The sequence below is a fragment of the Diadema antillarum genome, unplaced genomic scaffold, assembly GCF_040938485.1.
Source record: "Diadema antillarum isolate AM-2024a unplaced genomic scaffold, OU_Dant_1.0 scf00000071, whole genome shotgun sequence".
Taxonomy (NCBI): domain Eukaryota; kingdom Metazoa; phylum Echinodermata; class Echinoidea; order Diadematoida; family Diadematidae; genus Diadema; species Diadema antillarum.
The window spans coordinates 13,237,355-13,358,493 of record NW_027270960.1 but is presented as its reverse complement, the minus strand read 5'-3'; the positions used below and the strand labels follow the sequence as shown (position 1 = coordinate 13,358,493).

The 121,139-nt window shown below is 37.1% G+C and overlaps 1 protein-coding gene across 1 annotated transcript; it reads right to left on the bottom strand.

Annotated features, from left to right (window-relative positions):
- Window positions 1-50,386: 50,386 nt before the first annotated feature.
- On the bottom strand, window positions 50,387-116,414 carry LOC139717049 (uncharacterized). Its single transcript, XM_071628559.1, has 5 exons — window positions 115,953-116,414; window positions 84,679-84,759; window positions 59,139-59,263; window positions 57,094-57,229; window positions 50,387-54,812 (listed from the first exon to the last, which is right to left on the bottom strand). Exons 1-4 carry the CDS (start codon window positions 116,044-116,046, stop codon window positions 57,107-57,109), a joined length of 423 nt encoding a protein of 140 aa, XP_071484660.1. The 5' UTR covers window positions 116,047-116,414; the 3' UTR covers window positions 50,387-54,812; window positions 57,094-57,106.
- Window positions 116,415-121,139: the final 4,725 nt, after the last annotated feature.

The following is a 121,139-nucleotide window of genomic DNA, read 5'->3' as shown; positions in this document are numbered from 1 at the left end:
TGCAATTTTATAGCGTAAGTAATTTTTTGCTCTCTACCTGTTGAAGTGGATTTCATGTGTTTTCAATTCCACAGTGTCAGAGACACAGGGTATTCTTTAATACACACATGTGTAACAAGTAAAAGTGTTCACGCACTTTCATTTTTGCGTTCTTGTCCAGCGAAGTGCGCAAAAATTTCCACATCGCAAAAATTGCACGTTTATAGAAATAAAATGTCTAGATGCCTCTCATTTCGGGCCTTATTTTTCCCCACTGAGATGCGTGTAGCACACAAGTTTCCTGATTTCAATGGATGAATGTTGGCAGCCCTGTTATGCATGCTGCCTTTTTAAGACCCCAATACACTTTGTATTTAATAGAGCACCTGATGATGTGTTTTGAGTTTTTATCAATGTGCCATCTTATGAGGATGACATCAATTTTATGGTATTAATTGATGGTATTAATTAAGGTAAGCATTGGATAAAATTTGTGTAAAAATCCTAGACCATTAGTCAATTAATGACAATGATGTTTTCCTACTTTACAGAAGAAAAGCTTACTCACAGTGCCATATGTCCCACTAACGTCTATGTTAGTCCTTAACGAGGTGCATTTTCTTCAGTAACTTCTGCAGTATGTGATTGTTTACCTGTGGCTGATCCAGTAGCATTTATAATTAATGCCAGATTAGATTTTTTGCATGGCCGATCTTTTAAAACAAACAAACAAGGCAGTTTCCCCTTATCATGCGTTTTTGTCATGATGTGTTTCAACAGAAATTAAAGAATCAATTTTTCAGTGTTTATTTATGCCAAGTTCCACATTCATCGGAGCAATTGACAAGAAAAATTATGCGAGCTTACCAAAATTTACGTAATATTGCATTATATTATGCTACACATGTTCCAACATTGATATGGGTGAGTCGGACTACAACAAAAACTTTTTATATGAATGTGAGAAGTATGCATTCACCGGTTTTGTAAGAAATCTAATCTATAGACAATCTCATAGGTAAAACGCAAACTTCACATTATTGCATGTGTCATATATTTTATGTTGTTTTTATTTTTGCAAATTTCGCTTGTCGGGTGATATTCGCATAAGAAACAGCTTGCAAAAAAGTCACCTCTCAGGACAGAAATAGGATGTATATTGACCCAAAAAGGCGGGAAGCTTCCAACTGGAATAGTGATATTTTTATTTCTTATATCTGTCGCTATGTTGCCTGATCCCAAGTTCAACCTCTCACAATGGTAGTCCCTTCAGGTCAAGATTTGTGAAATATATGGCATGTATGTTCTACCAGCCAATTTTGCACATAAATGTGTAGCGTTGGGACGATTTTACATTAACTTTCCAAGTGATTTTGCCATCAGCTCTTGATTTTTAATCCAATAAGTACAGCATTAATTGATGTCAGTCAGAAGTCCTGTTTTGCAGTTATTCTTGTGGAAATCTTAAGTTGCGATTTTAGAATATTTAAGTTAACAAGAAGAATTAGGAGGATACCCGTCTTCTGACATGTTTGAACAGCTATACATTCACAACATTCAGACATGTGTGACAATCTGGATTCATCTTGCTGGCAATTTGTGAGTATGAAATAAGTAAAGGCATAATTGATAATATCATAGGTATTCACTGTGTAACCAGTATCATCAAATGATGTCTAAAGCGTGGCAATAATACGAAACTAACACACTAGTATGTACCAACATTACAACCGAATTCATCAGTGAAATATAGAAGCAATCCTTTCATTTATACCTAGAATTCCTTGGATGCTAATCTCAAGCCCTTTTGATGTTTAAGCCCACAGACCAGAAAGCATCATACTCAAATACTTATATAATACTGTACATCAGAATTATACAATGCTTGAATTCATAAAATTCTTGTAAAAGTTCACTGAAAAGGGTGTTTTGCGTAATTAAGCGAGCAATGCAAGAACAAGAATCCTCAATTTTTTAGGTAGCTGTTGAATATACTTTGGGATTTATAAGTTTAAATGACAACTTACACAATTGGTTTACCTGCAGCAGCATTACGATACTGCACCAGTCAAGTAAAATCTGGGTTTGAGTTAATCTTTTGTAAGACCAATTGAAGTAAAGCCTTCATATAGCCATTGAATGATAATCAAAATAGATTTTGATTGAATAAATCACATAGATAGACCAAGGTCCTCAGGATCAAATAAAGTACTGAGAGCATATCATGGTAGGCTGGATATTGACACAGACCTTCCAACCATTCTGATTTTGGAGGGGAAAAAAAATCATTATTCTTTCCATGCTCAGCTTTTGTTTCAAGAAGAGTTTCCTATTTTTCTTGATAATTTCACTACAGACTCTTATGGGAACTGCTCTTTCTTAACTTTATTTCTTCTTTCTTTCGTCAGAGTTTTGAGCCAGATCGTCCCAATTTTTCAGTCAGATGCAGTAGGTTGGGAGGTCTGTTGATATCTTCATTGCATCTGGCAGACACGAGTGTCTGTACACTGAAAAACAAAAGAAGGTCATAAGTGTTATAATGTAGGTGATACAAGTTTGCTATAACTCTGCAGATCTACACTGAGTATTGAACTGCGTTGGGGGATTCCCTTTCCAAACTAGGCAAGGCAGTTCCAAGCGGCGTGACTATAATGTATGCATCTACCTGAAGTCTATGCATTTTCAGATCCCCGTGGCATAAGCAGGTGAATTTATTGGACACATGACCGCAAGCTTGCTCATGCAATATGAAAGAGATGGAGCCTGGGGTTATGGTGGGTAATTGGAAATGGAAATGGATTGTGGAAAGGATGATGTCAGATTTAGGGGCATCTGAATGTTTTATGATCAGTGTGCTGCTATTTTTGAACTGAAGGAAGTACCATAATACATCAAATCAAATTAAATTTCAAACTCTGCAGTGTATTTCAGATGTTAACCATCCTTTTGTTTTCTGTTTAAGGTATCTTTCTGGCTTTACAGATGCATTTAGCCTTTGGAGTAATGAAAAAGTCCATTGTCATTGTTGACTCTGTAGTGTACAAGCGTGTGTTTAAAAGAGTATCCACAATTACTTTGTACTCATGATGGCTTCATTGCAATGCTTGGTTTCATAACTAAGAGTTAAAAAAGGTCTTAAATAAGGAAAATTTGATTTAAGTGTTATGGGTCTTTTTTCTGATCGATGACTTTGTATTGATTTTAATTAAATAAGTGCACATAGTGTACATGTAACATGATTACGTTGTATGCACTTGGATTTGGAAGAATAGTTCTTTTGTTTTACCATCCCAATATCTTTAGACAAGAAATCCATGTGTCCCATGCATAGATATTTATTAATTTCTACTTTTTCTTTCAGTGTTAATTGAAGAAGAATTTGTTCCAAAGAGAAAGTTACTATAACAAAAATTGAGTTATTAAAGCAACATATACTGTATGTAACAAAGAAAACTGAGCAAATGGTCAGAACTATTGACAAGAACTTTATGATTGAATTAATGTCACTACTCAGTGTTTTATTGTGATGACATCATGATAGGTAAGAAGGTAAAACAAAGTCACTGTTTAGTAGTTTGCTTGGTCGCATCACTCTTCTGAGGTAGATCAAAATATTTTCCCTCTATCATTCACTTAAATACGTCAAGACGCGTTTTACGTTTTGAGTTCTTTCGTGGAAACATGCTATATATTAAAACTAAGCAGTGTAGGGTCGACACTTATTCACATGGTTGACGCTTTTTCGATGAGACTCTTCTCCTAATTATATGCAATGTGCATTGTACTAATTTGCGAATGTCTTTAATTAAATTGAAACAAAGAAATGAAGTACAGTCCTTTATTGAAGTCGGCCAAATAATGGCATCCGAAATCATGCCCAGAGAATTGCGCATGACTTTGTACTTTTCACTTGCAATTTAAGTATGTGTGTACTTTCCTCTTGAGTGTTCACCTCTTCTCGGTGACCTTCAACATTTTTACTTTCATTATTTGCTTCACGTGCCCTCACTATTGAAATGATGGGTCATCATAACCCAACACTTCATAGATCAGAATGCAGTGTCTTCCTACGAAAGTACTCAAAACGTGATGAGGCTGTTTCACCCTGAGTGGACATTCAAAGTCGAAGGCTTTAAGATATCAGTACTGGCAGGTGGAGTTTTGTCCAGGCCATAAATGACTTTCCATACTTGGATGCACAACAGAAGGATCATCAACAATACCTTTTTTGCTTCTTTTGTGGATCATTTTAGTCACACACTTCTTACCCTTAGAGTTGATCCAGTATAATTTTATGGTATGCGTACTTCTCTGAAGAGAACTAGGTGATTGCCTTTATGTTTATTATGTAAAAAGTGATGTTTTAAAAGTTCATTATACATTGTATGATATGTAAAGTTATTGGAGTTAAAAAGTTGATGTTCACACAAACAAGAAAAAAAAAGTGTTCTGTATTCTTCTTTTGTAGTAAAACTGTTGGTGTATTATGACTTGCGGTATGCAGGAAGTTCGAGAAACTGCTATATCCTAACTTTTCTTCCACCGTTGCCAAGCAGCTGTATCCTTGATGTGCATAAGGCTATCATTTCAATGTGAATACACAGTGATCACGCTGTTCAAATACAATAGTACACGAACGTGGATGTGAGAAACGTGTTACGCGGACATCAGTTTAATTGATTGAAAAGCGCTTGGATGGCCATGGCGCGGCATGGTGGTAAAAGGGATGTGTTGTAGGGGAATGAAACCCAAATATCAGTATGTGGATCCAGTGAATGCAGCTATACAAGTGTGTATTTGTAGAACACATCAATGAATCACAAGAGACCGATACAGTGTAAAGTAACTTACATATCAATGATTTTTTTTTTAAGTATACTTCATGAAAAGTACCCGTAATTTCCTGGACTTGTTACTGACATATTTTAAAGGTAGTATCATTCCCCCTGCGTTCTGAAAGAGGTAAATTAAGTGTGCTGTCATTATGCTAGAGAGTGGGAATGTGTCGACTTCCTTTAATTTTCTTTATATCGTCATGTGGTGATGTTACAAACTTTTAGAGTCTTCTCATCCAGCTTTTGCGGCCGTGATACTTATAAAAGTTCTTAACTTTTGAACAGATGATCTGATCTTCCTCTATAAACTCTGACTGATGTATTCTATTTATATCGCTGCATTCTCTCAATCAACATGTATGTTTGGATTTCATTCTCCTCAAACACAAAACTATTGAGCGACGTGTCGATTCACATCAATGTATTAGGCCAATTGTATGAAACGATCTGTAAACTTCGGGAGGAAAAAAACTTCTCGTATTGAAACTGATGTCTCCTCTCCAAGGATCAGTGCCATCATGTTGCATGTAAGGTTGTCCATCAGTTTGCACGTCATAATAAGTTTCCATCCATGTCTGTATACCGGTCACACAGAATAAAACAAACAAAAGATAATAATTATTCTCATAAAATAAGGTGGGCCTAGAGAATGAAATAAGGTATTAAAAGTAGGGCCTAGGTCGAAGGAGAGATGTTTGACACGCCCCCATCATGTAATAAAGAAGTGTGTATGTGCGCGCATGCTCACTCTCTCACGCGCACGTGTGTGTGCTAGCTTTAGTCCGTGAGAGTGTTTTTGGGGTCATAGTGTGTCTGTTTGTGTGTGTGTGTGTGTGTGTGTGTGTGTGTGTGTGTGTGACAGTGGGATAATGATGGCAAGTTAGAGGAGTGAAGTAGTGCTGTTGTTTCTATGTAGGTTGCAATTTATTTTCTAGCTTCGTCCGTTGTACTCCTTTAATTGAGAACACTAAGAACACCATTGATTTAACCCTGTAAAGACCAAGGCTGGGGAGGGGGCATAATTGCGCCCCCTACCATATTTTCAGTTGCCACTCCTTCGCATTTAATCCAATTTCAACCAAATTTAGTGACTTTTCCTGAAATCTTATTTTGAGCATTTTGATATATGACTTAGCTATGTTTGATATTGCTAGTCGCCATGGCAACCATAAACTGACAACCATGTCGGTCAGATTTTGCGTCATTTTTTTTAAGATTCTCTGGTGAGAGTTTCGGGTCATGAGGTCAAAGGTCAAGTGAAAATGTAAAAATTTCACTTTTTTCTCCATATCTTGGAAATAGTTCAAGGTATCTTCATGGAGAATAGTACACGTATATATGCATGTACTGACTTGCAGTAGAGGGAATTTGGGGGTCATGAGGTCAAAGGTCTAGGTCAACTTAAAAATTTTATTATGTCCCTCATATTTTATGCAATTCCTGCAGGATTTTTCTTTAAAAAACTTGGTGTGTACATGTATTACCCAATAGAGACTCTATGGGAGGGTTTTTCCCCCAAAAGGTTAAAGGTCAAAAGATCAAAGGTCAAAAGATCAAAAATCAAGTGAAAGTGCTGAACTTTACTTCTTCCTCCATATCTCGGAAGTGGCTCAAGTTATCGTGAAACTTAGTACATATCTAAGCATGTTCTGCCTGACAATGATTCTCTTATGAATTTTTAGGGTAATAGTGTCAAAGGTCAAGGGTCAAAAGCGAGGTGAAAATGGCAACAATTTACTATTCAATAGAGAAACTGCACTTTTTCTCCATACCTTGAAAATTACTCACTGCATAAACTTATGAGCTTATAAACTTATTTGTGACAAGCATGTCATTTTAATATTTTGCCAATTACGTGCAATTGTCATCACACATTGTCCACATGTACTATAGACCTATTGGGAGAATCATGCATTATGGCGGAGGCATACCAGTCGCCATAGCGACATTTCTAGTTATGGAGTGAACTGCTGATCAAAACAATCCCGTAGAAACTCCGAGTCTTGTATTAATCGTTTGGGAATAACAAAGAAGCACAGCCTATGATGCACTTAATGATAATGTGAGCCTAAGTGTTCAGTTATCCTCCTGTATGATATCTTCAATAAACAATAGGCGCTAGCTACGGTTCGAAACGGAGAGTGCGTGTGGTTGTTTTGTGTGTGTGTGTGTGTGTGTGTGTGTGTTTAACAAAAGATATAAAAGAGTTTACAATCAAATGTAGGCTGAGAAAGAAAGGGCTTTGCGGTATCATCATGTGTATTTTAAAAGAACTGTTGTTTGGTGAAAGAGGATCCTAGTAGGAGATAGGAGAGCAGGGGCGGATCCAGGAATTCCGTAAAGAGGGGCGCGTTTACAAAATTAAAGGGGGGCGCACGCACCCCTCCCCCATTTTTTCTTTTTATTTCTTTTGTTTCAACAAAAAATAATGGGGGGGGGGCGTGCGCCCCTCCTCCCTGGATCCGCCACTGGGAAAGGGGAGGAGGGGAGCGAACATAGGGAGAGTGTAAGGAAGGATAGTGGCAGTAGAAGGGCAGCGGCGAGCTGGAATTTGAGGTTGACCTAATGGAGATGGGAGGACAGGAGACAGGGACTTTTGTGGTTGTAATCAGTTGGAGGGTATGGAATTCGATGGGAGGAGAAAGATGAACCTGAAAGGGAGGAGGATAGGGGAGAATCAGAAGGTTGGAAAATAGTGGAGATAAGAAAAAGAAGTGATGTGAATTTCGAACTACTGTATGTGCGTGTATCACGAAATGAAACGAGAGAAAAAACGCAGCCAGTACTAAGCCGTGGAGAACGCGAAGTATGGAACGCGGAAACGAAAGTATGAAAAAGTAAGAAAAGGGATTGATCGTACAGGACTTCTGTGGGGAAAGGGCTCTGGCAAAAGAAAAAAAAGAAAAAAAAGAAATAATAGTAGTAGTAGTAGTAATAATAATAATAATAATAATAATAATAATAACAACAATGATAATAACCAAAAGTGTAATCTTGACGAGGACTCTTTTGGAAGAGGGAATGTGGGAGAGAACAAAATTATAATAATAGTAATAATAATAATAATAATAATAATAATAATAATAATAATAATAAAAAAACATGTCCTGAAAGGTAGGAACTGAGCAGTTGGATAGTCCCTTCTTTGTAGATAATTGTTGATAGTTGGTGTGGTAGAAAGGACCGCGGGGCTGTGAAGAAAGTAGGAAATAGAAGACGGTACGAAAAAGGAAGTCGAAAAGAAGTTGGACTATAATGTCCTGAAAGTAGGCTGATGGGTGATCTTCCTGGGAAGTCTTTGAAATGACTGAGCAAAACCTCTAGAGATCTACAGTGCACAGGATATAAGATACTCTAAGGACTTGACGTTTCGAGTACAATTGACCCCATCGTCGGACTTTGACAGCGAGGCATAACCTTAGTGAAGGCCAGCTATTTCTGAAGGGTGTGGACTGGAAGAAGACCATCGGCCAAAGGGGGCAGGGAGATGAGTGTCAGAGTCTGGAAACCAGACTATGTCTCTAGATGTAACTAGAGTGCAATTCTATTAGCATAGTATTCTAAAACTTTTTGAGCGGACCTGGGTACTGCGTGTCGATGGGGGCGTCTTCTTTGGCACCAAAGATGTCTGTAGTTACCATCTCTCTCGCTTCGTTCGTGCTGTGATATACATTTTTCATACGATCACTCGAAATCCACATCTTCATAATTTCTCTCTTTTTATCTCCTTGATTTTCCAAACTTCTCCCTCCTCTCTGCTGTATGTTTCCCCTCCCACCGACTTCCGTACCGTACCCTTGATTCTCATTCATTCTTCCATACAAAAATTCCTGTCTCCCATATCATCCCGTCTCCATCAGTGCACCCTCAACTTCCAACTGTGTTTCATTTCTATCCCAGAAGATGGCTAGATAGCCCCTATATTCAGCTGTAGTAACTGGTCTTTCATGCGGTCCAGTTGGATGAGCAAGGTGGACCACTTCATCGGGTTAACCACCCTGCTCTTTGCGATGAATGAATGAAGCGATATCCTTTACGGGTGCACGAGTTGTGACTCTCTCACCACACGGTACCTCCATTTTATGTCCCACCCGAGGGACAGAGTGTTTTGCCTCTGACTATCGGGGACAGCTAGTGTGATTACACACAACATTGCTCGGTGGGACTCTGGAATCGAACCCAGGACCTTTGGATGTTGAGGCAGACGCGCTAACTCACATCCCTCATCACTCATACCTCACTCATTGCTCATCGTTGCCATTCGATTATCACTACATATCCTCCTTAGATACAGCTCTCCCTGCTCTTTATGTCGCTTCCGTCCTTCACTCTCTTCTTTGTAGGGTCTTCTTTCGCCAAACAACAGTCCTTTTCAAACACACATAGGATGTTACCGCAAACCTCTCTTTTTCAAAGCGTACATTTTGTGTGTGACCTCTCATACATCTTTTGTCACACGAAAGCACTCGCACTTCCTGTTTCGAAGTGAATGTTAACGGGTATTGTTTATTTCAAATATTAAACAAGGATATTATAAAACAACACGAATGTTCACATCCTTAGTCAGACATCTTGCCATTCGTCGCTTGCGCCACTTGTAGAATTGTATAGCTCTTCCAATGAAAATAACGCCAGCATCAAAGTTTCTCAAAATGCCACCGTTCGGTACCGTGAAATTAGCAGACAGTGGACGGTGGACGTTCTGCGTCGCCTTCATCGCCCTATACTCCTCACTTTTTATGCCCTGTGTTGGTAAGTATGATAATATGGTAATCAAGATGTGTTAGCTGGGTTGTTTTAGTTTGTGTGTGTGCGTGTTTTGGTTTTCTGTTTTTGCATGCCTTTCGAGGATCTTCAAATAGGACTACGCCATTACATCCACTCCTTCAATTTCCAAGTACGAAGTTTTACACCGTGGTCAGAGGAATTAAAGGATAAAACATCTTGTGCAAAGGGTATAATGATCGAGGCACGTCTCGAACTCCAGATCTATTCTGGATTCTTGCACACGAGGTCGAACGCCGTCAGGTGCCTATGTCCTTGAACAAGATTTTTTTTTTAAACCCACCCTTTCCCTCTCGACCCCGGCGAATGGGTAATTGGCAGTGCTATAGGGTAATAACAAAGGCAGGGCCCTCTTGTTGCACAATGCCTACACTGATGAAGTTACTATCCCGTGAGTAAAACAAAAACAAAAAAAGTCAATGATAATGCTGCTAGTGTCGACAGATACGTAGAGTTGTTTGACGCTGTCCTGCCAAAAGAAAGAAATTAGACTATTTCACTGATTAAATGCTTTAGTACTTTCAAACAATAAAGGGTCAAGGAGGAGATTTTTTGTAACCTTTAAAAAAACACCATTGTAGCTAATAGCACAGGCAATGTAAGTATTTCAAAGGATGTTACATAATAACAATCACCTGTTCTTTCATTGTCATTGCCGTGATTATCCTGACAGTATAATGTATGTATGGATAATCTATAGTTAATAATGTCGAGGTAATCGTAAACATTTGCAAGTAATGCTGTCGGTATCATCATCTTGTTGCTTTCCAGGTAAGCAGGCTGCGATTACAGTCTTAGCGAGAGGGTTTTCTTCAGTTGAGATTGGCTCACATCCATACATGTACCGGTGCTACAAAAGCTTCCCCGATCGGGGTGCCATGCTGGAGTTTGGAATGATATCGCCTGCCACATCCAACAATCTCTCAACTGCGCCTGTGAATTCCATCCTCACAGCCAGAGAGTTCGCGCCCTCGTCCGTTCAGAATGTTAGTGGAGCATTCTACTGTCGCGCTCACAAAGACGGGAGTGACGTCACGACCGTGTACACGTTCTTCAAGAGAAGCGATGGTATACTTCTACATTGTACTTCCCTCTCCCTGTTCCCGTTTACCCTTTGTATGGGGCACCAAGTGTCGCATAGCCTATTTCGTTACGAAATTAAATCAGTCATTTCGTCGACGAAATGACCATTTCGTTACAAAATGACTGCATTTCGTTACGAAAGTATCCGTTCGTTACGAAATGTTATTTCGTTACAAAATGTTGTCATCTCATAACAAAATGAACATCTCGTCAACGAATGATCATTTCGTAGCGAAATACAGTCATTTCATCACGAAATGAACATTTCATTAACAAAACGTTTTTAATGGTCATTTCGTCGACGAAATGACTGATTTCGTAACGAAATAGGCCATGCGACACTTGGCGCCCCATACGTTTGCCACTCTCTCCCGCAATGAATGTCTTGCCCTTAGGCCTACTAGAAACATTCACGGCGTTGCACCTTATCCACTTTTAACCTGTAGATACCAGTCGATCTTTGGAAAGTTTGTTTTTTACTCTTCGTTTGGTGTCTTATGTTCTTATTATTATCAACATCTATTATAAAAAATATGATGAAGCAAATCCTAACCAAATAATTGGTTGAGTGCGTATACGTGACCAGGCATTCATTTTGCCTTACACGTAATTTTGCATTGTGATTAGAAAAGTAATAATGACCGTCATTCAGGGTTGTTTTGTTTTGTTTTGTTTTACTTTACTTTGTTTTTGTCTTTCTAAATTGATACTACCTGGTACTTTTTTTCTGCATAAGATGTAGAGCAATGGACTTAAGGTGAAAATATGACCTAATTTAAAGCCCAACATTTAGGGGAAATGTATCCCACGGATCAAATGTCCATTCAGCAGACTCGGCATATAAACCAAGAAAAACTATCGAAAAAAAAAACATCTGTTAAAAATCGAATTTGACACTCCACATATCAATTTCGTAATTCAGACCGACCTTCATCCTTTCAAAATCATGAAATTTTTGCATCGACAATTTGCTCGACATCGAGTAAACAAGCATCGAATTCAACACTGTTTATATAGTAGAAGCCATGATTTAAAAAAAAAAGATCAAAAGCATTGCATATTAGGGCAGAATTCCTCTTGATCACATCGGACAGGCATTTTATCCACTGTTTCCAATGGAACATTGTTTACGTCGATGTAGGATAATTTGTCAATCAGTCTCGACGAAAACAACTCGACGAAAGAATTTAATGAATTTAAATAATTTACTATTACCCGCTGCATGCTATCAAGGATTAGAACCAGCACTGGCCGTCAGACGAAAGTGGTCTAGCGACGTTCAATAAATTCTTATATTTTCACAATATAGCTTTCTTCAACTCTAGAGATGGGCGTGTAACTCGTACGGTCAACATCGGAGAGACAGGAGTGACCATCGAGATGGTAGAATCGATAGAATGTCCGAAAAACTTGACCACATGGAGAAAGGATGGCAGTTTGCAGACGAAAGCAGTCAACAATCTTCTCTTTCCTAAGCCAATTGTTCCGGCAGACGAGGGTTTATACGAAATCAACTGTAAAGACCCGCGGGAGAGTGGCAGAGGAACATTTTACAGGCTCATTGTCCGAGGTATACATGTATTTCTCTCGCTCCCCTTTCAGAGCAATTTTTGTATAGATATAAATCTTGATGATGCACGAGTTATGTATGGGGCGCCAAGTGTCGCATGGTCCCTTTCGCTACGAAATCAGTCATCCTTGACCGAGAAATGTCGAGAAATGACAATGAAATTTTTGTAACGAAATGACAGCATTTCGTTTAAATACGAAATTATCATTTTGTCGACGAAATGAACATTACGTCGACGAAATGACTACATTTCGTCGACGAAATGACAAATTTCGTAACAAAAAGGGACCATGCAACACTTGGCGCCCTATAGGTATGGATATTATGACGCGGGACTGTACTTTACTGATCTGACCTCTCACTACAACGCAGTGTAACTAAACGATAGGTTATGACCATAGACTTGTACGATTACTGTCTTCATTTTTTCTACATTCAAAACGTTAGCATATTAATTGCGTAGATACAATGACCTTCAGAACTAGATAACGTGCTCTATGAGAATTACTAAAGAAAAATCAAAGTAACATGTATGCGTCTAAAAAAGAAAATAACTAACAATGATTACTCTTCTGTGTCACCGCTGTATACTCAATGCTTTGTCAATGAAGCCAGTGTAGTACAGACCCGACTGCGTATAGGCCTATATATTTGTACTTGTTCCATATTCCACATTTTCGTACAAGTTTTACATTCCATTTAATTTTACAAAAAAAGAAGAGAATACGTTTAACACAACAGCCAATATGAGATAAAATCAAACAAAAATGTATAAATACATATATTAATTTTTTGAATGTGAGACGCGTAATAAAAAGCAAAGCTTACAATTATTGTAAGTAGAGCGCTTTCGACATTCATTATGAAATTGTTATGGATATAGATAAATTGTATGTACATATATGTCGCAACTGTTAAAGCAAATGCCTTGTTTTCATTTAAAGCTACATCGATTATGTAATGGCTCTCAAGTCCACGTGAACTCTCTCTAGACAGATTTATCATCGGGAGCAGCATTCAGATAAAAGTTAAAATGACGAAAGCGACCACAGAAATGTTTGTATGTGAACAAAAGAATAAATATATACACATGAATATACACGTATAATTATAGACATACAGACATTCAGATAAAGATACAGACCTTTCATACTCCTAGATTGCCCTGCCGGTAAATGGGGCCCGCCCCTCTGTCACGGGGTCTGTGATAAATGCTACAATGGAGGAATATGCGACGACAAGTCTGGTCATTGCGTATGCCCGAACTCTTTCCTGGGACCCAACTGCCTATACAGTAAGTGCTTAATGATTGTCTTCCATTAGGAAATAATCATCCAACATGAAAGGTCAGCTAAATATTCCTTTTAATCTGGTAGCTGTGACAACGAATAGGCTACCTCGGTGGAAAACAGTTTCGTTGAGTTAGAGGGGAAATCCAGACGAGATGCTGTTGTTAGTCTGAAAAGAAAAAGTTATCAGCTTTGCAAGCACAACAGTGAAAATCTGGTCTAAATTCCATTCACATCGGGGAAGTCATGACATTGTAAAATGTTGCTAATTTTGGCAAAACAGTTTCGAACATTTAAATTGATATCAAATTGCAAATTGCTGAAGATTTTATTTTCAACGATAAAAGTGAGGTCTATAATGTTATTCCTTCTTTATTAACTTCAATGATAACGATATTGGATCTCTCCTACTGGAAAGAACACAGCGTTACACAGTGTGAATCACAATGTGAACCACATTGATTCACACTGTTACAGAGGCGGATCCAGGAATTCTGTAAAGGGGGGGGGGCAACTAATGTTTCTGGTGCCACTTCCGGGTTACATTTCTTTTTTTTTTTCCTTTTTTTTTCTTCTTTTTTTAGCGAAAAATAAAGCGGGCGTGCGCCGGTTGTGCCCCCCTCTGGATCCGCCACTGCTGTTGGTAGCCTGGATCTGCTAAGTTGCACGAGAGACAGGTCTCCATGTTCTCCACAGAATCTGATGTCAAAAATCTTACCCGTTTCTCATCACATTCTGGGTGTTGAGTTAACATTTTGGGAAGCAGTCATTTCTTTCTTTGTTTGCTTGTTTGTTTGTTGTTTGTTTGTTTTTTTGTTTTGCATTGCATGCTTTAGCAACTTTTTCTTTCAATCTTTCCAGAATGCTAGGCCTTCTGTCAGGTCGATGTGCTGGCTAAGCACCATTTATACAGCATGGATAATATGAATAGTCATTGCATCACCGATGCTTATCTCAGTGAATTTAGAAAAACAAAATGTGCGAGAGCATTTCCACTGGCGGGGTAAGGCTGCAGTAAACGGTGATGCTTTAAAACCACCAGAAAATAAAAAGTTGAGAGGATTCGTACAACTCGGTAAAGGGGGACATTTTGTTTACAAGTTATACCCAGGTGCTTTCGAAGAGGGCAAAATTTGACGATCTTGGCAGGCGGGAGTACCTCCCTGATCTTGGTGAAGCAAGAGAGAGGGAGAGAGGGGGGGGGGGAGATAGGTGGGTGTGTGTGAGTGTGTGTGTTGCGAAGGCGAAGGTTCCTTTCTAAAGTGTCTTATGATTAAAAGAAATATATATATAAATATATATATATATATATATTCAATATATATATATATATATATATATATCTACCACATCAAGTACAAACTTTCTCGTTTTCAAGTCTGTAGGTCTGGAAACCGCTTTGGCCCAAGGTGCGAGTTCAAATGCAATGACAGCAGTGATTGGCGGGACAGCTGCAGCGAAAAGATGTTCTGCCGTCCAGACCCTTACGGATGCACGTGCCCCGTTGGCGTTCATGGTCCGCTGTGCAATGCTCGTGAGTTGTTCTGTAACGTTCCTGTTTATTTTCTTTCTGGTGAAATCGTATCAACTGGTGGAAATGCACACGGCTCAGTTTTGCATCCTCTCTCCCACTGGAGGATTATCTGATCCAATCCCTCTTTATATTTCTTTTTTATGATTATAGTATATAGTGTAGGAACACACAAATTCCTTTTCATTAAGAAATTAAAGCATTTGCCCAATTTGGGGTAACTTCTCAAAGAAGCTGCGGAAAACCTTCTGACACATTTTCACACAGATTTCAGTAACTTCAAGCGATAACATATCTCTTCGGGGGACGGGGTTACACGGGATTCAGCAATGCACGCATTTCGTTAGGATCCACTTTAAAAAAGGGAATGGTGTAAAACATTTACATTTTAAGAAAACCAGACACGTACACATATGATGCACGCAATCAAATAATATACGTTAATCAAAATATAACTGCATTTTACTCAACTACACAACAAACGCGAGGAAAAGATGAAGTAATTGGTAAATGCAGTGCCTGGAATAGAAATAACGGAACTATGGAACTTTGCCTCCAAACCAATTAGCGTCAAAGATGGCGTTTGTATTGTTTTGTTCGTACTCTGGGGCTTTTTTTTTTTTCATTAATCACTACTGGAGCAACTTACTGGTTTGCTGTGTTTACTTTTGAATGTACAGGCGTAAAATGCACCAATCTAAAGAATAGCACATTGTAACTTGATTGCCTGCCTTCAGGTTTAGCTCTGATTCTTATTCATGAATGTATTCTATTAATGCATAATATATATTTTCTGATGTATTGGCATACAGCGTGTTCTCTTGGCAAGTATGGTCCAGGATGCTCCCAAACGTGCCACTGCCAGTCGGGGACCTGCAGTCGTCATGTGGGGATGTGTAAGGGCGAGAATACTGACTGTCAGGCGGGATGGACCGGCGACAACTGTCAGAGTGAGTGATTATGGATCTTGTGTGTACACTACATCGCTTTTTCACTTGCCATTGAACTGTTCTTTCTGTAAAGTAGATTTAGATTTATATAATAGTCTGCAGGATACAAGCACTCCGATGTCGGGGTCGAAGTCGGCAGCGTAGCAGCACGCTGACTGATGTCGGCAGCGATAAAGCACTGGTCGATGTCAGGGCTGAGGTCAGCGTCCCCGCTCATAGAACTAGCTGTCGAGAGCAAAGTCACCGTATAGTACCGGGCATAATGATGCTCCCCGGTGTAAGAAAGGTGTGCAATGCCAGTTGTGGAGTTGAGATGTATTGCAGCTTTGGGGGTGGTGTCTCCCAAGCCCATTTATTTCACGAAAAATGCATCAGTCTAAATCTGTAGTTGATTTCTTTGCGAGATCACACTGCAGCATTTCAGTGACAGTAAGCGCCGAGCTATGGAAAACAGACGTTTTACTGTATGGTGCTAATACAAGAATGTCCGTGGATTATAACGCTCGGCTGTCGTGATAGTATCCGTGTTTTGATTCCGCTTTAGAAAGGCGAGAGTATGTATCTCAAAACTGCTGAAGAAAACGCCCGCTGGTTTTCAACGCTAATTAGTCGCTGCAACTCCCGTGTATTTAGGTGTTCGTTCTACATGCATACAAAATAAATCACAAATATATCATTTGAAATATACACCATGGGGTTAAAAAAAGAAAAATCTTCCCGTATCTTAATTGCTTGCCTAGAATATTGTGATAATCTAAAGCTCACAAGGAAAATGGAGGATGTACATGAATGCTACGAATGATTATGTGAATGGAATCAACGAATAAAGCAGTGGACTGATGAACTAATGACGATATAAATTTAGGGGGGCGCTTTTGATTTCTTGTCTGTGACGACGAAAGTACCCCTCTCTCACAAAAAGTAGGCTTGTGAAGCAGTGGAAAGCGCCCTCAGAGCTGCGAGCCTGCACCGGGCCGGCATTCCTATTCAGACATTATAATGGTAAAATTATCATGTCATTTTGATGGACAATACAACTTTTTTTCTTTTTTTTTCTAATTCGAATAGATCTCCCCATTTTTATCTTCTTGTATAGTCCCGGACGTGTGTGACGACGGCTATTACGGACCTCAGTGCACCGACAAGTGTATTTGTTCGAATGGCACACCTTGCAACAAAACAACGGGGGAGTGCATTTCTGATCAACTGCCGTTTGATCAAGGTTGATTTATATAAACACTTTCCATTACGGCTACATTATAGTAGATAAATTTTGATTCTTCCATTTCTGTGTCTATACTAGACGATATTCAATTTATTTCAATTCAATTCATTTTATTTTCATACTTCTCATTTATGAATATTACAACATAAATAATAATACAAGTTCTTTTACCTTGTAAAAAATGTGCAGAAAACAAACAATATAAATGGTGATAACACAGCAATTATTGTAATGATAACTGGTCAAAATCGAAATGGGGTTGAACAAAGAAAAGTATGACGGGACCTATATGAACGCTAGCTTGTTTGGCTATAAGCCCCGAGTAATCAGTGTTTGTGAAAAAGAAACGGAGAGCAGATAGAAGATAAGACCAGGCGATTTAATGGTACCAAATAAGAAAAGCGCGGTATGCCTATGTGATTAAAAAAAAAAAATACTAAAAAATGAATCATTACTGTGAGCGAGCTATCTTTACAGTTCAATATATTCTGATATGTGAATTATACTAGTACGTTGCACGTATTGCGACTTTTTTTCATCCAAGCTTTGATCTAAGACACAGGGACGTCAGCAAGTATTACAGTGTATTAAGCAATAATTTATGGATTATCTCCACATTGTAGGAACTACATAATTGCCAAACGGCATCAATCGATGAGCACTGACTCTACACTTTGCTAACGCTGGCTAGTTCCACTGTGCGAAGTGAATGGTGAACAGTTCCACTTGTATGTGAATGAATGCTTGGTGAAAACACGTGGTGATTTAATGCTGGGCACTGTCACTGTCCGAGTATTGCCCAGTGTGACATTGTCAATGCTGAAGTTGTAATTTGTATGAATGGTGAATAAATTCACAGTAAGATAGATTATGATCAATGCAATTACTAGGGTAGTTGTAAGCACGTTTGCAAGCTGTTTCGATGGAGAGCAGTGCCTTGGTGTGCATATTCAAAGTATCCATGTAATGTAGATGGATGCTGACTTGCATCAAGTCATGATACCTTGATCATCACCTAATGTGGTCGAAAGGATATGTAACTATGTTCCATTTGCAATATAATCATTTTTCACGTATTTTCCTTCAGATTATTTCGATAAGCCCCCCTAAAAAAAAAAAAAAACTTCCAAATCAAGATTCTATCGATGACATTCTGTGAATCAATGCCAAAATTATGTGATTAACCAAAGACAATGAAAGGCGCTTTTCCCCTAGACTTAGATTGCATGTTTTCCTGCCACGTCCTTTGTTAATCAGGTTAAACATGGTAATGTTATATACTGGAAAGAGTAAAGGGTGATGTCTGTAGGACTTCTAGTTTGATTGCTTGCAGATTAGGCCCACGGATAAAAATGTGTTGCGTAACTCTTTGCGAATGGCCAAACAGAAAGGAAAGAACGGCATTCTAGTTTATCCATTCAAGACGAGTTCGTATAAACTCACTCTTGTGTACTTGTAGGTATGCCAAACTTAAAACCGACAGAGAAAATAATCTGACCATACTCGGAAGAGACTAATGAAGATATTCGCTCCGTATTCAAAATGATTTGAATAAAGTATAAGTACAGCCAGTTTATAAAGGCGTAAATGTTTATGTTACGAAGTTTTCTCACCTTGGCCTGCAGGAGATGATAATACGTGGTTACACATCTACTACGGCATCGGTTTGGCGATTGCTGTCACAGGGAGTTTCGTTGTCATGACTTGCGCATGGTAAGTTAACATGCATATATATATATATATATATATATATATATGGCGAAAACTTTGAGCAAAGAAAATGGGTTTTCATCGGGATTCGAACCCGAGACCTCCGGATTACTAGACCGGTGCTCTACCGACTGAGCTATTGAAAGCCCTATATATATATATATATATATATATATATATATATATATATATACATATATAATGTAATGTAATATATATATATATATATATATATATATATATATACATATATGATATAATATGATATATATATATATATATATATATATATATATATATATATATATATAACGTATCCACTCAAAATAAAGGTACTATCTTAATAATTACACGTAAGGTATGGGTCATGATAACAATGTGTATTCTTATAGAAAGTAAACACTCTAAAGTGTGAATTTTCTCATAGATTGTTTGTTCTTTCCCTTCTTTCATTTCCATTCATTTTTTTGTTTTCCTTCCTCGTTACATCCTTGCGGGACACATATTTTTTGCGTGGCCCTCGTCCGTTTTGGAAACAAAACAAAACAAAACGAAAATGTGGCCGAAGTTGTAGGAGGAAGGCCAAGGAGCCGCACATCCGAGCGATGGATCTGAAAGTGATACCGCGTCGAGATGAGCGCACTGATGCCCGCTACAAGGTATCCAATTTTCCCCCCGAGGAGGAGGATGCGGACAAAGTCTACCAAAACGTCTGCGATGCGTCCCTCTCCATGCAGTGAAGCTGAATTCGCCCGCCTACATCGTTACGCGGATCCGTTTGCGCAAAGTCGACGCCTGGTGTAGCAAGCTGTGTTGTGGAGTTCAACGAATGGCTCATGATGGACAGGACTAGTGTACATAGGCCTAAAGCTAGCTATTCTCATCACATTCCTTATTTTTGAATCATTATCTGATCTCAAACGAAGGTAGTCCTGTCTTGTATGCACACACAAAAAAGTCTAGAATATAATTATGACGCGGTAGTTACACATTGTAGTTATTGATATTACATCTGACGAGTTTGAATGCAAGAAGAGATAAACGCCATTTTTTTTAGTTTTTAGGCAAGGTCATCATCAAACAGAGAAATATAAAAGTTTTTCGATGGCACTACACTCGTTACATGACAAGAAAAATGTTTGAAGATATTGTCAAAATCATTACATTTGTTTTTCAGCAGATTCAACGTCGAATATCTCACGTTGATAAAAATGGATATATCAGTTTTTGCATTCAAACTCTTTAACTTTAAGAAACTTAGCGTAGATTACTCTTCTTAATATGCTGAGGTTATTCTAGTTCCATCTTATTTTCTAATTATTGTAAGTTGTATGTACTATATGAAACTGATGTATTTAAGAAACAGAAATTCAGATTACAGTGTGTGTATATATTCCAACTTTTTTTATCTCCATAGCTACTACATATTTTCAGCCCCATAAGCGTCGATTTTCGTACATTTTCTTAAATGTATATAAATCAGGTAGAGTTAAAGCTTAAAACCCGTTTGATACATCGGTGTATGTAAAAACCTATGGATTATATTCTGTAAATCAACACATTGTTTTCAGTGATTGCATATTTACCGAAGTCATCATGTGAAAGTCACTGTTAGGATGTGTTTACTCATTTAGGGAAAACGTGTGATATTAGCTCGTGGAAATTTGCAGAAGTTCATGATATTTCCCGCATATTGTAGCAAAACTATGCTTGGAATGAAAGAACTCTAGACTCTTAACGGCGATCTTGGTTTGGCAACTATAAAGTGTCCCCATTACCGACAAACGCAGCAAACAGCTTCAGTATATCACAAACAAATTGTTTCCAAAGTCAATCGACAAATTGCACACGATGTAAAGATAAGAAAGCCGTTTAACATTTTTAGAATTAACATTAGATTGATATGACACCTTTTTTTTAAATCCTGTACTATCTCTGTTAAAGGCATTATTTTGCCATTTGCAGATGAAACAAAGACCCAGCTTTAGTACTTTAGTACTTTAGTACTTAAATCTGAGTTAAGGATAGAAACAGCCAACGTAAAATGTTAATCTGTATGATCAATGTTAAGTATTATTAATACTTATTGAGAAGAATAGTGATATCTCCTTGTATTTCAGGCTTTATTGCGAAATTCTGTAGGATGTTTTGTGATCCAACTGACCTACACATATGCGTCAAATGTGATGACTCAAACTTTTTTTTTTTATCACTGCTCCCAATGCTAATCAGTACCTTTAAGTATGTCAAATCATTAGTAGATGAAAATGAGGAGGAAAGAGCAGGAATGGTACAACATTTTCATCTAAAGAGCTGCAATTAAGCCTTTGATTTTAATATGAAGCTTGTTTGTTTTGAATACCCTAATTAAACCTCTTTTTTAACTTCTTAAATCTCTCTCTCTCTCTCTATCTCTCCCTCTCTCTCCTTCTCTCTATCCCACTCTCCCTCTCTTTCACACACACACACACACACACACACACACACACAGACAGACACACACACACACACACACACACACACACACACTCTCTCTCTCTCCCTCTCTCTCATCCAACTTCGCACTCGGTCTTGCAGCTTTCACAGGCATTATGTGCACTACATGTATATACAGTGAGCAAAATGTGTTATATGCATCTGATTTCAATACTGGTGTTGGTTTGATTTGATTTGTTTGTTTTTGTATGTTTATTGTAATTAAGCATTGTAAGATGTACATTGGAATATATTCATGTGTAGTGGTATATGACATGTTCATTCTTTTTATAAAGGTCAATTTCATTGGTCAATATCTAACATTGATATTTTCTTTTCTCCTTTTTTCACTCTAAGCAGCTTGTATTTTCAATACAATTATATATATTTACAATACAACTACAATGTATATATTTCAATGTTCTCATACTGACTTATGTAAAGCATCTGCAATGAATTCAGCCTGCTATGGATGTTACCCAATAAAAATATCTTTTCATTCATACAGTTTCATTCATGTTTTCATTCATTCATCCTAATTGAGGCATTCAAGCGATGGAGGAAAGATATCCTGATATCTGAGAGTTATAAGTGTTCATTAGAAAAGCAGAAGTGTTCAGTTCTATGTCCTCTTGTATGATTACTTGGACTATCTTCAATATACAATAGGCGTTTGGATTCTGTTCGAAACAGAGAGTGTGAGTACTTTTTGTGACAAAAGATAAGAGGTTACAATCAGAATTGTAGGCTGAGAAGGAGAGGGTTTGCGGCAACATCATGCGTATTTTAAAAGAACTGTTGTTTGGCGAAAGAAGACCCTAGAAAGAGGAGAGTGGAGGAGAGAAGCGAGATAGGGAGACTGGAAGGAAGGATAGTGACAATAAAAGGGCAGCTGTTAGCTGGAATTTGAAATCACACTGACGTGGAGACCAGCGGATAGGAGACAGGGACTTGTGATTGTAAGGAAGAATAGAGTGAGAATCGGGTAGAGGGTTTGGAGGTCCAGAAAGGAAGGAGGATAGAGGGTATAGAAGGTTGGAAAATCGTGGAGATAAGAGAGAGAAATAATAAAGATGCGAATTTTGAAAGATGTGTAGGCGTACATTGTATCACGAAACGAAGAGAGGGGGAAAAACAGCCATACAGTGTTATGCTGTGGAGAACGCAAACTATGGAAAGCGGAAACGAAAGTACGAAAAAGTAAGAATTTTAAAGGGTGTGTACAGTTCTGGTCGAGGTGAGGATTTAGCTGTTAACATTTTGTGAGATATTCAGAAACCACTCTATGAGACGCCAAAGAGCATGCAATTCTAAGGGGTATCAAAAGTTTATTTGATGAAAATCGGTTTTGAAGTGGCCGAGATATCCAAAAACAAGATGAAACAAAGAGATCCTAATAAAGTTGGGGCATGTAGACTTTTATTATTATCGCTTTTTTGGATATCTCAGCCATTTGGAAAACCAATTTTCATCAAATAAACGTTGAATCCTTCTTAGAATTACATGCTCTTTCATATTTCATAAGAGGTTTCTCATTATCTCACTTAGGAATGTATAAACCATGAATTCCCACCTCAACCAGTACTGTACAGCCCCTTTAAAGAGGATGGATCCTGTCATAGTAATAGAACACCTGTACCGTGGGAAAGGGCTGTGGCAGAGGAAAAAGAATGGTTTAAAGTGTAGAACTCCTGTGGAAGAAGGTATGTGGGAGAGAAACAAAACATGTCCTAATATGTAAGAACTGAGAAGTTCGTCGCTTCTCATGTAAACCACTGTAGATAGTCGGTGAAGTCCTGATCGCGGGGCTTGGAAGAAAGTGGGAAATAGAAAATGGAAAGGAAGAGAACGTTGAAGAGAAGTTAGACTGTCGGATATGAGAAAGAAGTCCTGACAGCAGGCTGATAGGTTATCTTCTTGTTGAGTCTTGAAAATAACTGAGCAAATCCTACAGAGATCAAGTGCACAGGATAACTAAGTTGACGTTTCGAGTAGATTGACTATCCTTCGTAAGAGAATCATAACTTTCATGAACAATGGTGAAGGCTAGCTATTTCCGGAGGGTGCGAACTGGAAGGAAACCGTCGGCCGAAGGGGGCAGGGAGGCGAGTGTTGGCGTGGGTGGTGGTGCGTTTTAATCGTTATCCTGCAGATGGTTTATTAGGTTCCACACTCCAATTTTGGCCCCCAATACTCATTTTCCTCCCGGATGCACTGCTGGATTTACTAAACAATCAACGCGCCCCGAACCATTCCCAAGCACGACGCGGCCGCTAGTCGAGCATGCCGTGGGCAAGATTTGCTTTAACGCATGCTCAAATCCGAAAAAAAAGCATCCCGTTCTGAGGAAAACGAGAACGGTTCTCGGCCAAAATAGCGTCCGGTCCCGATGGTGAGCACGATTGAGCAGCCAGCCAACAGTGATTTTTGTCGCAGTAGGGCTCCGTCCACACAGAAAAGCGAAACTGCTTATAGAAATGGGGACGGCCGGAGTCCGAGTGCGGGGACCATCACAGCTTATGGCTTCCGCGTCCTATCGATCTTCCCGTCGTGTAGCGAAAGTTCCATTCATTATTGTTGTCAGGGCGCGTTGATTGTTGAGTAGATCCGGGAGTGCATCCGGGAGCTAGGAACTCGGGTGTTAGGGTCGTGATCGGAGTGTGGAGCCTACTCTGGTTTCCAGAGTATCCTTCCAAGATTATTAATGCTCTCTTACAATGAAAGAAGGTCTTGCAGACGTTCGGCAAGGGCAGCAACTTCGTCGACGCGGAGGGTGCATTTTGTGGAAGGGACTTCAGTTGGCAAAGAGTCTGGAAATCAGGCTATGTCTGTAGATGTAACTAGTGCTAGTGCTCGAGATTCTACATGTACAAAATTTGTACTAGTTTCTGGCACCATCGGTAAGTGCCGTATGTACGACACTACCAACAATGCCTGCAGGAGATGTTGTGGGCGTCGTGGGTGAGGTGGGGATTGCTGCCGTGGGAAGTGGGGTTGGGATACCATGAGTAACATACCGACCCCCCCCCCCCCTGCCTTTCTTGCTTTTTCATATTTTCGATCCCGCGTTCCTTAGTCCGCGTTCTCCATCACTTATCATCAGTGTTTTTTTCTCTCGCTTCCTTTCGTGATATGATATACAGTATAATAGTATTGTCAAACCATCGGAATATAGTATAGTCAAACCATTTCTCTCTTTTATCTCCTTGATTTTCCAACCTTCCCCTCCTTCCTCTCTGCTTCATCTTTCCCCTCCCACCGACTTTCGAACCCTTTGCTTCATTCTCATTCATTCTTCCATACAAAAGTCCCTGTCTCCTATATCCTGTCGTCTCTATAATAATGCAATCTCAACTTCCAGCTTATCGTTGGCCTTCGACTGTCACAATACATCCCCCTTTACACTCTCCCTATATGCCGATTACCTCCTTTACTCTCCTCTTTGTAAGCTCTTCTCTACCAAACAACAGTCCTTTACACATGATGTTGCTGCAAACCTCAATATTTCGCAACATTCAACCTTCATTCGTTTGTGACCGCTCATTATCATATCTTTTGTTACGAGAAAGTACTCGCACTCCCTGTTTCGAACTGAATGCTAACGCCTATTGTTTATTGAAAATATCATAGAAAGATAATTGTTATAAAACAACACGAATGCTCGAACTCTTCAATCATTTTGTCAGTCGTCGCTTTCGCCATTTAGGATTGCAGCTCTCTCCATGAAAGTACTTTCGGCATCAAAGTTTCTCAAAATGCCGTCGGTCGATACCGGTATCTTAGCAGAAAGTGAACGATGGACCTTCTGCATCGCCTTTATTGCCCTGTGCTCCTCGTTTTTTATGCCCTGTGTCGGTGAGTATAGTCTCCTGATGATAGTAATCAATTAATACTGCATTAAAGATAACACAGTTAGTGTTTAATGAACAGTGTCTTTTTCGTTGCTCAAAAAAAAAGTGTCTTTGTTGAAAGCATAGCTTTGAATACAACACATTCAGATTAACTTTTCTTTTACATGTTTTAAGAATTGGGATATCGATGGCAGCATAAAAAGTAGAAATCTGGAGACATTTTAAGAGGTTTGATGAATGAATATGATGCATGAATGAAATCTTGATTTCTGATAATTATTAACCAAGTGTTATTGGCTCATGAAAATAGTAATTGTCTTCTTTTTTTTTTACTTTTCAATTATCGATCTACAAGTAGAAAATGCACCGGAGTCAATTGCTCCCAGCTTTACTTCAAAACTCATACCCGTTTGGTTCGTTATCTTACTGTAACTATTTTAAAACAGAATGTCACATACCTTTTGATTCGGTTTGGTTTGGTTTCACAAAAAAAAAAATATTTGACATACCTTCCCCATGTAAATAAAATAGCTCGTGCATCTGATCATTCATCACAATCCACTGGTATATTCTTAAACCCTTCGCTGTTCTCACGGCTTCTAATCATCTATATCAATATATTGTCGCGTTTTGGGATAGGCCTATGTGAATAGGCCTTAGACTGACTCAGGATCTGCCTTGCTGACGGTAAGCAATTCTGACCATGCGTCATAAAAATCACGTAAAGTCGCACTGGTATAATTTCCTGAAGACATGCATTAATGTGTATATACTTAGGGTCAGTGATGTTCATGTTTTTTTTTCGGCTATTTTATAAGGAGTCGACTTTCTTCCCTCTATCTAATTATGAAGCTTGGAATCATAATGATTACGTTTTTGTAGCGTGTTTTACACCTGCACAATCATGATTTGGACTGTTTTGAATCAATGCTATATGGTGCATGAAAATGTGCACAAAAACCAGCAATAACACCGATACATGTACATGTACAACTGTACTTTGAAGCTTATATTGATAGCTCTTGCTGTAGGTGAAGGTGATTATTGCAAGAGGAGAGACAGTCCGACAATTTCTAATGGTAGTGGCTGCTAAAAGAGATTACAATGTATGTAGTTTTGGTTGAGAAGGGTCTTCATGTTTTCAACTTTTTGTGTGAGATCATGAGACTGAGAGGCTTATGAAATATGAAATATTCATATCTTATTTGATGAAATTTGGTTTTGAAATGGCTGAGATATGCAGAAACAAAGAGATCCTAATAAAAAGTGGGACCCATCTTTTATCATACTCTTTATTAAGACCACTTTGTTTTACTTTGTTTGGGGATATCTCAGCCATTTCAAAATCGATCTTTATCAAATGAAATTTGAATACCTCTTAGAATTGTATGCCCTTTATTATTTCATAAGTGGTTTCTTATGTTATCTCGCAAAGAGTTGAAACCTGAATCCCCCATCTCAGCCAAAACTTTCCCAGCCCTGAAAGAGCTAGAAGTGAACTTTAACAGACCTCTACCGTGCATGAATTTCGGTATATCAGTTGCTATAAGGGATCTCCTACTCTAAATACATGTATTTCGAAGTCTTGAACACAAAAACGAACAAATTGGAACGATTAATCATGCTGCACGATATACGTAAACAAAAAAAAATGGGTTTTTCGAATACAATTGGGGACAATGTTTAACAACACTTAAGACTTTTTGTGTTTCAGTTACCGACAGATGATTGAACGGAAATTTACTAACAAGTATTTCATAAACATTGGTAAAGAAAGTGTTTCGTAAAACTAGTATCAAATGATTTATTAAGCTTGCACGTCATTTCCATTCATTCATTCATTCATTTTTTTCCATCTCCAATAAAAGTTGTAACTACAATTTTTTTTACCTACTACAAGTGCATAGTGTTTGCCTCCAACTGATCGTTTTATTGGACTCAAACTTTCAGAGACCTCATATTTGGAAAAAAAAATAATTGTAATTGTAATTCGTCAAACGAAATCTGAATACAATGATATTTAACACATACATGTCACCAAGAAAGTGTTATTTGGAATGGGCCAATTGCATATATTTGCAGAGCTACCAAGTCTCACGCATTCTGCGTGAGACTCAAGCATTTAGGGTCCGTCTCACGATCTCACGCATGGCACCCATTATTCTCACACATCGGGTGATGTCTGCAACTTGGGCCTATAATAATGAGCATAGCTCAAAGGATTAAAGTGATAGTTGCAATTGAAGGTATATATTTCCCTTTTGTCTTTCAAAATAAGTGAAAAATATAGTCACTTAAGTATGCACCTGATCGCACCATTAAGAGCTAAAAATTGAAAAAGCTCCCTAACGGGCCATGGGAGGGGGGAAAACCCCTCCCACACCCTCGCTCGCTCCCTGTATTTATTATCAACTCTTCCACAGGAGTTATTTTTTCCCCCGCTTGGATTTTTGTTTTACCAAAAAGTTGAAACAATTTTATGCAAATACTTCAAAGAACGTTAGACATGGAGAAAGAAACAAGTGATTACAATTTTGGTCGTGATCCGGTTTATCATTTTTTGAGAGGATTCTCAGTTATAAAATGGGGTCAATTGTAACATTTTACTGCGACGTTAAACCTCGAAGGAAAAAAAAACCAAGAACGTATAAAAAAAAGTTCTTTGTTGTTTTTACATTTCTTTGTTGTTTTGACATTTTCATCTTCTTGAAAACGTATGCTCAGATTTTCACCAAACTTGACAGGGGTTATCGCTGGAGTGTTGAAATACATTCGTACAAATGGGCACAATTCCCCGCTTAAGAGCTCCATGGGGGAAAAATGGGAGAGGGGGGGGGGGAGGAGACAAAAATCCCTTACATTATGGAATCTTTTCAAATCTTTTTCTTTATGTGAGAACCAGAATTGAAGAGCCAAGTGTATCAGTAGGTAGATTCGTGACTGCAATTTTATGTCTGTTTATGGCAGTTATGGGGATGGGCAGGCAGCGAAAAAAGTGGGGACTGATTTTAAATTCAATTGCGTTCTACCAGTGTAATAGAATATGATATGTACAAATAGAACCATCCCCCGCCCCCCCCCCCCCAAAGGTGTCCCCTGCCCCCCTCCCCAAGTTTGCTACGTTCTCAGGATAATTATTATAGTCTGCAAGAATGCGTGGAAGGGGAATTTGCGAGATTTTAAGCTCTGTAAGAAAGCACCATTGTATCTAATAACACAGGTAGTACAGGTACCTCAAAGTATTGTTCATTACAACCGGTTATCCTTTCATTGGCATTACCTTGGGCCATCATAATGCATAAAATTATTCTATAAATTCGAAGTGAAGGTAATCGTCAACATTTGGAAGTAATGTTGTCACTATCAATTATCGTGTTGCTTTCCAGGTAAGCAGGCTGCGATTACAGTCTTAGCAATAGGGTTTTCTTCAGTTGAGATTGGCTCACATCCATACATGTACCGGTGCTACAAAAGCTTCCCCGATCGGGGTGCCAAGCTGGAGTTTGGAATGATATCGCCTGCCACATCCAACAATCTTTCCACTGCGCCTGTGAATTCGACCCTCCACGCCAGAGAGTTCGCGTCCTCGTCCTTTCGGAATATTAGTGGAGCATTCTACTGTCGCGCTCACACAGACGAGAGTGACGTCACGACCGTGTACACGTTCTTCAGAAGAAGTGATGGTACTTCCCTCACTCTGTTCCCGTTTGAAACTCTCTCCAACAATGAATGCTTTCCCATCAGGCATAGTGAAATGGTCATGGCGATGCACCTTATCTACCAAATTTTACATAAAGATATCAGTATAGCTTTCAGAATTGCTAATTGGAGTTCCTCTGAAGAATTCAATTTGTGTCCCCTTCAAGACCCAGAATCCACAATTTCTTTGACTTCGTATTGTGCATTTTTGAAACTGTTATTTACTATAAAATATTGCTAGTGATTCACTAGCCACAGTCAAAATTTCTCTCGTTGAGGCTTTTTTTTCCCATATATAATCCTGCCTCTCAGAATTTCCAAAAGCCTTCTATAGACATATGCATATAAACATATTACATAATGTATCATAATATATAATTATACAATACTATAATATGTGTAATATATAATATATAAATATATATGTTTATTTATGCTGTAATAATGCCAATGTATAAAGTAAGTATTACCTTCTAGCATGCATAAAACAAATATTTTAAGGTACTTCCTTATACATGTCTATTTCAGACCTTTAAATCACAATTTCCTAAGCCAAATATCACTTATACGCTTCTCCTACAGGCTCTGATTGTACCTATGTTAATGTCCTCTTTATCTTGCATCTTGTGTACTGTCTCTTAGCCGTCTGTGTTGTGTTTTCAATTTTCTGTTCTTCAATATTTCATTCCACAGTTCCGTATTATGTTGTAACAATCATTACAACATATATTTCAATGTACAACGACATTCAACTCATTCTGATTTTTGTTTTGTCTTTCTAAATCAATATTACCTTGTACTTTTTTGCTTAAGATGTCGATCGATCCACAAGGTCTTCAGATAAAACATAACTAGTTTAAAGCCCAACAGTAAAGGGAATAGCCCCAGGATTAAATTAAATGTCCAATCAGTATGTATGGACTCGGCACATATGAACAAGAAAGAAAAAAAATAAAAATGGATATTCCTCATTTCAATGTCATAATTTCTTCTGACCTTAATCATCAGATTCTTTAAAATGATTCTAATATTTTCACAACAGCTTTCTTCAACTCTAAAGATGGGCGTGTCACTCGTACGGTCAACATCGGAGACATGGGAGTGACCATCGAGATGGTAGAATCGATAGAATGTCCGAAAAACTTTACCACATGGAGAAAGGATGGCAGTTTGCTGACAACAACAGTCAACAATGCTGTTCTCTTTCCGAAGTCAGTTGTTCCAACAGACGGAGGTTTATACGAAATCAACTGTAGAGGCACTCGGAAGAGTGGCAGAGGAACATTTTATAGGCTTATTGTCCGAGGTATTTCTCCCTATTCATACATTAAACAGTAATGTCGACTACATCGTGATGATGCACGAGTTATGGATATATGACGCAAGACTCTTCTTTTGTGTATCTGAAAGCTGGTAATAAAGTAGTGTATCAAAACGATAGGTTAATTTAATTTATTTATTAATTAATTAATTTATTTATTTATTTATTTATTTATTTATTTATCTATCTATCTATCTATCTATCTATCTATCTATCTATTTCAATATTCTTTAAGCAGGTTAGCCCTTTCAGTTGGTTAATTGATCTACCAAGAGGGCCTGCTCATATTATGTGCAGATAAGAATGTCATTGAGAGCAAAACAAAATGTACAATGAAACAGCATGGAACGAATCAGCTTGAAATACTAAAATACAAAACATACAAACAAGCTCAAGCATCATTACAATGACAACTTGGTGGGGCAGTCATGAAAGTATTGCCAATTATAACGACAGACTTGTACGATTATTGTCAGCATTTTCTACGTTCAAAATGTTGGCAGAATTAATCTACAGCATGGTTAAAGTGTACCGACGCGACATCTTCAAAATGTAGCGCCACTCAAGCCCCGTTTTAACAGAGCCGTTCAAGCTGCAGCTTCGGGGCAATCTTTTCTTCTTCTTTTTTCACCTTGCCCGTTAAAATGGTTGTTGCTCGGACGTTGTCGCGGTTACTTTTGCTTTTTGCTTTTGTAATCTCCTGCTGTTTTATTTTCCGAAGAATTTTGTTCTCAAACAGTGCTACAGAGAACACAGCTTTCAAGAGGTCCATGCTGCACAAGACTATAACTCGTAAGGAACTACCACTGCTACAGGATTTCGCATAATTTCGCTCATATTGTCTTACAAGAAAATGCGCGTATTTCTCTAGTCATATCCATTCCCTACATCTGTGAAAGCATTCTCATTTTTTTTATTATGCCATCAGTTGTTTCATAGACATATCAACATGAACAAATTGAGCCCAAAGTTTTGCTTCAATTACTTCTTATATTTTCATTTACCTTTGCGGTAGACTAGATGATATGGCTCTTTATAAATGCCCCAAGAAATTACCGCCAGACTAAGTTCTTGTTTAAATGAGTAAATGAAGGAGCTCATTTGCCTCCTTGCGAAAATAGTCGCTTCAAATGCAAGTGGAAATCAAAAAGCTTACATTAACAGGTGACACATAAAGAAAAAAAAAATCTCCTACGGAGACATCAATGAGCTATTGAATTAGATAAAATGCTCCTGTAGAAAAAAAAAAGTTCTAAGAAATAATTATGCGTCTCAAAAAATAAAACTAACAATGATCACACCCCTCTTGTAAATTTTCTTAATGAGGTATAGTCAATGCCAGTCAATTAACCTATACATGAGCCCTATTGGATATCGTAAGCTGAGCACTCTCAACATTTAATTTTGTTACGAAAATTTGCTATGGATAAAAAAAAAATTCACAACTGTCAAAAGCGAATGCCTCTTGTTTTCTTTGAAGGTAAATGGATTTTGGCTCTCAATTCCCCATGAAGTTTCCCTGGACAAACACTGCGTGTGTCGTTATATTGCCTTTTATTATTTAATACGCAATAAGGATGCACTACCTGCGAATTAAGACTATATAATAGACTTAAACGCATTGTTATGATTACATGTAACTACGAATTCCACTGCGTAAATTGTGTTATTTGCAAATCAAAAACATGAAAGAAACGTGTTTATGACTTTGGGAGGCTCCATTTTATTTTATTTTATTTTATTTTATTTCATTTCATTTCATTTTGTTTTATTTCATTTCATTTTGTTTTATTCTATTTTATTCTATTCTACTTTATTTTACTTTATTTCATCTTATTGCACAGATTTTTGTTATGAGAAATGTTGCAAAAACGACACGTGATATGCAGTATTTGGGGGTTTTTTTTTTTCTTCATTTTATTGTGGAGAGATTTGTCTTTGGAGCAGTATTTAGATAAATGTTAAAATGACAAAAGTGACTGTATAACGAAATGTTTGTATGAATATAACGTGCATGAACATATAAGCATAAAACTGTTCATCCTAATAGCTTAAGTAAAGTGACAACTATACAAACACCTAGATTGATATGGATGTAGACCTATATGTTTCATACTCCTAGATTGCCCTGCCGGTAAATGGGGTCCACCCCTCTGCGATGGAGTCTGTGATAAATGCTACAATGGAGGAATATGCGACGACAAGTCTGGTCTCTGTATATGCCCAAACTCTTTCCTGGGACCCAACTGCCTATTCAGTAAGTGCTTTTGACATCGTCTTGCATTTAAAAAAAAGAGAGAGAGAGAGGAAAAAAGATTCTTCATCGAGAAAACTCAGCCTAGTGGTCCTTTATGGTAAATGGTGGGCATGACAACCAATTAGCCACCTTACTAGGGAAAAAATTTGTTAAGTTAGAAGGGAAATCCGGACCAACTAAATTTATGTAAACAGCTGATATAGAATTGCAAAAGAGAGATTTGATGATGTCATCAATACAACATATTTCTGTAGATTGTGCTTAAAAAATGACAAACACTAAATTTCCTGCTACAAAAGTGTAGAATATTATGCTAATCCTGGTTGATTATCTTCCAATATAATGATTAGACATATATATATATTAGGATCTGAATCTGGAGCATAATAGCGTTGGGGAAAAATGAAGATTTTGTGTAGAAATTATGTCAAGCTGTGAGGCAGTAACTTCATCAACTCACTCGTTTGTATAGTCATATTGACTGTTCAAGAAGTGTTTGGTGACAATTAGGGAAAAGCAACAAGTTCATAACTTCTTTAACATTTATCCCATTTTCCTCGAATTTTCACTGTTGTTCATATAAAATTGTTTATTGGACTAACATTAAACTGGTCAGCGCAAGGACAAACAAGAGTCTAGAAAACAAACGAAGATTTCCCCTCTCCCCATGTGAAAATGAATGAAAACCATGCACGTTCTTGAAAAAAATAGTTTAGTTGTAAAGCAAAGATATTTAGGCTGTCCTGCTTTGTGCGTTAGATTCAGCGGAATTGCACCTACTTCTGACACTAGTTTCCATGTTTCGAATCATTTTATGATGTGTTTTAGGTGATACGCTATCAGCGTATCGCCTATTGTATTTGATATTGTATTATTCAGTGATGATATGCATTGCATTATGTTGTGAAATATATGTGAAATATACGAAATATGCATCACTTAGTCTTAACTACAAAACTATGTGTGTATATAGTGCAATAAGACATGGTCTACCCACATATGAATAATATTTGCATGCTAATGAAATGATACACAATTTAAAGTCCCGTGTCGTGATAAACTCTACATTTTTGTTGCTTCTCTTCCTTTGGACTTTCAACACCTAAAAGGACGGCCAAATTGGCCGTCCTGGTAGAGCGAGAGAGAGCGAGAGAGAGCGAGAGGGGGAGGGGGAGAGAGAGAGAGACAGGGTGGTGGGAGGGTGTATATATATAACACGCATCTCCTCATGATGAAATAATTTCTCTTCCTTAAGTCCTTTGGTCTGGAAATCGCTTTGGCCCAAGGTGCGAATTCAAATGCAACGACAGCAGTGATGGTTGGGACAGCTGCAGTGAAAGGCTTTTTTGCCTTCCAGATCCTTATGGTTGCACGTGCCACAGTGGAGTTCATGGTCCGCACTGCAGAACTCGTGAGTAATCATACTTATCATGCTGATGTGACATCCCTCTTTCTTCCCGTGCAGTCGTTTCAACTGGTGGAAACGCACATGATTCATTTTCTCTCCTGCTTCCTGCCAGTATATGAACTGATCCAATCCGCCATATTCTTTTTTTTCCTCACAAAGTCGTATCGGAACACGAATTGCGTTAAGGCCAAGGGTTAAACCCTCATCCTCGCACCCTCCTCCATCAACACAATCACACACCCAGTCACACACACACACCCACACACACACACACACGCACACACAATCACACAATCACACACATACCTATAGACACATACACTTATACATACAACGTTCTTGGCCCTCACAATCATTCTCGAAACGAGCCTTCACATGAATTATGGATTCAAATGATGTATAAAATATTGACCAGAGTTTAGCGACTCACAGCAAATATTACACATTTTCTGGCACTACTTGACAAATATTGAACTGAAATCGTCATATAGTAATTACGCACATGACAGTCATAGATTCACCATGCAATTCGGCACAAACCCAATTAACGACTTCAGCGTATTTCACTAGAATGCTAGAAGTTTAAACACGAACTTTGGAGTCTTTGGAATTGCCTCTTTCCTCTCTACAAAATTTTCATTTTTCTGCAGTAGGTATAACTAAAACATGGCTACGTCACTCTTCCCCAACCTTTTTTATATTGATGATTATGAATTGGTTTGTTCTGATCGTAAAACGGGTAGAGGTGGCGGGGTGGTCATTTGTGTTCACAGTGAATTACGATTTAAGGTTGGAAGTGATATTCATTTCGTTGAATGCATAAATTATATTACAAAGTACAACAAAAGAAATATATAAGTTTGCAAAATAATGAAAGTAAACGGAAATGCTGGAAATTGTTCGGCCTAAATATATTTAAATCATCTTTAGGAATATTTAAGTACGGTTACATGCGAAAATAAAAAAGTTATCTAAAGTTACTTAATACTTTTACATCATTTGCTTCTCAAACTCGTGTCAAAAAACTGACGAGGATAATTCAATATTCTAGCTTTCTGATAATACATAGTATTTTTGAATTGTATTGATATAAGCAATTTTATCAATGGTGTACTTTATCATGATGTATCTCCGATTTCTGAAACCTCTGATGTACATTTTCAACCTATATTTATACCAAATTTAAAAAACATTTTCTACCTAATGCCCCAATTTTTTTTTCAAAAAGCCAATCTTTCACTTTCGACAAATTATCGATCGATATCTTTATTACCCAGTGTTTCTAGAATTCTGGAAAATTTTATGCACATACGGTTGTATATCTTCCTAAACATCAATAATTTGCTTGTCCCTAATTTGTTCTCAGAAAAAAAAAGAAAATCTGTTGATTAAGCTATTGCCCAGCTATCGAATAAGGTGACAAAATGTTTTGCGAACAAAAGAGCATCTGGTTGGAGTTTTTATGGATTTATCAAAAGCATTTTATACCATTTATACCATTATACCATTTTCATCAATAAACTGATGAGATATGGTGTCCGCGGTATATCTCTATCTTGAATTAGTGATTATTCATCCAACAGAAAACAATATGCAGCATTTTTCTCTTCAGAATCGTGTAAATCCAATATCTATGGGGTGTCCCTCAAGTGTCCATATTAGGTCCCCTACTTTTCTAAATTTTGATGATATTACAGAGTCGTCCTTACTTCTTGGTTTTATACCTCTTTTTTTTGGAGACGAAACAAACCTTTTTTTCATTCCCATATAATATTTGAAGCCCTCATCACCACGCTAAATTCAGAGATATTTACAGTATCCCAGTGGTTTACACGTACTAAGTTTTCATTAAATATATCTAGGACAGATAAGTTGCATAACTCTTCAAATATTGATTATAATTATTGATTCCTGTATTTGCGTTGACGGACAGCCAATTGTTGAAAAGACATCTACTAAATTCTTGGGCATTACTGTAGCTTCAAATTTGTCTCGGAATGATTACATGCGCAATGTTCATACATTAGTTTCTAGAGACATGGGAATCCTATACCACCTGAGAACCTTGGTTCTCCGAAGTCTTTGTCTAATATGTATAACATGATGTCTTACTATTTCCCTATATTACGTACTGTAACATCGAGTGTGGAAATTGTGGTTCAACTAAAACAAACTTGATATTACTTTTACTAAAAAATACAGCGCGGTTGATGAGAACCTCTCTTTATCCCCCTCTGACTCATTTATTAATAACAATTAATAAATCAATTGAAACATTAGGAGTTAGTTATATCCAAACTTTTCAAACAACAGTTTTTATGCAGAAGTACACCTTCTACCAACTTCCCTCGGTGTTCAATGATTTTTTATCTCTAATTCCAATATTCATTCTGACCAAATTCGCCATTCATCTTATTATCATGATAATATTGAAAACACAAGAACTGTCCTAGCACAAAAATCTTCAACACAGCATGGCCCCGATATCTAAAATCTTTTACCCGACAACCTTAAACAATGTATATCCATTCATTTATCTAAAGAAATAAAACAGATTAAAAGATATGTTATTAAATCAATGTATGTCTGATCATTAGAGCATGTTGCTATTCATTTGTTTTTTCTTCTCTGGTTTCTGCTAGCATTCACAAAAAGGCACATCGAAAGTGAACATAAAAGACACATTCATTATCATATACTCACAACTCATCTCCACACAAGCACTTCATATTTTTGCTCTATGCACCGCTGCACTTTTTCATGCAGTTTTTCATGCAGTTTTGTATTTATCTCCTCTCTCTCTCTCTCTCTCTATCTATCTATCTATCTATCTCTTCACTCAATGACTCGTGAGTCGAGTATATCCCCTTATATAGACAACTCTTTATGAGGCTATTACGCTCGTCAAGCGCTTGATTATAATGGTGGTCTCCTATACTTCTGTTATATTTTTAGAGTGCCGAGTTGCAGCTAAACTTGTCTTTTGAACGGCGAGTGCGCGTGATTTTTAGTTTGCGTATGTATGAAATAACACCTGCTTGTCTTCATTTTGCATTATTGTGAAATGATGTCGTAAATTCAGATAATCACTTACTAAGTACCTGTTTCAACTCTTTCAAGATTCAAACAAAATTGTAATTTTTGTTCAATTGATTTTGTGTTACTTATATGAATAAGAAAGGCAGAAATAAAATCAATCAATCAATCAATTCTTATGTCTTCTTGAAATGTTCCCGAATCAGAAGAACGATTGAAAATCTAATTCAATGGGTAGAGGTTTAGAAAAAAAAATCAAACAGGTTTACACTTATTTCATCATTACCACAAGACTAACTGGGTTCAAAAGATTGCACAATTCTCAAGATTTCATTTTCATAGGTAAGAGTAGGAAAATAAGGATGATTCTAAATGTACAAAAGTATTATCGGTAAAACGGCCAAAATTAAAGTTGAGTAAAAATCTTATTAAAAATAGGGGCAATCTCCGATGGGTTCTTGATATCAATTTCATCTAACAATAGCATTGGGGAAACTGTTCTTTATTTTTTTTAATTCAAAACAATCGTTTATGGTTTGCCAAATATCTAAATTCTTTTTTATTTTGTTTGAGTTTGTTAAAATAATAGCGCTTACGCGATAAACGATTTAGGGTATATGCAGTTCACTTATTTCGGTATTTTTTTATCTAACACTGTTTATTTAGTAGAGCAGGTCCATAAAGAGATAATTCAATGATAATTATAATCAACAGCTGATGGTTGCAATTGTGTACGGTGCGAATTATGCTTTTTGTAATCCATGGGATTTTTCTTATCTTGGGCCATTCGTTGTATTAGATGGCAACAGTCATGATAGTGGGGATGTTCTTGTCATCATAACAAAAGATTAATTTATATAGTCATTAAATTATTGCACACTTGTTCTCATCCCGTCCAGAGTAAACTTCTAATTATTCTTCAACTTCACTTGATATTCGGCAAATCAATGATTTCTTGGGATTGTATATCGTGGAATTCAGGGTTACCGGTATTCCTGGTTGTCCATCCTAAATCATCCTAAAAAGTGGATATTTTTATATTACGTTGGAGGATACATTGTTTATTATGGTTCAAATCGTATTAGAAATTCTTGTCGGTTGGTAGATATGCGAGTAAAATCCGTAAGGCTTAAGTATAGGAATGAATTTGGTAACGTTGTGCTTAGTCGTACTTGCAGGTCAATATAATAGTCTCCCACCAAAACATTCTTATATTCTTGCAAGATTGTGTGTTGTTTAACATTAGAATATTAAATAAATCTGTCCATAGCATTGCTAGAGGTCTATAAACGATGCCCTTTTATCATATTTTAGCCTTATTTTTTTGTTAATGATTTCAATAAACACAATAAACAAATAAATCGGCAATTTCTTCCATGTCATTTAATGTCTTCTTTGTTCTCATCATTTCAGTTGAACAAGGACATTCACTCTTATTCTACAAGACAATCTGAAAAACTTCATTTACAAACCTAAGAATGGTGATGGCTCTGAAATCTATCAGATGCAACGGGCCCGATATTTGGAACTCTCTTCCTTGTTATATAGGAAACATAAAGTCTACATAATACATTATTCTCTTCAGAAAATTGTAGCAACTATGCTGCGCTCCATGTTTTCAATAATCCTATAATGTGTTGATGCATGTGTGCTGTACATGAACATCCTTCTTGTAAATATTGCCGCACTTGATCTGAAACGTAACCAATGACCGACCACGACCTGGCATACAAACATGTCCATCTGCACCTGGTTAAAAAAAAAAAAACCAAGAGGAAAACATGCCACGGCATGCTGAATTGTAATCCAGGTGATAATTTGTCTGAACAAAGAAGTAAATCTTTTCTGAAGGCAGTAAAACCTCTCCTTTCCGTCTTCCCTTTCTTCTATCATATCTCTCACTTTTGATATACAACATTGTAAATCCAACGGAGACAAAATTACTCAATAGGCGTTTTCACATCAGCCCGATGTTTCGAAATAGCGCGCTATTTTGCTGACTATTTTCTGCGAAAAATATCTCGAGCTTGGATTTTTATCGGGCTGATGTGAAAACTCCTAATGTATACAACGTAAATATAATAGGCCCATATATGCTATCAACAATGTGTGTACATGTACAATTATGATGCAGAAACCAATAAATCAATCCAAATCAAATCAAGTTATAAATTCTGAGTGTTTATATATATATATATATATATATATATATATATATATATATATATATATACAGATGGAAGATTGCTGGAGAATTTCAATCAAACCACGTCTCTGTTATACCCATTATTTTTTTTTAAGGAAATCGGTTGATCGAGAAGATAAGTAATTCCAGAGTGAGACTTCTGGCGTTTACATGAAATAGGGTTGAAATGATTATTAACTGATCAAGGTAAATCTATGAGTAAATCTCAGACAAATGTGTCGGAAGGTATTTTCAGCTTATCTGAAAAAAGAACTCGTATAAAACTGTGCCTCGAAAAATTTAGTATAAAAGATAAAATGTGACCTTTAAAGAGCTTTGGGAGTTTGTTTTGTTTCGTTAAAACTCTGATTTTTCCCCTTTATAACTATTGTAGCGACTTATTGTTTTACTTTTTTATTCCTGATATTAGAAAATATAAACAGGTGTATCTAAATTCATTCAAACGCTGGGCACAATATGCCTGGTTGATACCGTTTGCTGACTATTGCTAGTTACCTTGGGAGAAACACATGTGGTTGGCATCATTCGCCCGTTTTCTTGTGTGGGTGAGTAGGGGATGAGACATATGACTGCGGGGTCATCCCACGAGACCGACACCCACGACTCATACAGCCCACGAGTTTGACATTAAAACGGGTCCATGAGTCATACAGCTCACGAGTCATACAGCCCATGAGTTCGACACTAGGCAAATAAAGCCCATGAGTTCGACACTAGTTTAAAACAGCCCACGAGTTTGACAGATACAACACGGAGCTTAATGTGTCGGTCTCGTAGGCCTTGTTAGCTTAGTGTCGAACTAACAACTAGTAGGCTGTATGACTCGTGAGCTGTATAACTCACGGGCTGTATGGCTCATGGGCTGTATGACTTTTGAGCTGTATGACTCGTGGGATGTATGACTCGTGGGTGTCGGTCTCGTGACGTGCCCCCATCACTGCCTGGTGTATGTCTAAACAATAGCATTTTGTGTCTTGATTTACTGCCTCTAGGTGTGACTCTGATTCTTATTCATGAATTTATTCCTCGATTTCTTAATGGATAAGCTATATATTCTGATGTATTACCACAGCCTGTCCTCCTGGCAAGTATGGTCCAGGATGCTCCCAAACGTGCCACTGCCAGTCGGGGACCTGCAATCGTTATTTCGGGGTGTGTATGGGCGAGAATACTGACTGTCAGGCCGGATGGACCGGCGAAAATTGTCAGAGTGAGTGATTATGGATCTCGTATACACCGCTTTCATTTTATTTGAATGGTTTAGACACAAATACGAATTCAAGTTTACTATCATACTGTCTCAAAACCATGACTTGAAATGGCATGAGCAATGATGCAGAGATTATAATGGTAAAATTATGTCATTTTGGTGAACTATACAATTTTTTCTTTTTTAAAATCACAATACATCTGCCCCTTTTTATCTCCGTGTAGTCCCAGACGTGTGTGACGACGGCTATTACGGACCTCAGTGTACCGACAAGTGCATTTGTTCGAACGGAACATCTTGCAACAAAACAACGGGGCAGTCCACTTCTAATCAAGGTTGATTTATACAAACAGTGTCTCATGGTTTATGGTACTGCTACATGCACTAGTAGACAAGTTTTGATTCTTCCATTTTTGTATCTACATTAGACAATATATTACAATATGTGAATTGTACGAGTAGGTATTGTGTCTTTCTTTTTCATCCTAGATTTAATCTAGGACACAGGGACGCCAGCAACGTATGAAACAAAATCTTCACATTGTAGGAACTATTGCCAAACGGTACCAATCGGTGTTGGGGTGACATAGTACCACTCTGTATTGTAGACTTCTGTATGTATGTTTCAATGTATACATACTAGTATATGCATATCAAAATGTGTGTGTTATTTATATATAACCATAGGCTTACATGTTTATTCCCAACATAATTTCATAACGCAAAGAACTCGCCTCACAGTACGCCAATCTGAATGGGTAACCTTGCTATCAAGGTACAATGTATACTAGTAAGTTATCTGAATTTTGACTGCTACAGCACCATCTACGATGAGCACTGACTCCACACTTAAATTCGCTCTGTATCATTGTCAGATTCCAACTTTCATAGATCGACCACAATGTTGTATATTATGTTTGCAATATTTATGTATGTCACCTAGCTGGATATCATGTATAATTTAATTTTGTTATATTTGTTCATCGAAAAATATGGAAATAAATTGAAATTGAAATGAATATGAATATATGAATATATGAATATATTATCAGTTTATAAATGCCTGAATGCTTATATTGCGAGGTCTTCTCACCCTGACCTGCAGGAGATAATACGTGGTTACACATCTACTATGGCATCAGTTTGGCTATTGCTGTCACAGGGAGTCTCGTCGTCATGACTTGCGCATGGTAAGTTAGCATGCAATGATAATGTGAATATATATATATATATATATATATATATATATATATACATGTATATATACATATATATAATTATAAAGTTATATCATAAAAATGATTATCCTTTGTTTGTTTGTTTTTGGGGGTTCAAATAGAGTGAAGAGTGAAGGCACCATTTGAGTTATGCTTTGAAGTGAATATTGGAGTATTGTTTGATTTATATCTTGTATTTTAATGTGATATTTTTATTACTGGTCTGTTTCGATATTTTTGATATGTCCATTGTATATGTGTACGGCATAAATTGACTCGTAGTTATTTTCTTTTATTACTTCCTTTCGTTCCTTGTCACCTTTCCTTGCTACGTACATCCTTGCGGGAAACATATTTTTTACGTTGCTATCGTCCGTTTTGGGAACAAAACAAAATGAAATGTCGCCAAAGCTGTAGGTGGAAAGCCAGGGAGCCGCACCACCGAGCGATTGACCTCAGAGCGATATCGCGTCGAGAAGAGGACATCGGCAGCTTCTACGAAGTAGACAATGATTTTCCTCCCAACGAGGAAGCGGACAAAATTTACGAAAACGCCTGAGCTGCAACGCTCTCCAAGCAGTGAAGTTGTGTTCACCCACCCACAAAGCAGATCCGTTTGCGCGAAGACGCCTGCTGTGTTGTGGAGTTCCAACGACTGGCTGATAATGCTGTACATAGCCTCTATTCGCAGCACATTACTTATTTTTGAATCGACATCTGGATCTAAAACATATAGTCACTGTCTCGTATGCAAAGGAAAGTCTAGAACATATGACGTGGTGGTTACACATATAGTAATTTATATTACAACTGATGAGTTTGAACGCAAAAACAGATAAACGTTATTTTCAAAGTTTTTAGCCAACCTCATCATCAATCCACACATTGATATCAGTGATTGCATAATTACCATTTACCGAAGTCATCATGTGAAAGTCACTGTTAGGATGTGTTCACTCACTGAGGGAAAACGTATGCTATTCATGCTATTAGCTCGTGGAAATAATGCAGAAGTGCATAATATTTCCTCAAGATTGTTGCAAAACACTATGCTTGGAATAAAAGAACTCTCTTAACGGAGATCTAGGTTTGGCTACTAAAGTGTCCCCATTACTGACAAACGCAGCAGACAACTTCAGTACATCACAAGCACTATCGTTTCCAAAGTCAATCGACAAATTGCACATGAATTAAAGATAAGAAAGCGGTTTAGCATTTACAGAATCAACATTGGATTGACAGGACACGTATTTTTTTTTTAATTCTGTACTATCTCTGTTAAAGACATTATTTGCCATTTGCAGATGAAACAAAAACCCAGCTGTAGTGCTTCAAAAATAGTTCTAAAATCTGAGTTAGGGATAGAAACAGCCAACGTAAAAATGTTAATCTGTGTGATCAATGTTAAGTATTATTAAATACTTAATTAATAATAACAGTACAATACAATTTATGAGGCGCTTAATACGGATGTTTCTAAGCGCACAGTTTACCGGAAAATTAATATTTTTAGATTGATAAAATCAAAATTAATTGAGAAAAATAGTGATATCTCGTATTTTAGACTTTATAGCAAAATGCTTATGTAGGATGTTTTGTGATCCAACTGACCTACACATATGCGTCAAATGTGATGACTCAAACATTTTTTTATATCACTGCTCCTAATGCTGAACAGTACCTTTAAGTATGTCAAATCATCAGCAGATGTCAAAGTAGCAGCATAAAATAATCGCACTCTTTGATAGAAACAACAGAAATAATCTCAAAATGAGGCTGTCATGTAATGTCAGGTACTGAGCGAACAACTTGGCGAACGTCAAAGTAAGTGCTATTTGGATAAAATGAGTTTTTTATTTCCTTTTACGGTTATCATTCCCTTTTTGATCATCATGTTGCACCAGACTTTATATGCTGGTCTTCTGACTTTCTCACTTCTGTCTGTCCTTTCACTAACAAATTAACTGAAACGCAGATTTTGATGTCGCACCCATCAGCAAACACTTTCTTACATTATATTGTAATATATTTTCTTTCTTTTTCTCTCTCTTCTATATACAACAACATTTAAGTTATACTTCAGAGAGCTTTATACTTTTCGTGAGAATTGACTTATCTAAAGCAACGTGATTGGTCTCTGTATCAATGGGCTGTACCAGACCCTATTTTGTACGATTCGATAACAGCATTGCTTCATCTAAGCAGTGTCTAGCATATTTATATTTTAAAACAAAGTGGTCCTAATAAAGGGTGGGGCCTATGTCAATTATTTCTTCTTCTTTTTTTCAAATTGCTTAATTGCATGAACTGATACAATGTATGCTTTTATGCATTATTTTTATTGATGATGGAAATATGGTGGTTGATGAAGCATGGTAGAAAATAATGTTTGTTTGTTTTTTGCTCATTTGATTATACATTGAGTTGAGTTGATATATGTACCACATGTTATTGTAATACACTGGTACCCCTCTAGTACCATTTGTGAATGTACTTGTAAATACTGTATAATATATAATTCGTTTGTTTGTTTGTTTGTTTTTGTGTAGGTCACCTACTGTTTGTTTTTACCTGAAAGTTTATATATGCATTGTATTATCGTATACAGGGCTTCCTTGAAAAGCAGGTCTGCTGGCTGTCAGCAGAACTGAACGGAATGTCCCTGTTAAAAGATGTTGTGAATAAATAAATAAATAAAATAATAAATTCAGTCATGGAACTGAACTGTTGAACTGAACCTCGGCGGAGCCATGTAAACCCTGTCGTAGATGGCGTAGGTAGCTTCTGATACCGTACACAGCAACACAGACCCAGAGACGGCGTGGACACCGCGTTTTTTCTTCATGGTGGATGTCAGGCTTGATATACATTTATCAGAAGAGCTTCATACCCTTTCGATTTTTTTTTCAGGTGCTCAGTTTTATCATGCCTAATTTTGTACATCATTTCCGTTTATTCGGCATTCGGATTTCTGGTGAGTGGCATTTTTGCCATTAAAGATCTTAAACTCTGTTGAATAACTCCAGTATATACCATTAACTCCTGCCACTTGTATCACTACTTTTGTTAAACAGCACATATTCCTCCATCACAATTTTCATTTCTTAGTTCCTAAAAGCATCTTAATGCTATAATGATTAACAGTATAATTATTCTTATTTGGAAGAATTTTTAAGGCTTGGGAAATGCCATTACGAAGATCAGACGGGCGGGGTGTGTAACAAATAATATGTTTGAACCAGTACGCAAATAATTAGAGTACCGACAGGACAGGATTTGACCATTGAATTTATGAGAGAATGGCACTACGTGAATTATGAGGACCATGAAGAAATCTTTTACAGGGAAATCTTCCATCGAATCAGATAATGTACTTGCATCTTCACTACAGATACAATTAGGGCTAAAAACTAATCGGGGTCATCCCACAAGACCGACACCCATGAGTCATACAGCCCACGAGTTCGACACTAGGCAAATAAAGCCCATGAGACCGACACTTGGGTAAAAATAGCCCACGAGTTCGACAGATACTAACACGGGGTTTAATGTGTCGGTCTCGTGGGTTTTGTTTTCTTTATAGTGTCAAACTCATGGGCTGTATGACTCGTGGGCTTTATAACTCGTAGGCTGTGTGACTCGTGGGAGTTGGTCTCGTGACGTGCACCCAACTAATCCCATCTTTATCCATACCTCTCTGAAGAAAGGCTTGTAATAAGTTCCTACAACGCCTATGTGACTTTCCGCAGCCCATACTAAAGTCCTTTGTACGCTCTTCAGTAATAATGTTTTCTGTTGTGGCTTTTGCGGTACGCCCTTGGCAGGTTTGATTGCGGAGATCAAAATTAATAGTGGAGATAATGAGACAAACGACAAGGATAATAGTGATAATACATCTGTTATTTGTACAACACATCTAGCATTATTAAGCGTGATATCATTATAACCATCATAGGCCCACAGGTATCATAATTAATTTAGTCAAAACGGTTATTTGATACAGAGCCGTTCCTGGCATCTGTTTTTTATGCTTTCTAACATAAGTGAAATGTAATTGGATAAAACTAACATCAATGTCACCAAACTGTCCTCAACATAAAAGAAAAAAAAGCCAGAGATGTTTGTCGTGAACTTTGTGAAACCATTCCTCTACTGCAGCATTTACAAATAGGCTGATGTTATCTCAAGAAAATAATCTTGTTGGTATTTTAGACTGATACTGATAACCAGGAGAGAGATTCGATCTTTCAATGAAAAAAAAAAGTGGAGGCTCAGCAAAATAACGGTGATAGCTGTGTGATATTTACTTCTTGAAAGTGGCATTGCAGTTGTTTGGAATTTTTATTGTTTATTTGCCTTCTCCTGTTACTGAATTTTGCTACTTTGAGCGATATCAAAACTTTCCATTGTGACAAACGCTTGACAGCAAATGCCATGATCTTTGCATAAACTGATTTTCTTTCTAATAGACCTGTCCTTGAATTGTAACTCTTCAAAGCTCATCTTTTTTTCTTTTTCTTTTTTGTAATGACAGCCAAACGTATGAAAAAGCGCATTCTAGAGGGATCTTGATTGGTTTCACCGCATCTCTAATTCATGGTGGACAAAATTGATGTGAGTGTGGGAATAAGGATATGTTTGTATGTCTGTGTGTATGTGTTTGTGTGTGCCTGTCAAATCAAAAGAGTAAAGTGATTGATGAACAGTGATATTTCTCCTACAAATAAGATTCCCGTCAAGTTTTTTTGTTTTTGTTTTTGTTTTTCAAAGCAGGGAAGCATATGATTCTTAACTTTTCCGCATGCAAGAGTATCAAAATTCAAGGCATGATCCGATTATTTATAGATGCAAGAGTATAGTATGCCCGAAAAAGACTATACATAAATGCATGAGAATTGATTAGAGGATACTGATCCGCAACGGGTTTAGACAATACATGAATCTGATCGGTACAGAATCACCCACACTTGTATTAAGTTTCTTCCAATTTGCATGTGTATATCATTTTGTTTTGCACTGCAGACATTAAAAATTGTATCGTCAAAACTGTTGGAGATGCTGCTGTTCTGAAAAAGTATTGTTTACCATTGGGAGCAGTGATTTAAAATTTTTTTGTGTGTTATCACACTTTGATGCATATTATTGTGTAGGCCAGTTGTATTATAAAACATCCTACCACATTAAAATTTCGCTTAAAAAACCCCTAAAATATAAAGAGATATCACTAGATTTCTCAATAAACCATAACTGTAGACGGTTTATTCTCGAAACAATTTTATTGCAACTATTGTCTACATTTTGTGTACTTAACAATACTTTTATAGCATTAATTATACTGATTTACATCTTTGAATATAACTTAAAACTATTTTGAAGCATTACAACTGGATTGTTGTTTCATCCGCAAATGGTGAATAATGCCTTGAATGTAGGTTACTTTCCAATACTATCACCATAAAACCTTATAACTTGGAAATACTCCTTGACTTAAAATGGTAAAAATATGTGTTACAAAAAAAATTACCAGAGTAACATAGTTATGAGAAACTTGAAGCTGAATTTGGACACTTACAGTAAAATACAAGTCATATAGTACATTCGTTTCAATGACTGTTTACTTCTTGATGAACTTTGGCGCATTCTGATATATATATATATATATATATATATATATATATATATATATTCATTTATACACTCAGCATAAAAAGAAAGTAAACACTTTTTCCAGTTAAAATTTTTCATTGAAGATTTTGATAAAAATCATTGTGTCATGTACGACATTAAAGATTATTTAATTGGCTATCAACCTGGTGGGTTTATACAAAGGGAAACTGAATGCATGAGTAAACACATTCATTTTAGTCCTCCAAGGCACAAAAGTAAAAATTGCAGAAATTGACAGAAAGAAATTCATTTGCAAATTCCCTCCAAGATAGCAATGATAACAAAAGACCAATTTAACGCAATGAGAGATATGAATGAAAAAGCAGAAATAAGTTTCCGTTCCCTCATTTCTCTTTACTTTCTAAAACAACAAACATAGTGGGTAGACTGAAGGTGTAATATAAGAATTTTCTATCAATTTAAACTTTGAATGACATAGATAGTAAGCTGCAAAGGTGATAAAATCGACGGAATTTCTTCATTTCACCTTTCAATCAAGGAATTTAAGAATGCATGAGACAAATTCAAGAATTTTCTTAATTTGGAATAACGTTTCAAATATAACCTTCTTTGTTACCATTACTTTTTCTCTTGTGTCTTTTGACAATGGATTTGGCAGAATATTCTTCAATTTCATCCATTCTTTTTTGCCTTTCTTTATCTTAAGAGGGTTACAGAGCCATTATAGAGCTCATAGGTTGATTTTTGCAAATTCATTTGCATTTTTGTCGTGCTAAATTTGTCTTTTGTTTTCATTGTTATGTGGAAGAGCATACACGCTTTACTAACAACTTGTCCATTTTTGCAAGTTTTACTTTTGGGCTTTGGAAGAGAAAAACGAATGTGTTCTCTCATGCGTTAAGTTTCCCTTTTTATTGACCTACTAGGCTAATAGCCAATTAAAGAAAATTTTTACTTTCTATTTTTTGCTGAGTGTACACACACACACCCACACACACACACACACACACACACACACATATATATATATATATATATATATATATGCCTAACCGAGCGTTCACAAGTTTTGTGTTCATACTTGATGTGATCTCGGTCTTGTTTCAGTCAAATTCATTGTTTTTATTAAAGGAATTAATGTACTTAGAGAATAATCAGGTAAAACGAAAAACACAGTAGGACGGGTTTCAGGTCTGTACGTAACCTAGTGTGATGGCGCGTGGGAGTTTCGTAATTCTATATTACAGATTTGACTGATTGTAGGTTTCCTGTGTTTTTATCGTTGTTTTTGTAGAGTTGTTATATTTGTTTGTTTGTTTGTTTGTTTGTTTGTTTGTTTGTTTATTTGTTCGTTGTTTTTTACCCAAAGTGTAGCTGGATATGTGGATGTAACCAGCTGATGAATATCAATTATAGAATACAACCTGCATTCACAGAACTTTGTATATGTTTATATGTATATACTGTCACGATAGTTGGCTAACTGCTGTAAGATATGCTACAGGTGCTTTCGTGTGCTCCCAGTAAATCACTCTTGTTTTTTGTTCGTCCAGTTTAAAATGACTGTCCCGTGTCTCTAAGATCTTGTCTTGGGTGTGGGCTTTTTTTATTCCATTAACACAATGATTTCAAACAAATAGTTTAGTATTGCTTAGGCTAAAGCTAATTTTTTTCCACCGTTTTCAAATATAATTATGTTTATATACTTTTGTATTTGTATTGGAAAATATTGTGATATTGTAAACTAATCAAACTGGATTTGAAATGAAATTAGTACCTCAGGATTTATTTACATGTATAACATGTTTATATATCACACTACCAGTATGTTTTGGTTTGTGTGTGTGTTTTTTGTTTTTTGGTTTTGTTTTTTGGTTTTGTTTTGTTTGTTTTTTTTAGGATAGATGATGTTTTAGTCCTCTATGTGTATGCTGCCTGTTTAGATTACAATCTTTCAGTGTAAGATGCAGTAGACCCAAAAAGAAAGGGCAACTTTACCATGTAGGAACAGCGGGTAGCAGGCTAATCATCCGTCCTGTTTAGATCATTTATGCTGGATTTCTATTCATTTCATAAACAGACTGCAAATACATATTTCCATTACTACTCCCATGCATGCATTGTATATCCTGACATCCGTTTATTTCGTAAACTTGTTCCAGCAGATTCCAAAGCTGCATTCGAAAATACGAAGTTTAGTTTCTGGCTTTCTTGAAGATTTGAAGAAGCGACTTTTTGCAGAAGAATTTACACGTTCGGACATTGAAAAATATCATGATTACCAATTACAGTCCTTAAAATGATAAAATTTCTGTTCAATTTTTATTCGCAACAATTTTAACGGCGAAAATTGCCTGGTTCAAATGGGGTTAATCAATGCATTCCCAAACATGAAACTTATCAATTTCAATGGAGTGTACATGCCTGTTGTGAAAAATCAAAATACATTGATGGTTCGATTTATCTTCATTTGCTTTTCTTTCACTTCCTTGTGTCTCGGTGTCATTATCATGTACTTACCAAACGACCTATATTTCGGGAAAAAACCACTTTCCCTATAAGTTGCTATTTTTGTATAATTAAAGACTAGTGTAAGAAACACACTTTAATATTGATCTTTCTTCATTTGATATCACAACGAAACTAAAACACAACTAAAGATAAAGTTAAGTTGGAAATTGATCACATTTATGGTGTATATGCATCCGAGAAGAGCAAAATAAAACAACGGCACGTGTTGGCTCTCGTTTTTTTCCTGGAGCTCCAATGAGATTTTATTTATTTGACCGAAGAAGGCACATGAATGAAATGTAATGCGAGAAAGAACATTCGTTTTGAAACTGTACAACGCAAGCATTTTTGGGTTATCGAATTATCGTCAGTCGAATAAGTTTATTCCAAGAGACAGTCATCTGTCAAATTCTTCTCGTCAAAAGCTTTGGCCACGAGGCAGAATCATTGGCGTCCAGCTAGTTTGTCTTCGTTAGTTTGTGTTAAAAAAAAAGTGGCTATGCTCCTTTGTATTTATCGAAAAGAATGAGAATGTAACCTACAATTGTCAATCTTGTTTCATATCTGATCGTCAATAACTAACATGGTAGCTGCAAATTTACAGATTTCGTAACCTTTTCTCTGATGACATTTCTTTATTCGAAGCATAAGATATTCAGAAAACAAAACAAAAACCAAGGACAAAGCTTCCTGTGTACAGTTCAACATTCACGACACACATTACAGATAAATTACATTACAATAACTCTCAATAAAATTTACAAACACTTTCATTTTATGTGCGCCGCATGATCTCAGTAAATGTGAAATAGCAAGCAAGTGATTTCTTTCTTCATGTCTGACAAAGAAATATCGAATGTGAAACGATATCGCAGTCATTAAAAATTTCCTATACGATGGATCCCATAGAGCAAATGAAGCAGAATGGTCGAGACAGACTGAATGCGTTATGAGAAAAAAATAATCGAAACATATTTGCGAAAGCATGTCGCGAAAGCATGTCGCCGACTGGCCGCAGCAAATAATGCACACAATTGTTGGTGAGTACATGTACTTGACATCGCTTTTGTTCATAACGTTGATACAGCTCCTGATGATGTACAGTTCTATACACAACTTAACAAAATCTCCCATGGGACTTCTTTTTTAATAGCAAGCAGTGACTGCAGCGAAATTGATTACAAATGCAAGGTCTGCTCGCAAACCGGTTGAAACCGTTTTCGAGTTCACGGAAACAGTGATCGCTATAGTAGGGCTACGTAAATACCAATTATGGAGAACTGATTACCATTAAACTCTGATAAAAGCTGTCATTGTCGTCTAGACAATGGGTCTGGCCAGGCATTAGCTATTTCATGATTGTTGAAAGCATCTTGACGTTCCAACGCACGATGTTGACGTCATTGTGGTCATGACTGGCCTATTAACAGACGATTACTTCAAAGAGCATTGCATACCGAGAGACAAAATTTACACAAACACATTACTAAAACGTTTAATCGGATGCCCACATAATTATTGAAACGTAATAGATGAAGCAACGTATATCGTTTTTGTCCCCGAATATTCGTCTTTTGATTTTCGTCATAATACTTTCTCTAGCTAGTAAGCACATGAGCAAGATGTGTTTTAAGCAGGCTGTCAAGTAAAACAGCAAAGTGTTCCGGTATTAGTATTCCTGTTCAGTACTTATTATCAGCAGATAATTGTTTAAGCAACAGTGCTTTTACAGTATGCCGCCTTTCACTAGCTATAACTAAAGAAAACAATATTCCCTATTGTCTTCTTTTCAAAAGAGGTCTTGAATATTTACACGGATACATTAACATATCAAAGAAATGGAAATAAAGAGTCGTCCTCGCCTTTTATAGATGACGCAGCTCTAGACTACTACATGTTCTCTTCCCAGCGTAGACTTTTATGCCGCCAAACAGGCGCCATAGCTTATGAAAGAAACAGCGGTTTCTCCTTCAGCGGAGTGTTACATTGTACTGCATACAGCATGAATTTAGTAGAAAGTGTTTTCTACAACCAACGACGCCAGTTGCACGAGTGTCCTGGAGCACTTCAGGGTAGTGCGTGCGCGTTTGTGTGAGTACTGCATACAGACATTTTCATGCACTGAGATTGTGACATCAAATTGCACTCTTTCTTTGATCATTAGTTGATCAGTTCTTCAACAAACAAAAAATCAAACAGTTAACTAAGCCACACACTATGACCACCATAGTTTACAATAATTCGTAGTTGACGACCCATGCTGATTTAAACACGAATTATCGCAAGCCCTTATTACAATTTGATATCGTTGTCGAAATCATTGTCTTTCTGTTTATTATTGATGTCATCTCTAGCGTTGCTACAACCATTGGTAAAACTAGCAAGTTTGGGTATACTAACTTAAAATGTTTATTTGGACAATATCAGTGTTATTACCGTGGTGTGATTTTTCTCCACTTATGCTGCTCTTCATGAATATATAGGGTGAGGAATTCAAGCGTTATCTATATTGATTTCATTCTAACGTACAGACCAATGTAGGAATTGCGAGGCTTTTGAATTATTGCCTTAGATATTATGCCTTGTCATGTTTATGATGTGGAGAGTAACATTTGTTTTTGAGGGGGTGAAAACGTGTCAATCTTTTAATTTATTCCTGATGTCAGATTAAGTTGATTAAGTCGGTATCGTATTCTTGTCAGATTTAACCATTTATTGGGCTAACGGGAACTCATTTTGTTTGTTGGAAACTTAAAATATGGTATCAATGATTATGAAAGGTTTAGGATCTCACAGGTACAAACGAAAATACCAATTCGCGTTACACGTTGAGGTATAATCACTGATCAAATCTTAATCGATACTGATATTAAAAGCTTCGTGGGAAGCTTAAAATGTCAACAAACAAAAGAAATCCTTATCCTTTATTTCTGAACAATGACTGCTATACCCTGTCTTCAATTATAGACAGAAATTATTGTATAAAAGATTGATTAACCGTAGCAGCATGTTTCAAGCGTCGATACTACTCAAGCACCATTAATATTCTACAGCAAGACAGCTCAAGCCACTGTAAAGTCAATCGTTTGTCTCTTTCCCACTTTGCAAACAAATGAAATGCTGTAGAGCTGATTTCAGTTGTTAATTACCATTTCACTCCAGCGTTCCGTTCGTTTACATATCTGTCAGTTTGTGGAGAGCTTTGCCAATATGAATTGGCCTTTGGACGCAACACGCATTCTAGGAATACTTCACATCCTATGCAGATGTCAAAACTAAGCTACAAATCTGTTTGCGGTTGTTTTCACCATTTGTGCCAGAACTGCCGACTCTGCAAAACCCTGGACTGGAATACCATATGGATAAAAGTAAATTAGAAAAAAGGATTATATTGATGGTGGAAAACAAATTGCAAAGATGAGATGCGTAGGCGACCAATGGTGCAGGAGGAATCAAAAAATAAAATTTGATCTTAATAGTTTGCAGCAGGGCGTCGAGATCAAATCTTTTGACTAGAACCATTCGAGAATTAAAAATTAACTGATAACGACACCGACCTTCACGTCAAACCTCTCATTTCCGTGAATATTCGAAATGACATCAATTTATGGTCTTAATACAGGATGAAATGAGTGCGTTGAGATTGAACACTGTTCTTTTTTTTAAATGATGTTGAAACAAATAAAATTCTGCCTGAAAAGGATACGGAATATTTGTCATTCGTATGACAGAAATTACCGTGATCTGTCCTCATGTTTATACAAGAAGGGTACCATGCCATTTCAATTTACTTTTGCAGAAAAATGATGGAAAACAAATTTTCCGTATAGAAAAGATGAAACGCCAGTTTATCACTGCTTAACATCTATTTACATCATTGGCCACTTCGTTCTATTCTTTTGTTTCTTTAAAATGATCTGGCAAGATTCAAATAGTTTGAAAGAAGCTACAGTGCCCTCACACGAGTGAACATTGTTTATTTTGACTCTTAACGCAAGCTAATCTACATAATTATGAGCATCAACTCGCTGTCTTATAAACTGCATGTGGTTCAAAACCGCAGTCACAATTCAAGACAGTTTCTGCCCAAACAACAAAGAATGAACTTTCGGCAAGTGTGACGATATCTGCCAGAAAAGTCTGGTTTAAGTCCGTCATTCCAAAGATTTATTATTCCGAAGTTTCATTACTCCGAAACTGAAAAAGATTCGTTATTTCGAAGGTTCGTTAATATAAAAAACGAAATAACGTTCGTAATTCCGAAGGTTCATACAGTATGCACCTTCTTTTCATTTTTGAACTATCAATTTATAACCGAACCTTACTTCACTTTCGGATTAACGAACCTTCGGAATGACGAACCTTCTTTCATTTTCGGAATAATGAACCTTATTTCATTTTCGGATCAACGAATCTCAGAATTACAAACCTTGACAATAACGTCACAACTTTGCGAATGAACGAACTCATTGTCATTTTCGGATTAACGAACATCCAGATACAAGGAATTTGTGTGTTTTGGAATAACGAACATCACCCGAAGATCTCATGCCTCAGAAATGAAATGGAAATAGAAATGTTCGAGCACAACAAGTGTTGGTGCAGGATGTCATGTGACTACAATATTGAACGTCGAAATCTAAAACTTCAGAATTAATATTATGATTATACACATGATAAAATGGTTTGGTAATAGGGGCAAGGATTCAGAGAGCTACGGTGTGCAAAAACATACAATTAGAGAGTTTAAATATTTAAAACAATACGTAATTAATGCGTAGTCGAGTCATAATCACACAGGATCTGTGCTCTTGAAATAATTTCTTTAAAAAATGTCCCATCTATGAAATGCTCTCACGTGTCATAAACGATAGTAACAGTAACTTTTTTTTTCGTTCCATGTTTGTCAGCTTTTGTTTTGTTTTTTCTTCAAACAACTATCTACTGGTCTATCTACATCCTGCTGTACATCCAACTCCACAAGCATCGGCCGGTGTTTGCTGTCGCCCCAGTGGATGGCAAGCTTGGTAACGGAACTGAGGAAAAATCAGAGAAAACCATACAAAGCAGATAAGAGCAAGATATGGACTTGTTTCCGTTTCAATCAATCAAAAGACATTTACTGGATATAATGGTTGACGATTACGGTTATTCTTATTATTTTGAAATTCCACCATGTTTATGAGATAAGTGGTCGTAAGTCATTTCACTGGTTTTATTATAACAAATTTGATCAGGATGGTTGGTTCATTATGAGTTGTTTTAGTTTCTTTAATTTAGGTTTCGAGAAATTGTTATACAACATTCCAATGATTGATTAAATGAAAGTAAAAAATCAGGCCAGCAAAAGCATGGAAAAAAAATCGTCAAATGGCTAAATATTGTCAACAGATTATAAATGAAAACATCCATGAAATCGCATTTCAGAATAAGAACATTACAAGAAGAAACAAACACAGAGATAAAAAAAAAGTATGTCGTCACTAGCCGGGCATACACATTCGAAGAGTACGGAGATGCATATTAGACCATCTCAATTTATAAAATGACTGACGTTTTAATGTTCTCTCATCTGGAGTCCTAAATGTCAACTACTGTACGACATACCATTCGTTATACTTGAACGCATCACGGAGAAATTTGACTCGAACAAATGCCTTGAACATTACTTCTTCAATTTGTCTCCGGATGAGTCATCTTCGTTCAGATGAATGAGCAAAATGACAAACTGACGGTTATTAAGTTTTATGAAGTGACGTACAAGCTTATCAATGGCGCGCATTACTTGAGGTCTTGCTGGTTAAAGATGAGACCAATTTTGTTTATTTAATTGTTTGCTTGCTTAATAAATCGGCTCGTTACCTGTTTCAAATTTAGTGGACGAAAAGCCTTTCATCATCTTGGAATATGTATGCTATTCCCAAATCTGTATCGTAGCGTGAAGGACCTGATAATATGCCGGTTGACGAATAATTCATTCACCAAGGTGGCGTGTTTTTCTTCGAGGCACAATTATCATTGCTCTGTTTATGTAAGGGACCTTCTTTTCAACACTCTTATAGTGCACGTTTTCCTTCTTTCTCTTATTATCACATTCAATGTTCTTGAGAGATAAATGAAATTACCTCCTGTTTCAGCAGCCCAAGGAACAGAGAAGTACGATATGATATCTATATGTTGCTATATTCCATATATACTTTTAAATTATGCAGTTTATCTTGTGTAATTTCCATGCACTGAAATTAAGAACATTTCAAGGGTAACAAATGGAAGAATATGAAGTAAAATTATTAAAAGAAAGTGCCATGCGTATTTATAAAGCATTGCTTATGATACCGTTAATATCACTACGGGTAAACGGCTTTGTATTATTTTGTAAAGATGTGGGTATTATTAATGACAGATATATTCACTCACCATAAGGTCTGTAGTGTCTCTTACAAATTGATGATGAACAACCCATTAACAGCTAGAAAATAATTGCTACTTGTTTGGCTTCGAAAATATCATTTTCCCTTATACTTCTCTGACTATCGATTGATGAAATTTTGTGTCAAATTACTCTCAAAACAAATCTTGGCTCAAATGAGAGTTTGCCAAAGTTTTTCTTCGGATCATCAACAGCGCCATTTTTTCTACCCGTATGTTTTAACAGCAACAAAAGAAGGACACTCCAATTTCGTGTTAATCGTTGACCGTATGAGATTTCGAATTTGTGGCGGACTAGGACGCTTAATCGCAAGTGCATTCACAAATTGGCACACACTTGGCGCTGAATTTTCTGCAGCGATTCAATGAATTGCGATTATACGATAACGGATAAGATTGGCATCTGTTTGCTAACGCGTTTGAGACTTCACAACTACAGTTGCTACTGCCCACGTACCCATTTAGGAGCTGGTTACTCCTGCAAATACTGCGATCGTTATTCATTTTAATGGAAAGCAGAAAGATAAAATCTAAGTTTTCTTCCATGCTATAGTTTCTAAAGGCTGACATTCAGTTATATCAAGTAGCCATGTTCGGACAGAACGATAAAAAGCAACGTGATCTTTTGAAGTCACAAGACAAAAACGATAGAAGAAGAAAAATGTTTATTCTTTTTTCTGTAGACATGCTAAAGGTCTCCTGATTTACAATACACAGTAATTCGTATTTTGAGCGTCAATAAACGCACCAGTGCGATGATATAGATCGTAAAGATGTGTAATCAAACCTGCTTCACTGACTGACATTTGTGGAAAGTGTTCCTCTATCGATTCACGCTTCTCGTGTTCACAGCAAGCGACTGACATCATCCTCCAATAATATACTTACACCATGGCCTCCGCTACTTCCTCAAGATATTCCTTAAGGACATTAGACGCTCGCTCGCCCTCTGTTCGGTGACTTCGTCCTCACCATCGTCTTCGTAAGGTCTCATCGCTAACCTTTCAAGCTCGTCTTTTTCGAACTGTGGACGTCGACGACAAGGGAAAGAATATTGAGTGTGTCAGGGGACGTCAAGGAGACATTATTAGTTCAGATATCACAGAACTTAAAGTTATTGGATTGATTTCATGATACACCTTTGTATTCCAGTATTCATGAATGAAAATGGTTGATGTTCTTTATTCCGAAAGTTCGTTAATCTGAAAATTTAAAGAAGATGAGTACTAACGAACCCTCGGAATAGCGTACATTTTTCCATTTTCGGATTAACGAACCTTTGGAATAACGAACCTTCGTAATAACGAATTGTAACCCCAAAATATTGTATACCCCTTAGAAAGAGCTGTGATAAAAATCAATAAATGCTCTGTTCTTAGGTATTTTGATATTGGTAGGTTAGTATTCTGACTTCTCTGAATCATTTGTTATCCAATACAGAATAAGCATAATTTACTGCTTTGATAACTATGAAAGATGTGAGTTGAAATATAAACATGGCCCAGTCATTGTCAGGCCGTAGTAAATGTCCGTGACCCCGAAAAGCTGGAGTGTGTTGCATTTCACATCCATTGTTTCCGGTTTAATACGATTTTCCTTAAATTACCCCATTAGAGATAAGGTATTTCCAAATTCAGCGTACCAATTTGATAGGTTCATGGAATTGATTCTCCAATTTGTGTTGTATTTCATTTGAAATCATTGCAAGAAAAAATAATGACATAAAATTTTACATTCTTGTCATTGTAATTTTCTCCCGAATTATCGGATAAAATGATGCACCACAAGGTACGCCAGGGTACCGCTTTGTATGACGCCGTCTCGTGATCATAAGATGTATATTTCACACACTGTCATCATGGAGATCAGCAATAATGATCCCCTAATGTCAGTAAAGCCCTATTATGGGATTTTTTTCCGTAATTACAGTACTGATAATAATAACATTTCTTTTTTAATCTTTTTTTGAAAACCTGTTATTAAAATTTGGGACAGTGGTTCAGAGAGAGATTATTTTAATCCACTAACTTGTCCTATGATTACTTATTTTACATTTTCTGTGGACTGGTATTAATGCATGGTGCAGTGATACTCTCTGTGTGTGACACTGAGATCACTTGGTGTAGTGTGTGTCATGAGCGCTGAAGTTATGATGCTGCAGCGGTACTGCTGAGCTCGTTGTTGCAACAAAAGTTTCTTCCGTAAAGCACTAGAAATTACTTTCAACTATATTTTTTTTTCCTTTGGTAACCTGGGGTACAGCCCAAAAAGAAAATGTAAATTGTTCAACAAACTGGCGGATTTCTATTTGGTACCCGAAGGTGCCAAAAACAACATAGTGATGAATTGTCTCGTGTAGCACTAATTTTCCTTTCTCAGTCATCATCTTGAAAACAAACAATGCATATTTTCACACTCTAGAGATTTTATGAAACTGAGAATGGACAAGCACAAAGATTGATTTCATCGAATAAGAAAACACTGAGCAGCTCCTCAACAAGTGACGAGAAAATTCTTAAACAGGATGCGCTTCCACCTGGCAGCAACACTCATGAGATAAGGAAATTTCGTTAATTTGGATTTTAGATTTACCGGTAATTTAATGATAGGACGTTAAACCCCACACAATTCTCTAAACCGCGATGCCAAATCCCAACCCATGAATGAATTTCTTAGCTTTATTCATTTGTTTTCACACTTCATGGATGAGCGTCGTGGATTGATTGTGTACGTGTTATCCCAGGAAAATTAGATCGCCGAACCAATCAAAAAAAAATGCTGTGATTGAATACGTTAACCTTGACAAAAGCTAAATCTCAAACTACCATTAACACTGTGTAACATCAACCTCTCCGCGGTAATCATGATAATAGGGGACAAGGTGATTCAGCATGAATCGATTCTTCAAATTCATGAGAACGTGAAATACGTACCTTTAATAACCTGAGTACATTTCCTAACAAGTCGCTCGTGTTTTCAATCATAGTCATCAGTGATTCTTCCTCTTCGTCCATTGGCTCGATAACTTCCGTAAAACTCTTATCCTCCTGACTTTTCTCTGCAAAGGAATTGATTAAGACAGAAAAATATGTCAAAACATTACATTGCAGAGCGGGTATTCTCGGGGCTGTTGTCAGAATGGTCTATAAAGATTTCGCGTCAAAATGGCGAGGGAGCTGTTTCACAAAGAACTTAAGTCGATCTTAAAGATCAAGATTGACTTAAACTATGGGATGTTGTATGCGTCTTTATTGATATCCTAACTTCCGAACATGCCGAATGAAAATGAAGTTTTGGGACATTTTTACATGCAGGCATTAATATACAAAATAGGAAAAGTGACAAAGGAGTCTTTCCATAAATTTTGATAAAAATTTTAAGTGGATTCTAAAAATATTAAATGAAACCAAGGAGGTATCGCACATACCTCCTTGATGAAACTGAACATGGGAAACCAATAGTATATCATAAACTTTTAAGATTTTTTAATTCTTTGTAAAACACCCCCGCGCGCGCACACACACACACACACCATACCTCCACCTTCCTCTCAGAGAGCAAAGTGTTTACCTGTCCTCAAGTATTTAGACCAATACAACCTGACACTCACGTCGCCAAGTAAGTGCATGAACTGATTTGTCTCTGATTTTTAGTTTTACATGTAATGTCAAACCTGTCTATAGCGGCCACCCAAGGAAGACGAAAAAGTGGCCGTTGTAGACAGGTATCCGCTATAGACAGGGTCGTTGACATGGCTTTTTCTTTTGGGGGAATTGTGTTTAGTGGTTGCATACGGCAGGTGATCGCTATTAGCCGTTGGTCGCTATAAACAGGTTTGACTGTGTATACTAACGAGATGAAAGTGAAATATCAGGTTTTGTAAATTTAATGAAAATGTCAAACAACTTCCATTCATATGAACCTTTCATGATATCTACGTGTACAGTTTTGCACATGAAGAAACAAAATGGCTCATTTCACATTTTGTGTGATACTTCTAATTGCTGCAAAGCAGCAATGTACCAGGATCAAATGTCATGAGGAGAAATTCCTGGAAGAAAACATATTCATATCATGTCATACAAAGAGAAAATGGTATCATGACTATATTTTCTCAGACAGTCCATGTAAGGGTACCTGTAACTTCGTGATTTACAACGCTTATTCTAATTAACGGAATTGAACCTATAATTTGACGCAAAATGAGGAACACCCGTAAGCAAAAAAAAAAAAAAAAGAACGAAAGAAAAGGAATCTTCTGCATTTAACATTTAAAAATACGAAAGAAAGATGAAAGGTCAAATCACTGTCTATTCTCTTTTTGAAAAGCAAGATGATAAAGTAAGTCAATCACGTCAAACCTACGGGAAACATTACACCATTACACTATCATGGCGCTGCGTCTAAGGATTTCAGCAGAGTATACCTTCTTGCATGTCAATGATATTGCAGCGCTCAAGCAGAATTCGTCTTGCACCTCGCTTGTGCTCTGATATCCGCACATCAAACATGAATATACACCATGACTGCAAATACGATGCATATTCATGTCTTTATAGTATTACCAGAGATATTCCCTTTGTGAATTTCGGCATGCCGTTTCTCAATGTCTTTTTTTAACATAAAACGATCCTCCGGCAAAACTGCTTTATAGATTGATTTTTTTTTTTTCTGTAATCTTGCCAGAGTTGTGCATGGTTACTCATGCCATCTCGCCTTTTTCTGTTTATCATTTTCAATGTCCGTTTTTACGGAATCTTGATGATATTATGCAAGTTCAAAATTTCTTGATTCTATTTCATCATATCATTAGAAACCCTATAAAATCTTTGCCAACCAATGATATCAATGGATCTTAAAGGGATCTTAAAGTTTTGGTTGAGACCTAATTTCAGGTTTACATTTTTTGGTGAAATATGGAAGAGCATGTAATTCTATGAGGAATTCAACTTTTTTTGGTGAAAATTGGTTTTGAAATGGCTGACATATCCAAAAAAGAGCAATTCTAATAAAGTGTGGGACCCACACTTTATTACGATAGCTTTGTTTTACTTTGTTTTTGGATGTTTCAGTCATTCCAAACCCAATTTTCATCAAATAAACTTTGAATTCCTCTTAAAATGGTATGCTCTGTACTATATCATAAGTGTTTTCATGGTATCTCGCAAAGTGTTAAAAGCCCAATTCTCATCTCCACCAATACTGTACCATCCCTTTAAGCCACATGTCACTGATATGTCTGTAATATAATGTATATTCGCTAAAGTGTGATTAGCAGAGAGAGGGATCATGCAAAAGGAATGGAATGAAGCAAGCCTCTATGCCTCTCGACTGAAGATTCTCGGCGTCAAAAAGGAACGGATAAATCCTCAATGAACATACCCTTAATGCTCATATAACAAGTTAAAGTTTATTGGAAAACAAATTTGTATACATCATATATTCATATCTAGTATTTCTTGCCTTTTAAAATCGCTAGTTTTGATCAGGTTTTTTTTTAATATCTATGCAGGCAAACTTACAGAGTCCATCCATTGGTAATCGAACCCTCCTGTCTTTTTATCTCATTTGTAGTGGGTCATAACAATTAATCAATCAATCAGTAATCACTTTCCACATTTATGTACAATGACTCAAAGAAAACTTCCAGCCTATCTGCTGGTGGAACAGAACATTAGGAATTCACAACAGATAATGAGATCGTTGGGTTATAAATCTGCTTCGGGCAGCGTTTAAGCACAAACTTAATTTAGTTTCCTTTACTCCCTGCAAGATTTTTCAAAGACGAGGTCTTGGTTTAAATGTACTGCTGTAACCATGGTGACTTCAGGTCTTATCAAATTTCTGCAAGAACCATATCGCTTATCAGTGCATCAAATTTTTATAATTAGGTGTTTCTTGTTTCACTTATAGAAAACCTGCAGTGCAATATAGTAGAGGAATAAGACTCACAGTTAGCCGCACGTATTACACGTTATGACAGTGTTTGAACATGTGTGATATTGTGTTTCCTTCGCATTGTGTCGACAAAGGGGCATCGCTCTTCAAAGATTAAATCTTGCATGGCTTTCACGTAAACTTGATGGATTTGTCACTTACGCAAATACAGAAAACACTTTCATTATAAAAACAATTGTAATTCCCAGAGAAGTATGTAAGAAGGAGTACTAAAGACGTGAGTGTGGTCACAAATGGAAGAAGGATTAAAGGAAGTAAAACGTGCAAATATGAGGGAACTGTTAAGCCCATGGTGTAGAAATATAAAGGTCCGACATTTGTTCTTTGTTTGTTTTGTATACACGATTTTCTTTTGGGATCTATACCGACGAAGCTCGATAGTCTTTTGGTCTTAAGTAACCTGCTGTCATCAGTTTCCATTACACAAGCGTTCATAAAATCAACCAAGATCAATTATACGACGCCAAGTTGCTACCAGTCAACCGAGTTGAACGTCCTGTATAATCCTTCCCAGGACTTTAAAGAGCGACGATAATCTACAAGTCGTCCAGCGCAGGTTGAAAGTTTGAAAAGGAGATAGTACTCATTACTCATAACATCACAAGACATCGAAATCAAATCACGAGACCCGGATGCAACAGAGTGGACCATCATCCTATAACTTTTCATCTCCACCTATGAACACACTGTCCTCCTTTAATCATTTTCTCGACCCCGCCCATTTTTTTTTCTGGGTTCATCCTGAATCATCTTTTTCTTCCCATTTAGAGATACTCTCTCCCTTTCTTTCTCTCCATCTCTCTCTCTCTCTCTCTCTCTCTCTCTCTCTCTAGCTTGCTCCCTTTGTTCTCGTTCACTTGTTCCCTTGTTCACTTCACAAACCATGCATTTAATCGAAGAAATTTGGACCTCTTTCTTCATTGAACCTCTTTGAGTTCATACACGGACAAAAATAAAACAGGTACGCCTTCGTCAACTGTGATTAGTAGAAATATGAAATTGATGATTTTAAGGCCATGTTTCAAACATTGCATTTATTGAAGACATTGGGACCTCTCAATTTTTTTTAAATGTTAGCCGCGTATACAATCAAACAGATTTTTCTAAAAGTATGACCGCGCAAGGCAGTTGTTTATAGTCAATTTATGAAATTGACGGGTTACAGATTTTCTTCTGAATTTTTTTTCGAGATTTAGATCTCTGAACGTTTAGAAAATATTTCATTGAAAATCGAAATATTGCCTTCAAGGTATGAACTTCATTGCACAACTTTGTCAGTCTCTTCTCTATACAAAGCGTGTCTGTAGTTGCCCTAATGATACAATATCAGTATAACAGTAGTGAATACACAAATGCACACTACAATAATGTTATGCAATAGTAACAAAAACATAATTAACAATGTAACGATGTCGAAAATATGAGAAGAAGTTCAAGAAAGAGAAAATAGAAACATCGAGTTGTCATCTCCAAGAGGTGTTATTTGCCTTATAATTTGGCACTTGAGTGAGTTGATTAGAATAAACTTCAGCATCCACATGCTTACTCTCTACGTTTCAAAAGTTTAAAGTGATGGTGACAGTATTGGTCGAGATGAAAATTGGGCTTTAAACTTTTTGCGAGATACCGAGAAAACACTTTTGATATAGTACAGAGCATACCATTTTAAGAGGAATTCCAAGTTTATTCGATGAAAATCGGGTTTGGAATGACAGAAACATCCAAAAACAAAGTAAAACAAAGCTGTCGTAATAAAGTGTGGATCCCACATTTTATAAGAAATGCTCCTTTTTGGATATCTTAGCCATTTCAAAATCAGTTTTCATCAAATAAAACGCTGAATTCCTCATAGAATTACATGCTCTTTCATATTTCATAACAGGTTTCTCATTATCTCACCAAAAAATGTTAGAAACCTGAAATTAGGTCTCAACCAAAACTATACGATCCCTTTAACCAGAGCGGAGTCGAGAGACTGAAAGTCAAACACGGGAACGGAGCTGCAATGACATGTTACGGGGAAAGATGTCACGTGCGAAAACTGCACTGCAATGTGCAAAGAAGACCAGCCAATATTTTCTCAAGTCACTTCCCTGCAAAAGCACAATAGTCCAAGTTTATTATGATTGCAATCAGGCCACAGTTCCTCCGGCAATATCAAATTTGCTTATTGTCCAGCGTCAGGATTCCGTCGGCGGGCTCGAACAACAAAACAGGGCCGCCCAGAACCACGCGCGCTCTCAGGCTAATAACGTCAATATTTAAATGCAAACGTAAAAATATACACACCTAGTTCCAGTTACACTTTGTCTTGGCGATCGGGTGGTGTTAGCTCACGTGTCGCCTTACGGTGACATTGAGTCCTAATCATTTTGAATAATCGCTTATTAACTTCCGTCAAGGGAAAACGTTTGGCCAGCGTTATTTTCTCGCCACGCGAGATTTGCGTCGGTACATTTCCACGAATTCCAAGCACGTTAATGCCATTCCAGAGTAAAAGAGACAATTTTAAATTGAACCGTCTTACGCAGTTTGTCGGTATCCTCGAGAGATTGATGATCATTTCATCACAAAAATACTCACTATAGGCAATGTACATAAATGATGTCTAAATTATCGTTAGAGTATACTTCTCTGAGGGAATTTTTTGTTCTGATTCCACAGTAATTAAGTAGGGACATGTCCTCCGGTCATTCCTGGTATATTCTACAGGTACATGTATCTTGAGTCTTCTGGCTCACAAATCCTAGTGTGACTTTCTTGCGCAAACGGGGATTAAAGGGAAATACCATCCTGATATTATGTTGCTCTGTATGAAAAAAAAAATGCTTATATGGAAACAAATCAGTCTGTGAAGATTTGGGAAATAGATATTTAAAACACACAAAAAGTCGTGTAATGTAAACGTTTTAGAGACTGAGAGAAATTGCCAACTTGGTGTGTTCAAGATGCAGTCATCCATTGGGCTTGTACACAAAAAATCAAAAGAAAAAAAGGAAACACCTAGCTGTTAACGAAATATAATGAAAGTGATACGTTTTCCGTGTTCTTTTCTAGCAGGAGGAGTTCTGTCTGTGCCCCAGTATTTGAGAAAAATGAAAAAAAATTAAAGTGAAATGTTATGTAAAAACCAAGAGAAAGCCGCTCAATGATTACATTGCGCAGAGTCTCTTATTCTCCTAACTTTTGCATTTCTATAACTTTTTATGTGTCTGATTATTTTTTTCAAACATTTTCACTGATTTACTTCTGACTCAGGTTTTTTTCTTTTTTTCATTTAAAGCGACATAATATCTATAGATGAAAGTTCCCTTTATGAAATCAGAACATCTTCCAATAGTCGAACACTTTCCTCCCCCCCCCCCCGTGAATTTGAGAATACTCAACCTAGATATTTAGTTCACTGCTTAAATTACCTTTTTTTCCCTTAAAACAAAGGTCTCCCTCCATTTTACAATCAAAATAAAATCTGAATGCTGCTTCCACAAAAACACAATAGAAAAAAAAAGGAGAAAGGAGTAAAGGAAGAAAGGAAGAAAAGTATGGTGAGGGAAAAAAAACACATTTCGTTGTGTTGTTGTGGTCACACATAAGCGGTTCTGTTACACAGGAAACATTTTTTTTTGTGTGATTTTCGTGATAGAACTGTTGAAGGTTAACCAAGACATATCTGCGCCTATAGTTTCAAGGTATGATCATTTTTCCCACTACTAACATATATGTACGATATTACACTTTGATGCTCTAACCCCGCTATGTTCTGGGTCCTGAACAGATAAGCAAACAAGATGCATACTGATATGTTAAAGCCACCTTTTGATATATTTGTATCGTAAGTAAAATGGTTGATGCCATTTTTGTTCATGTTTCCTTACGTTTTCTTTGGCATTCAGGACAGACAAATCTGCCTCGTTAGAATGGGCAGGGAAAGTTGTTAAAGGAGACCTCCGGATGATTTTCAGATTTGTACATTTGAACAGCTATGAATTAGTTATACTGAGGACAGAGTTTCAGAAGTCGTGATAATTGGGACAAAGAATAAGAATATTTTTCAAAATTTAGAACAAATTGCAATGAACAAGGATGATGACATGGCAGAGTCACCATAATAATGTATGAGGTGGGGCTCAAGAAAGCAGAACAAAAGAAGAAGGCATGCATAGATTATACACAGGTGAACTCGCAATCAAGTGGTATTGCAACGAAATTACACTGCTACATTTCATAGATATGTGAACCTCCCATGTCATCATCCTTGTTCAGTGTAATTTCTTAAGGTTTTTCAAAGTATTATTTCTCTGCTCAAGAACCACAATAAATTCTACAATCTATACATGGAGTTGTCGATTTATGTACTACATGATGTGAAATTATGAAAATCGTCTGGAATGTCCTTCTAAAATGACCTGGCTTGTATATGGCTGGCTACCGAAATAGACTCACTAAAAGAGGAAGTCCACCACAAAATATGAATAAATTTCAAAAGGAAGAGAAAAATATTCCCTACAGAACGGCATAAAAATGAAAAAAAAAAAAACCAGCTGGAAATAAAGTAAGACATTTTTTAAATGAGTGAGTTGATAATTTCATTCCCTCACAATTTTTAATGCATTCTAGCGTTATGAAACACGGAAAATTATCATTTTTAGCTAATACATGTAAAAGCATGCTTTTCATAACGAGATATATCAGAGTTCACACTTGTTTTTTTTTATTATTTTGGGTGGTTTTAAGACAAGTTTTATATTATTTTGTGCACCGTGTACAGCTGAAATATGAGATTTTTGTCATTCCGTATGTAAAATAAGTATGAAATTGTGAGAGCATATAACATCGTCAACTTGCTCATTTGAACATTCAAAACGAATGTTCAAGAAATGTTTTCCGAAAATGTAAAATGTCAAAATTTTCATATCTTCCTTATTTCTTATCCAATTTTTGTTACTTTTGTATCGTTCAGTAAATGATATCTTTCTCTTTCTTTTGAAGATTTCTTTCTTAATTCTGTAGTGGATATCCTCTTTAGGTCTGAGGTATAATGTAACAAATAACTAAAAGCATAAAGTCTTATCACCGTGCCACTTTAACAAAGATAATCGGATTCCCTCATCTAGAAATGAAGGTACACTAAAGATTCAAATAAAATCAAAGAGAAGATTTTATAAGAATTGCCTATAGACCTTCTTTTGTCCATGCGCGCAGTCTGAGCTGAAAGAGCGCACGTGTTAGGCGGAAACAATTTGGCACCCCGTGAGACAGATTCAGCGAATACTGTAAGTTGTGCCATCAGGCCCCAACGTCTTTCTAATACTTAACTATAGCACCGTCGGCCTTTAACAGCATGCATGCCCGACGCTGTTCAGAGACTAAGTTAAACGGTGCTTACGTCATTGTCAAAAGACGAGATGCTTCTTCTTTTGTCAGATCTGGCCTGGCTGGATACCACAGATGACGTCACGAAACGTCCAGCTGCAATTCATTAATAATCTAACCCTTTTCAACGGCATGCCAGAACTTCCTTACATTTTCTCGACACAAATTACCCCTGCCGACCCCTCCCCCATCCCCCCCCCCCATATACACATCCCCTCGATTTGATTGCCGTCATAATTATACAACACTCTTGTCACCTGAGTTAGCGCGATGGCAATTCCTTCGGAATGGACGTTCTTCGGTTAACCCACCTGCATGTTCCCTCAACATCCTCCCCTGCGTGCAGTTCGCAATCTCTCGTCGAATTGCATTGTTATCTCTCTGATTGCTGTCATCCCTCCTCCTCCTCCTCTCCTCCCTTCCGAAGTAACTTTTATTCATGTTCCCTTTAAACCCTCTAAGGACCACCACATTCAGTCGCCGTTGATATGTCACAAAACAGGTTGCCGACGGTAATGATACGCTTAACTATAAATGCAGAGAACATGGCCAGCGTCGAGGGAGTAATTATCAAGTAAAAAGCTCTCATCCGTCGCCTTCTCCGAGAAAACTAATGAATCTCTCCAGGGAGAGAAGATTTATCTTCCCGATGGCTGCTTCTGTACTTTTCGTAATTCAAAGTAGGCACATAAGATTATACAGATGCAAATTATTTACAATCTATCCATTATACTGAATACTGGTGTTGGTCACAATTAACCATACATGCACGCGTACAATAATTTCTTTCCATCATTCAAGAGAGAAATAAACAAGGAATATCATTCTCTGTTATAACCTAAAACGTTTAAATGTTAAAAGAGCATGTGTTGTTTTACAAAACACACCAAAATCATGTATTTCAGAACTATGTGTTCCCTATTCATTTCCCATCACATTGCTGGCTTGAACATCAGTCAGAGCTAAGACTTGACAAATTTGGGATTAGATATGAATCTCTTTGAAATCACAAAGACATAATGGGGAGAAAAGGGGAGCAAGTCAGAAAATATTGCTGTAATGAATCAACAAAAAACAGGCGACACTGCTATCTTCGAGTTCTGACAAACACAGTGAATAAAGAAAAAATGCCCCAGAATCATACCCGATTTTTCTTGAGTTCCATTATCAACTGAAAACAATACACGCTCCAAAGTGCAGCCACTTCAATAGATTTCCCATCCTGATGGTATCTCCCCGACTCGCGTAATACGCGCTTCTTCATTTCATTTCAACCATCCAGTTAGCGGACGGAAAAAAATACGGCGTTATACAAAAAGGGGTTAGTCTCTTCCTTTTCTCGCAATTACACAACCCTGGAAAAAAGATGAGGCCAAATAAAGATCATGAGCACCCATTTCCCTATCAATTACAATCCTATTAAGACGTGATCTCCTCTACAATCCTGCCTATTTCATGTCCAAGGAATAGACGATGACATCAATACCGATGACGCCCTGGAATCCGGGCACGCTATCATCTGTGAATCCGCTTTTTAAGGTCACATTTGGGGGGGGGGGGGGAGCTGAAAAGTTAAAAAATTTCACAAAGGCGCCGTAAATAAAATAACGCAGGCATGCGTGCCAAAGATACCAACGTGAAATCAGTGGGCATACATTTTGCACAGTTGATAAGAAACTGAGGGGTTGCATTTTGAAGTATCACTTTGTAGCAGTGAAAACGCAACGAGTGAATGCGTTGCAGCATGATTTTAAATAATTGTTCGTTGCACGTGACGTCATAGAAACTTTTGTACGGCTGACGCAATAGCGCTCTTCGTCAGCCTTCGTCATGTTTTTAGTTCAGCAGAAAAAAAAATCAACACCATATCAAATAGTTCGCAGTTTTGATGAGTATTAACATGAAAGTAGAGAGTAATGAAGAGGCGGCGTATGTATGTAAAAGTCGGAAAAAGCATGGAGAGTCAAACCTGTCATATGAAATAGACATGGATGTAAAACATACCACAGTCATGATAATAGTGAAAGTATATCATATGGGCGTGTGGGGTTGTGGATGTGTACACTCAATATTCTAAGACTTTAGAACTGTTGTGAGAAAACACTCACTGTGAGCTACCTTATTTCCACTAACAAAATTTCAATGTGCTCTTCTTGACCGGATACCATTTTATTATCAAAGCGTATATTCAGTGATATAACGGCGATTACCCTGACTTTGAATGCACAACAAGCTAGCTGATCTTTGCTCTGGCAATCTCTTAAGTAAATTATCTAACTTCCTCTTCAAATTCGAGTGATTAATTATTCACTGGAACTGAGGCGACAAACCGAAACGAGTGCGCAACCATCCGGTTATTATAATTGTACGTCGGCGGTTACACCCTTACTGGTCAACCCTTCATTGCCTTTGTTGCTGAATGGCTCACACACTCGGGCCTTTCATTATTCTATCTGTCCTAGACCATTGTCCGAGTCTCATTCAACCATTCATGTTTTCATTTAAAGGGATGGTACAGTTTCGGCTGAGATGGGGCTTTAGGTTTTCAAAGTTTTTTTATGATGACTTTTTTTAGATGAGAAACCTCTCATGAAATACGGATAAGCACGTAATTCTGAAAGAAATTCGAAGTTTTATTTGATAAAAATTTGTTTTGAAATTGCTGAGATATCCAAAAGAAATCAATTCTAATAAAAGATGGGACCCACCTTTTATTACGATAGCTTTGTGTTACTTTGTTTTTGGATATCTCAGCCTTTTCAAAACTGACTTTGATCAAATAACCTTTGAATTCCCTTTATAATTGTGTGCTCTTCAACATTTCATAAAACAGAAGAAAAAAATTAACGGCTGAATTCATACTTCAACCAATACTATACCACCCCTTTAACTGTGCCTCTTCGGTAGAGCATGGCAGCATGATTGGATTAGTTTGATGTTAAGATGGCCATGGAATAATTCTGTTCCTTAAGGGTATCCTTTAAGACTTCTCGCACCACCGTCGTGACCGTGTACTCTATATTCCAGTGTTCGTCACATTCATTCTCCATGAGATGGCCGACTTCGTTCATCCATTATTCGAATCACAAAGAACCGGAACGTTTGGAAAAGTCTTTCATCCTTCTTGGGTTTAGGAAGAATGTCTGATTGTTTGTCTTTGTGTTCATTCAAATTAATGTTCAATTTTATGTTAATTTAAATGTACGATTCGGTATTTCATATATAAACAAATCGCTGTGTATATTTGTGTTTAGATATATACTGTACAATATATATATATATATATATATATATATATATATATATACATATATATATTTATATTACACACTCAGCAAAATAAAAAATCTTTTTCGAGTTCATAATTTTCATAGAAGGTTTTGATGAATTTAATGTATTATATACCATATTAAAGCTAATCTAATTGTCTATCAACCTAGTAGGTCAACATAAATTGAAACTTGACGCAAGAGTGAACACATTCTGGTTTTTTTTTTTCAATGCACAAGAGTAAAACTTGCCAAAATTGACATATTGTCTTTAATTTGCAAATGCCCCTCAAGAAAACAATAACAAAAGTCCATTTTAACACAATACGAGACATGAATGAAATAGCAAAAATAAGTTTTCGTTCTCTTTTATCTCTTTATAACCTCAAACAAAATCGAAGTGGAACCTGGGGGGGGGGGAATAAGAATTTTCTAACAACTCAAACTTCAAATGACATAGGGAGTAAGGGCACAAAAACGATTAAATGAACAAAAATATCTTTATTTCATTCATTCAATTTAGTTATTTAAGAATTAATAAGACAAATTCAAGAAACAAATATAATCTAAACATTTTTGTCAATATTTCTTCTTCTCCTATTTCATATGAATTTGGATTTGGCAAAAAATTCTCTATTACTTTTAGCCTTTATTGATATTTTGGGCTACAAAGACATCGTAGAGATTACGGGTATATTTTTGCACCTGAATTCATGTTTTTTATTGTGTTAAATTTGCCTTTTGTCCTTTTTGTTTTATGGAAGAGCATTTACGAATGAATGAAAACTTATTAATTTTTGTAATTTTTACTTTAATGCCTTGGGAGAGTAAAGCATAGGTGTTTACTCATGCGTATAGTTTCCCTTTTATTGACTTACCAAGTTGATAGCCAATTAAATTACCTTTCATACGGTATATAATACATTAACATTTAGCTAAAAATTTCATGAGAAATATAAACTTGAAAAAGTGTTTACTTTCATTTTTGCTGCGTGTATATAATGTAAATATTATGTATACATAAATGGTACATTCATGTTTGAAGCAAAATAAATGATGAAAGATGAGAACTGACAGATTAATGAATTTTGTATTTACTTTTCGGTTATTATATACGAAGCAATGAATTTTGTTATCCTGTTCCTGTTTGTGTTAGAAATTTCATTTGTCTGATCTAATCATCGATATCTTTTTCGCTGTTGTGACATTGCATTAACGGCCTCTCTGAAACAGAGGCTCACCTGGCTGATAGAAGATATATTTTTCACTGATAAGATAAGATCAACAAAGTAACCTATCTCAAACGTTGTCTATATGCGTTGGTATCAGTTTCACATTTAGGTACAATGCAGATACATATTCCTGCTGCAAACATGAAAAACAAAACAAGATGAAAGTTATCACAAACTACAAATACATACAAAATTCCAAAGTGCAGTTGTTTTCAGACAATATGATTGGTTCTGCAAATTTCTCATTTCTGGGGAATTCATGCCTTATTCATTTGAAATGCATTTCAATTTCATTGTTAATTTTGGAAGAACCCATTTTGTTGATTAAAATGGAAAAAAAAGTATTTTGTCTCTTTATTCTACCAGGTGAAATGTTTCGTCTGGTAAAGCAGTTCTCATAATACAGAAAAATGCATATTCATGACCTATCTGAAATATTCATGAAACAAATGAAATGCAAACGAAGTTTGCAATTCTTTTGCAAATATTTCTCGCGGAAATGTATTATTTGTGATGCGTGTCAACACTGACAAGGAGTTCTGAAGGTATTTCCTTATCAATTATTGAGAATTGAATAGAAATGTGTAACCCTGCTTGATGAAGTTTCATACATTATAAATCTTTCTATAACATTTAGCCTCAGTGGATGCAGATCATTAATCTTTCAGATGCCAAGCGATGCGATAGAATTTATAGGCATGGCCAACAAGTTCATGGTTATTTTGCAAGTAGGCTATATGCCCAATGGCAATTTAAAGTGTCCCTCCTTTGGAGCTGACACCATTCAACGAGCATGCTCTATTTCTGTAGAGTCAAGTGGAGTCTCACCGAAACGTTTTATACACATTATTGAGCTGGCTTTTATCCTACCTTTCTGCTGGACACGTCATACTTTACTTCTTTTTATTTTGTTGATTCTACATCTTAAGATTGGAGTAAAGTTTGTCATCCTTTTAATGAGGTGTCTCCAGCTATCTGTTTGTGGGGGGTTTTATCCTAAAATGTACTTCAGTCCCAGAGGCTTATCATGAAAACGGTTACAGCTCTTTAGTCCGAAGATTCGTTATGCCGAAGGTTCGTTTTTCCGAATTTCAATTTCGGATTAACGAATCTTCGCAATAACGAACCATCGGAATAACACCACAAATGTTCGGATTAACGAACCCTTTTTCATTTTCGGAATAACGAACCTCTAGGTATAGGGAATTTGTGTGTTTCGGATTAACGAACCTTCGGAATAGCGAATCTTCGGAATAACGAACAGCACCCATGAAAACAATATTTGAAATTCCACTGTGATGATGTTGAATGATAAACTTTTAAAAGAACCTAATTTCTGCCAGTTTTCCTTGTTACTCTGTCGTTTCACTAATCGATGTTTTGGCCAAGTCAGTTTGGTCTTCTTCGCTCTTAAAGGTCATGGAAAGACATTGCAAAGTCATCGTGCAATTCAGTATACAAAAAAAATGCCCGTAGTTATGTCATAGTTCCAATATATGCATTTTGTAGACAATTCACTGTGTGATATATATACATAACATATATACATATGCATATATATATATATATATATATATACAATAATACAAATATGTTGCACTACGCGAAGCTGTTGGGTCTTTTTCTGTGTTTTCCACACTAATGATAATTGAGAGCAATGTTCATATGCTTTAAAATGAAATACTAATGCCAATATAATACACAGCAATTAATTAGACAAAATAGAAACCGGAAAAAAAAAACATGCCCAAGAAGTGATTTATCATTTTCACTTTAGTATAGAAATATTGAGAACTAAATGATATTTTAGCAAAAAAAATAAATAAATCAGGTAGATACATACAGAATGGAAAGTACTAGTTATACAGGATTCATCCTCTTTGCTGGAAAGGGTACAAAAACTGTAGATCGTCTGGTGTCAGATTTCAGTGCCACGACAGAATGCGTTGCTTGAAATGGCCAAACTTGCTACGAGGCGGGATTGTTACATTTTCGCGGTGATGAAAATGGGAATGATCAAAGTTGTTTTTTATCACTGTATCTATCTATGAGTCGCATTGTCTCTTTTCCGTTTCCAGTGCAGCGCGGATGATAGATAGAGAGTCTCAAATTTTCCTCAAGAGCTGCCTGGCATAAATTCGCTGTCGCCTGAGAAGAAGGGATAAAGAGCAGGCATGGATATCCATGTGTGATGACTCTGAAATGAGATAGTCAGAATGCTCCTACACGCATCCCCGGCTACAGATAGTCAGTTTATTCTGTGAGACAGACATCGAGCGGAGCTGCCAAGGGACTTGATATTAAGCCGTCGGCAGGCCCACTCAGGGCTTGGCGGGAACAGTAGTATAAGCTGTCGTTTGCTCTGCAAATCTCTCACACACACTTGACTGTCGCGTCCAGAAAGGACGCACTAATGAATACGAAGTGATGATTACATTGTGACTTGGATTCCAGTGTGTTTCCGGTGACTTCTACCTCGTTCTCTCAAATTCTTGGATTTTCTTCTTTTTTTTCAGAAAAAGGAAAAAGAGAATACTGATGTTTTCATTTCCTTTCTTTCTTTCTTTCTTTCTTTTTTTTTTTTTGGGGGGGGGGAGACGCCAGAAGGAATATAGTTACATCTGTCTCATGAGATGAAAGTTACATTCTTTGTCTGATGAAGCCGTGCGTACTATATATAACATGCACATTTTTATGGCTCTTTACGTTAATCTATTACGACATTAAAAAGAAAAAACAATTTGGTGTCGCTACCAAATGACCACTCTCCACTCGCAACGTGAAGAGTTCAAGCCCTTGCCATATCGTAAGTACATAAAAGGGGGATGATTAATTACTTTCAAAGCCTTCATTTTCTAAGTGACTGATACTAATTTCTATAGTAAGATACCATCTATTTTCCCGTTAGCTTAACGCCAGCCTGTCGCTAAAAATATTACAGCTGTTGGGGTTTTTTTATGTCACATCTAATTTGAATTTGTATGTCATTTCCAAAGCCGTGACTCATTACTTTTCAATCACCGACCGTCACTAAATTCGAATCGGCCGATGATTAGCTGACATTTGATGAATTTAACTGTTGAAACGTTGTCCAACTTCAAATTCTTATGACAGTAATGTTATCAAAATAAATGCTCACATGCGACGCGTTAATGAAAGAAAAATAATCACGACCGGTACCCATCCTTTAATTTCTCAATTGCTGTATAAAGAAATAGACATTTCCAAATCCCCTTCAGAGCGTCAAACATTGGTCATTGTCCGATTCAGATCATTTTACTTCAACTTTAAAAATGCAAAAGCTCTCACGTGTGGAAGAGAAGGCATCCTGTCCCATACTATTGTCTTGTTTGGTATCCTTCCAAAGACTTAATACACTATGGAATTGTCACAATTCATAGAATTCCACAAAAAAGCGCACCAGATCATTTCATTTCAATGATAAAAATTCAAAAGTTCCCTCGAGTGGGAGGGGGATACCGATACTACATCCTTCTCCCGCTCATTCCCCGTCTTAAGACTCTAGACAATTTGGGAATTGACAAATTTATTCTAGACATTCCACCAAAAGCGTGCATCAGATCGTTGAATCTAAATTCTCAGCAGCTTCCGATTGTGAGAAGAAGTATGGTTACAGCTAGTTGTTCCGAAGGTTTGTTTTCCGAAGTTTCGTAATTCCGAAAAAGAAATAAAGTTTCTTAATCAGGAGATTCGTTCCTCCGAAAATAAAATAAGGTTAGCTTTTTTCTACGGTTCCTTAATCAGAAAACAAAATAAGGTTAGTAATTCCGAAGATTCGCTGGTGAGCACCTTAACCATATTTCATTTTCCGACTATCGAACCTTCGGAAGAACGAACCTTATTTCATTTTTGGAGTAGCGAACATTTACGTATACCGAATGTGTGTGTGTCGGAGCAACCAATCATCGGAAGAAAAAATTTCATTTTATTTCATTTTCGGATTAAAGAACCTTCGAAATAAAATTCACGAAGCCCTCCCTCGCACATATCCTTAAAGTTTTGCCCACATCCTCTGGAGACTACTAGACTATTTTGGACAGATATTTCTACCTAGTTTTTGCATATTCATTAGTTATAGTTTGGGATCTGGTACTGCTTTACTTGTGTGGTAAGTAGCCTTATTAACTTCACCTGTTATATCCTTAGCTTGTCTGTTACATCCTTAGCTCAATAGTTGTGCACAGCCTTCAGGTAAAGTGAATCTTCACAGTAAAGTTGGCTACCTTGATAGCCTTTGCATCTATTGTATATTCTCATTATTATTCTACTGTTTTATGTACTGCACCAGTGTACTGCAACACATGTATTCATGTAATGCAGCTGTTAGGCGGTTTAAGTTTAAGTACATTGGTACTACCATTCAGCGGTATATGCTAATTCAGTAGCAAGATTTTTTATTCGCCTGCTGATATCGGGAGACTTCAGCTCCCACCCTGGTCTTGTTTTTCGAGATTCATTGCTTTCTGATCATGATTCTTTGACTACTAATATCATCTATGACTGACAAGCTCTTCATCCCCACAGTGTTTAGAATATCCATACCTCTGAAACATGGCGAGAGTAAAACCGCTTGGTTTGGGATCAGCTGGTGTTTCTCGGTATAAGTAGATCGTGTCGAAAGCAGCGGACTCAATAATTGTGGGAAGAGTGGTGGGCGTGGTCGCTTTAGGGAATACCTCACATTTACTTCTGTTGACATTCGTTCAGTTCGAAATAAATCTATAATTTTTCAGGATTTTTTTGTTGATTACAATACGGATTTTGTACGCATAACTGAGACATGGCTGTCTTCCAACGACGATGCAGTCGTGGCTGACCTTTGAGTCTTTAAACATTGCCCTAGAGATTCTGGGCAGGGTGATGTAGCCTTTCTTTTCAAAGATTATCTCAATGTTGCTATCAATTCAATCGAAAAGTACGACAGCTTTGAATGTTTGTCGACATGTATCTCAAGAGAATCCAGCTGTTTGGACAACGTAGTTATCTACAGGCCGTCTTGTGGTCAGAGCTTCTCTCGTTTTCTGGGGAAATTCTCAGAATTCATGGATAGTCGCATATTCAGAACTCCACCTTTTGTACTTACTGGCGATTTGAACATTCATCTGGACAACACAACCCCACCGAACACTGTGAAGCTCAACGACCTTCTCAGCTGCCGTGCCATTTCCCAGCTTGTCACTCTCCCACTCATGACAAGGGCCACATCCTCGATGCGGTCATGGAGTGGAACACTGATGATCAACACTGTGCTCCAAAACCCAGGTTATTCCAGGCATCTCCGATCACTCGGTCATCATCTGAAAGCTCAGCTTTGCAAGGCCTCGTCGCACCAAGTCGACATGACGGTGTGTTTGTCAAGGACATTGACAGGAAGACTTTAGCTCTAAATGTTGAAGAATGTAACATCACTTCTCCTGTGACTGAAAGTTTCGACAGTATCAACTGATCGACAAGACCGTTCATCGCCGCGCTTCTAAACGTGAGAAACTTTAGGACATCCATGCTCCTCCCAAATCAAGAAAAGTTCGGAATCATTCTGACTGTCCTTGGTGCAACGTTGAGATCTTTACTCAGAAGAGGATAGAAAGCTCGAAAGGAACAATGACGTTCCAATAACAGACTTACGATCGACAGAGACGTTTTCCGTGCCCAGCTAGATCTTGTCAATTCCCTTGTGAAAAAAGGGCAAGTGATATACTTTGTGGAAGTCGTTGAAGACTGTAAAGTGGTTAGAAATGCTCTTCTCAGAGGCTAACCGACTTAATTCTAAACCGTTGTCAATCATTAATACTTTTCCTATACCCACAATGGCAGTAAGCAGATGGCCTCAACATTTGTTCACTTTTTTGCGGGAGAACGTCAGAGCCACTTGTAATACCCTGTCTGCTGACGAGACACCAACTTATCCCGTCATTTCTTCTTCCTTCCATACTCTTCAACGTACTTCACCTTGTGTCATTCTTACAAAGATGTCACTCTAAGCCATGTTAGCTTGACACTCTTCCTATACCCGACTACTAAAGGACTGTTCCTCCACATTCTCCCCGATTCTCTCTTACCTCGTTAATCTCGCTTAAATCAGTCATGCGTTCCTTCATCATTGAATACAACTTACGTTACTCCTTTTAAGAAAAAAAAATCTCTGGACCAAAATTCTCTCCAAAACTATCGACCAGTTTCAAATTTTCAGTTTTCGTTCAAACTTTTTAAAAAAGGGTTGCGTTTTCTTAACTTTCTGAATATTTTCTGGTCAATGATTTGTTTGATCCATTCCAGTCAGTTTATAAGCTCAATCATAGTGTAGAAACCCTGCTTGCCAATGTCTCCAACTACATTCTGCCATTGGACGAACAGAAGGAAACTAACAGCTCATTTGATGTTGGATCTCAGGGCCGGCGGAGCGTTTTCAAAAGTGTGGGGGCCCACTTCCGGGTTTCATGAGCTAACAAGCCAAAAAAATAAAAAATAAAAAATAAAAGATAAAAAGATTTAAAAAATATAAAAAAATAAAGGGCTTCTTTGAAAAACATAACCTTTCCGCGCTCACACTTCCAGGGCCCCGTTTCATAAAAAGTTGATATGATAGCAACTCTTGCTGGGATGACAATTGTCATGGTAACGACAAGAATCCAGCTTCCTGATTGGCTGTTGCTATGGGAAGTTGTCATTCCAGCAAGAGTTGACATCCTAGCATATTTTATGAAACGGGGCCCAGATATCTATCTATTTCTATTAATTGCCACTTACGTACTTCCGGGTTAAAAAAAAGTGTGGGGCCCAAAGTGATGAGACCTTATGTATTCCTTTGTATGGTGCACAAAAAGTGTGGGGGCCCGAGCCCCCACTGCCCCCACGGTTCCGCCGGCCATGGATCTATCCTCCGCCTTCAATACGGTCAATCATACCATCCTTTGGAACACACTCAGTTCATTTGGTGTAAAGGGCGAGACATTTAAATGGTTCCAGACCTACATTTCTAGCCATTATCAGACTCTTTGTATCAATAGTTGCAAATCAGTTGCAGTGCCTCTCTCTTGCGATTACCACAGGGTTCTGTGGGCGGGCCAACCCTTTTATCCATTTATCTCATTGGTTTGTGGCTAGTTCTGGTGCAGCATGGCATTGTTTATCACAGTTACGCTGACGATATTCATCTCATGATTTCTTTCAATTCGGATCAATCCGATGCAGAAAGGGCTGTCCATTTCCTTGCCTTGTGTATGATTGACGTCCAGGATTGGATGCGCGCTCACTCTCTCAAGCTGAACTCAGATAATGTGATTTTTTTTTAATGGGGGGGGGGGGGTCCATCCTGGGCACAGCCTAGTAAGATTGATATCAATTACATTTCATTTTTCCGGCCTCACTATTCAGCTGTGCCAAAATCGTCACAACCTGAGTGTGATATTCGAATATTCGAATGACTGTAATGTCTACTCAAATGTCTAATATCTATTGGTCTGTCAAGTATCAGTTACGCAATATCTGTTTCATTTAGGAAATATCTGTCCAAGTCTGCCTCTAAAAAATAAGTGCACGCGTTAATCTCCTCCCGTCTTGACTTTGGAAACGCTCTCCTCTACAATTTGCCCCAGAATCTTTCCCCAAAGCTTCAGAAACTTCAAAATGCAGCAGCTCGCATAGTCACTCTGTCCAGCAAACGCACACACATATCACCTGTTTCGTAGTCTCTTCACTGGCTCCCTGTGAAGGATCGCATTCGGTTTTTTTTTTTTTAATTGTTGTTGCTTATCATCGTGCTTATGGTTCTGCCCCCGTTACAATATAACTCTCTAATTCAAAGTTACAAACCCACAAGACTACTACGACCATCTGCCTCTGGTTCCCTTGTTGTCCTTCATGTCACTAGATCATGGGGAAAAGATAATTTTCTCATGCAGGTCTACCCCCCCCCCCTTCCCCCATTATCTGCAATAGCCTTCCTGATTACATCAAAGCGTTTAGATTCATGATCTGCGACTCCTAAAAAAAAATAAAAAAATTTGAATACATGCTTACTCATATAATCATATCATTACTAATATTATTATTATCATTATCATTATCATTATTATTATGAGACGTGAACAAACGTAATCCTTTAAAAGTGAAAAAACGCATCATGGGTTCTCTTTTAAAAAGCAGATAAGTCAATTTTGTCAATTTTCCCTTGTGCCAAATACGCGTCATGATGCTAAGATATCAATTCATTGTGGGTGATTTTTGTCATAGGAGAATGGCTGTATTAGCATTGCAAACAACAAGCATTAAACATGACAGCTGAGATCAACGTATGAACAGATGAACATCGCACTTGCAAATTGTTGTCAGTTATGAATCATTAACGTTTGATTGAATTCTAAAGATAATGTGTAAAAGTACTCTAACTGACCCAATATTGCGTACATGATTGTGTACCATACTTGCACAAGCTAAACAAACAATTCAAACAGCAAAGACATCGACAAAAAGCAGCACGAAAGTCCTATATCCCGATAACTTCATAACCACTGCAGCTAATGCTAAATTCATTTCATTGATGTAAATACATGCCATTTCGAAGACATGTTAAGATTTTACAAACATCAATATCGATTAAGATATCACTCTGCATTAGTCAGGGAGTTTCAGACTTTAACTACCTATAAGCCCTAAATGTAGGAAATAAATCTGTATGATAACGAATTTTTCTTTTAAAAAGCAAGAACGTAACAAATTAAACCGTAATGTGATACGGACTCTAAAGAAATGAAATTACATCAATGTAATTATCATTACTATCATTATTATCATACAACTATACCTGCCGTTCAGCTCTTTCCGTTGTGACATTTTTGAAATTCCAGAGGTCGAACGCTTACTGACTGCCCTGATAATAAAATTATGCTATAGTCAATGTCAATTTGGTTGTACAACGCAATTATTGGCAAGGGGTTGATGGTGTCATACTATACGAAACAATCAGAGATAGAAATCCTAGCCAGAATATCTTATTCATTGAAGATGTCTAGTAAAAGAAGGTATAAAGCGATCGTTCGTATCTTCACATAGGTAAACCCTTTTTGCACCTTGATGTGGGATGACAGAATGAAGATGAAAGGAAATTGAATCTTGAAGAAGCCTACAATAAACAGCATCCCTCGCAACACAGAATCAAAGAGCATGACAAACGAACACTGCTGTGCGTCATGGTCGCTTAAATTCAACCTACTCTGAGCCACAGACATCATCGCTTAGTCTTTTGTCTTACAGCTATATTTCCTCAAATGATCTCCACGACATAATATTTCAAGCTGTGACGCATGATATTTTGGAACAAAAAAAAATAATATTGCGCACATCGATTTGAATGAAACATGAATTCACGTCATTGTGACTTCTAAATCTTCCACTCCTTACCTATTTCCCACACAATGAGTTCCGCAGCTTCATTGGCTACGTCACTACTTCTGATTGGCGTTGCAAATTTCAACAAAGTGAAGGAGAAACGATTTAATTTAAATGTTGATAGCAAATGGTCATGAATACCTCTTTTTTCAGAAACGAGGAGCGCTTGAAAGATTTTCAAACGGCCTCTCAACAAAGGTGCAGTGATGATTTGGCGGGTACTTCTTACGAGTTCGCATTTCCACACCCTTCTTGTATAAAGCAGCTGAAATGCCCATAAAGTACCTAATCAGTGAAGTAAAATATATGATCGCAGTGGAAGGAAAGCGCCCAATAAAAATTGAAGCTATAGGTATTGATTGGCATATTGGTCACAACATTTCAAAGTTTGAACTCTGGTCAAAATTTACTTCAACGTGTTTTTGCTTTGTGGGTTTATAAACATCGTTACATATAGTAGTTTGAGAGACATACCCTCCATTAGTGGCTCATTGTGCACTAATAAGATTTAATGTTGAAAAGTCCAAAGGTCAGGTAAATTCAATAATAACAACTCTTACTGATTTTCTGGAGAGCTGTTGGTAAGAACACGTGCCCTATGGTTTTACATTCCCAGTTCATGTCCTTGATCTGCGAAAGCGCCATTAGGCAAAGCACTGAGCTCTCTGCCAAGTCCAACAAAGGGAACTAATAAATGTCAGTCACGTGATTGCTTAATCTTTAGTCCTCCTGGAGAAAAAAAAATAAACAAACTTAGTGCCAATGTCAAATTTCCTTAAATGGACCTGCCAACGATTGATATCGGTGATATCCTATTCATGCTAAAAGCAAAAAATCGTTAGTTGCATCAAACTTGATAGCTTTGAGTCAGTGGCAAATTACTTTTCGTTGAACGATTTTGAAGAAGTAGTTACACTTTTCGGACTCACACCAGCCAAGATCAGAATAAAACTTTTAAAGGTGTTGGGCTTAAATTCGAAAAAAAAAAAGAGCTGCGTACATTTGGGAATTGTATTTTTCTTCAAAGCATTTAGCATTGAAATGAACGTACACGGTCTATCACCGACCACCTGCACTTACGCACCAAATTCAAGTTGCACCAACTTGTAAAACATCACATTACTAGAATCAGTCAGTGCGTAGTTAGCTCAATTGCCCATTTGGACAAATTTCATTTCTTTCTCTTTTTTTTTCTTTAATTGGTTGGACGCTTCACTCGTTGTCAATCGGCATACGGTATAGCGATGACAGCCTTGCCCGACGTAACAAGTTATGGCATAATATGCTCAAACAAAGGATGAACGTGTGCGTACCAGGTGACTGGAATGGCTCGTCATTTCATTGTGGAGTATTAAATGCACGAACAAGCTTTTGGTATTAACATCGCCAAATACTAGGCTTTAATAAACACTTTGTTGCTGTCACGTGGACGTACTGGCAAGCACAATGTAAAGGAGTAAGTCCTTAATAATCATGATATCACAGATGTTAGAATAAAAAAATCGGCATGCCTGATATCACAAATTACCTCTTTTTTGCGCAAAGGAGAACTACGAACTGGCTGATGTGAGGACAGCAGCATTTATTCCAATTATTGATCTACTTTACGGTTTAAGGGATTTTGCTTGTTGGTTTTGAAGAGCACGCTCTTTTCATGAGCAATGTTGTTTTGCAACACTTACTTCATTATATTGCACAGCATGATTGTACAGATATCCCAGTGAATCCAGAATAAATCAATAATTTGATGGACTATAGAGCTACGTTTCATTTACCTTTGACAAAAGCAGCATGGAATAAAGGTGCTTCGATCGCTGTCGATAGGTTCCTGTTTGCTTGTATCTGTCTTTCTTTGAATGATTATATGTTCAAATTGTTCCCTTGTAATCAGATTCAGGAGAAAATGTTGCATAGTGTGCTTGTTTCCTTTTAAGCGAAATAAAACGTCGTCTCCTTCAAAGAATCTAGTGAATTGTTCAAAATGTCGCGTCCTGGATGTCTAACAGAATTGTATGGGATATTGTTGTTTTCGACGATGCAGATTTTACGGCATGTCCAAATTGACCTTACAGATAATAGGTTGTAGGCATCTTATGGACCTGTACTTTTTAAGGTTAAATTCTGCTACGTACCGGTAAGGACCATTACGTTACGGCATATGGGAGTTGTTCTTTGCAAGGGTATAATATAGGGAAACATATCACTAGACAAAAAGTCAATTTCAGGATGAACATTAATTTGACTGGAATCTTAGCCTGAGTGAATACACGCAGAACCAACATGAGCTAGCAATGTTAATCGTAACATCTGGGGGTTGGGATGGGGGTGGGGTTGTTCCCCTTGCAAAACAGTCATAGTCTTCATGGAAGACCTTTTCTAATCATGACTCATTAGCTTATCATTAGAGCATTTATGAACCTCTCAAACCACTTTCAAGTAGTGAACGAGCCATTTGCATTTTTCATAACAAAATCTCCAATACTGAGTACTGCGGCATCCCTCAGGCATGAAAACACAACATTCGCATAGAAATTATTTGTATAAGAACTACAGAACTCAAATGTCTCATCCACTGACCAAAGTCGACACGTATTTTACTTTTAATGAAATATGCAGATGTCACCATAGGCGCACGATCAATATTGACAAAGACTGTCACGACATTTGCTCTGAAAAATTAATCATGACCCAATTTCTCTCCGAGCTACTCATCATTCATTTTTCTGTCCTACTTTTTATCTTCTTGCATTCTTTCAGTTATATTTCAAGCATCTGATTCAATGTTTTAATAGCATATTTGATTTGCCATAGAAATTCGCTTTCGTAACTTTTTCGGTTATGAACTTGCTTGCGCATTTTTTGTCTTTAAAGTACAATTCTACAAGCATTTTGAAGCTATTCTCTCATCTGAATGATAATAAAATCCTATGCATTTCATCTGCTTGAATCAAAGAAATGAGGACTAACACGTTTATGTTTGAAAAATAAATCAATCAAAGTTCACACCTTTCCTGTCATTAACATTGATAATTACATTTCAAATTCAATTCAATACAAATTGATTCGGATTTCCTCTAATTAACATTGGTTATGACATGAAATTTCATATCTTATCAAAATCCTCATTCAATACAAAAACACAAACAGTCCACTTTTAATAACCATTATTCAATAGCAGCATATCGATTACACTCCATTAACAATTTAAACAGAAGTAATGTCAGATTACTTACTTTGCATGGGAGACCCGCAAGCTCTGCAGAAATTGTAATGCAAGTTTGAATATTTACTGTCTCTTAAACACATCGAACATCCTGGAATAGGAAAGACAGAAAGAGAGAGAGGGAAAAAGAGAAGTAATTAATGAGAGGAACATATGTCTTTTAGTTTGGAAAACGAGTATGCTATGCGGTTTTTCAACTGAACAAATCAAACTGGTTAGAAAAGACATGCATATACCTATCATAACGCTACGTAAACAAGCAAATGATAATTGCATATAGTTTCCACGGTATCATTAGTGTATAACTGTTTCGTTCCTGTTTGTTTTCAGATTATTACAGAAGTCAATGTGAACGTATATATTTAAATTTCCATGTTCAGTTTCGGACAAGATATCAAGTGAATAGATTTAAAATGTCTTACCTTTCTTCGAGAAACTTGAGGTAGCATACTATTGCCTTGCAATTACCATTTACAGAAATAGATCATTTCTTTCTGTGAACTTGTCACCTTTCGAAATGCATTTCATATGATACATACATACAATTTCTATAGCGCCATTTTTCATTCTGATTGAATGCTCAAGGCGCTTTACACCAAAGCAAAAAGACTGAAAAAATACATATACCATAAAAGAAGAAGAAGACGAAAAAGAAGACATGAAAGTCTGTCCTCAAAACGCACTGTCGAACAAATAGGATTTTAGGTTACTCCTAAAAGACGTTATGGAGCTTGAGTCTTTCAGCTCACGTGGAAGTGATATATGAAGAGCTTGCTTCCAAAAGGCGTTAAATCCATCATTTTTAATGGATTTAGCGCCTTTTGGAAGCAAGCTCTTCATATTTCTATTCGATTTAAGGATGTAGATGTGTTGGCTTAAACAACAGAGGCAGAAGATTAGACGACACCTGTAAAAGATCGGAGAGGTTGTATAAAAGTTTGATGTTTTAGAGACGGAAATTTGATAGTATGAGTAGCAAGACGTTATTCCAATCCCCTGATGCCTTTTTACCTTGTAAACTGTTCTTACAATATCAATGCCACGGCCGTACATCTCAAAAGACCTCCCAATCTACGCTGGGGATGGATTTTTTTTTTACGTACGCGTGTTCCATTCATTTTAATATGGCGGCAAAGTCGGTTGCTTTGTTGATTTGAAGGCGTGCGTTGAAACTTTCGCGAGTGTAACCGTTCGTGCAACAGAATGCATTTGTTTACTGCCTTGGCTGATTAAGAGAAAGGAATATGGATGCGGCGAATTCACGACATCACAGATTGCGCAGGCACACTCCTTTTTATCTATTCTGTTTGCAATCGCTCGATAACAACCGCATTGAAGACATAAACAGGGGAAAAAATCATGTCACTGATAGACAAGGTTTCGTAAACGGCGTGCGTTTTGCAAAATCTCAATTTCTCTCTGCCTATTCATATAACACTTAAAATACACTTTCCTCTGATCTTCTGTCCCTTTATTTCGTAGCTGTCCTTGTTTTCCTTTTGAATCAGCGATACAGTGATTAGTTAAGTGCAGCTACAGGGTTATTTTTTACCTTTGGGTTTACTGTTAACAACAGAACAAAGAAAAAGAGGGAGAGAGAGAGACCCTCTCGCACACACACTCACACGCTTACGCAAAAAGACATTATCCTCGCAGATTCGACTCTTCCTGTTATTTGTCAGTCCATAAACACAGGTGAAAGATGGTTAACTCGGTGAATAGATTCGTTCCTTTATTGTGATATCTTGCAAATCGCCAATACACGCAATTAGTCGGTGCACAATCACTTTTTCTTACAATTGTTTCTTTTCATTCAAAAAGTAATTGTGAGTAAATTCTATCGACATTTTCTTGGCATGGTATTGAGTGCAGTAGTCAGGAGGGATGATGGTAATAATTGGCATAGTGAAGACATGAAAAACATGTTAAAGAGCGCTCAACCCCTTTCAAATAATTCCCCTGCTTTGTTTAGCCTCGTTCTCGCAGAAATGTCATAGTGTCACCGCTTACTGACTTTCAACCAGTGTTCATAGATCAGACACTCATAAACTGCAGCTGCATCTGATCGTATACCACCCCTATGCATCTTCTTATTACCATATATAACATTCGCCATTCTTGTTGTTTTTTTCTTTTTTTTTCTTCTTCTTCTTGTTTTGAACAGAAACGAGTCGGGTGCATCAGAAATGCCTTTTCTATATGGAATCTCTATTGGTTCTATTCTGTTCTGTTCTATTCGCACATGCACGCACCGAGTAAAACAAACACATACACACACACACACACACACACACACACACACACACACACACACACACACACACACACACACACATGTATAAAAATATACATACACACATACACACACATAAACATCGCATCTTTTTGCTTATCTCTCGTTCAGAAAAGCGGCCCTGGGAAGCGAACTGTTCAACCGCCAATTTTGCCCCTCACCCTTCGTTACGGTGACGACCACGCCGAACCTTGCGATTAAGAAGCTGTCGTGTGCAAGACTTGGACTGCATCCCAAATCTGCCAGGTTCCTTAATTTGCTGGTATACTTTCACTCCAGCCATAATTGAATTAATAAAGACCTCCCTCTCATTTTGCTTCTACATGCAGTGGCTACTCCTCCACACCAGCTTTCGACTCGCTGGTATTCGTCTTGGTCGTTTCATAACCAACGACGTTTCACCCCTATTCATTCCATTATAGCTTTTGCTTCTCCAACTATTATAGGATTTCATCCCAGCATGGGCAATATTTCCGGGTTTATCAGTATCATTCCTTTGACTCATATAGGAAGTGACGACTTGCTGACCTGCTTACATTATACATGAATTCTCTGCCGAGGGCAATCTTGACAGGAACAATAGAGTGAAGTCGGCTAAACTTATCGAATGGAACAGGTAAGGACGGAGGGGATTGGGTTAGCTGGAAAAACCGTGAGAGATAGGAAGTCTTGATAATGGCAACTACCATGGCAAACAAGCAAAAAAAAAAAGAAACAAACAAAAACGCCAACAAATCCACAGACCTCACTGACAGTCGCAATAGTAATTGATGTTATACGGTTTTGTCGTTTATGCATTGGGCAAGACAGAAACGACATTTACTGGGCGCAAAACCTGATGTAGCCTATTTTAGCTGTGAAAAAGAGTGGTGCCTGTGTATTGTCGCTCGCTTCTCCAAATATCTAATCAAACGTCTGTACAGTAACCTGTTGTTTGTAGCTATCGTGCCAGTATCAAAAGTAAGAATATTATTGTTCTGTGTAATGATCGTCTTATTGAGGTGTAAGTTTCCTTTGATATGTCTGCCTCCAGAAAAATGAAGTTTGTGAGATCGAAAGTGCAGATCTATAATTTCAACAATTTGTCTAATTGTTCAAAAATGGTTTTAAAAAGGAAAACAAATTTTGCGTTGATCAAATTTTGATTGAAATTTACATATAAAGCGTGGTATATGTATATGATAGGTATATTATCATCATTAGATTTGAATTTTAAAAAAAAGCTAAATTGCACACGAGTTTCAATACTTTGGTTTGCAAAACTTTGCTTTAGCAGTTCTTTTGTGATTCTTTAATTGCAGAGCACATTTTCATACAAATACTAGAATAATCAACTTTTCTTAACCCGTTTGTTTGTTTGTTTGTTTCTTTGTTTGTTTGTTTCTTTGTTTGAATTCGTCAGATCGATTTGGAAAACTTGAATACGGTTTCAGCATTAGCCATTATGTTCCCATTTTAGTATTTTTATCATTATATTCCAAATAACCCTCTGAATGTGGTTAGATTCATCGTTATTCAAGATGCACAAAAATATGTTTAGCTCATTATTCAGTGTTATTTCATGTGCTACTTTTCATTTCATTTTCAATTATCTAACATTTTTATTTCATGTTTTAATTGATATGCATTGTGACATCACTTTTCTTTGAAGTCCCAGATGATGGTCACGATGACGGGGAATTGGGAAAGGCAAAAGTTAGAACGATGGTTAGAACAAAATGTCATTCCAGTCCCATAGAGTATTCAACAGTTTATATGGTTTCGATAGTGCAAGGTATTTTAGACATATACATAAATGACTCTCAAGTAATGTCAAAGAAATGATACCCTCTTACAAATACATCTCCCAATTATCCGCATGAGAGTAATGCCGAAAAATTGAAAGAAAATGGGTTCACATACTCTGAAAATAATATGATTTTTTTTACGAGAGTCCTTAAACTAAACCTGGACATGCTGGAGAAGACGAATAATAGTCATGGTAACTGCACACGCCCCTCCGATGATGCGGGGAATGATCTTTGGAACCTGGGAACTACCTGGGAAATAATCCGCAATATTTTAGAATCGTGTTCATAAATCCAAGACTGGTCGCGATGCGGATATTATGCGGATAATAGCAATGTCGAAATAATACAGATTACTCTGGCCCCGCTCCGATGTTACGACTAAGAAACGCGGATATTGTCGGCATAATTGAGGATGTGAAAATGGGTATGAGAGGCTTATCAATGCTGTCTGAAATATGATTTATAGATTTAGTCCATAACAGAATCTACAATTGCTTTTGTTCTCTTGCGATTATTTTCTTAAAGGCCACTGCAAACTATAATCCCCTTTCAATCATCAAAATATCCCAATTATATCAAATAATATGCTGTGAGCTTTCGTTGGATACTGGTTTACTTCAAGATGTGCCTCATCAAATATTTGAAGTCAGTTGACTGACGCTCCACTCAATTTGTTTTCACTCGACTCGGACATAATTTGAATATCACTTACAGCTGAAACAAGATGTCTTTGACAATCACTAATTCATTTCAAAATGCATTCTGTCTAGTGCAATGGCGTCTTTAGATCATGACTATCACAATTGGATATGGCAGGCTAAAATATATTTCCAAAGTCTCTTGTCAGCGGCGATATGAGAGCGAGATATTCGCGTTGCATATACCACTCATTCTTCTGTTACTTTCTATATTCATCTCTCTCACATGCCTTGTCTTCACTAACTGTTTTTTTTCCTCTAACATCCAAGGTCAAGGTCAAGGTGTGTTTGCATGTATGCTTTCATGCAGTCTGTCCTATACAAACACAAATCATGGCCTTTCATTTTTCTCCTGTCTTTGACAAAGAAGTATACATTTACATACAAACAGACGCACATACAAAGAGTTTATATGTTTCTCGGGATCTCTCTCTCTCTCTTTCTCTTAAACACACACACACACACACACACACACATATACACACATTTCTCTCAATCTCTCTCTCTCTACTCCTTCTCTCTGTCTTTTCTTTCCCCCTCCCCTCCCCCCTCCCCCTCCCCCCCCCCTCCCCACCCTGGCAGAGGGTAAATGCAGCTGAAGTATTACAGTCAAGGACGCTTCAACCCGAGTGCGCTGTGTACACTTGGACGTATGATTATGAATAACTTTAGCGTGAGTATCGTAATACATACGCTGGTCCTATCACCCTATCAACCCCATCTCACATCCATCCCTTTCTCCCCCTTATTTCCTCTTCTCATTTCTCAAACCTGACATTCCCAGCATGCATTGTGCACACACGCACGCACCCCTGCTCGCAGGCCGATACACTTCTCCAATTCCTAATAGCAGCGCTCTTGTGACACCAATACCTCTTGACAAGACGTTATAGAGGAGCCTCGGTACTAGTCACGAGTGTCAAAAGTGCCCCTATAGAACGTGATGTCGCTCGGATCCGATTTTTGCCATCCACGTTTTAAAGGATCACACTCTGTGTTAGAAAAAACAAAATTCCCCAAGTGGCGTCCTTCAGAGTGATATAGAATAATGGGTGCAGTTGCCTATAATAATTAGGAACTAAAATTGCTTCATAGGTCTATACCCTCTGAGGACGGCGAAGGCGGCAAAAACTCTCGCCTGACATCCGTAAGGTAGGGCCTACATGTATGAAGTGGCATAATGGCTCACTGTTCTTGTCTTCACAAGAATATGACGAAAAACCCCGCGAATACTACCATTGTATCCAATGGACCAAATGGAAGTATTAGATAATGAAGTCCGTCAATAGGGGTTGTTCTTCCTAAACTATAGAATTCTAATACCGTCAACACTTTCTAGCTTATCTCGAAAGGGCTAGTAAGCTGGCCAACACTTACAAACTTGCATTACGAAAACTTTTATATATATATCTGAGACACTGTCCGTAATTTAATAATTTCATTTGTTATGTCAGTTAAGTGTAAGAAGCAGAGTAATTATACTGATGAGCAATTATAATACAATATTAATGTTAGAATGTCATTTATGAAAAACAAAATATTGATGGGAATTTCTAGTATCACAACTTTATGATGTTGCCGTTGTTCAATAGTGGTTACGCTAGTCAATGGCTTGAAGTCAAAAGCAGGTTGTTATTTCATGTTCACAGTCAAGATCAATTTTCCTCACGAATGAATCATAGTTCCTTTTATCGGTCGAACCTTGAAATGCCTTCATTGAAATGCCTACAACTATTCTTAATTGCTATGATTGCAGAAACCATGGCAAGAAATGAAATGCTTGTTGTTGATTGGTTGTTTGCTTACTGATGCCATGGTAACCGCGCTTATCGCAACTTGCATGAGCTGCAACCCCCTTGTCTGGAGTTGGTGCGTTCGCCTGGAAGGTTCGAGGTTTCCTCAAGGAGTCCGCCGCTCACCAGTCCTCAGCTGCTATACGTGATCTCCATAACGTCTTAGTGATTGGGCTCGGGGATATTCCAAATGTGACAGTTTGCTTGAATGTTTATGGTCGTCGTTTTATTTTGTTATCTTATGTGTCTAAAAACAAGCTTACCACGGAGTTTATATCTCTTGTTTCCTGTTCTTTGCATATGTTATATACATGTTTGCAATACTGTATGTATAATGCTTGTATTTCAAACCTATGTGGACCCTCTGCCAACCAGCCTTCGGCTGACGATGGTGTTTCAACCAATGAGTGGAAAATAAAAATTGAATTGAATTATATTGTCTTCCACATTGAGTCTGTATTTTCATTCAATTTTCTAGCTTCCAATAATTATATTCTGTATCTTACGTCAACTTTTCAGTTCAGTTCAGTTCTGTATCAATGCGCTTTAGCTGGAACGCCGGTATTTATCGCTATATATAAAATGTTGTTATTATCATTTTTCTTACTCTCGCTATCAATACTATCATCATTATCATTATCATTATCATTTGCCTTGGGGCAAATTATTAAAGTGTATGAAGCGCTCCTGATGAAGCTTTTTGAATTGGTATTGACTTTGTTTCGCTTCGAGATGTCTAATATTGTGTCCAATAATACTCAGAACTGCATGTGTGGTAGTTGGTACAATGAAATACTAGGCAATGTAGCTATCGAAATGTTAAAGTACCCTAAGTGAGCAATTCTACATGATGTAGTACAATTCCACCTCTCCCACCCGGACATGTTGGGACCGGACCCTTATCCGGATGAGCGCCGCGCTCATCGGGATAAGGGATTTGGCCGGATACTGGGAGACTCAATGTTTAATACACGCAGCTGCCTACCCAGTGGCAGCTACATAATACTATTATGTACACTGTACATGTAGGGTCCTACATGTAACCTAGTGCTCAGCTATTGCAGGTAGCGTGACTGAAACACTTTCTTTGCTATCAGCCCAGAATTTGGGGGTACTGATCAGTCTCTGAATGTATGTTATTTAGATGAAAATTTGGTGTGAGTGTATGTTAATTATGTTGGGAATAATACATGTATTTCAAGTGAGTTTGTGTAGGAAGTTTGTTTGAGTTTGAAATCTTCCTTTTCCCTTGTAATTATTCGATTTAAAAAGAAAATAAGAAAAAGAAAATCACGCCAAGATCGCATCCTGATAATAGAGAGTATGGATAAACGGACCGGATAGGAGAGGTCGGACTGTACTCAGAAACATGTGTTGCTTGAATCCCATAGTGATGTATATATGTGTGTATGTGTGTGCGTGTGTATGTGCGTGATGTCATGGGTGTACATGCCTCTTTCGAATTATCAAATTTATGAATGTTGTGTGCTACAAATTATCGGGTAATCCTTTCAAACATAAGTATCGAGAAAAAGCGGGGATTTGCTTTTTCGTGTGTATACTTGTGTGCACGTGTTGGCTGTATAGCTCACTATTCTGTATACATAACATGAGTGCTAGTCCATCCACCCTATCGAGATGTGCTAGTCTACAACCAGACGAGGGGCTCAGGTACCAAAACTGAAAGCAAAGATGAAGTAAGCTCGAAACTGAACATGTTTTCTCTCCATCAAGACATGTAAACGCTGAGTACACGGCTGCTGTAACTGTCCGCCACAAGATGCACAAGGGAATGTGATCTATGGACCTCAGAGCATCCACCACCTTAATTGGTATAAAAAACATCCGCTCAAGCCTTCCCACGCCACATCAGCACCCACTTCCGATACACTCGTCAGACGCAGGCCTTTGTAAAAATCTTGATGCCTGATACAGCGCACCAGAAGATGTAATCTATCTTAAGCTTCTGAAAGAATGGTGCAGAACGGGTAGAGTGTTAATAAATCTTATTTTACTTTTCTAACAGCTTTAATCCAACCCTGTGCTCTGCTGTACCCTCAATAACTGTAACTCACGAATTTGTCCTCACTGATTCGTCTATTCTTGTGACCCGCAACCTCCACTAGAACTCCTTGTTGTCACACTCTATATATGGAGAAGTGTTCATAAACATAACACCAAAAACAGTTGACGATGTGACTTGCTTGAGTCCCACACAGGCAAAGAGCTTCTTGTTGATATAGTAGTGGCCTCTGGCTGACTAATTACAAAACGACAAAGTGCAGTTCATCAATTCATTACACAGGCATAATTTGCATGTTAATGAATGATGAGGTCGTCCTTGACGATTTGTGAGCTCTGAACGAGTGTTTTACTATCTACAGCTGATTTCAAAATTCTAATCGCTGAGCAGATTGATAAAAATCATTCGGTGACTTAAAGGAGACCTTTGGATGATTTTTCAGACTTTTGCATTTGAACATCTATAAAGTCGCAATTCTGGTTACACAGTTTCAGGCTTTATATTGATTTGGATGAGGAATAAGAATGCTTTCAAACTTCATAACAAATCACAATGAACGAGGATGATGGCATAGTAGCTTCACCATAAGAATGCATGAGCGGGGGCTCAAAGAAGCAGAACAAAGAAGAGAGCATGGATATATTTTACACAGGTGAACTTGTTAAGCAAGTGGTATTGTAATGGTATTACATGTACATCGCTGCATCACGAGAATATGTAAGCCTACTCCATTATGGCATCATCATCCTTGTTCATTGTATTGTGCTTTTGGTTTTTCAGAGTATTGGTTTATCAGCTCACGGACCACAATAAATCAACAAATGTTTACATGGCAAGATCGATTTATGTACTATTCATATGATGTGAAATTATATAAATTGCCCTCAATAAATGCCCCTTCATCAAATGTCATGTACAATCCGAGAAACTGTTTCTGCAACGTGATAAGGCGGTTTACCAAAGATGCGAATGTTTTATTTCGTGTACTATCCTCTCGTCCAGCCTTTTACACAGGAAAGATAGTTTTGTCTTGATACCAATTACCAATGGTTTCGAAGATGGGAAAATGACCAACAACAATAAATAAAACCACATCTAAATGTGACATGGTTTGATAATCATTATACACACTTGATAAGAAGTCTGATTATTCTTTACGAGTCAGGCGGAAAGAATTGGAACCAACCTCAACGTACAGCAGTGGGATGTCACCAAAGGTTTGCACCGCGAAGAAGTAACATCTCGCAACTGCAAACGCATCAAATTCAGTGTTGTCCTGAGCTGTAAGGCTCATAGAAAATTGTACTTAAAATAGAGCAGAAGCTTTTCTTTCTCCCCAAAGGAACACAGAGAATAGCCTAGTAATGAATAATAATCCATTCAGAGAGAATTCTTAACAAGTGTCTCCATTGCAAGACTATCCGAGAAAAAGCTGCAAGATACGATGTATTCAATTATACCCACGTATCTTGATGACCTTCATTTTCTGCCGTCTTTGGGAGTTACCTTTCAGACCTGCAGGCGTTTGTCTGCGCGTCAATTCAATCGTAGTCACTCATGTTCACACCCGCTGCCTTTTCACGGAAAAACGTATGGGTAACGTGACGCGCGTTTGACAGCAAGTATTACAAGCCCATCAGAGAACTGACAAATATTCTTGATGAAAGTAACTAAAAAAAGAAATAGTTCATAAGTTTCCCGCCGTGGAATTTTGAGGAGTTGTTTTCAATGATGCACGCGACTTAAGTGCAACCCAACACAACAGTCAACTAGCTGGCTATTCCAGTAACATCAGACCAACATAATAAGTGAAGTTTCAACAAAACTGAACATACTTTTTTTCTACAATAAAAAGACCCGATTTTTTTCACATGCTTTCAGGAAATAGTGATAGTAACAATTACATTGCAAGTTAGAAGTCTTGATATCATCACGCTACCAGTAGTACCTTTGACTAGTACCCCAGTTTCCATTAAATGTCCTCTTTTGTAATGACATGATAAGTTGGATTGACCTATATTGATTTAGTCTTGTTATATCCTAGAAAGAGAAAATAACTTTCGAGAGTATAAAGTGGTTGAATTTGCTATATCATCAGCCAAAAACATTATTTTCAACTATTTTGTGTACCAACGAATGAGGGAATTTTAAGATGTTTTAAGACAATTCTAAGATAAATTTAAGACATCCTCACTTGAATTTATATAATGCGTAGTAATTTTCTTAAAAAAAAAAATTACACTATAAACTATTGAATTCCACTTACTAGTAGTTCCACACCTTATGTCCTATATATTCAATGCATCTTCAATCTTCCCCTATCCGCACTTGTTGTGTTTATTAAAGTATACATGTATGCATATTCAGGTCTAATATATTCAAGCTTGATACTGCTCTATTAGAATTATGGGATCGCCTGGGGCAATACCTACCAGAATATATTAGAATTGTTATTGACCGCAATCCCTAAACTCATACCGATGTTTTGATTTCCGATCATAAAATTCTGAAGAAAATCTTAACAAAGATTTTTACGCATTTCAACTTTGTCAGTTCGTGTTTAATCATAACAGTAACCACCATCCAAAGATATTTCACGATTTATTTCATCGAAATAGTCCCGTAAACTATATCCCATCCGATGATTCCGAATCCCATCTTTTCTCATTGACAATGGTACATACCCAAAATTCATTTGTTTATACTGGACCCAAACTTCGAAATAACGTAGACAATTGTGTAAAAGAATCTTCTTTCCATTACACTTCGATTAAGACTAAGAAAGCACATGCTCTCTTCACACAATAGCAGATGATTGAATTACTTATGTAATAACATTTGTGTTTTAACCTGTCCTGACAGACTGAGTGACATGTTTTATTAAAAGGATGGCGTAGTTTAGGTTGAGATGGGGATTCAGCTTTTAATGTTTTGCGTGATAACTAGAACGTGGCAGAAACCATTAATGAAATATTAAAGAGCATTCAATTCTAAGAGGAATTCAAAGTTTAGTTGATGACAATCAGTTTTGAAGTGGCTGAGATAATCAAAAACAAGTAAAACAAAGCGATCAGCCACTGAAAGGCGGGTTCCATCTTTGTTTTGGACATATCAGCGATTTCAAAACCAATTTTTAATATAAAAGATTCACCGTAAAGTCTTTGTATTTGCTCTAATGAATTCAAGAAAAAAAATATTGCGTACTTTGACTTCTTTCGCTCCCCTTATAAGTGTTCTCGGGACTGATAAAGTGTCCTAATTACGAGTGTAAAACAAGCTAGTGCGGTAAGATAAAACTACTACAAGGTTAATGTATTATCATTTCTAAACAAGAAAGGACTAATGACTATCAATTTCTTTGCCTTTACATTTAAACTTTATAGGGTGCAATTTTTACAGTTGAAAGATAATGATATATGAGACAGTGAAATTGTCGATCAATCCAGACAAAAATCACAAGAATATTATTAGAGTGTAAGTAGATTGCTAGCAATGCTGATCTATTGCAACTTCCTCTTGAAGAGCATTATCAGCACTGAAGAGGAAAATAGGGCCATGATGACATCATTTTTATTATACTGCCGCGATCAAGTAACTATGAAATTATCACCAACACAATTTCTTGATATTCTTACTACATCATTATTACTACTATCAATATTACAGTACTATAATCATGATATTAATAGGTATCTATGACCAGAATATTCATAATTTGAATTACCCATCGAAATAATTGCAACTGACATCGCATCCGGCACTCGGGCATAGTTTCACCATGTTTCTCCATTCACTGAGGAGGAATGATAATAGTTATTGACAAGATACCATAGAGATGATGGCCCAGACCATTCATATCTATGACGAGTCTTCTGAACCTTGTATTGACTGCATCGTTGAAGAATTGGCTTCAACCATTCCATCGCTTTACTTACCTGCACTATGAAATTTCTCTCATCACAAATCAAAATTGTCACGCATATTATCGACAAATCAATGTTTGATATGTTTTGGCATTGCGTAACCTTTTGTCAGTATTTTGCTTTCTTGGTAGCATACAGATATCGTACCGTCATTATCCACGTCTATTTCTCGAATAGTCTACTAAATTTGTTAGTGTGTATTCTGTTATGCAAATTATTTCCTTAACGATCTTCGTTCTTCAGAAACGTCGACGTATTTGCGTTAATTTTGTTCAATACGTAATGCTGGTGTATATCTTTACTAAGATGCTTATGCTTTGTCTTTTTTTTTGCATGAAACGATCCCGAAATAAACCATGTCGTATCTAACGTTTGTTTGTAGTTCGTGCCGCTGCAGAAATTCCAGATTAATTAATCCCTAAAGAATCATAAATCAAATTCAAGCCCATATAAGTATACTGTTAGGGGGTGAATACACTGCAATTTCAAAATAAGCAGATGCGTTATGTGTCATAGCCAAAAATGCTGGTTTAATCTGATTAGTGCTCTAAGTATGCATCAAAGTGGGCTACATGTCAAGTCTGGAAGCGTAGCCGAATGGAAACTATGCTGTAATTGGCAGCTGCCTCGATGTACATCCGAACTGACACTTTCATCAGGGACTCGTGCAGAGCCCACAATGGACACCACATCGCATTAGCCTACTCTACGCCAGGATGATTCAAGTTTCACCCGCATTCATCGACAGCTTTCATTGAAATAGAAAAGTGAGGAAGTTTTTTTTTTTTTCTCTCTCTCTCTCTCTCCCCTTCCAGTGGCTAAAAACAAAAACCCTCATGCATAATGGAAGATGCTGCTCGCTGGTGACGACCAGATCCGAAATTCTTTATGGCATTAGTCCAAATGAATATGTCTTCTATACGTGATTTTTATGTGTGTTTATCACCCATAAAAGAGATCTCTGGCTACCAAACGTATCTTGGCGTTTCTTGCCGAAAGCATGATGCGTTGTAATATTTTTTTCAAAGATAATCCTCGTGGCGGCTTCCATCTTCGTTAACTGGTGGAATTTTCCTTAACGGAGAAAACTGCGTCAGTCACAATTTAAAATTGAATTTTGATGCCACTTAAATTCAAAGTTGATTCTCTTGTGTTTTGTCTGAAAGGGAAGAAAAAACTCCTGGATAAATGCGCAGATTCGTAATAATGCAGGCAGTATTGTTTAAAGATATTCGGTTTGCGGCCTTGGATGTAAATGGGTGCATAATATATACACCGAGATTACGATGAACCATGCCTTTACCTTTGGAACTACACTATATCCATTTGTCAAGGGATAATGTTATTCGAAGAGATATCATTTTCCCTCAGAAGTAAACAACACGTTGGAGACACTTTGTTTAAGATTTAGAGAAGACAAAATATCGTGAGAAGGCCTTTTGATTACTTGCTTTAAGCCACTGAGGTGATATTTATTTTGGGAGCCATATTTTGGTCATGTGCCGGTCACGTGACAGTACGGTATGTTCACAACTCTGCTAAAGATAATCGCATCGAAGATGCAGTGTTATGACATAGAAGTTTCATGAAAGGGAAGTAAATTTCTGACAAAACTTTCAGGGAAGATTAATGATCTAGGACTATCTATCTCTCGACAAATAGTTTTAAAAAAATAAACAAAAAAAGCATCGCAGCTTCCGAGATAAAAGAAAGTATGCTCAATACTTTTTTAGCATTCAAATCAGCTCTGTCGTATCTTCTTACATAATATTACTTTCAAAGAAGAATTTACCTGAGACATACATAATATGAATTTAGTGAATGTAAAAATATTAGTGATATACACATAAGCGAATATTGAGGAAAATCGGACAATCCATCCAAACGTAATGATGGCTTAAAGGGAAAAATACAGTCAAATAATAAGTTAGTCTGATAAGAAAGAATAATGTATTACGAGTTCAACGTTAAAGCTTTGATCGAAATTGGAAAAAATAAGGAAGTTATGACATTTTGAAGTTTCGCTAATTTTTGAGGGACAGTTCTTGAACGGTCAATGTGAATATGCAAATGGCAAAGTGAGCATGTCATCCCCTCACAACTTGCCATTTAGTTTGTACATAAAATGTTGAAATTTCCAGTTTTCCATTCAAACGCAATTATGCCAAATGCTCTAATCCTGATATTACTAACTAACTGATCATTATTGTGAAGTTATTCAACCAGGAATAGCATCATGTTTCAGATTTCAATGACAGTAACATTGAATTTTCGTCATTTTTTGTACACGATCAATGGAAAATTGTGAGGTTATGACATGGTCAGCTCACTCATTTCCATATTCATATCCAGTGTACAAGAACTGTTTTGCAGAAATTAGCAGAACTTCAAAATTTCATAACTTCCTTGTTTTTCAGTTTTTACTGTTGAACTCGTAAAATTTTACTCTTTTTAATCAGAATAACTTATTTTAGGACTGGATTTCCCCCTTTAAAGTTTTGATTAAAATATAGTATCGCTGGAAAAGAACACTACAGCAATTCGTGATGTCATACTAGGACAAAGAAACTATAAGGACAGTTCGACAAAACCTAATAGTTTTTGTCATTAAAAGTACGCACTCCTGCGTCTGGTTCATTACATGAGTATAATTTCAAAGGTGATTTATTCCCCCTGTTTTCTGAAGTTAAAAGCTCCTTCATTTGGTAGAAAATGAAAATGTGTGAAATTATATTCGAACAAAGTACCTGTATCTCATCCCAGTGCTGAAGTACACACTCTAAAAAATCCAGGTCAGAACTGACCCGGAACTGGGTCCATGGGGGTCACACACCGTTCCGAGTCAAAAATGACTTGGAATTTGGTCATGAAGACCCAGAATAGGGTCACCCTGACCCAATTCATGACTCTGCGGATGGGGTCATATCTGACCCCATGCCTTGTCATATCTGTCCCGGAACGGTGAGTGACCCCAACGGACCCAGTTCCGGGTCAGTTCTGACCCGGTTTTTTAAAGTGTATGTCATCATACTGATCTTCAGGAAAGACGATGTGGGTTTTTTGTTTGTTTGTTTGTTTGTTTGTTTGTTTGTTTTCTCGTGGTGGGTCAAAAAAAGACAGAGCATGAAAGATCAAGAAAGAAGCAAACCATACATTAACGTATTTGTCACACGAGTTTGATGGGAATTTAATTGAAACCCTTCGTATGCCAGTATAAGTGCCTATTGATAGAGGAAATACTGCCACCGCATGAGTGCTTTCTACCAGTGGTCTCTTGTTCTATCAGCTCGCACATATCAGCGCACACTCACTGGGGCGTACTTGTGCACATAGCTGTCCCATTGAGAGTTGTGTGGACGTACTCGAGAACCTCTTCCAGAGTAACATTATCTCTGTCAGTACCCACGTTTGTGACACCATGGTGCCGGTCGCACCATTCGCCATGTGCTTGCTTCATCAATCTGCGTGGAGCAGCGGTATTGATTTGCTCTGTTCTCAAAACGTCCAACCTCTCACGCGCGCACCGCTACCGAAACGTTTGCACGTGGGCAAAGTTGCCATGGAAACGCATCCCTCGAGAGGAAAAAAAGTGCTCCGACTCCACTGATAGCGTATAGCAACTCACCCTCAGGATTTGCCTGCTGTTTTGATATCAGTCATACCAAATACTTCAGTCCTTTCGACCCTTATAGCGCCACGCTGTACCGACGTTTCATCCAACACCTTTACCGACAAAGAGTTAAATTTGACATCCCCCTCCTCAAATTTAAACTCTCGCATGCATGTAGTTTGAGGCCGTTATTATTCAAAAGTGATGCAACACAAGCAGCTCTTCTCCCCCGAATAAGTCTAGAATAGACTATGGACTGCACATGATGGATCCGGAACAACCCCTCCCCCACCCCCTCCCCCCCCCCCCCTACACTCACACACTGCACACAGACAAAAGAAAAGCCGCTTTGCACAAAATGCGACCTATCCTTATTGATGCCGTATAGGCATTTGTCAGACAGCGCGTATGTTATGCGATTAAGTACACACCCTAAACATGCTTATATTCTAACACACAAACACACATACACACATTTACACACACATACATGTATATATACATGTATATATCGAGTATGATGTGTGTGTGCATTTGTGTGTGCGTGTGGGTGTGTGTGTATTTCATCAAGTTGTTCAAGTTGTACCATTAACTTAAGAGGTATACCAGTATGACATATGTGTTTGATGCGGGCCATCATATAACAATTCTACTATCAATTCTGTATTTGCAATTTATGCTTTCAAGCAGCATTAGCGGTTGAATACTAGCTGATTTTCTTGTGTATTATGTAGTTGTTACTTTGTTGATATGATTTCCACATCGCTGAACGAAATTCAAATAGTGCACAAGAATGGAAACAAATTGAAGTATTTGCGTAATGTTGAGAGCTTGTTGATTCATTGTGCTACGTAGCTATGGTTACTGCAAGAAAAAAAAAATGTGTTTTCACCTCTTATAGTTGGTTTAGGCTTTTTGGGGGAGACGGGTGTCAAAAGTCCGTCGCAATTTCTCAAAAGCAAAGAAAGGTGAGATAGATAGATATATGTAGATATATGTGTTTGTGGTGTGTGTATATGTGAATATGTAGGAATGATGTTATCGGATGAGCAAAGATACGTAGTAACGTAAGAGAGTAGTTATATACTTTGAATTTCTATTTCTCTTCACAACAGTAAGGACAACAGGCAGATCATTCGCTAATCTTGGAATCTTTGCGGGCAGAAGTTTTCGAAAAGATCTAAATCTGAATTTAAAAAAAAAAAATAATAGACCAATGCAAGTGAGGAATACCAGCCTTTAATTAGAACTTATCCAGCAGCTTTGTTTGGTATAATGATCTAAATAATTTTATATAAGCCTACTTTGATAAGAGTGGTTATAATAATGATAATGATAATAGTAACAATAATAAGTTAAATTATCTTTATTCTAATAGCACTCTGTTTGATAGATTAATCCAAACATATCTTTCTATAAGAACTGCAATAATGATATATAGATAAGTTATTATCATTATTATAGTCATTATTATCATTATTATTATTATTATCATCATTTTATTGTGTTTTGGTATAACAGATATGAATACATGATTTGATAAGAACTGTCGTGTATCATTGGTAATTCGTGTAGTCTATATAGACTAAAAAGTTTATCTGACGGTTCTGACAAAAAAGAAAATATTAAGCCTAGGAAGCAGACTACACCACAAGAAATGTTGGTTATTTGTATTACTGATAGGACTCAGAGATTCTCAATCTGTTTGGCAAGAAGCCAAATAAGATTGTCTCGTTATCTATTTTCATATTTTCATATTTTTCTCGAAACTGAAAGAGTTTCAGAGGGAACTATCTGCAATTGCTAAAGAAATCTTCGGTGTGCGGTATATATATATAAGAAAAAAAGAACCTTGGCATACAAAGAAAATTAATACAAAATTTCGATCTCTGCAGCTACAAGATGTATTTTCTGACAATTTCCCTGCATAACCGATTTCCCATAAAATGGCATGAACGTTGGGATGACCCAACAACACTTTGTGTATGCATTGACTTGGTGGAAAGAAAGACACGAGAGAGGAGAAGAACAGACTATAGGGGAAGAGAAGAGAAAAGATTGTTAACAACCATGCTGTCCAAGAACAGAGAAGACATGCCACGGTAGTACAGCGAGGGTGTTAGCATTTCCATAACTTCCAAATGCTGTTATCCTCCGAGGATTATCTTGTCGTAAATATTAGTTCACTCACATAAGGGGCAATATAGGATTGGAAATTCATTACTTTTGGAATCTTCGCAGATAAAAAGATGATGGCTTGTCGATCAAACGCGCAATCAGCAAGCCTTTGCAAGACGTGACAGCTATAATCTATAGGTGTATGTTTTTAATGATGTTATTGGACTAATCAGCATATTCATTAAAGGGAACACCTGTCAGTGTGGGTTTTCATCAATCTTGGATAGGATGATCACGCGGTTTAAAAAATAAAGATGATGAGATTCTCATCTTTTACCACCAAAAAAAAAAGTCTAGGGGAGGGGGTACATATGCGATTTTCACTAGACTTCATCCCCCATAACCTGAAAATAACATTTTCCATTCATCTGTTACTCATAAGCTACATATTGAACTGCACTTTTTGCATGTACAGATGTATTACTTGTTTCTATGTCGGCCAAACCCGGGCAAGCTTTCAGGTATCAAAAAACAATCTTCGTTGCAAAGCTATGGGTGTGAAATATTGATAAGATCAAAATATCAACTTGTATACTGTATTTCATGTGCTTTAGCAGCTGGAAAAGAATTGTTATGATGTTAAGCGTGGTGCCTGAAGGCTGAAGTTGCAGAGAGCTATGAAATAAGGGATTGTGTGCACTGTCATGGATTGTGATCGGATTCTGCAGATTCAAGATTCATATATAGCATTCTTGTCTGGGAATTACATCGTTGAAACATGACAACAATTCTCTTGATTAGACTTCTGCTTTGCTGCTTTTTGCGCTGTCGGTTTTTTTTTTTTTTTCGTTTCTTCCGTCGCCTGCTTTGCTCTGATTTCTCCTATACGTGACATATTCTTACATTTGGGACGTGCTTCAGTAAAGCAGCGATTACCGTTAAGGTGAAATTATCTGGGTGTAGGGTTATTTCGTATGACACAGAAACGATATAGATTCTAACTGGTTTTATAACATTTGATGTTACTTTAATAGTGGCGTATTTGCTTGACATTTTCCATATGTTACAGGCGGGTGACTTTACTCCTCCCCGAGTGGGCAATATGTGGCGTATGTAGACCGTGGGGTTGTCCAAATGGCAGAAAGTGCAGAAAGGACCATTTTAAGGTCACATGTTCGTTGCCCGTCGAAGAGTGTATTTTGGTCAATGACAGGATCACTCTCTCTGCGTATCTCCTGTCTCTTTTTATCCATCCATTGTCCAAGGCAATGACAGTTGAAATATCAATAAGGCCACTTTGATGCCTCTTTTGCTTTGTGATAGTACCTTCTTTTTTTTTCTTTTTTTGGAGGGGGGATTTAAAATTGGTCAGCTGCTTTCCCGGCTGCTTTTCTGATCTCACACATCCAGTCGACTGTAACTCCATCAAGATTCAAATCGTTTTAGAGAAACATAAACAGAGTGCCTTAGGTATCTTTGGATGTCCCTTCTGATATTGCGTTGACACTCGTTTCTATACTTGGTATAATGTCAAAAAAAAAATACCAGAATGATGTCAGTACTATGTCTATATTTACGATCCCCCTTAATCTTCCTCCTATATTCTCTCTTCTCTCCCTTTCCCTCTCGTTCACTTCTCCCTTCTTTCTCTATTTCAATCTCTCTCTAACAAAGTATTCAGTCCTCTCTATCTTTCTCCTATCACTCAATCTTTCTTCCTATCCTTCTGCTGTTTCATCTTTCTCTTCTTCTGTCTATTCTTCTTCATCTCCTCCTCCTCTTCTTTCCTTCCCTTTCGTCTTTTACTGATAATTTTACACTTCTTGCTCATCTTCTTCCTATATATCCTTCTTCTTCATCCATATTTCTTGCTCTCTTTCCTGCGGTGGCAAAAGGCGCCATAGGCAAACCTGTGTCCCACTCAATGTTAAGTTATGCGAAAGACTTATTATGGCTGTATGACCCTTCTGCCTTAAAGGCATTATTTGTCATTTGCAGATATAAAAAAAAATCAAAAGCTTCAAAATAGTTCTAACATGTGAGTTAAGTTTTTCATTTGACGTTTCATCCCGTTCATACCTGTACTTCTCTTTATGAGCATTTGATTTGTTTTTTGGTTTGCTTTTTATGTATTGTGTTCTATTCTGTGAAATGTTGTATGTGACTTTTTGTATACATTCGATGAGATCTGTAAAAACTGTAATGATTGTTACCTTTGGATATTATTTGTTCGATGTAATTACTTGTTTTCATGACCTAAGAGTTGGATATAGTGATATTCCAGTTTTGACGAAATACACAATGTCATATCATTTTTATGGGTCATAACCTAGAAAACATTGACCCAGATATACATATATCCAAATCCTCCCATTCATATAGTTGTTATACTGCTAATGAATTTATTGTTGAATTTGTGAATCCCATAGGTTTTAGTTTGATTCATTTTAATGCCCGAAGTCTTCAAAATAATTTTGATGAAATTGAAGAACTCTTATTATCATTAAAACATTCACTTTCTATTATTGCCATCTCGGAAACCTGGATTTCAGGAACACCACTGATTCCTTTTAAATTACCAGGATATAGTTTTGTAAACGTCAATAGATACCGTGGTCGAGGGGTGGGGTTGGTTTATTTATATCTAAAAATATAGATTTTATGATTAATACTGATGTTATTCAGACAGAGGAGGAAAAAAAATGTTGTGAAAGTTTGTTTATTGATTTTATTGATAAGAACATGAAATATTCAGTTGGTGTTATTTATAAAAAACCAAGTTGTAATAATGAAACTTTCTTTGAATGTTATCATAGAATGCTTGCAACTGTATCTAGAGAACGCAGGAATCTTTATGTGTTAGGTGATTTTAATATTGATTTGATAAAGCGTTCATTGGATCAATATGTCAGTAATTTTATTGATATTAATTCATGTCTTGGTTTATTTCCTTTGATTAATGCTCCAACCCGTTAAACTGCAAGTAGCTCTATACACTCATTGATAATATATTTACTAATGTTTTAGACACTCATTTTGATTGTGGGTGTTTATATGTGGATATCACCGATCATCTCCCTATATTTTTAATATCTAATGTAGAATTCTCAGAGAAGAGAAAAAAATTACCTAATCTCGTTCGTAATATATCAATGGAGGGCATAAATGCGCTGAATAATGAACTTTGTAATACAGATTGGTCCCCTGTGTACTCTGCCCTTTATGTTGATGATGCATACAATGCATTTTTGTTTATGTTTATGCTTTTGTTGGACAAGCATTTACATTTTAGGAAAAATAAAGTATTTGTTAATAAAATTAGAAATCCTTGGATATCTCCAAAGCTTTTTCGGTATATTAAAAGAAAAAATAAATTATACAAAAAATTTTTGAACGATACATCTCTTTTTGATGAAGATAAATATAAAAGGTATAGAAATAAGGTTTCAAAGTTAGCGCGTAAGGCAAAGAAAAAATATTATTGTAATAATTTTAGGGAATCTAAAAATGATAGCAAACATACTTGGAAAGTTATTTATAGTGTTTTCCAAAACTCAGAGAAGAGTGTTCCAAGTTTTTTTATGTTTGATGAAAAGAAGGTAGATGATCCACAAGTTACAGCAAATGAATTCAATTCATATTTTGACAATTGTTGTGCAACAGCTTTAAAATCCATGCTCCCACTAGAAAATTCATGTAACCACACTTTTGATATTTTTCTCAAAAATAGTTGTGAGCAATCCCTTTTCTAAATCCTATTAAAGAATGTGAAATTGTTGAAATATGTAAATTATTGAAATGTAGTCATTCTTAGGATTGTAATCATTTGAATGTTAATATTTTGAAGAAAATAATTCATTTTATTGTTAAACCATTTGTTTATATTTTTGATAAATCTATTGAAACAGGAAATGTTCCTATCAAACTAAAAATTGCAAAAGCTGTGCCTGTTTATAAAAAGGGGAACTTTCATATATTACAAAATTATCGTTCTATTTCTATCCTGCCTTGTTTTTCAAAACTGATAGAAAAATGTGTATTTAACCGTGTATATTCTTTTTGTTGTAACAATGATATATTATCAAAAAGTCAGTACGGATTTAAGCGAAATCATTCCACTTCCCATGCATTGATAGATTTACAGGATAAAATCATATCAGCAATCGATAAGAGTAATTTTGGTTTAGGAATATTTATGGATTTGTCCAAAGCTTTCGACAATTTTGATCATAAAATTATACTTTACAAATTGAAGCATTATGGGATTCGTGGCACAGCTCTCAAGCGGTTTACTAGTTATTTAAATAAGCGTTCCCAATACACATTCTTTACTAATCATTCTTCAAATCAAAGTCATATTAAGTACGGTGTGCCCCAAGGTTCTATTTTTGGTCCCCTTTTATTTTTATTGTATGTTAATGACATAACAAAATCCACCCAAAAAATGGAATTCGTTTTGTATGCCGATGACACCACCTTATTTTATACCCAATCTGATGTAAAGAATTTAAAAAAAAAATGTTGAATATGAATTGGGTAAAGTTATAAAATGGTTTGAAGTTAATAAGTTATTTGTGAATTATGACAAAACATATTTTGTTCCATTTCAAAATAGATGTAGTAATATTTGTGATGTATTAGATGATATTGTTCTAACTATCGATTTTAAGTTATTGAAAAAATGTAATCACGTAAATTTTCTTAGTATTCAAATTGACAAACATCTACAATGGAATGAGCATTTTGATTATATGAAAAATAAGGTTTCGAAGAGTGTTGGCATTTCATACAAACTAGAAAATTGCTTACCCCGATCTGTTCTCCTTTTTTTTTTGTATAATTCGTTGATATTACCGTATTTGTCGTATTGTCTACCAGTCTGGGGCAACAGCAATCAGTACAAGTTAAATTCCATTTTGAAACTACAAAAGAAGGCTGTACGTATTTGCACAGGGAATCATTACGTTCTCATTCTACGCCACTGTTTAAACAACTGAACATATTACAAATTCAAGATTTACATTCCTACCATATTGCAATACTCGGCTTCTTTTATTTTAAAACTTGTTACCAGTGCACATAATGCAAATGTTTAATGTCAAAAGCAATATTCACCATTATGAGACCCGCAAAAGTCATGATTTTCATTTGTTTAAAGTTAACTCCATTTTTATTCAAAGATCTGTCAGATTTAGCTTTCCTGTCATCTGGAACTCATTACCAAATAACATTAAGTCATGTCAAACATTAAGATTGTTTAAAAAGTTCCTCAAAAGGTCATTATTACTGAATTATTGAATCATTTATGAAAAGTTGATCTCTCTTATTTTGTATCTATATATCTTTGTATTTTGTGTGTGTGCTCGTTATGTGTTTCCTCATCAATCTGACTTGTAACATATGCCGGTAAAATACCTCATTAGAAGGTTTAAGAGAACTTACTTCCTCACAAGGCTTCTGAAGCTTCCCTCCAAGTTCTCTTTTTTCATTTCACATTTAAGTTAACCAAAGGCTGTATTCCTCAGTTAAATAACTAAGTGTTTTATTCTGTTAATTTGTTATATCTATTATGTTATACATTCTAATCACCTATTGTATGCTTTGTATTTATGTATGTGTGCATTGCATGTTTGTTTGTTTTTTATCGTAGAAATGAATAAACGAATTGAACTGAAGGATAGAAACAACCAATGTAAAAAAGTTAATCAGTATAATCAGTGTTCAGTATTGTTGAAATATACAAAATGTGAACAATAGTTGTGATGATTTTTTTTCTAGACTAAACTGTCGAAAGTTATGGTTTATTGAGAAAAAATGATAGTATCTCTTTATATTTTAGGCTTTACTGCATGCGAATTTTAATATGGTAGGATGTTTTGTGATAACTCGAATATTTTTTGATCACTGCTGACAATGGTAAGCAACACCTTTAATTCTTTCGAGATTTTTGGGCATGAATTTCTGTCCGAGCAGTATTATACCCATATGGACTCTGCGTGGACTAGTACCACATTTTCTTGATGACCCGAACTCTTCAAATTGCAGAAGGGGCGTAACCTACTGCACGTCGCATCACCCTTTTGCATTACATTGTGTTCCCGAATCAACTGTAACTCCAGATTAATCATCTTCGAGTTCACTCTGGTATGTCTGTTGTTTTGGCTAGTTGGCAAACACCACATTCTCATTTCATATTTGGAAGAAAAAACAAGCAAAATAAAACAGGAAATAGCATGAATTCAACATGAAACTACAAATTTTTCCAAAAAATGCATGGAAGGACCCAAGTTTCATTGTTAATGTTTCATGACCCCGGAAGTGAAGTGAAAGGACCGGAGGGATTACACTGCAGTTTCTATCGGTGAGTAATAATCACTTCCGTGTCACATCTGCGCCTCCAGACAAGACAACATCAAAGGTATATCATTGCAACATATCTCCGCCCACCGCCTTCGACCAGAGGCAGTGGCTGGTACAAGTAATTAATTTCTGAGTGGCTTACGAGGCGTCACACGAGAAGGGCTGAACAAATATAGCGAGTTCGTCCCGTGTACACACACGACAACCAGCTCCGATTTCCAAACCCCAACCTTTGCAAGTCGAAAGGGTTCTTGCCCAAACCATGCAAGGTCAATGTTCAATATTTAGATGTATTGTATATACACCACCGCTCGCTTTCGCTTCCTGAATCGACCAACAAGCAAAAAATGTTTGTATTTACATACTACACGTGCGGGAACTTAATCAAAAGAAACTCGGAGATTTGTGTAACGTGCGGTCCATTATATGAGAGCAATATTGTGATTCCATAATACATTGGGGGAAACAAACGGGAATAAAGGGGAAAAAATCAGAAGAATCAGGTGCCACGTAATCATTGTGGATGGGTCACGTGTGGTTTTTCGACCAATAACTGGTCGATTAATTCCCGTTGTTTAACACTGGAAGGGATTTTAATGCTTTGCGTAGTTTCCCTCTTCAAGTCATACAGCATTGAATTACAACAACAAAAAAGTCGTAACAACGTCATGATTTTTTTAATTCAACGAGGCTTGTGAAAAGTACATAATTATGAACATGTGCCAATTCCACTAATAATGCTAATAGTCAAACTTATTACGATGGCTTTCACTCTGACGTTCGTGATTCAGTTCGTTTAATATTACGATCACTTTATTGAGAATATTGAAATGAATTTTGTTAAAAAAGGGGGAGAAGAAAAAATACTGTATACAACAAACAAAATGATACAGAGTGAGCAATGTTATATATCCTTTAGTCTTAATCCACATTAATTTCACACTATTCTATAGCTGGTCATGCACTGAAGAGATATCACAAGACATTTAGAAATAAAAGCTACGAGAAAAAGCAACATAAAAGTTTATTGTGTATGAGTATTCACGACTTTGGCACCCCCTCCCCCCCCCCCCCCACACACACACACACACACGCACACTTCCTTTGTCCTCCATCCCCTCTCACTTTAAAGGGATCTATAGTTTTAGTGTGAGACCTAACTTCAGGTTTCTAACATTTTTCTGGTGAGGTAATGAGAAACCTGTTATGAAGTATGAATGAGCATGTGATTCCAAAAGGGATTCAACGTTTATTTGATGAAAATTGGTTTTGAAATGGCTGAGATATCCAAAACAGGTGGGACCTGCATTTTATTAGGATCGCTTTGTTTTACTTTGTTTTTTGATGTCTCAGCCATTCCAAAACCGATTTTTATCTAATATACTTTGAATTCCTCTCAGAATGGTATGCTCTGTATTATTTAATGAGTAGCTTCTTGGTATCTCGCAAAAAGTTAAAAGCCCAATCCTTTTCTCCACCAATACTATACCATCCATTTAATATCATACTGATAGACAATTATGATATACCCCCATCCCTCCACACCCCCTTTCTCCCTCTTCTGTGTTTATTGGCGAAATTACACCTAATTAGAAAAGTGTCGTCAAAATAGGCGTATTTTGTCCATTAGTTTTGTTTGTTTGTCTGTTCATTTGTTTCGAAAACTTTTAGGTTAAATTCCTATTTCTCAACAAACATGCATTCGCAGTATTCACATGTTGTGCCGGTAATTTCTAATCAGGCGGTTAGATAAATTCATGTATAGTTGTTATCATTATCATTATCATTATCATTACTATCATTATTATCATTATTATCATCATTATTATCATTATCATCATTATTATCATTATCATTATTATTACTATCATTATTATCATTACTATCATTATTATTATTATTACTATCATTATTATCATCATCATTATTATTATTATTACTGACTACTGTAGTCGTTCAAACAATGAATGTATGTCCGCATTGGAAATCAAGTCTAACTCTCTATATGAAATGGATACTAACTATCGGCCGGTTTATCCATGCATCTTTTTTTTTTACCCGCAAACAAGAGCATACAACTGTATAGCCTATATCCAGTTTTTATTGCAGATCTGTAAAATGCAAAGAAATGCATGTTTGTGACAGCTGGTACATATTGCTTGTGCTCGCTGTTCAATCCATTGCTATATTTACTCATGTTATTCAAGCTTGTGTGTACCTGTTTTCGGTGATGGCCTATTTACTTTGGATGATTTAGGAGGGATGAAGCAGACTTGGTGTAAAATTGTCCACAGTTGTCATTAATCTGATGACATGATTTAGTACATCAGTTAAGAGTGCAAAAGCACCAACGTGAAAATATGAAAATCTCGTACTTGACAGTATTTATATAGGAGCCCACAGTTACAGCCCTTAAAAGCAAATTCTAAATCCAGTTGAGAAGGGATAAAGGTTGCTCCGTTTACCTCTTTCCTTCGCCGATCAGTTTTTGTTTTTTTTTTACGGGGGGGGTCTTTTGCGAAAAAAAGGGGAGAAAAAGAATAGGTTAGAAGGTCAAGAAGTGAGCATCGTGTTGCACAATGACTTAATGAAATAACACAAGGCATACGCAAGCCTTGTCATAACGTCAAAGCCTAGCATTAATACTGGAGGCGGGGAACACCGTGTCTTAGCAGACGTTCTTGCGCGCCAGAGGTTCAAAGCTATTATGTCCGCATGGGGGAATTGCACACGAACCGCAGCATCAGTTCACGGTATATGAGTTCATGAACATTGCGCCTATTTGCACTAGACCTTCATGGTGGAGATTGGGGTGGGGGTGCTCTCGATAGTCACAAATGTCAACGCCTTCGGGATGAGAACTCGTGAACATTTTAGCACAATATATTTTAATCACAGCATCGCCCTACTCCAGATATTTCAATTTCGCATTCTGAAATTATTGGAATATCATGCGGCGCTGTTGAGAAGCTAAGTGGTGTAATGAGGGCGCTCGTGGCGTTACTTCTCACCCGTGTGATCTCGCCGACTTGATTGGACAAACACTTGACAATTGATAAGTAATATACTTCCAGCCTTGTATAATCGCGCAATATCGAATACAAACGTTGCGTTTCACCAACAATTAAGATTGCCCAAACTGTACATTCGATCACCGGCTGGCGTTCAGCTGGATTACAGTGATACACATTCATTCTTGAGAAGCCATCACTGCAAGTAATATTTCGGCAAGAACTTATATACAGGAAATATTGGCAAGTCCTTGTTTGATATGAAATTACCAACAAAGTTGACTGTCACTGACGACATATATATACACGTAACGAATTGTGTTAAATTGTCTCATGCAATAGCTGACAGAGAACCCTTTCTATTGCTCTTTTTATCACACTAAAAGATAAAATCGTTACCCCCTGCTTGTTCTTACGAAATACGGGAAATATCTACGGTCTGGTGCCATATTCCATTCGGCGTCCGGCCTCATGGAATATGGCACCAGACCGTAGATATTTGCCCGTATTTCGTGAACAAGCAGGGGGTAACTAATATTATCAGTATAGTAGTGTATAAGTAGTAGTAGCAGACCTATCATCACTTTACTGTTGTCTTATCATTATTACTATCATTGTCAACAAATTTTCTTTGTCATTGCTAATCACCATTTTTTTTATTACAAATTTCGCTAATTTAAACATGCAAAGAAAGTTAAAGATATTTTTCTGACCTCAGTACCAAGCGAGTAATGATGCAACCCGTACATCACATGAGTTCGGTCTACAGATCCCTACAGCACATACACTTATGGAAGATGCGTTGACCAAGGACGTACCACAGGCCTCCTTAAATGGACCGATGATTTGACACAGAGCACATTTTTTTTTTTTTTTACGTAAATGAAAACTTTGCAGAGATACAGAGATACACGTATAGGGAGGGGGACGAACTGAACATCGCCATATAAGTAACTGCCGCAGAATCACTCTATACGTTGAAGGAATACTTCGAGTGGAAGTTATCACCATTCTAATCAACGTCAAACACTCGTTTTTAAGGCTCTCGCGATTGTTTTACAACAGACGCTGGAGCGAAAGAGCAAAACAGGAAAGGAGTGTATTATATACGATGGGATTAAACGGTATACTAAGTTTATTATATCCTATGATATATTATATATATATATATATATATATATATATATATATATATGCAGATGACGCTCTGAAATAGAAGCACGATATGTTTCGTCACATGCACACGTAAAGAGAAATTCGAGTACATCGCAACTTGTGTGTGTGTGTGTGTGTGTGTGTGTGTGTGTGTAGGTGGGGGGGGGTTGAGCCGTCCTGAACAGAAATATATCAGAGGGGTTTTGAAAATGATATCATGTCGTCACACCCATGCACGTCACATAATAGGCCTACTCCAAAAGATGCTGAATCTCATGCAGATTGCCTCATGGGGGGGGGGGGGGGGGGTCTAGTAAAAACTAGACGTGATCTGATAGACTTTGTAACAACAAAGGTGATTAAGTAACTTCTAAAGGACATTAACTTACTCCGCATGCATTTGAGTTTCATTTGCCTTTAAGTCCGTACAATTTTATTCCTTCAGGTTTACATGGAGAGACGTTAAGTTTGGCAGAACACGCATAGACACAACCGTAGCTCACCATTAAAAGGATGGTACAGCGTTGGTTGCGATGGGACTTCAGGTTTCTAACATTTTTGATGATGGCTTTTGAGATAATGACAAACTTGGTATGAAATATGAAAGAGCGTTTAATTCTAAGAGGAATTCAGAGTTAATTTGATCAAAATTGATGTTCAAATGCTTAAGACATCCAAAATAAAGCAATCGTAAAATAATGGGACCCATCTCATATTAAGATCGCTTTGTTTTGCTTTGTTTTTGGATATGTCATCCATTTCAAAACTGATTTTTGAAAAATAAACTTTGAATTCCTCTTAGAATTGCATGCTGTGTAACATTCCATAAAGTGGTTTCTAAGCATCTCACAAAAAACTAAAAGTTGAATCCTCACATCAACCGATACTGTATCATCCTTTTAAAGCTGTTGATAGTACTGGCGCAAGTTTGGCGCATGCTACTTCCTTAACATCACTTGCAATCGTCTGACAAACTATGATGAAAATCAGGACCATACGAGGAAATATCTCACGTTTTATCAAGGGATTTTTGTGAGCGTAGAAACATTTCTAAATGTCATACTGGGATCAAGCTTTAACTTTTGACGACGTTTCGTGGAGTGTAAAGGTTAGATACACGAACTTGATATTATAGTCTCCTACAAAACAATGGTAGAAAGACTGCTGAATAGTGCAGAATAAAAACTAAATACGCCTCCATTCCACCTTACATTGTCAAGTGAGCTATTTTGTATCTTTATTGACTGACATCTTCATCTCCGTTCAAATTGGATAAACGTGAACAAACAACAAGCGGCGGCGTATCAATCGATAGACTGCCCTACCGTAGCATTTCAGCTACTTGTCCTTGATTCGAAGTTATCTTTTCAGCAGTCAGCATCAAAGCTAGATAGATAGTTCACCGATTCAGACAAGGTCGAAGGTCTTTCCAGAATGGCATCTCGACAACGACGAAACAGAGAATCATTTCAAATCATTCATTGGGCGGTACTCCCAATACCTTTAGGATCTTTTGTTACTGATCTGTCGGCGTATAAGCATAATCACGCCTTGACGACCCACGAAGTCTTTGTAGCTCACTGGACACATGTAAATAAACGTAAGGGGAGCGCACCACCCTCTCAACGTGCTGACACTAATTGCGCGCGACAAGTGCAGATAACTAAGTGCATAGAAGGACAGAAAGAATGCTTTTACCAGCGTCCTTAAGATGAAGGGAAGAGGATCGCTTTCTCTTTCTCCTCAAATTGTCTGCCAATCGAAACTGCACGAAGGTGATGCCGTCATACGTTGAAATGCCATCTGATTTTTATCTTTTGTTTAAGAATAGCCAAGATTGTTTGGATTTTTTTTTCTTTCTCTTGAGCATAAAATCATGGCAACATGTTGATTTCATAGAGTGAAGTCACGTGTGGAATGTGCGTGCCCTATTGTGCGCCTTCTGGGCATGGGTACCTCAGCAGAAAAGGATGCGGAAGAAGAAAGGTTATGACAATTTCCATTTTAGTAAACAGTTCTGATAGCGACAATCATAACAGACGTCATTACAGTTTTTTGTCAATGTAGGAAAGATCAGAACCGTTGCAGGGCTCTTTTTAGAAACCAACGCATGAAAGTGCAATGAGAAAGGGAAAGAAAGGCAAAGTAACCATTGGGCATTGGAGGAGTTTGGCGTAATAGGTGAATCACAATCTCCTGTACAAATTACATATCGGTATTTTATCACTGTCTCAATAAATTCTACGATTTCGTAAGAATGGTTGCCCATCTGTCAAGTGATTTACTTCAGCAAAGACGCAAATAAAACTACTCTTGGTATCTTCAGTCGTTTGATACTCTGCGAAGTATTCGGAGAATTCCTCCAGGAGACTCTTTTGAGCTAATCGTGATCACAAACCAAAGTGGCGTCGATTTGACGAAGATAGGGAAAAATAATGAACGACAAAAGACGACAACAAATTCGTAAGCAACAGTATTCAACAGTTGAAAGAGTCATGTTGATAACTTACCACCTCTTGCCACTCTCGACGAACCCTCCGCTAAGAGAGCCAAGCACAGCCCCAGCCCAAGGAAGCGAACTACAGCCTTCGAAACAGTCCTCATTATTAGGGATATGCGTGCAGCAGGAGCGACTCAGTACCTCTACTATCCCAGGAAAGAACACGATGTGGGACCAGCCAACTCAACAGGTGATACCCCGGGCACAATCCCGTACACCGCCGCTCTTTTTCAGGTCGAACTTCGCCAGAACGCTGTATCGTCGATGAATGCGTTTCCTTGCATGTATTCCGAGATTTAGTCTGCTCTCTTTTCCCACACCTTCCTACCAGTCTTATCGTGGGCAGACGGCCTCAAAAACCACGATGGTGACGCTGAATCAGCGATTTCAATTAATATTCAAAACACACACATATATACTGGGAAGGTGGAACGGATCGTCCGATTTAAACAAAAGAAGAGATAATCTATGAAAGTGATGATGCCTTATTGGATGAAGAGTTATCGGGCGTGGGTCGGCTACACGCAGTGTGTTTGCTCCTTACTACTGATCGACGGGCCGAACTCAAAACGCAAAACATTACTGCTCTTTGATTTCTCGTTAGTTTGATGACGTCAGCGCGTACGTAATGCTCCGATTGGCTGGCGGTGTCTACAGCAGTCAGCATGCATATTCATGGTACGTGAAATCCTCTGTTTCACACCACTCACTTCTTAATGCACGTTTGTGATTTCAATGGGCAAAGCAATTTCCTCTAGTTGAATCTCCCCATACTTCTTAATATCTGGAGGCCATGATAAACAAATATTGGACATTACGCGATACTATGTATTTATTAATCCTTTGGCAATGGTGTCATAAATGATAAATGCGCCTTACGATCACTCGATTTTGAGAGGTGGATTTTATTCTCGACATCCCTGGACAGAGACTTGAGATTATGTAGAAAAGTCTTGCGGAAATGTTCGGATTTCGTTGTTCTCTTTCATATTTACAATTACAAGTCAGTAAATGAATAACGCATCAAAGACATCGCGATGAATAATTAACCATAATGGATCGTAACAAAAATGATGCGAGGACTTCGCAACTTGCCGTTCACTCAATAAATGAAGACGCAGTTCTCAATGTCCAAAAGTCATATTCAGCATGTGCCTTCGCAATCCATGTACGACTCGTAGGAGCAGCTGTTTAGATGGTAAATGGATGGTGTAAGACACGCATCGCTGCATTAACAACGCTAGTGGCGACGATCGATTGAAGCTATCAACTGAAGATATCAAAGTAATCCGCATCACCCTCCATCGAAATTCGGGCGGTATATATTTATTTCTTCTTCTTTTTTTCATTTCTAGTACAAATCTTCGATTTAGAAATTGGTCGATGAATGAATCCTTTTTGGGCACACCATTTCTTGAAATGTTATTCCACCTATTGCTCAATTGCCTTTTCAATCTTTTAAGGTAACTCATTCGGCAATCACGACATTTGGTGCTTATAACGTGGTTCTTGCTACGCCGATGAATTCACTCATCTCAGCGCTGATACATGTTATTTATTTATTCATTCGGGGCTAATGAACAATGCAGCTAGTCGCAAAAAGTCAGCATGCCCACATTGCACTTAAAATTCATAAAGATCTTCTTCATACATTTAAACCGAAATGAAATTTAAGGGCAAATGTAGCAAAGAGGCAATCACTCTTACTAAAGACAACTACCATGATTTTGTAACTACGTATACCTACCACATTACACTGGGAATCAGAGAATTCAGTGTTAAAGTGTCTTTCATTTGGTCGTCCGTGTCGACATGTGCAAAATGTGTTGTGTGAACATGAACGAAAATACAATGTACTTACATTTGTACATTTTACTATGTAAGATGTTGTCTTGTACACACAAATTTGTGTATATAGCTGTATATACAACTGTATATATATACGTATATTGTGAGATATGAGAAAGAAAGGAGAAATCGGTGCGTAGCTTTGACGTCATTATTCCTTTTTACCGTTCCTCCTTTTTAGGAAAAGCGCAAGAGTTGAAAAATTGGTCTCCGCCGGGACTCGAACCCGGGTCTTTGGCATGGAACGCCAACGCCTTAAACCGCTCGGCCCCTGAGACGTCATAGCGGTTCAGGCAGACCCAAGCTCGAATACCCGACGGACCAATATATATATATATATATATATATATATATATATATATATATATATATATATATATATAATATGATATACAGCTTGATCACAAAACAAGCACTATGTTCAATCATTTCAAAGTATGTCCATGACCAGATAGAGCAATACAAACCCTTCCAACAGATACCCCGGATATCCCATATTTTCTTAGTATTTTCTGTTTTTTCGCAGGTGTAATCGCAAATAGATATCAACTATACAAGAATGGAGCTGACACGTTTTGCAACCAAACTCATGTTCACATTTATTTTTACTCAATGATGTCCTGACCCCTTCCTGAGCAAACTTTACTCTCTGATTGTTGAAACTCTTTAAAAGTACTGTTTACCATTGGTACCAGCCATTAGATAAAAAAATGACAATTGTCAGTTGTATCACAAAATATCCTACCATATAACAATTTTGCAATAAATCCTAAAATCTAAGTAGATATAATAACATTCGCCATAAACCATTATTGTATAGGGTTTATTCTAGAAACAATTTTATTAAAACTATTTTCCACATTGTTCACATTTTGTATATATAACAATACTTTGATACTTTGATAATACTGATTAATATTTTTACATTGGTTACCAAATTGTTTCTATCCCTAACTCACATTTTAAATGGTACATGGTAAATAATTCCTTTAAAAAATGAATAGCTTGGCACCATATATTTGGGTCAGAAATATCTCCACTATGCTAATGATTTTTTTTTTTTTTTGGGTGGGGGTGTACCACCGAATGATTTTCAACTTTTCCAGGGGCTTTTCAAACATAATCACCTCATAAATATGGATTTCAGTGATACTGTGTCTCACCGAATTGTTTCTTTTTTCATATCATGGACTCATTATCATTGATATTCCCCATTCGGGATAATCCCAAATCAATTCGCCTCTGCTCACTAGCTGGCCGACTTTATTTGAGTTTAATTTTATGACTTTTTTTGCGGGGGAATTGCTTTCCCAAATTATACTTATTCAGCTTTGGAAGGATTGGGACAATATTTTGGGCCCAAAACAGAACGAGAGCTATTCTGTCAGTTGATACACTTTTGTGAATTCTCCAGTAAGGCACTGCGTGATGTCACCATGTTGTAATAAACCATCCAAAATGACCTTCGCCGTTGTGAGATTACGGAGTGCCAAAGTGGTGATTTAGGAGAGGTTATAGCATTTTAATGCGGAGAAAGTGACCCGCTGCATGATTTCGAAAATATCAGTTCGATATCAGCAAATCCAGTGCACTTCATAACAAATTCCCCCATTTTGAGCAAGGGCATATTCACGAAAATGACTGCCGTAGAAGGTACCAGTGGACATCCAAAAGTATTTTTTCCTTCCTCTTTTTTCATACATCTGTCTTCCCTGTGGGGGATTTCATGCATTGGTTGCTTGTAATGATATTGAGACGAATTTCGAACGTGCATTTGTAAAATCCACACGCACTTTACCCGTTTCAGCTAAAGTGCATTGCTGTCTACGGTGCGTCGTCGTTTTATGAGTATTCGTATACCAGCCAAAACAACGTGTCCTTCGGAAGAATAGTAGGATGGCATTTTGCTTAAAAGATGAGTCCTTGTCCCAAAAAAAGAAAAAGAAAAAAGAAAGATAAAGACAAGACTGAAATAATGTACTCTTTGCCCTTTTGTTTGTCTGAAGAAATGCAACTTGATGAGATTTTGATCACTTGATTGATATCCACCTTGTATGACCTGCGTCGGATCTAGAAGCCGCTCCTGAATAATTCCCTCCAACCTTTGTCTATTATTTCTCCCTCCTTTTTTCCTTTCTTTTATTTCTTTGCCATTTTCTTAGCTACTCAGAATAAGCAATGGAATAATTCATTGCCTCTATTTTTACTCCTTTAGAGCTCAGAAGATTGAAAGGAGTGTGGGTGCACCACCATTTTCTTCACTCCCCATTTTCTGCCCGTGACACTCCAACAAAGCGCTGTCAAGGATATCAAACAGCGAAGAAAAAAAAAAGAAGGTAGATAAAGGGGCATCAGAGCCATCGAAGACATGCACAGTGTTTCATGCAAGGAGCGACTGCTCCATATAGTCTTTTTTTGTGACGTCATTTTCTCCCGGCATTCCAATTTCCTCGCAATATTGTCAGCTCATATCTATCGTACACCCTTTCGACATGTCCGTCCAAGGTCACAGCTTTTATGTTCGCGAGAAATGATGTGCTATTCAGAGCGGCCACAAAGCGATTGTGGTGAGTCAAATACTGGAGAAAATCCCTCCTGGTTCCAGCCGAGTTGACCAAAAAAAAAAGGGGGGAAAGGAATCTCTTCATAGACAGGCATAGATACTCTCTGCGGCATCTATTCTTCACGGGAGAGAGAAGGAGCCGGAGATGGTGGGGGGAGAGATGGAGGGAGAGAATGAAAGGTAGAGATAGACAGAAACTGAAAGAGTGATGGAGAGAAAATGGATGAAATACAGAGAAGGAAAGAGGAACATAACAAGAGACGAATAAGAAGGAGACAATTGGAAAGAGAGGGTCAGAGAGGAAAAAACGAAGAAAAGGACAGAAGAACAGAATAAGAGAAAAGGAAAAAGAAGGAACGACATCAACACAGCGTGAGAGAGAAAACACACACAAAGAATGAAAAAATATTAGAAAAAGAAGATAGAAACAGAGAGAGAGATGGAAAGATGAAGAAGACATAGAAGGAGGGAGAGAGTGTGAGAGAACACACTTACACAAAGCGCACATAGAAAAATAGAAAAAGGCAAGAAAGACAGAGTATGAGAGAAATAGAAAGGGAGGAACCCATGTTCATTTCATTTCATTTCATTTCACACATGCATGTGATGCATGTTTTTTTTTTTTTCATTTCCAATCAATATACACGGGTAATACACTTCAAATGATTACATATCTCGGAACATAATAATACATATTGGTTATTAAAAGAACTTCATGGAAATGAAAATTGAGGGGTTGCTAAAAAGCGAACTTGTATAGTGCAGTCCCCTCACTTACGTTACATT

Coding starts and splice junctions, on each gene's coding strand:
- LOC139717049 (XM_071628559.1), bottom strand. CDS start 116,046: ATGAGGACTGTTTCGAAGGCTGTAGTTCGCTTCCTTGGGCTGGGGCTG. Junction 84,760..115,952: donor GTCGAGAGTGGCAAGAGGTG/GTAAGTTATCAA, acceptor TTCCTATTCCAG/GATGTTCGATGTGTTTAAGA. Junction 57,230..59,138: donor ATGTACTCAGGTTATTAAAG/GTACGTATTTCA, acceptor CGACGTCCACAG/TTCGAAAAAGACGAGCTTGA.